General features: G+C 42.3%; 12 protein-coding genes and 81 non-coding genes across 96 annotated transcripts in view; 8 read left to right on the top strand and 85 right to left on the bottom strand.

Moving 5' to 3' along the window:
* Positions 1 to 5616, top strand: part of LOC139213052 (complement factor B-like) — a 10935-nt gene extending 5319 nt beyond the window's left edge. The window contains exons 10-19 of the mRNA XM_070843662.1: positions 595 to 702; positions 841 to 975; positions 2418 to 2527; positions 2711 to 2840; positions 2961 to 3099; positions 3238 to 3314; positions 4239 to 4339; positions 4494 to 4623; positions 4745 to 4794; positions 4887 to 5616. Of these exons, the coding sequence (XP_070699763.1) occupies positions 595 to 702; positions 841 to 975; positions 2418 to 2527; positions 2711 to 2840; positions 2961 to 3099; positions 3238 to 3314; positions 4239 to 4339; positions 4494 to 4623; positions 4745 to 4794; positions 4887 to 5063 (1157 nt within the window). The 3' untranslated portion in view covers positions 5064 to 5616. The remainder of the gene's footprint in view (positions 1 to 594; positions 703 to 840; positions 976 to 2417; positions 2528 to 2710; positions 2841 to 2960; positions 3100 to 3237; positions 3315 to 4238; positions 4340 to 4493; positions 4624 to 4744; positions 4795 to 4886) is intronic.
* Positions 5617 to 9500: 3884 nt separating this feature from the next.
* Positions 9501 to 13297, top strand: layna (layilin a). The gene is made up of 8 exons (XM_070844175.1): positions 9501 to 9600; positions 9719 to 9739; positions 9929 to 10226; positions 10977 to 11134; positions 11214 to 11258; positions 11388 to 11450; positions 11550 to 11646; positions 12586 to 13297. Exons 1-8 carry the CDS (start codon positions 9525 to 9527, stop codon positions 13295 to 13297), a joined length of 1470 nt encoding a protein of 489 aa, XP_070700276.1. The 5' UTR covers positions 9501 to 9524.
* Positions 13298 to 15185: 1888 nt separating this feature from the next.
* On the bottom strand, positions 15186 to 22377 carry alg9 (ALG9 alpha-1,2-mannosyltransferase). Of its 2 annotated transcripts, none has more exons than XM_070843742.1 (15): positions 22234 to 22377; positions 20155 to 20290; positions 19885 to 20019; positions 19600 to 19670; positions 19356 to 19444; positions 18900 to 19035; positions 18717 to 18804; positions 18354 to 18459; positions 17360 to 17482; positions 17043 to 17197; positions 16814 to 16943; positions 16543 to 16690; positions 16294 to 16423; positions 16068 to 16198; positions 15186 to 15851 (listed from the first exon to the last, which is right to left on the bottom strand). In XM_070843742.1, the coding sequence occupies exons 1-15, from the start codon at positions 22371 to 22373 to the stop codon at positions 15728 to 15730; spliced, it is 1842 nt and encodes a 613-aa protein (XP_070699843.1). In that variant the 5' UTR covers positions 22374 to 22377; the 3' UTR covers positions 15186 to 15727. The 2 variants fall into 2 exon arrangements, with proteins under 2 accessions (XP_070699843.1, XP_070699844.1); XM_070843743.1 differs by having other exon boundaries at positions 20155 to 20207; positions 22234 to 22264.
* Positions 22378 to 23321: 944 nt separating this feature from the next.
* Positions 23322 to 26707, bottom strand: fdxacb1 (ferredoxin-fold anticodon binding domain containing 1). Its single transcript, XM_070843681.1, has 6 exons — positions 26683 to 26707; positions 26217 to 26405; positions 25977 to 26133; positions 25128 to 25331; positions 24852 to 25010; positions 23322 to 24749 (listed from the first exon to the last, which is right to left on the bottom strand). The coding sequence occupies exons 2-6, from the start codon at positions 26392 to 26394 to the stop codon at positions 23519 to 23521; spliced, it is 1929 nt and encodes a 642-aa protein (XP_070699782.1). The 5' UTR covers positions 26395 to 26405; positions 26683 to 26707; the 3' UTR covers positions 23322 to 23518.
* A 280-nt stretch (positions 26708 to 26987) lies between these two features.
* Positions 26988 to 30303, top strand: LOC139213117 (mitochondrial import receptor subunit TOM40B). Its single transcript, XM_070843744.1, has 10 exons — positions 26988 to 27114; positions 27651 to 27850; positions 28010 to 28077; positions 28197 to 28289; positions 28408 to 28509; positions 28637 to 28742; positions 28985 to 29107; positions 29236 to 29312; positions 29404 to 29506; positions 30048 to 30303. Exons 2-10 carry the CDS (start codon positions 27667 to 27669, stop codon positions 30185 to 30187), a joined length of 996 nt encoding a protein of 331 aa, XP_070699845.1. The 5' UTR covers positions 26988 to 27114; positions 27651 to 27666; the 3' UTR covers positions 30188 to 30303.
* A 1765-nt stretch (positions 30304 to 32068) lies between these two features.
* On the bottom strand, positions 32069 to 36311 carry bicdl2 (BICD family like cargo adaptor 2). 2 transcript variants are annotated; one of them, XM_070843957.1, is made up of 9 exons: positions 35933 to 36311; positions 34893 to 35108; positions 34522 to 34638; positions 33799 to 33945; positions 33489 to 33635; positions 33232 to 33306; positions 32667 to 32749; positions 32480 to 32594; positions 32069 to 32383 (listed from the first exon to the last, which is right to left on the bottom strand). In XM_070843957.1, exons 1-9 carry the CDS (start codon positions 36176 to 36178, stop codon positions 32213 to 32215), a joined length of 1317 nt encoding a protein of 438 aa, XP_070700058.1. In that variant the 5' UTR covers positions 36179 to 36311; the 3' UTR covers positions 32069 to 32212. The 2 variants fall into 2 exon arrangements, with proteins under 2 accessions (XP_070700058.1, XP_070700059.1); XM_070843958.1 differs by lacking the exon at positions 33489 to 33635.
* Positions 36312 to 37808: 1497 nt separating this feature from the next.
* Positions 37809 to 38690, top strand: mia (MIA SH3 domain containing). The gene is made up of 4 exons (XM_070844229.1): positions 37809 to 37926; positions 38110 to 38243; positions 38366 to 38476; positions 38554 to 38690. The coding sequence occupies exons 1-4, from the start codon at positions 37809 to 37811 to the stop codon at positions 38575 to 38577; spliced, it is 387 nt and encodes a 128-aa protein (XP_070700330.1). The 3' UTR covers positions 38578 to 38690.
* A 1512-nt stretch (positions 38691 to 40202) lies between these two features.
* On the bottom strand, positions 40203 to 41165 carry LOC139213474 (alpha-crystallin B chain-like). Its single transcript, XM_070844177.1, has 3 exons — positions 40986 to 41165; positions 40475 to 40597; positions 40203 to 40394 (listed from the first exon to the last, which is right to left on the bottom strand). The coding sequence occupies exons 1-3, from the start codon at positions 41163 to 41165 to the stop codon at positions 40203 to 40205; spliced, it is 495 nt and encodes a 164-aa protein (XP_070700278.1).
* A 1732-nt stretch (positions 41166 to 42897) lies between these two features.
* Positions 42898 to 98975, top strand: cfap54 (cilia and flagella associated protein 54). Its single transcript, XM_070844049.1, has 57 exons — positions 42898 to 43046; positions 43517 to 43622; positions 43871 to 44020; positions 44238 to 44403; positions 44586 to 44644; positions 45062 to 45205; positions 45570 to 45683; positions 46134 to 46235; positions 46680 to 46872; positions 47048 to 47119; positions 47257 to 47369; positions 47472 to 47586; positions 47897 to 47982; positions 48112 to 48216; positions 48537 to 48684; positions 49066 to 49115; positions 49274 to 49402; positions 49517 to 49760; positions 50020 to 50153; positions 50490 to 50687; positions 50803 to 50895; positions 51008 to 51196; positions 51489 to 51607; positions 51708 to 51855; positions 52077 to 52232; positions 52372 to 52494; positions 52753 to 52885; positions 53096 to 53215; positions 53526 to 53615; positions 53709 to 53835; positions 54072 to 54174; positions 56493 to 56581; positions 56676 to 56873; positions 57008 to 57180; positions 57256 to 57410; positions 57555 to 57764; positions 58006 to 58205; positions 58657 to 58792; positions 59186 to 59315; positions 59460 to 59621; positions 59717 to 59926; positions 60146 to 60233; positions 60401 to 60571; positions 60661 to 60727; positions 60910 to 61095; positions 61191 to 61277; positions 61377 to 61496; positions 61856 to 61903; positions 62389 to 62530; positions 63015 to 63124; positions 63270 to 63424; positions 63514 to 63631; positions 64755 to 64911; positions 65207 to 65364; positions 97457 to 97603; positions 97713 to 97833; positions 98782 to 98975. The coding sequence occupies exons 1-57, from the start codon at positions 42898 to 42900 to the stop codon at positions 98973 to 98975; spliced, it is 7710 nt and encodes a 2569-aa protein (XP_070700150.1).
* On the bottom strand, positions 66515 to 66587 carry trnar-acg (transfer RNA arginine (anticodon ACG)). The gene has a single exon. It is a non-coding gene; the product is annotated as a tRNA-Arg (tRNA).
* On the bottom strand, positions 66795 to 66866 carry trnah-gug (transfer RNA histidin (anticodon GUG)). Its single transcript has one exon. It is a non-coding gene; the product is annotated as a tRNA-His (tRNA).
* trnar-acg (transfer RNA arginine (anticodon ACG)) lies at positions 67156 to 67228 on the bottom strand. Its single transcript has one exon. It is a non-coding gene; the product is annotated as a tRNA-Arg (tRNA).
* On the bottom strand, positions 67459 to 67530 carry trnah-gug (transfer RNA histidin (anticodon GUG)). The gene has a single exon. It is a non-coding gene; the product is annotated as a tRNA-His (tRNA).
* trnar-acg (transfer RNA arginine (anticodon ACG)) lies at positions 67825 to 67897 on the bottom strand. The gene has a single exon. It is a non-coding gene; the product is annotated as a tRNA-Arg (tRNA).
* Positions 68105 to 68176, bottom strand: trnah-gug (transfer RNA histidin (anticodon GUG)). The gene has a single exon. It is a non-coding gene; the product is annotated as a tRNA-His (tRNA).
* trnar-acg (transfer RNA arginine (anticodon ACG)) lies at positions 68471 to 68543 on the bottom strand. The gene has a single exon. It is a non-coding gene; the product is annotated as a tRNA-Arg (tRNA).
* Positions 68751 to 68822, bottom strand: trnah-gug (transfer RNA histidin (anticodon GUG)). The gene has a single exon. It is a non-coding gene; the product is annotated as a tRNA-His (tRNA).
* Positions 69116 to 69188, bottom strand: trnar-acg (transfer RNA arginine (anticodon ACG)). Its single transcript has one exon. It is a non-coding gene; the product is annotated as a tRNA-Arg (tRNA).
* trnah-gug (transfer RNA histidin (anticodon GUG)) lies at positions 69396 to 69467 on the bottom strand. The gene has a single exon. It is a non-coding gene; the product is annotated as a tRNA-His (tRNA).
* On the bottom strand, positions 69762 to 69834 carry trnar-acg (transfer RNA arginine (anticodon ACG)). Its single transcript has one exon. It is a non-coding gene; the product is annotated as a tRNA-Arg (tRNA).
* Positions 70042 to 70113, bottom strand: trnah-gug (transfer RNA histidin (anticodon GUG)). The gene has a single exon. It is a non-coding gene; the product is annotated as a tRNA-His (tRNA).
* trnar-acg (transfer RNA arginine (anticodon ACG)) lies at positions 70408 to 70480 on the bottom strand. Its single transcript has one exon. It is a non-coding gene; the product is annotated as a tRNA-Arg (tRNA).
* Positions 70711 to 70782, bottom strand: trnah-gug (transfer RNA histidin (anticodon GUG)). Its single transcript has one exon. It is a non-coding gene; the product is annotated as a tRNA-His (tRNA).
* trnar-acg (transfer RNA arginine (anticodon ACG)) lies at positions 71076 to 71148 on the bottom strand. The gene has a single exon. It is a non-coding gene; the product is annotated as a tRNA-Arg (tRNA).
* Positions 71356 to 71427, bottom strand: trnah-gug (transfer RNA histidin (anticodon GUG)). The gene has a single exon. It is a non-coding gene; the product is annotated as a tRNA-His (tRNA).
* Positions 71722 to 71794, bottom strand: trnar-acg (transfer RNA arginine (anticodon ACG)). The gene has a single exon. It is a non-coding gene; the product is annotated as a tRNA-Arg (tRNA).
* On the bottom strand, positions 72002 to 72073 carry trnah-gug (transfer RNA histidin (anticodon GUG)). The gene has a single exon. It is a non-coding gene; the product is annotated as a tRNA-His (tRNA).
* On the bottom strand, positions 72368 to 72440 carry trnar-acg (transfer RNA arginine (anticodon ACG)). The gene has a single exon. It is a non-coding gene; the product is annotated as a tRNA-Arg (tRNA).
* trnah-gug (transfer RNA histidin (anticodon GUG)) lies at positions 72648 to 72719 on the bottom strand. Its single transcript has one exon. It is a non-coding gene; the product is annotated as a tRNA-His (tRNA).
* trnar-acg (transfer RNA arginine (anticodon ACG)) lies at positions 73014 to 73086 on the bottom strand. Its single transcript has one exon. It is a non-coding gene; the product is annotated as a tRNA-Arg (tRNA).
* On the bottom strand, positions 73294 to 73365 carry trnah-gug (transfer RNA histidin (anticodon GUG)). Its single transcript has one exon. It is a non-coding gene; the product is annotated as a tRNA-His (tRNA).
* Positions 73660 to 73732, bottom strand: trnar-acg (transfer RNA arginine (anticodon ACG)). Its single transcript has one exon. It is a non-coding gene; the product is annotated as a tRNA-Arg (tRNA).
* trnah-gug (transfer RNA histidin (anticodon GUG)) lies at positions 73940 to 74011 on the bottom strand. The gene has a single exon. It is a non-coding gene; the product is annotated as a tRNA-His (tRNA).
* Positions 74306 to 74378, bottom strand: trnar-acg (transfer RNA arginine (anticodon ACG)). The gene has a single exon. It is a non-coding gene; the product is annotated as a tRNA-Arg (tRNA).
* trnah-gug (transfer RNA histidin (anticodon GUG)) lies at positions 74586 to 74657 on the bottom strand. Its single transcript has one exon. It is a non-coding gene; the product is annotated as a tRNA-His (tRNA).
* On the bottom strand, positions 74951 to 75023 carry trnar-acg (transfer RNA arginine (anticodon ACG)). The gene has a single exon. It is a non-coding gene; the product is annotated as a tRNA-Arg (tRNA).
* On the bottom strand, positions 75254 to 75325 carry trnah-gug (transfer RNA histidin (anticodon GUG)). The gene has a single exon. It is a non-coding gene; the product is annotated as a tRNA-His (tRNA).
* Positions 75619 to 75691, bottom strand: trnar-acg (transfer RNA arginine (anticodon ACG)). Its single transcript has one exon. It is a non-coding gene; the product is annotated as a tRNA-Arg (tRNA).
* Positions 75922 to 75993, bottom strand: trnah-gug (transfer RNA histidin (anticodon GUG)). Its single transcript has one exon. It is a non-coding gene; the product is annotated as a tRNA-His (tRNA).
* trnar-acg (transfer RNA arginine (anticodon ACG)) lies at positions 76288 to 76360 on the bottom strand. Its single transcript has one exon. It is a non-coding gene; the product is annotated as a tRNA-Arg (tRNA).
* Positions 76568 to 76639, bottom strand: trnah-gug (transfer RNA histidin (anticodon GUG)). Its single transcript has one exon. It is a non-coding gene; the product is annotated as a tRNA-His (tRNA).
* Positions 76933 to 77005, bottom strand: trnar-acg (transfer RNA arginine (anticodon ACG)). Its single transcript has one exon. It is a non-coding gene; the product is annotated as a tRNA-Arg (tRNA).
* Positions 77236 to 77307, bottom strand: trnah-gug (transfer RNA histidin (anticodon GUG)). Its single transcript has one exon. It is a non-coding gene; the product is annotated as a tRNA-His (tRNA).
* trnar-acg (transfer RNA arginine (anticodon ACG)) lies at positions 77601 to 77673 on the bottom strand. Its single transcript has one exon. It is a non-coding gene; the product is annotated as a tRNA-Arg (tRNA).
* On the bottom strand, positions 77904 to 77975 carry trnah-gug (transfer RNA histidin (anticodon GUG)). Its single transcript has one exon. It is a non-coding gene; the product is annotated as a tRNA-His (tRNA).
* On the bottom strand, positions 78270 to 78342 carry trnar-acg (transfer RNA arginine (anticodon ACG)). Its single transcript has one exon. It is a non-coding gene; the product is annotated as a tRNA-Arg (tRNA).
* Positions 78916 to 78988, bottom strand: trnar-acg (transfer RNA arginine (anticodon ACG)). Its single transcript has one exon. It is a non-coding gene; the product is annotated as a tRNA-Arg (tRNA).
* On the bottom strand, positions 79196 to 79267 carry trnah-gug (transfer RNA histidin (anticodon GUG)). The gene has a single exon. It is a non-coding gene; the product is annotated as a tRNA-His (tRNA).
* trnar-acg (transfer RNA arginine (anticodon ACG)) lies at positions 79562 to 79634 on the bottom strand. Its single transcript has one exon. It is a non-coding gene; the product is annotated as a tRNA-Arg (tRNA).
* trnar-acg (transfer RNA arginine (anticodon ACG)) lies at positions 80208 to 80280 on the bottom strand. The gene has a single exon. It is a non-coding gene; the product is annotated as a tRNA-Arg (tRNA).
* trnah-gug (transfer RNA histidin (anticodon GUG)) lies at positions 80488 to 80559 on the bottom strand. Its single transcript has one exon. It is a non-coding gene; the product is annotated as a tRNA-His (tRNA).
* Positions 80840 to 80912, bottom strand: trnar-acg (transfer RNA arginine (anticodon ACG)). Its single transcript has one exon. It is a non-coding gene; the product is annotated as a tRNA-Arg (tRNA).
* On the bottom strand, positions 81120 to 81191 carry trnah-gug (transfer RNA histidin (anticodon GUG)). The gene has a single exon. It is a non-coding gene; the product is annotated as a tRNA-His (tRNA).
* Positions 81486 to 81558, bottom strand: trnar-acg (transfer RNA arginine (anticodon ACG)). The gene has a single exon. It is a non-coding gene; the product is annotated as a tRNA-Arg (tRNA).
* Positions 82435 to 82506, bottom strand: trnah-gug (transfer RNA histidin (anticodon GUG)). The gene has a single exon. It is a non-coding gene; the product is annotated as a tRNA-His (tRNA).
* trnar-acg (transfer RNA arginine (anticodon ACG)) lies at positions 82800 to 82872 on the bottom strand. Its single transcript has one exon. It is a non-coding gene; the product is annotated as a tRNA-Arg (tRNA).
* On the bottom strand, positions 83080 to 83151 carry trnah-gug (transfer RNA histidin (anticodon GUG)). Its single transcript has one exon. It is a non-coding gene; the product is annotated as a tRNA-His (tRNA).
* On the bottom strand, positions 83432 to 83504 carry trnar-acg (transfer RNA arginine (anticodon ACG)). Its single transcript has one exon. It is a non-coding gene; the product is annotated as a tRNA-Arg (tRNA).
* Positions 83712 to 83783, bottom strand: trnah-gug (transfer RNA histidin (anticodon GUG)). The gene has a single exon. It is a non-coding gene; the product is annotated as a tRNA-His (tRNA).
* Positions 84078 to 84150, bottom strand: trnar-acg (transfer RNA arginine (anticodon ACG)). Its single transcript has one exon. It is a non-coding gene; the product is annotated as a tRNA-Arg (tRNA).
* On the bottom strand, positions 84381 to 84452 carry trnah-gug (transfer RNA histidin (anticodon GUG)). Its single transcript has one exon. It is a non-coding gene; the product is annotated as a tRNA-His (tRNA).
* On the bottom strand, positions 84747 to 84819 carry trnar-acg (transfer RNA arginine (anticodon ACG)). The gene has a single exon. It is a non-coding gene; the product is annotated as a tRNA-Arg (tRNA).
* trnah-gug (transfer RNA histidin (anticodon GUG)) lies at positions 85050 to 85121 on the bottom strand. The gene has a single exon. It is a non-coding gene; the product is annotated as a tRNA-His (tRNA).
* trnar-acg (transfer RNA arginine (anticodon ACG)) lies at positions 85415 to 85487 on the bottom strand. Its single transcript has one exon. It is a non-coding gene; the product is annotated as a tRNA-Arg (tRNA).
* trnar-acg (transfer RNA arginine (anticodon ACG)) lies at positions 86061 to 86133 on the bottom strand. Its single transcript has one exon. It is a non-coding gene; the product is annotated as a tRNA-Arg (tRNA).
* trnah-gug (transfer RNA histidin (anticodon GUG)) lies at positions 86341 to 86412 on the bottom strand. The gene has a single exon. It is a non-coding gene; the product is annotated as a tRNA-His (tRNA).
* On the bottom strand, positions 86706 to 86778 carry trnar-acg (transfer RNA arginine (anticodon ACG)). The gene has a single exon. It is a non-coding gene; the product is annotated as a tRNA-Arg (tRNA).
* On the bottom strand, positions 86986 to 87057 carry trnah-gug (transfer RNA histidin (anticodon GUG)). The gene has a single exon. It is a non-coding gene; the product is annotated as a tRNA-His (tRNA).
* Positions 87352 to 87424, bottom strand: trnar-acg (transfer RNA arginine (anticodon ACG)). Its single transcript has one exon. It is a non-coding gene; the product is annotated as a tRNA-Arg (tRNA).
* Positions 87632 to 87703, bottom strand: trnah-gug (transfer RNA histidin (anticodon GUG)). The gene has a single exon. It is a non-coding gene; the product is annotated as a tRNA-His (tRNA).
* trnar-acg (transfer RNA arginine (anticodon ACG)) lies at positions 87997 to 88069 on the bottom strand. The gene has a single exon. It is a non-coding gene; the product is annotated as a tRNA-Arg (tRNA).
* trnah-gug (transfer RNA histidin (anticodon GUG)) lies at positions 88277 to 88348 on the bottom strand. Its single transcript has one exon. It is a non-coding gene; the product is annotated as a tRNA-His (tRNA).
* trnar-acg (transfer RNA arginine (anticodon ACG)) lies at positions 88643 to 88715 on the bottom strand. Its single transcript has one exon. It is a non-coding gene; the product is annotated as a tRNA-Arg (tRNA).
* trnah-gug (transfer RNA histidin (anticodon GUG)) lies at positions 88946 to 89017 on the bottom strand. The gene has a single exon. It is a non-coding gene; the product is annotated as a tRNA-His (tRNA).
* On the bottom strand, positions 89312 to 89384 carry trnar-acg (transfer RNA arginine (anticodon ACG)). The gene has a single exon. It is a non-coding gene; the product is annotated as a tRNA-Arg (tRNA).
* trnar-acg (transfer RNA arginine (anticodon ACG)) lies at positions 89958 to 90030 on the bottom strand. Its single transcript has one exon. It is a non-coding gene; the product is annotated as a tRNA-Arg (tRNA).
* trnah-gug (transfer RNA histidin (anticodon GUG)) lies at positions 90238 to 90309 on the bottom strand. Its single transcript has one exon. It is a non-coding gene; the product is annotated as a tRNA-His (tRNA).
* Positions 90604 to 90676, bottom strand: trnar-acg (transfer RNA arginine (anticodon ACG)). The gene has a single exon. It is a non-coding gene; the product is annotated as a tRNA-Arg (tRNA).
* trnar-acg (transfer RNA arginine (anticodon ACG)) lies at positions 91250 to 91322 on the bottom strand. The gene has a single exon. It is a non-coding gene; the product is annotated as a tRNA-Arg (tRNA).
* trnah-gug (transfer RNA histidin (anticodon GUG)) lies at positions 91530 to 91601 on the bottom strand. Its single transcript has one exon. It is a non-coding gene; the product is annotated as a tRNA-His (tRNA).
* trnar-acg (transfer RNA arginine (anticodon ACG)) lies at positions 91895 to 91967 on the bottom strand. Its single transcript has one exon. It is a non-coding gene; the product is annotated as a tRNA-Arg (tRNA).
* trnah-gug (transfer RNA histidin (anticodon GUG)) lies at positions 92175 to 92246 on the bottom strand. Its single transcript has one exon. It is a non-coding gene; the product is annotated as a tRNA-His (tRNA).
* trnar-acg (transfer RNA arginine (anticodon ACG)) lies at positions 92541 to 92613 on the bottom strand. Its single transcript has one exon. It is a non-coding gene; the product is annotated as a tRNA-Arg (tRNA).
* Positions 92821 to 92892, bottom strand: trnah-gug (transfer RNA histidin (anticodon GUG)). Its single transcript has one exon. It is a non-coding gene; the product is annotated as a tRNA-His (tRNA).
* On the bottom strand, positions 95087 to 95159 carry trnar-acg (transfer RNA arginine (anticodon ACG)). The gene has a single exon. It is a non-coding gene; the product is annotated as a tRNA-Arg (tRNA).
* Positions 95367 to 95438, bottom strand: trnah-gug (transfer RNA histidin (anticodon GUG)). Its single transcript has one exon. It is a non-coding gene; the product is annotated as a tRNA-His (tRNA).
* Positions 95733 to 95805, bottom strand: trnar-acg (transfer RNA arginine (anticodon ACG)). The gene has a single exon. It is a non-coding gene; the product is annotated as a tRNA-Arg (tRNA).
* On the bottom strand, positions 96036 to 96107 carry trnah-gug (transfer RNA histidin (anticodon GUG)). The gene has a single exon. It is a non-coding gene; the product is annotated as a tRNA-His (tRNA).
* Positions 96401 to 96473, bottom strand: trnar-acg (transfer RNA arginine (anticodon ACG)). Its single transcript has one exon. It is a non-coding gene; the product is annotated as a tRNA-Arg (tRNA).
* trnah-gug (transfer RNA histidin (anticodon GUG)) lies at positions 96681 to 96752 on the bottom strand. The gene has a single exon. It is a non-coding gene; the product is annotated as a tRNA-His (tRNA).
* Positions 98976 to 100974: 1999 nt separating the features above from the next.
* dixdc1b (DIX domain containing 1b) lies at positions 100975 to 112387 on the top strand. 2 transcript variants are annotated; one of them, XM_070844088.1, is made up of 21 exons: positions 100975 to 101186; positions 101928 to 102057; positions 103114 to 103239; positions 103563 to 103794; positions 104027 to 104128; positions 106111 to 106199; positions 106298 to 106401; positions 107177 to 107260; positions 107582 to 107635; positions 107799 to 107849; positions 107982 to 108086; positions 108202 to 108255; positions 108367 to 108438; positions 108680 to 108724; positions 108850 to 108915; positions 109164 to 109313; positions 109689 to 109752; positions 109839 to 109935; positions 110036 to 110144; positions 110577 to 110656; positions 110739 to 112387. In XM_070844088.1, the coding sequence occupies exons 1-21, from the start codon at positions 101124 to 101126 to the stop codon at positions 110746 to 110748; spliced, it is 1887 nt and encodes a 628-aa protein (XP_070700189.1). In that variant the 5' UTR covers positions 100975 to 101123; the 3' UTR covers positions 110749 to 112387. The 2 variants fall into 2 exon arrangements, with proteins under 2 accessions (XP_070700189.1, XP_070700188.1); XM_070844087.1 differs by having other exon boundaries at positions 106105 to 106199.
* A 386-nt stretch (positions 112388 to 112773) lies between these two features.
* On the top strand, positions 112774 to 120016 carry dlat (dihydrolipoamide S-acetyltransferase (E2 component of pyruvate dehydrogenase complex)). The gene is made up of 14 exons (XM_070843400.1): positions 112774 to 113175; positions 114068 to 114169; positions 114255 to 114379; positions 114713 to 114875; positions 115911 to 116037; positions 116248 to 116429; positions 116566 to 116707; positions 116832 to 116899; positions 117336 to 117449; positions 117785 to 117892; positions 118003 to 118121; positions 118493 to 118655; positions 118749 to 118885; positions 118979 to 120016. Exons 1-14 carry the CDS (start codon positions 112921 to 112923, stop codon positions 119106 to 119108), a joined length of 1935 nt encoding a protein of 644 aa, XP_070699501.1. The 5' UTR covers positions 112774 to 112920; the 3' UTR covers positions 119109 to 120016.
* A 756-nt stretch (positions 120017 to 120772) lies between these two features.
* Positions 120773 to 126687, top strand: LOC139213370 (immunoglobulin superfamily member 11). The gene is made up of 8 exons (XM_070844048.1): positions 120773 to 120782; positions 120868 to 120933; positions 123475 to 123629; positions 123990 to 124056; positions 124159 to 124290; positions 125339 to 125494; positions 126156 to 126278; positions 126485 to 126687. The coding sequence occupies exons 1-8, from the start codon at positions 120773 to 120775 to the stop codon at positions 126685 to 126687; spliced, it is 912 nt and encodes a 303-aa protein (XP_070700149.1).
* Positions 126688 to 130155: the final 3468 nt, after the last annotated feature.

Below are 130155 nucleotides of genomic sequence, written 5' to 3'. Positions count from 1 at the left end.
ATAGTCTGACATTTTGGGAAATGCACTTACTTGCTTTGTTGCAGAGAGTTAAATAAGAAGACTGATACTATTTTCATATCTGTATGGTAAATATGAAGCTACAGCTAGCAGTTGGTTAGCTTAGCTTAGCATAACGACTGGAAACAGCGTGAAACAGCTAGCCTGGCTTTGTCAAAAAGTAAGAAAATCCACCTACCAGCACCTTTAAAGCTCAATAATCAACACACTCTCATCTCATTTCTTTAACTCATACAAAAAGTAAAGTGTAGTCATGACGTGTTGTGGCTTTATGAGGCGGTTATTTTAATGGACTATATAAGGTTTCTATAGTGAATAAATGTTTTTCTCCAAATTTTGGACTATTCCTTTAATGTGTTTAAAATTGGCATCAGTTCACTGCTTAATGTGATTTATAATTATAGGATATAAATCTTGTATGATATAGATAACAACTTATGTTTATGTAAGAGCTAAGCCGAAAACAGTAATAAAGGTTTAATATTAAATGCTGATTTCTGAATAAAGCTTCAATAGTTTGCATTTGTTTTGTCTATCTTGCGCACCATTTTAACACAATGGTTTCTTTCATGATAGGTGCTTATAATATGGGCGGTTCACCTGCACCCACCATAGCCAAAATAAAGAACATGGTATACATGAACAACGGTGATGAAGAGATTAAGGCAAGAGAGGAGTATCTCGGTGAGTCCTAATTTTAATTTGCTGTGGAGATTTCTGTTGCTCTGCTCATTTTCATCATTCAGCCTCGATGCTGTGTCACTAACACTCAGTTGTTAAGCAGTAACAGTATTTATTATGCTGCCTGTCATTCTGTTGCAGACATTTATGTTTTTGCCATTGGAGCTGAGATCCTTGATGACGACCTGCAGCCCCTCACAGCGGGGGTCGGCGGCCAGCACTACTTCAGAATGAAGGACATTACTAATCTACAAGAGACCTTTGATGAGATAATTGGTAAGTCATCTTTGAAAATGACAGAAGACGATCAATCAAAACACAATTCTGAATTTTCTATTTGTTATTCAACTATGTGTGCATTTGTGAGTTAGCATCTACCTCAGCTCCAACCTCTAATTTGACAGATGGAAGATAAATGATCACAGGAGACCAGAACATGATTCTCTTGTTTCCTAAAGTATTTAAGAGCATCTGCCTCTGTGTGATTCTTAGCTCGACAAAACTGATGTAGTAGGGATCAGAATCAGAATCAGAATTCCTTTAATAATCCCCAGGGGGAAATTGCTTTTTGTTACACACAGCTCCAAAAGAATAAGAATAAGAATAAGAATAAACTTCAAACACAAAGTAAAATATAAATATATAAAAGTATGGATAAAAAAAAAAGATGTATTAAAAATTATTATTACAAATTATTATTACAAGGTAAATTACTGCACCAGGTGAGTCCAGAGTCTTATAATAATAATAATAATAACAATAATACCACTACTAATAATACTACTAATAAAAATATATAACAACATGCACAATCATAGTAAGGATGGACCGATGTATCCACCAGACCACATTAAATACAGTATAAACTACAAGGATACAACATTTTAACAGAAAAAGAAAGAACATTAAGCAAATTGATACATACAACGTTATGTAAATAATGAATTTTTACACATTAAAGCAATCTATTGCCATGAACTTTTTGTATTCTGTTCAGGGCTCTAAAACCTAAATTGTTTCCAATGTATGTGTGTGGAATGAATGCAAGTCACTTTGGAAGACAGCATTGCAAAAATTATGAAGTAATGGTTAGTTTGAAGAAACATTTCAAAAAGACTTTGTGATGAAACAGTTTTTGAGAAATTTAGAAATTTTGAGAACATTTGCATTTGCGTAATAAATGTCACATAGGTATTGATAAACTTTAAAGCATCACTTAGAGGTCAGATCAAAGACTTTCAAAAGACTTTGTGATGAAAATGTAACATTAAAATTGCAGGACAATTTACACTGCAGATTAAAAACATTAATGTTTTTTGAAACTCGTAATTTTGAAATAATAATAATTATCATATACTGTATCATATACTAGGTGTGAGCTGACACATCAAACCTTTTACATTGTTTGACACACTTTCAGAAGCACACTTGTGTTGCTGGTATCATCCAGGTTCAATGCACTCATTGTATGTTGCTGTGGATAAAACCATCTGCTAAATGAATGTGAAGTAGTTGTATATAATGTAACGTGTTATAGACTCTAAAACCTTAATTGCACCTAATGTACGTATATGGAATGAACAAAAGTCACTTTGGAAGAATGCTTTTGAGAAATGATTGTAATGTTAAGCTTCAACGTTGAACCTTTACTCTACTGATGTAACCACCAATGTATCTGCACTCATGAACAACATTTAATGTTTTTTTTCTTGATGCAGATGAAGAAGAAGTTAAGGGTTTATGTGGTCTTCACAAGGAGTCTGGCAAAGGATCTGGCAAAGACAGCAAGAGGAAAAATTATCCATGGATGGCATTCATTGCTGTCCAGGTGAATGTTTCAGGCTTTCATTTAACTCAGTTGTTCATCTGTGAAATATGTTTGCTGACTATATGAATCCCATAGTAATTTACATAATGATTCAGGCATGAGAATGACCAATTGCTTCCTGCACTTGAGTGTTATATAACCACTAAACTATATTATATATTCATTTACCACTTAAAACTTCAGAATGAAGGATTAAAGAAATGCATCGGCTCTCTGGTGACCCCTCAGTTTATCTTGACTGCTGCTCATTGCTTCACATTTGGAGATTTACCAGAACATGTCACCGTTGAGATTGATGATGGAGAGGGCAAAGGTAATCTCTTCTTCAGTTATCTGAACATGACGAACTGCAATTTTTTTTCAATAACACCACTAATACTATAACTAATACCACTAATAATAACAATAACACTTGATTGTGTCTCTTTCACAGTGAAAAGAGTTAAGACTTTCAGATTACACCCGAACTACAATGTTACTGCAAAAGTGGGTCTTGGCGTGAAGGAGTTTTACGACTATGATGTGGCTCTCATCCAACTGGAGAAAGATGTTCGAATCTCCAGTGCCGTTAGGTGAGAACTGCACACACTGTCTAGGATCTGATGGTATGCTCTCAGTCCTGCATTGGGATTTATTGGAAAAACAGGTATCATGATGAATTTATTCACTTGGAACATCATCCTCTCCCCTGTTTTTGGTATCTCGTTCAGACCTATCTGCATACCTTGCACCCAGGAGACCAGTGATGCTCTGCAACTGGTCGGTGAGTCCACCTGCAAGTCACAAGGTGAGGAAATGTGCTGCGATACTATCACAAAGCTTGGTCTTTATAAATACCAAACAATGCACATCCTGTGCCAACTGATTCTTTATCTGAGTTTAGTAGACCATAATCAACAAACCTAAGCCCCAGATCTCCGAGTTAAAGTCAAGTTTCAGTTCTTGCACTGCACATATTCAGTTTACAATGACAACCAGGGTGTCTTGACGTAGTTGGTGTAGGGTGGCTGATTAATATCAAAATTCATATATATTTTTCAAAGAACTGATTTTTCATATTATATATATGATGTTTGTCAGTTTAAAAGATTATTTTTCAAGTCAAGAAAGTCGCAGTTTGATGTAAAACTGTTGAAGTATAAGACTTACATAAGTGGCATCAAGCTAACCAACGCCACTAAAAATATGATGTCTGTGTGTTTCGTATCAGGGCATAGTCACATGAGCAGGTGAAGGGGTTCACTTGTTCTTTCTCAAAGAAAATATTTTACTACCGTACATATCTTTTCCAAAATAAGATCTAATGTGGCCCATCCTGTATGATTACCTGATTATATGATCACACAAGCACATTCTTACACGTGTTGACTGTTTATACACATGAACAAATAATTCAGGTTTCCAGAGTAAAATTCTATTAAAATGGTAAATTTAATAAGGATTTATAATTACATATAATAATAAATCTAATAATAACAAATATATCAATGCATATTTCATATTCATATAAAAAAACGTACAACTGTGTTATATCGTCAGTCAGTCAGTCTGTTAGATGGATCATACAGAGTTATAGCTCTCAACAAATGCTTCAACACTTAAAATAAATGAGTGTTAAGATGCTGCTTATAAATGCTAAAAACAAGGAGAAATACAACATCTCTAGAGCCTCAGGTTCAATTTACTATGTTTTTGTGTTGTGTAAATACAGAGGAGAAGCTGCTTAAGAATAATCTGGAAAAACTCAATTTCCTGACCCGGACCAGCAACATAGTGGATGAAAAAGACGTCCACGCGAAGCTTGGCAATAATGTGAGTTTTAAATTACTGTGCTGTGCTGTGCTATGCTGACTCTGTGTGTGTGTGTGTGTGTGTGTATGTGATTGTACCTGCTTTCTTTCTTTTTTTCATTTAGTTACTCAAAACCTAAAAATCACTTAGAGTTATGGTTCTTCTTCTAATGCAGAGAAATGAATGCATCAGACATGCACTACAGGCACAAGGCATAACGACAAAAAATGAAAAGGACGCCGTGACTGATAACTTCCTGTGCACTGGTGGTCAGTCTCCTTTCAGAGATCACATAGCATGTACAGGTATGTTCCCTCCTTTACATTCAGAAATGTTTTTTCCCTACTTCAAGAGGAGCTGCCAGTCATTTCATAAAGGTTGAACTGAATTGAGGTGTGTGTGTGTGTGTGTGTGTTTGTGGGACAGGTGACTCTGGAGGTGCTGTGTTCAAAAACTATGAGCATCGTACAATACAGGTAAAAAGCTTGTTTGAGAAACTCTCAAATGACAAACTAAACTCTGACCTGACCTTCTGATTTCTTGTTGTAACCAATAATTTCCTTGGCAGGTTGCAGTGGTCAGCTGGGGAACCAAGAATCTGTGCAAGGCGGGCGGTAAAGTCGAGTCAGACAGCACCTCCAGAGATTTCCATATTAATCTCTTCAAAGTCGTCCCTTTTCTCAAATCGATCCTTGGAAATGACACACAGGATGAATATGCTCCACTTCAGTTTTTGAAGAACTAAACTCATTTGCTTTCGCCATTTCAGGTCTATGATTTGCGTACACTGTATGTTTAAAAGCAATGGATCATGTTATTTTGTTGATTGATGCACAGATTCTGGTTCTTTGAGTTCATAATGAAAAAGAACATTTTCGGATAAGCAAACATACTCATTGACAAAAAAATAACATCAGAATTAAAAAACATTACCGATTCTCTAACGGCACAGTTATAGTCATGCAGGTAGTTATCAGGTAGTTATGCTGTTCTGTACTTCATCAGCACACACTGTACATCTGGCCACCATTCATTCAAAGACGCTAATAAATCAGCTTTGACGCGTGTCTTGATGCTTTTGAAGGGAAGCTAATCAAATTGTTCCTTCCTATTCAATGTTTTTTTTATTGTTGTTAGCAGAGCTGCTTTATGGCATTACTGAGTATTTACATGATTTTTGCATCTTTGTCATAATTTCTTTATTTGTCAGGTGATACATTCACTGTATCGGCTGAAAAAAATCTCATCTAGCCATGTTATCCATAAACAGTTTGTCAATAAATTTCCCCAAAACTAAATCGAGTTTTTATAGTTTTGTATTTTTGATAACACACTAAACAAAAATGGTGCTAAATAGCACTAAAAGTGCTTCTTTGGACAGTTTTGGTGCTACATAGCACCTTTGTCAAATGAAAACCTTTATCTTTAACTAAACTAAAACTAGAACCAGCAGAGAACCTCCAGAGAACCATTTAGTGGCTTAACAGGTTCTTTGTATGCAGTGGTGCTATAAAGGACCTCAAACACCCCAAAGAACCATGTTTATGTTTAGCTTTTAGCTTTTAGCTTTACATTTTTTTGATTTCAGTTAAGTTCAGTTTCATTCATGGTTTTGCTCTTTTCAGTTTAGTTTTTATTGTTTAAAATGTTCAGTTTGGTTTCTTATTAGATTACATTTGGAAGGGGCAGATTTAAGAAGCTCAGAAGTGGTATTAAAATACAAACACAACACTTTGTGAAGGCAGTGACTCACAGTCACGTCATTCGCAATAAACATGCACACCGACGCCTCCTAAGGCCAGTTGTGTTGACAAATTTGACCAAACTCACACTAAAACTAAAACTAAAGACATTTCCTTTATATTTTTATTTCATTTTAGCAGGTTTTGTAAATACACTATAGCGTTTAAGCTTCTTTTTGTTTTTTTAAGTCTAGTTTTTGGTTTCATTTCACTTAGAATTAAAAATGATTTTTCCACACCTGGATTTAGTTTTTAGTTTAGTTTTATTTCTCTATAATAACCTTGCTGTATACCGATAATATGATATAAAATTACCTACACCGTGGCAGAGAGTTTTATCCAAATTGTCCCGTCTTTCCCGTAACTGTTTCGTAACAGATTTAAAGTTTCGTTTTGACATGATCACACAGGTCATAGTTTGATCAAACACGCAAACAAACCAGACATCAGCTTCTGTAAATTACAAAGGCCAACGTCACACTGAACTGCCAAGTGTGGAGTCAAAGAGAGGGTCTTCTGAAGTACAGCAGACGGCTCATCACCTGACAGGACAGTGCAGTGAAGCTGCTCCACTGCTGGTTTCACTTAAACAAGTAACTCTGACTGTGTGAGGCAGGAAACGGCTCACTTACAACTTACATTCAGAATATGGGTGTATTAGATCAAGAAATACTGCAGATGTGTGTATTTTGTGAGTTGCAAATTGGACCCATTATTTAGAAAGAAGTCATTTATCATATAATTTGTTGCAGCAATGTTGTTATCATAATTTTCCTTGACACAGGGCTCATGCATCCACAAATACAGGCTGTTAAACAGTTTCCTTCTCTCAGGCCTTTTTCAAAACTGCTTTAAAAAGTAAATGGACTAAAAGAATTACTACAGCACTTAAAAGGTTTCATCAAAACTCTTTTATGGATCAGCTCTGCTGATGGAGCCGTCCAGCTCTCCCTCAGGTCAGTGACTCAGGGCCCATTTCCAGCTCTCTGTGCTGGCCAGCGCAATGCGGACACTCAGCTTGGCAGCATGCCAGCTCAGATAATTCAAATTGAATTTAGACGAAAGTTAAGTTCTTTTCTTGGTGAGTAATTAATTTTTTTTTCTTTCTCTTTCTGGCTTTGAGATGGAAATGAACTGAGTTGGCCATTCATTGCTCTGTCTTCTCTGCCCACAAACAAACCAGGCCATTGCATTACGAATGATTTGTTGTGGTCAGAGCAGGTTTATGGCTTCGAATTATGTTATTTTACCGCGTAACTATGATCTGTTGACCATTACGCTGTCAGACATCACCCCAGGGAAAATGTACTTTTAGTAATTTTCTTTGCTACTAATGCATGTTGATTAGATGTCCAAACATCAAAGATCTGTGGTGACTTTTCATTATTATCAACAGTAGTTTTCTCTGACATGGTGAAACGCCCACCGTGCGTGAGGGATGTGTGTGTGCATGTGTGTGTGAGGTGGTGCATTGGGTCAGTGATATACAGGCTTCCCATGGGAACATTCATCTGGTTTCCCTTTAACTAATTAGGAGAGAAGGAGGAGGTCAGCGAGATGAGAAGAGGAGGAGGAGGAGGCAGGGATGAAGGAAGACAGACTGTGTGAGAGGAGCGACGAATGGGAGAGGCTTAATTGAATGAAACTCTCTCTTGGTCTCAGATGCTGTAAACAAGGGGGAAATTTAAAACGAGGACCATTCCTTATTGAGTCCCCCCGGAGGACTGAGTTACCTCTCTGTCTTCTCTTTTATTTCTCAGAGCATTACCCACTGAGCCCTGCCTTCAATTTAAACAAAGCTGAAGCCCTTTGACTGAAATCAATCTGTTACACCTAAACTGATTAGCAATGTTTGGATAAAGCAGCGTGCAAGCAGGCGGTATATTCAGGGCCCTCATACACCACCCAACCACCACCCCCGTCCCCACCCTCACTCCCTATTCACCGCTAGCACACACAGCATATTCCTGATGAAGCATCCTGCTGTTTAAACTCTGGCTGATCTGTCTCTCTGAGAGCCCTAAATCAACCTTATGGGCCATTTTAGAAATTACTACCATTAAGAACTGCATACATACACTTTTCTGCCATTTGTGCTCAGAAAAGCGGGTCATGCTCACATGCATTCATGGCTTCTGCTGATCCTCACGCTTGAATATGAAATTATATAGATGCCATTATATAGATGAAAACCTCCCTTGTTGCTAAACTGTAATGTTAACATCAGAATAACTTGACGTGGGTCTGAGGGGAGTTTCTGAAATTAAATTAAACTTGTTAACAGCATCTCTTTTTCTTCTGTTTAATCAGATTTATCAATCTTGACGGAAATGCACAAGATTTGAGAGATGCCAAGAAGACAGATACCACTCTAATGCCAGTAGGGTAAATATGAAGCTACCACGAGGTTAGCATAGCTTAGCACAAAGACTGGAAACTCTGTCAAAGGGTGAAAGCAATCTCTCCATCTCTAAAGCTCACTAATAAGCAGGTTACACCTTGTTTGTTTATTTAGAGCTAAAGAGCAAACTGAGAAAACAGCTGCAGGGAGAAGACTGAAGCCAAAGTGGGACAGACGAGTGTGGAATAGGATGAAGTGTCCTACATGGACACAAAATGGTATTCTACAAACAGATCTGGTGCTTTTGTGTTTTTTTTTCCCCGTCTGTGCTCTTTTCTCTGGTTTGAAGTGGGCAGGGCTCCACCGGAAAGAGATGAGCTCATGTGTTTCTGTGCACTGATCAGGCGTCAGTAACATTTGAATAAAAAAGTGATGACTGTCTGAACTTTAATTCCAGTTGTTTTAAATCTTTTGTGCTGCAGGGATGTATTGAAGATTTGTAACCAAGTTGCCAGAGGCTTTAATAATAAAGGAAAGACAAACTGTCCCTCCTCTTGAAGATGTCAGCTGTGTTAAGTGAAGAACGCTGCAGTGCACCTCGAAGATCACAGAAATATTACTAAATATCCCTGATTGAGTTATAGGAGATCATTTTCATGTAACACTTTTGTAATGACAATACCAAAAGCTTAAGTAATAAAGGAAGGGGTGAAATCTGCCTCTTGTCAGCGTTTACGATGAGAAGCACTTGCATGATTAGATGTCTTGCGATCGATGCAGCCTCTTCTCCAATCATTAAGACTGCTCTTAACAGATTACAGCCCCCTCCCAAACACGCACATTCTTTTCTCCTCCTCTTCCTGCTCCTCCCTCTGTCTCACATGCTCGCTCTTTCAGCAGACACAGCAGGAGATTTGCCTCTTTAGCACTTCTTTCTCTTTCTCTTTGATTTTCAGCCGTTTTAGAGCATTTTCCTTCCGCCTGAAGCTACAGCTCACCTCCCAAGGTTCATCCGGTTTCACCTGAGCTCCACTCTCCTGACGACCAGATGAGAAGGCAGCGGAATGACAAAGACTAAACTCAAACACAAGAGGTGGTGGTGAACAGACGACAACTGAGGAAGATGGAGCTGCTCGCTATCCTCTGTCACCTGCTGCTTTTATGTTTTGATCCGTCTGCGGCCACAAGCCTCATCACAGGTAAGCTGCACACAAAAAGCACAACACAGCACAAAGACATGAACTCCAGACTGAATTCTTGATATCTCTGGTTTCCTCGTGGCATGCCTTCCTGATTCCTGATGTTTGGCTCTTGAAGCGGATATATTCGAAGCCAGAGGTAGGCAACACACTCCTCTTATAAATAGATTTATAAAAGTGAAGAGGGAACTCTATCACAAAATTCCCATAATGCCCCCTTTAAAGTGTTCAGGATGCTTGAGATATATGAGGGAACATGTGAAACCTCAGTGCAGTTTTGGCACATGTCCTCAGGTGTGTGTGTGTGTGTGTGTGTGTGTGTGTGCAGGTCAGCGTGTGTGCAAGGCAGGAAAAGGGAGGCCGTGTTACAAGCTGGCCTATTTCTCCGAGCTCCGGCGGAAGCTGAACTTCGCAGAGGCAGAGTTGGCCTGCAGACGGGACGGAGGGCAGCTGCTGAGCGTGGAGTCGGCGGCCGAGCAGAAGATCATAGAGCAGCTCATCACAGAGCTCCGCCCGGCTGATGGAGACTTCTGGATCGGTCTCCGCCGTAACCATGGAAACGAGGACAGCAGCTCGGACTGCTCCTCACAGTACTACTGGCTGGACGGCAGCAAGTCCACATTTAGGTGGGTGGGACATGGTGGGTCAAGGGGTCAAAAGTGAGGGCAGGATGAGTTAGTTGTTAGAAGTTTTAGAGAATTTCAGAGCAGTTGGGTTAAACATCAGATGATTTTTACACTGGTCAAGCCCCCGGGTATCGTGTGTGGTACCTGATTTTCAATACCAAAGAAAAAAGATTTGATTTGAGTTTGAGGCTACAATTTTTTTTTCTCTATAAAACCATTGTCATAGTTATAGATATTGTAGCATGAAATGCTTACTGAATACTGCATTTTTTAGGCCTATATTAATTTTGAAAACAACCTGTCTGTCAGGCCTTTTTTAATCAAAATAAAAATAAGAACATAAGAGAAATAAACATTTTTGATAAGGATATCTTAGTGTTTTGACAGGATATGTGATATGCACAATTTCTGAACTGCAATTTCTTTTCGCTTATCAGCCAATGTCTGCAATAAGCTAATATAGGCCAGTTTGTCTAAACACAGTAGCCGTACAATAACAAATTAAAAATGTTTAAAATTATAAACTAAAAATTAGGAACTATATGATCCAAAATAAAAAATAAATGCAATTAGAAAATCTGACCGCACACTTGATACCAGCTTCAACACTGCTTTCGAATGCAACAACAGCAACAAGTTATTATTTGATTAAATTTGCTTTTCATATGAGACTGCACATTTTGTAAAGTTCTCCGTTAAGGCAGCTTTGAGAGGAAGCCATTTTGTACATTGTGTGTGTGTTTGCTGTAGGAACTGGCACTGGGATGAGCCGTCATGCGGCTACGAGGTGTGTGTGGTGATGTATCACCAGCCGTCCGCTCCTCCAGGTCTGGGGGGGCTCTACATGTTCCAGTGGAACGACGACAATTGCGAAACCAAGAACAATTTCATCTGCAAATACACTGCAGGTACAACTAACAACACCATTTCAATGTTCTTTTATTGTGAAAATACTTGACTGTTGACCGTGACTCATTTTCTCCACAGAGAAGCCACTGGAGCCTTCACCCTCTCCGAACTCCACTCAAACAGGTAAAATGTGCTCTGTGTGATTGTTAAAAAATTTAACAGCATGTTATTCAGCAAATTTGATACTTTGAAAGTGAGCGTGTTCAGTATACAGTGAGACAGTCTGATTGTCATGGATGCTCTTCATCACAGATGTCTACTCTTCATCTGTGCTGCCGTGGAAACCAACCGAGCACAACCAGGGGGGAAGTACAGGTGGACTGACCCAACACACTTACCGCTCTGATAATGTCCAAACACCAACAGGACAGTCACTAAATCTTTATCTCTCTGTTGACTGTGTCTCTCTTTTAGCTCTGAATTTGGTTTACATCATCATTCCTACAATACCCCTGATACTGCTGTTACTAACCGTGATGGGAGTCTGCTGCTTCAAGCTGCTCATCAGACGGTAAGGATCCGAAACAAATGCAAAAACTAAACACTAAAGAGAAACAAAAGTTTTACTTCACCTGAATATTCCCACCAATGATCATTTGAAACATTGTAATTCATTGGATTGTTCCAAATCTAAATTCCAAATTTACTATATTTATTTTTCATAATTTTTGGTATAAAAATCCAGTTCACCATTTTACAGGACTACCACTCCATTGAAAATCCACATCATAACTAACAGTGTGCCTTTAACTGGTAAACAGGACAAGCTTGGTGTTATTTTGTATTTTTACCATCAACAAATCCCATGAAAACACCAAAACTTAGTTCACCTCTCAGTGCATTCTAACTTCCCTACCCAAGCCCATTTTTTTTCCTACTGAAGACTAAATCTTTAAAATCAGCTCACAAATATGTGCTATTTATTTCTAAAAAGGCCACAAGATTTCTTAAGACACCTGGGCACTGTAGTTCTCAGCAAATGTCACTCAAACACGTGGAAATAGCGCGTTTGCCGATTTGCCGGATTAATACACACTAGCCAGCACAGCAGCCAGATGATGAATGTGAGATTTGTTTAAAAACACTCTACAGTGCCAAGGTTCATCGTAAAGAAGAAACATGTCCCCCAGGGCAACGATGTGGGCCATAAATCTGCTTTTAATAGTTTTTGGATAACAATACAGGTTACGCAGAGGAATAAACCTAATCAGGCTATTTTTACAATACTTGTTAGTTAGATCAGTTCACTAAAACACAGATATTCTCTGACTCAAACATAGTCACGTCAAATTAACGCCATCATGAGCTTCGCCAGTTTGTAATTCACTCCAGGATACCTGCTGTATCTGCTTCATCTTCCACACCGTATAAACAGTCTGCTTCAGGTTTCATTTGTTAACATTAATGTTTGAGGTGTCTTGTTGTTTATACTTCTCTGTGCGTGAGACAGAAGGAGGAAAGAGCAGAAATCAGAAGTATGCCAGACAGACCCGGCCCTCTGCCCCAGCACGACTCCAAATGACGTCTACAACGTCATTCGCTCCCAGAAGGACGACGACCTGGTTTCGGCTCGCCCGCACACCAAAAACACCTCCTTTTTGTGCTCCTCCCCTGACACGCCGACAGGTGACTACGACAACCTGGGGGGTCGGGACACAGAGAGTGGCTTTGTGACGCTTGCCAGCACAGAGAGCTGCTTCCTCAACTTTGACCTCAATGACCTCAGCCTAGGGCGTCGTGGCACCCGCGACTTCTACGACACCAGCCTTGGCCGCTCAGGAAGGAGGGACGTGACTGACAGCAGTCTAGGTCGCACCGGCCACAGAGAGTATTATGACAGGAGTCTAGGTCGCCGTACAACAAAGAGCGAGCATTATGGCAGCAGCGTGTATGGTGATCATGGGCTCTATGATGGCAGTATCAGGGGAGGCAGTGACCTCTATGATCCCAAACTGAGGTCTGGAAGTCACACGGTGAAAGCTGACCTCTATCAGACATACATTACCACTGGCAAGGAGGATAATTACCAAACCTGCCTCGGTGCCTATGGAAACCGAAAATCCTACCAGGCAAATCTGGACTGCTACAGAAACGGCCTGAATCTTGGTGACAAAGGGAGATACTTCAATGAACAAGAGTGGATCAATAGAGAAAACTATTGATCTTCTTGTGGAGAGAATGGCAAAAAAACTGCACGTACGTGGTTGTAATTGTTTGTATGGTTTGTTTCTGAGGCCTGTAGCCCGCTGGTAGACTAGGCCCATGTGGCAATTAGTTTGTGGTAATTTAACAACATCAACAAAAACATTTTACCACTTATCTTTAGCCACGTCTAGCCATGCATATAGTCTGGGCTTCATTTGTGACATCTGTCCGTGAGATTCCTGCTTCCATCCCAATTTAATGGAGGTGAGTGAAAGGTTGTTTGTAGTGCTCACAGCGCTGGAGGAATACATTAAAATAATTCAACAGCAACACATCTTTCCCATGACAATGTCCACGTTACACAGAATAATCTACAGACCCACATCTACTGAGGGATGGGGGTGGAATATTAAGGACAGATCTCTGGAGAAATACACCACTGTTGATTTAAATAGACTTTTCACTGCAAATCAATTGTGGCAGAAATGTAAAATGCAAATATCTCAAAACCTGGACAAATGTCAAAACAATCGATATGGTCAGACACCGCAGACGAGGAACAATTGATTTGTGTCATCTGGGTGAAGCGACACTCTAACAGAGGTTTGAGATTAGATATTAAATGTGAACTCCAGTGCCTTTATACATCAAAGTCTGTTTACAGGTCTTAGAGAGTACAGCTGCATATGTAGAAAAAAGGTTGCGTAAAGCCTGTCATGGCTCCAGTGGGAGCTGCGCAAAACCTGATAAATTTCCTCAAACAATGTCACTGGAGTCATTGTCAGTTATAACGATGAAGTCACAGTCATGACGTTGATGTTAAAAAAAAAACTGCAGGGGTGGCGTTACAGGGAAGTTAGGTCAGCGGACCTCTGAAGCCCGATCTGCATCCCTACCTGAGTCTAGTGGTTCCAGGCTACATTAGCCGCTACTGGTATAACGCACCTGAATCCCTGGTTAAACAGTAATTGGTCGAATTGAATTCTGGGTAATGTAGGTCCCAGGTTTTGCCAAAGAAGAACAATATGTAGAATAGAAAAACTAGATATCTCTGGTTCTTTTTTTTTTTTAAACTCCATCAGGAGTCTGACAATTTTAAAGTGCAATGCTAAATCGGTGGAGTATTTTCATGTAAATAAAGTCAAATCAAAAACAACTGTACACACAGGATACCTGGGAGCCTTCGGCAGCCGTTGAAACTCCACTTTTGGGGAAAAGAGACCCAGTAAAGAAGCCAAGTTACAGCTAAAGTTAAACATGAACTCCTGATGTCATTGAGCCAGGTGACTTTTCTCATCAGTGATAGTTCTTTGACGGTAAAAATGTGTGTGTAGCAGCCTGTTTGCATGGCCTTGTCATGCTGCCCTTGCTTGGTAGGATAACTATTGAGGTCTTGAACCTTTATATTTGCTGAGCCTGGAAATACAGTTTACCTGATAGAAACAGGCTACCTCGAACTGTTAAGACACAATAACCCAATACTGCTTGAGGAAGCGAAGGCTGCATATTTTTATGTAGTGCAAGTCTGTTTAGACATGGCCTTAAATTTTGAGATGTCCAGAACTTGAACTGAATTGATACACTTGTTTTCTTGTTTATTAATGCCGTCCTGTCTGAGTATATTAAAGACAGTCAAAAACAAATGCTAGCTGAGTGAGTACAGCTTGAGTGCCTGCAGCCTGACCACAGCAATGGCATGACATTGGAGAGAATGATAAAATATAGCATCATTATTATTATTTATTCAGATCGTATTGTCTTGACATATCTCCTGTAAGCGAGAGTGGTTTGTATGTTTGTTACATAAAGAAATATTAAAATAAAATGAGATTATAATTGAATCTGTCTGCGTGTTGTAAAGTGCTTTTACTGTCATAATAAAAAACCGCAGGGCTGTATTCGCAATCAATCATGTTTTTATTAACATTCCAAGTTAAATTAATAAGCCACCCTCACTGTCATTCACCTCCACCACTCACACCCCACAGGACACACAACAAGATACTGTTCAAGTGCAGACAAGCAAACACTACAAGATTTCATGGATCAGTTTTTCAGAAAAGTTCTTCCATTCAGGCCACATTTTCAAGTGAAGTATGAAAAACACTTATATTTGTGTGCCTCTACTGGGATAAATACATGTCAAATCTTGTAGTGTGCTTCCACTGTAAGACATTCATTTACACACAGACAAACACACACACACAAACTAAGATAAAATGTTTGACAAACAGGTTCAGCTGATTCCTGCCAAGAACACCTGCATACATACCATTTCCCCCTCAACTGTTTCATGAGACAAATAATTCAAAACACATACATGAACGCATGTCCTACAATCTCACACACACACACACACACACACACAAATACCAGCTGTTTTGAGGGGAAGTGATTGATTTCTGTCGTCAGGATTTTGTACTTGGGACCAGGTTGGGGTTCACAGGTCAGCCATGGGTCCGTTTGCGAGGCTGCTTTTGCCGCCGTGGTTTCAAAATAACATAGCGTCTGTAGGCGGTGTGATGGTCTGATATAAAGGGGATGTAGAACGCTCTGAAGAGAGGAGATGATCTAAAAATGGAAAATGTTTTATTAAAGAACTGCACCAGTCTCTTTTAAGCCTTTGCACACATAAATTTGTTTATATCGTTCTACTAAATGTTGAAAATGTCACTCTTTATTTTTCTCTTTACTGTTTTAAAACTCCAATATATTAAGCTTTCATTTTCCTGATCTTAAAAAGATGTGTTTCATATTTCCATGTAAATTATGCATTTGGGAAAATACCTTGATGCTTGAAGGAAAGGCTTATAGGCGATGATGCTCCACTCCTCTTTGTTGGCTGCGAAACGTGGCTCATGTGGCGTCTCTTCGTCTGTGTCTAAGTCTACTAAGTAGTGGCACTGCCGTAAATCCACCTGCACAGAGCAGACATTTCAAAATTACAATGCGATTACTATCAATTACAGTGTCCATGGGTCAACAGAGATGCACGCGTGTCTGAGAGACTCACATATCTGCTTGGCTCCTCCAGGTTTTGGTCGTTCATATTAGCTGGGACGATCTGCGTGGCCAGAGGACCAGAGGCGTACGGCTGAGGCAGCTGCCCTTTAAACTCCGACTGAATGAAGTGCAGTTGCCAGCTGGAGATAAGGAAGAGAAACTGTCAGCAAGTGACACAGTCACACTTGGAAAATAACAAAATACACTTTCCATAATTTATCAGACATGGAAGACCCGTGTAGGAATCCTGGATACTGACTTGTGTGGTAGAAGGAAGCTGCTTGGGAAGCGGTACCACTCTTTGCCCACACACACACTAACAGATCTGCCTTCAGGGACTGAGTGAAGAGTCGGATCCTTGGCGATGCGATGGAACTCTGGGTACAGATCCAGAGGGGCGTGGTAGCCTGTAAACAGAGAAAAACTCTCATTTCATCCATCTTGGACTGTTGCTTTTGCTGCCTGGCACGGGTGGGAAGGAGAATAGTGTCTGTGTGCGTGCACGCACACACACACACACACACACACACCTCTGAAGAGGGCGACAGAACGAGACAGTGACAGCACTGTGAAGACCACGACTGCGCTCAGAGCCAACCAGTTAGAGGAGACTGTGTAGTGCTCCAGTCTGTACCGTTGGAACAGGAAGTGGTAGCATTTCTGCAGGAAACAAAATTAATCTGTAAAAAAAAATATTTGTTTCCATGCCCAGTACAAATGAAGCAATCAAATCCAAAACGGGTAAATGAGAAAACACACCTGTAGAGAGGAGAGAGCTACTGCCCCGCTGAGGCAAATGAGAGGGTAGATGGGAAAGAGAAAACGTTCTTCTTTATGAGGTCTGGTGAAGAAAACCAACATCCACAGATACATGGGAGACAGAGTCAGCCAGTATGGACGGCCCAGGTTCTGCACTGCAGAGAACAAGTGTGCACAAGCTCATAAAATCACGAGAAGAGCAGCTTTTTAACATCACAGCTAAAATAAACTCTTCAACGCGTTAGATTAAAAGACTGCATTTAGTGTTTGTTTTTTTATACATGCTGGCATATCAAAACACACACCACTGAACTCACCATTGAACCTGTGTAACAGTGTCTCCATGAGAGCGGTAAGTGGAAGAGAAAACAGTGCCAGAGCAAACACCAGGTTGAAGTTCAGGATCCCATTTGCAAAGTAGAAATGCCACGGCTCCGTACCTGAACATTAAACAATATAAAACATGCAAGCTATTAAAGCTCATGTGCAGAATATCAAAATAAAAACATCATAACTGTACAATTATTGTAAAAATGACACTGGAGCAAAGGAGATGGTAAAAGGATCTGTTATATCGGATTAAACACTGAAGGACGGTGATGGGGTCTCAAGCCCAAAGGCCCTACACTTATTCTGTTAGTGTCTATGAATTAAGCTGATTTCTGTCAACGCAATAGAGTGGAAAAGAGCTTACTGCCACACTTTCAATGGTCTGATATAATAGTGCTGATGATAGTATGCCCTCTAGAGTCGATTTGTTACATGAGCCAAACGATCACTATAACAAATACCCCAAACATGCATAACCACCTCGACTGTTATACGCTCCAACTGCCTTTAGACAGACTAGAAAAAGTTTATTTTAATGTTGTGTATAAATGTAGCATGCAGCATGTCCAAACTGATGTAAACGTCAGCTCAAGGATGTTATTTCTGATGCTCTGCCTGACCGATTAGTTCTAGTAAGGGCCAGTCATTTTCTTGGTGTCAATTATTGCACACAGCAAACATAAAGCAACTATCGCTGCCTGTAAGCTAGTGGCTGAATTACAATCTGGTAAAATGAGTTCTGCAGCTGCTGTACTGAACCAAGCGAGGGGTCTGGTCTGTAGGACATGCTGAATTAGATATTCTAAAAAAGATTCACTGTCTGCCCAAAAAAAGACAGTTTTATGTGTAAAAAATAAAACATGAAATGACATTACTTCCGGTGACTTTAATTCTCTAAAATAAACGGAGGTAATTTTGTTTTTATGAGGGACCTTTAGCCAATAAAACGACACTTTAATGATGTGTGCTCTTGTGTATTACCATACAGATCGGGTCCGTGTGGTGTGAAGACATTATACAGTAGAATATTCAGTGGAGCAATGACCAGTTTGCCATAAAAGAAGGAGTCCACTGCCACTAAGGGAACCTGAGAGAGATGCACAGAATTAACATCTGACTTTATCAGCATAAACATAACGTTATATAATTCATTAAGAATTACAAATATATCTACAAAGAGTGTGTGTATTTACTGCTACATAGAATCATTTTCTGTATTAATGATTAACTCTTCCACAGAAGCTGTGTGCCCACGCTGCAGCTGGGACTGTAAAAACAGACTAATCTATATGGCTTTAACATGCAAATCTATTTTATGTGCATTTTTTTTTTTTACATTCTTACCAGCAGCAGAAGCAGAGCAACAGCTGACCAGAGGATAAAACTTTTCCACTGCCTCTTTAACACCAACAGGTCCAAGGCAATCGGAGCCCTGCAGAGGTAATAAGCCAAAGATACCTTAACATTAATGCATACAGTGTAGTTCACATATCACCAACAAATAGGCATTTTAGTTCACGGTCCTACCCGATCAGAGCGGAGAATGGCCATCCAACGATGGCACCAGCAGCCACACCCATAACAGCCAACGGTGTTGAGTCCTGAAACCACCCCGTCATAGCAACCAGCGTTGTGTACATACAGAAAGAGGAAGGCAGGAATGCTGAGGAGAAAGAACAAAAGAGGGGCATGGATCACAAAAAACAGTCTCAGTGTGTTACAAAGCTTTGGTTAATCTGACCTTTATAGGAACAAACTAAATATGCAGACCAGACATGTCTCACAAACATGAAATGCTCCTTCTAAAATGTATACTCCCCACTGTACAAATAGTAATTCTGCTCCATATTTCTGTGATTTATAATTAAGTTTATATTATAATTAAGGCTCGGTAGTATTATTCTCTCTGTTATTCAGGAGGGCGACGGTGGAGGCTGTTATATGTATTTGAGTCACATACCAAAGTGAATAAATCCGACCAACCTGCAGATGAGCAGAACATTCCCGTGCTCAGGACCAGAAACGCCAACATCAGACGGCCCACATGCAAACCAAACTTCTTACAAACTGCCCTGTGTCACACACACACACACACACACACACACAAACCCAAACGGTTAACTTCCATATCATATATACATAAAGATTTCTATATAATCAACCCAATCAATCAAGTGTAAGCTGTAGTACAGAGGATGACTACTTGCATCTATGAGTGTATACTCACTTGTAGAAATAGAGTTCACAGACACAGCAGGAGAATGCTAAGACACATCGTACAAAGTAGAACACCAACACCTGCAACACAATCGTAACACAAGTCTGATTCTCAGTGAACAACACACTTTATGTACATTTTTACACATTACAACAGGACATTGTTGTGGTGTAGTTTGAAAGATGGGCAACACAAAGGAGCTACTGATTTTTATAATGTCAGGTCATCTTAGGTCATTTAGAATATGAACAATACCAGCATACACTGGAATAACAGGAATTTAGGAATAGTTACCTTGTTTGTCTGTAGTACGTGGGCATGCAAACAAGCAGGAAGAGCATGTAACCATAAGTAAGCATAGGACCTGATGGCGTACAACGGAGAATATTCCCATGTTTGCATCCCTGTGCCGTACAGCAGGTAGTGCATCTGTTGAAAACACAACAGTCACAACAGATAATAAACAATAAAGAAGTGTTGCAAAATGATTCTGACTCAGACATAGGGTCACAGGTGACAGCACGGTGCACTTTAGGATTTCTGATAGTGGTGAGTCGTACTCACAGGCTCCCAGTAGTTGAAGGTCTCATCGCAGTCTGAGATGTTGCTGAGCAAAGCTGCGCAGAAACGGGCAGAAAGCAGGCATTTAAACGCAGTTGAACCTTCTGGAGCCCATACCTGCCCTCCGCGACTTATTGACCTGTTTAAAAAAAATAATCCACAGATACACAGTCGCTAAACACTCAAGAATACATACACGTTATTATTAAGATGCACTTCAGCCTCAACCTTGATGTAAAAAATTAAACTGTTCATCACGTCTGCTTTGTGTATATTCAATAGAAAATTATCTTAAACTGTCTAATTAGCCATGTGAATCAGCCTGTATGCTGGCCTTTTAACTGCTGCCCGTCTATGTGTTTAGCTGGCTGATGTTTCTAGTGCTCCTGCTTTTAATGAAACACCAATTAAGGACTGAATCATGGTAATCGTTCCAGAGCAGCTTATTAATGTTGCCCTTAATTACGAGAAAAGTTATGTTTGGCAGAGAAAAGAAAAGCTCTTATTACTCCGAGGATCGAAAACCTGTGTCACAGTTTAACTATATCTGAGCACAATCACTTACTCGTCGTCTGAATCTCAGATCGTGGCTCTGTCCTGATTTACGTTACAACTAAACGGTTTCTCTGAATGTTATTTCACATATGAACACACACACATACAAACACACACTACTTTTTAAGTTAGCCCCGCTGACCGAGACGATTACTGTTATTATCATTAATAGCAGCAGCATAATTATGATTGATTACTTTTCCTTACTTTTCACCTGTCATTGTGTTTCTTCTCCTGCCTCTGGTAAATCAATTCACTAATAAATAGATAGCTATAGTTATTACTAAACAGACATGCTGTCAAGCCTGTAAATATTAAATATTTGGAGAACGTAAACAGAGAGGCCAAGGTCTGTGTCTTTCTGTAGAGCATTTTACTGAAGATAATTTTTATCATGACATGTGCATCTTACATTTTTACATAAATCTCTGTATTCCGATCTTGTTTTTTTTTTTTTAATTCTTAATATATTTTTGGTCTCATTATTAGTTTTCACACCAGTCTTTCAGCACAACCATGAGAGCATACCACAGTGTATAACACTACACATAGTGTTTGCATCATGGAAGCCTTTGAATCCTTGAATCCTAAATCCATATCTATATCATATGTAGTTTCTAGTAGTATGTCCACAAGTGTACAATGAGCAGATTGCTGAAAATATAATTTAAAAAAAAAATCAATGACAATAACAGCTGTGTGACACTAAATTATCAGCAGAAAAATACATCCATTATCTACCAGTGCCCATTATGACTACCTCCCAGATGTGGCCAGCTGTTTGCTTGAGTCCTCCGGATGAATGATGAGTACTTTAGAGTCACTACACTGGTGTGTGTGTGTGTGTGTGTGTGTGTGTGTGTGTGTGTGTGTGTGTGTGTGTGGGTGTGTGTGTGTGTGTGTGTGTGTGTGTGTAGTGATATAATAACCTCCACTCCTCCTTGTGTGTGGCAGTGTTTTCTACTGTTCACACCCATCAATCCTCAGATTAGTAAAGATTAGGGGCTCAGCTGTAGCTTAGCATTGATCCTCACATTACGTTTTATTATGACACGTCACCTTACAAACTGCAAAAACAAACAACAACAAAAAAAACCCCTTCAAAGTACTTCAGCTGCGTATCAATCACACCGATCACTGATCTAAAATAAATCTCGATGGCCGTGCAGAGCATGAGGTGACCCACTCCTCACTAGTCAGGGATGGTGCCTGTCAGTGTGACAGCTGGGGGAAATGAATGAACACTATCAAAACACAAACCGTGCTACTGATTATGGGCTGAGGGCGGAGATACAGCCTGAGCAGCCTTTATATTTCTCGCTGCTGTAAACAGACAGCTCTGTGGGTTGTTACGTGGACGCTGTCGGTCGTTGTTTCCGTGTTGTTGTGGTAGAAACTTGCCAACGTATCCTAGTAGCCAGCTAGCTAGCTAGCCTAGCTCCCCCCCGGCTCGGGCTGTCAGTCACACCGGGGATGGAGCTCCCAGCACCGGACAGTCACACGCCTCCTCTCCGGGCTCATACTCACTCTTGCCGGGTCTCTGTGGCTTTACTGTCGTCGCCGCCTTTCTCCTCTTTCGCCGGCCGAGCTTCGGCGGGGATGTTCACGTTGTTTGCATCTTGTCTGCTGCCTCGCCTGGTCCGCTGCCGAAGCGCCTTGGCCGCCATGTTTTCCGACGCTGCCCCCGAGTCCGACTTCGTTCATTTTCGCCGCCGTCCGGTTATTGACAGTAAACACAGCAGACAACAGGATCAATGTCCAATGAATCAATGGATCACTAACAAAGTCTGAAGGCATGCATGCACTAATGTGAAATTTGTCTACAGACGACCACGCAATTCAATATATATGAAGAAAACTGTTTAACATCATGAATGAATTATTGATTAATATACTTTTTTTTTTTAAAAGAACAGGAAAAGGAAACCAACAACTGCTTCTAAACCAAACACTGGATCCAAACAGTCTCATTACACATTTTTCCTGTAATAAAGTACCCAAATAAAAAGTTATTTTCAGCAAATGTTTCAGGATATTATAACTCCTGGTGACCCAAAGGTCTCAGGCATCACACCAGAGGAACAGTGGTGGAAAGTAACTAACTACTTATGTACACTTTTGTTTTATTTATTATATGCACTTTATATTTGTACTCCACTGCAGTTCAGTGTTTGATATTGTACTTTTTACTTCAATACATTTAAGGGCTATTGTTACGAGTGCATTAAGTACTATCTTGTGTGTAAAGATACAAAAAATAATTCAATCTTGAAAACTCTATAATTTAACACACCAACATTTTGAGTAATGAGTACTTTTCTTTTTGATGCTCACCACTGCAGAGGAATGGCTGGCTTTGCTTGTTACAAATGCTATTATGACAGCATATATATGTGTGTATTTTCTGATAGCTATTATATATATATTATATTATTTCATTTATATTACACTATATACTACTATATATTATTTCATACTATATTACTATACCTATTACTCCTGTACTATATACTATTATATATACAACATAACTCATTATAAGATAATTCATACATTATCTATCTATCTTACAATGATTCTCAATAAGACCACAAATGTGTGTTAAATACCAAGTTTATTATATAATAAATAAAACACACAGATATACAGAATTCAAATCACATCTCAAAGACATACTACAGCAAGCAATGCCTCATCTACTGTAAACACCGTTAACTACAGTTTTGCAGATTATATGCTTATAATTTGTTTAGCAGTCACAAACAAATAGTAAGAGGTTAAATCCGTGTTCCTCCTGGAGGTCAGACTGTGACTACCTGATGGTGACCTGCAGCCGGGAGGAAAGTAAGGATTCCAGTTGCTGATGAAACTGGAGGGCTTGCGTGTGTGACAAAGCATGTGTGTGTGAGTGGTAGATGAGTCTGTAGCAGTAACTGGTCTGGCTCAAGTCGGGATGTGAGAACGTATCAATGAGTTTAATTTGCTCCACGGAACCACGACTGGCCTCTCGGACCACAGCGTGGAACCTCCTCTCCTCCCACGTCGGCCCTGTCCAGAAGCTGATGTCGAAGCTGATGTGCTCGGGGAACAGGGAGTATGGGCGGAAAGGTTCCCCTGGCGATGGGCGCAGTGCAAACTGTTTTGAAAAGCGTGGGTCATGTGACCACAGCAGCCGCCAGTCGGGGAGTGAGAATAGAAGCGCGGCGAGGAGGTCCAAATTTAAGGACACGGTGACGCTGACGTGGCTAATGTTGTCGCATGTGTTGCTTGCAAACACCCTCCCAACCAGACCCATGGGCTGTGCCATCAGACGCAGATCTCCCTGTCCTGTGACCAGGGAGACCCCGTAGGGAGCGAGCAGTGTTTCTAGCCTTCGTCCAAGCAAGCTGATTGGCTCGCCATCGGAGGGGAAAACACCTCTGAGGAGAAGCTCGTGAAAGGCAGGCAGAGACCAGAGGTTTATAGGCACGTTCCTGAACACCAGGCCACTGATGCCAAATAAAAAGCTGCTCACACCATTACAGCCCTCACAGGGCCCCTCCCTCTCATGTCCTTCAACACTTGTATTATTCCCTTCATTCTCCTCATGACCCCCTTCAATGTTACTCAGCTCCTCTTTTTTAGTGAGAAGCTCTTCAATATGAGGGAGCAGCGATGGACGCAGCGTATAAAGGCCGCTCTCCCCCTCAGGATCAACATCAAGAGAGCATGCAGACCTCAAGCTCTCAGCTCCTTTGCTCCTCACTCTGTCCGCTTTATCCCAGTTCACGCCGGTGGCTGACGGAGCGTCCAAGGCCGACAGCTGGTCTTTTGCTTTGTCTGTGGAGGAGTGGCCGTCAGAGTTGAGGTCTTTCTGAAGAGGGTGGATCCAGTAGCAGTGTGTGCTGTCGGCATCACCGCAGCGCGTTTGCAGCCGTTTGGCCGCGAGCAGGAAGGGAACGGCCTCTGTCGTCATGGAGACGGACCACTTCTCCGCCAGCCCTTTGAGAAGAAAATCCTGCACCAGCCTGACAGGGTGGACAGAACCTGAGCAGAGAAATCCCCTGATGAAAGAGAAGAGACAGTGCGGACATGGTTATGTAACTTTTCTTTTTGCGTTGGTGGCTCATTACGCAGACAGCATGAGAGCCTCCGAGTTACTGTACCTGAAAATGTAATCACTGAGCTCTTCTGGTACGTTGTACTGGACGTTCTCTCCTTCAACAGCCTCCTCCACCTGAAGTACCTGAGCAGAGGGGTAGGGCAGGCTGCGAGTAAACACGTGGAGCAAAGCTTTCTCCACATGAAAGCCTTTATCCTGGCTCCTGTGGAGCAGCAACACCATCATTAGACAGCGTCAGTATGAAAACACACATCAAACACACACACAGCTACACACACACACAAGGCTGCTTCTATTTATACACTCACCTTTACCTTACCTGTATCCAGTGCACTTGTAGCTCTGGTATTTATCACTTTCAAAAGGCTGGACGTCAGAAAGGATCAGCTGGGCCTCGGCTGCCATGGCAGCCACCTGCCAGCTGTTGTGCCACTCTCGCTTCGGCTGGTCCACTGGTGTCCCACCCTGTCCGTTACACAAGGAAACATGGACCTCCCCGTCTTCAGCCAACACCTGAACGCAACTAGAAAAAAAACACCCACAAGTGTTCAGTATATTGCCATGGAAACTGTCACAGATACTTTGTAAGTATGAACACAATTACAGCAGGGCATCATCAGCAATAATGATAATCAGAGTTTCAGTACTGATAACAAAATTCATTTTGATACCTTGTTTTGAGAAATATCAAATCAAGTTTTATTGTCACATAATCCGATCACACACACAACATGCAGTGATTTTTTTATACAGTCTTTTTGTTTTCACTGAACAAAAGTAGCTCCCAAATTTTAAATGACTTTTAGATAAAAGCAGCCATAATAGTACTTGAATAAATGAATCGCCTAAAACTGACAAACCTGATTTAAATCAGGAACTGGTCGAAGAACCAGCTTATAGTCCTCCATAATGGTAAATATTTGATGCTACAGATAGATTTCAGTCAGTGCTAGAAACAAAACTTTGCTATATATTGCAAAACCAGTGACCTGAAGTCTCATAAATCAGTCTGATTAGGGAGAAAACCAATAATACACAAATGTTCCCCCATGATTTGTTTTAGAATGATGTTCTAACCTTGTGTAGACCAGTTGACATGACATAAAGGGATTTGGATGATGGAAAATGCTGTGAGTGGATTAAATTTAATGGCACGGTGCTGCTGTACCTGAGGAAGAAGTTTTTCAGAAGTTCTCTGTTCTTTTTAACCCCACTCTTCCTCCCCCTGTGAGGAAAGTTAAACACGACCCGGTCAAACGCACAGCCCTGGAGAGAGGAACACTCCCCCAGCTTGGTGCAGTCCACCCCGAAAAGCACAGTCCCACCTGATTGACACACAAGAAAGAGAAACGTGTAACAACACAAAACACAGCTCAGTGCAAACGAACAGGTCCTCAAAGACCCCTACCTGAGTCCTTGATGATCTGGATGTTTGTGGCTGCACCCTCCTGCCGCAGTGCCTCCTCCTGATGCTGCAGGCAGGTCGCCGTGATGCTGGTCTCTGTTTCACAGTGTATCCGGCTCACGGAGGCAGAAAACGAGAAGTTCCCTTCTCCCACCAGCAATATGGACCGTGAAGCAGACATGTCCAATCCGACTGGAAATGAAGGGAACAAGCAAAAACTAAAATTCCCTGAAAGGATAGACCTAAATAACCGACTTAGGGGCGACAATCACCACCTGCACTCTTCTTCTTGGCGGTCTAATAATATCGTAGTAAAGGCATATTTCACCAAGTATCGTCCGTATCTTGTGTCTAAGTCTGGCTCGGATAAACAGCAGACATTATCTCGACTGTAATGTAGATTAAGGCCGGTGACCTTCCCCTGCTCTCCGGTGCTGCAGTAAATGAAAGCCGAGCAACATTATCTCACCTGTAGCGGCTCTCGCTCGCCTTAAACACGGTGTCGCAGATACAGTAGTCCGACGAGAAACAAAGGCGTTATGGACCCTACGCTGTTCACCTGAGCACTCAAAGCTCCCAGAATGACAAATTAATGTATTTCAAACCGATGTTAGGTTGTTAAAAATGCGTGTTTGGCATTTGAACCATATTCCCATCGATTTTCATTCATGTAAAAGTAAAATCGTATTTTTTTTCCAGACGACGGGATCCTTATCTCTTATTTTCGGGGGGACGCATTTGCAGGTTGGTGCATCACATCTGGAGGAGGGAGCCTCTCTAGCAGCATCAGTTGATCCCAGCATCCATTATCTTTTAGTTTATTTCTACGAACCTGACAGTTTTTCTGATGTGCGGCTCTCAGCTCCGGTCGGGATTTTAAGGCCTCTCGGTAACAGCGGAAGTAGGTAGCGAAGCCACGAGCGCACTTACGTGTGTGTTTGTCTGTGCTGATGCTAAGGTCATACTAGCTAACGGCACCGCTGCACCTGCACATGAAAACAACCGACTGCCTTGCATGATGCACTTACTCTTAATCACTCTAGCAATTCCAGCATTAAATGCAATAGAAACCGATTTAAGAAACTAGCAAAATACATAAAAAAATCTAAGCCTGTATTATGTGTTGTACGCCTTATTTTGTCTGCATCTTTCATACTCTTGTTTTGCTAACTGTGTGTGTGTGTGTGTCTGTATAATGACGTGCCCTTTAAAATCCTTTTACATGATGTATAATCAGAACAGTGTCTACTAAAGAAACTGTTTTGTTTTCTTCCTGTAAATTGTATTTCAGTGCAGGTGTTCTGCTCTGCCTCTATTCTCCTCATATAGGACACAGTCTGGTTTTAAATAGTGAAGGTACAGGCTGCAGGTGAGATGCTTAAATGGGTCACAGCATCTCTATTAAAGTGTCTATTGATGTCTATTTGTGTCTTGTAGGAAGTGGAGTGCCCACATGGGCAGCGTTCTGGCGTTGTCTTCCGGTCCGGGCCATCACAACTGGCCTTTCTCCACGGACCCACCTCCTTCTCGCTGGGACGCACACCCTGCTCACTGGGACAGTCCTCCCCGGTGGGAGAGGAGAGATGGCCGCCTTCCCAACCCAGGCAGCTTTCACTCTCTCCACAGGAGCTGCAAAGGTATGTGTGGCTGGAAAGCAAGAAGTGTGGAGTGCATAATCCCCTGAGAAATAAACTCTCTACTTTCATCGAGCTCCTTTTGAAATGAATCATTTATTCTACATGTGTTGTAGATAAACGTGATGTTCATGTTTTTGATCTGTCTGCTTTTCTCCTCAGATGTGTTCCCTCAACAGATTGAGGGAGTCAAGATGATCCTCAATAAAACCCTGAGCAGCTTCTTCAAGGTGACTCTTCTACCCACATTACATTCCTGCAGTTTGTCGCATGTAAAGATAATATGGCCGTAAATCTCTTGCATCTGAAAATGTTTTATTTTGAACGTAATGTATGTGTTTGCCTCCAGGTCAGTCATGCTCTCCACCTCAGTGCTGTTAGTCCTTCATACTATCGATTCCACGTGGAGCATCTGCAGTCTGATGATTACAGCAAGGACAAGGTCAAGCACGAGTCATCACATAATAATTATGTTACCGCTGCTAGAAAGTTGGAAAACAGATGAAGCTGCTGCCTTTTTGAGCTGACAGGTTCCATGTTGATCCTTCCTCACATGTTAGGATGCCCCAGCGTTGATCGGTGAGATGGACTCCTCAGGTAGCCTGAACGCTCACGCTCTGCTGCACCTCACCGAGCGAGTACGAGCCCGGACAGTGTTCCAGGTCAGGTTGATGTCTGTCTCTCTCTCCCTTTGTTCATCTATTTCCATCCCGTGTTCAGACACCGCCACTGTACTGAATGCAATTTGCTGCAAACAACTTAATGTTTGGGTTGTTGATTGTACTCCAGACCCAGCAGTCCCAGTTTGTAACTTGGCAGTTTGAAACTGAGTACAGAGGGAACGACTTCACCGCTGCTGTGACGGTAGCCAATCCAGACGTCCTCAGAGAATCAGGTGAGAAAAGCGTCTCGTCTGAGCACCACTCAGTTATGCAGTCATCAGTAGTTCCCGATAGCCATCAGCAAAATATTACTATGTTATCATTATCCACTGAGCATTATTTGGGATCAGTCGAATGATCTTTTTTGAGAGTTTTTCACTGAATTCACCTTTCAATTTAGCAAGAAAACGCATAATCCTGATATTGTTTATTGCTCTAATCTATGATGTATCTGTGTGTGTTTCTCTTGGAACAGTCATCCTTGTGGCACACTTCCTACAGAGTGTGTCATCTGGGCTGGTGTTAGGAGGGGAGCTGGTCTACCACCGGGGCCGAGCAGAAGAGGGAGGAATTCTTACTTTGGCTGGACAGTACTCAAGTGAGAGTTTGTCTCTGATTGTGAATCTGCTTTCAAAATCTGCATCTTTCCTCATGTGTTTTGCTCGATATAGCGGCAGCCTTTCACCTTCTCTTGTCTCTTTCGTCTTTCACCGTCTCTCCATGCAGGACCAAACTGGGTGGCGACGCTGAACGCTGGGAAAGGAGGTGCCCATGCTAGCTACTATCACAGAGCCAACAAACAGGTAAGAGCAAATAGCACCATACTGTGGAGGCACACCATTTGCTTAAGGGACTTGTTGCAAATGTGAACTAGCACGAGCTTGTGTTCACCAGATCCAGGTCGGGGTGGAGTTTGAAGCCAGTACCAGGACGCAGGAGACCACAACCTCATTTGGGTACCAGATGGAACTCCCAGAGGCCAACATGGTCTTTCGAGGTAAATTTCTTTCAGCCACAATCTCCAGCTGACCATGTGCATAAGTTCTGGGCGCAACCACGGCTGACAGATTTGGTCCTGAAATATTTAAAGCACTTAGTCAGGACCTTAACACGCATATCACTCCCAACCCTCTAACAGTCCTTTTTGTGCCTACCTCCACCTCCTAATATACCCACCACAACACAGTGTTGTGACCTCAAAGATAGGTGCCTTAAATCTTAGAATGCATAAAGTTTGAAAAAGTGTCTCTCAATCTCATTAAAGGGTTCCCTTAAGTCCTTCCACAAGACTTGGAATCCCCTTCTGGACTTAATCAAAAGCCTTACTGTCGCTCCTGAGACTTATGGTGCGGCCTGAGTGTTTTATTTAAATCAGGCAATTCATTTAATTTTTCAATTGGTTATTTATTTTATGTTTTTAATGGCCATGACACTTGATATTTTCTTTTTAATTCAAATTCTCTCATTCAAAAGGAATGGTCAATGAAAGCTGTGCAGTAAACATTCAGTAGATGATAACTTTTTGTGTGTGTCTCCAGGTATGATAAATAGTCGGTGCATAATCGGAGGCGTGTTGGAGAAGCGTCTGACCCCGCTCCCTGCCACTCTGATCATGGGCGCCTTTGTAAATCACAGAGGTGACAAGCTGCAAGTGGGCCTCGGCATCAACGTGGGATAACCCTCTGCTAACCTCCTGCTGGAATTAAACTGGCTGTCAGGACGTCCATCCAGAGACTTAAGAGGCTTCGTAATTAACTGATCTTTCAAGGTTTATCAGCCTCACTAAAACACTTCTTACAAAACACTGGAGCGTCATGGATTGTTTGGGTGTTGAAGCCCAAATGTTTCCTTAAACTGATGCATCTCATCTTGCTACCTACCTCTCACAACTGAGGTGATGTTTTCTGAGTGGATGACGACAGGATCGAACGGGAAAAATGGACGAACATTTTGAGTGGATCAACAGCTGTGACTGGAGTTGTGTTACAGTCTCCCTAAAACCAGATAGCACATCACCTTTTGGACAGTGAAAACCGAGAGGAGGAGAGTCATACTCTACTGTAAACTGAAAATAAGTAAAAGTTTTATACTGTAGGTAGTGATACAGGAACTTAATGTATAGCGATTATGAAAGATAATTGTGTTTTTCATGATTTAGCCCATTAACTACGTAAATGGGTGAAATCATGCTTAAACACCAGTACGATCCTTAAAATTGTGTGTATGAGTATAACTGATTGTGTGTTCGATTGTGTGCACATCTTTGTTTTGCCAGCGTATAAAGGTGTGTGCCATTCCACACACGAACAAACAGCCTGTTGACTGCAAGAGAAAAGGTGCTGCTCCATATATACCAGCCTCCTGCTGAGGGATGTGAGAGCAGCTATGCACTGACTCTACTGATCCAGGACTGTTCTGTGAGTATATAGACGAAGGCACGTGGAAACACTGGCCTGTATGCAACCTGCACTACTCACGCTGCTTCTGGGCATTTCCAGTCCTGTTTAACATAAATGTTCTGTCTAACATATAAGTTCTATGTATTATTTATACATTATGTAATATAAGCATAGAGAGAAGTGAAAGGATCCTTCTTTTTGGACTTAATTTATTAAAGATGTTATTTCTATCACAATTACTGTTTTTTTTAATTAATGTTTGTCATAATAGTTCTGTAGACATACAGTAGCACTGTGCATTCATTGTGTTTTAAAGCTCCATTAATCAATAGCGATAGAGACGCACACGACTCTGAATCTGCCCTGAGCACTAAGGTGCTTTCAAACCTCCGTTGGCTCGTTGGTTGTACATACATAGTTTAACAGCTAACAAGCTGAAGAGGAATTCTTAGGGACCAAACAATTAAAAGGAGGGTGAACATTTATCAGATGGTCAGAAATACCAGAACCTCCAGATGAATATGAATGTTTATCTATTTCATATTTAAATAGTTGCTAATATGTTTACATAACTTTAAAAGGCCATCTTATGTCTGGTTTGTGTTCACTTCAGCTTGTCGTCCCTCAAGGTGTGTTCTGACAGAAAGCAAAGCAAATTTCTGCCACGTGCCATTTTAGCAAATTTGACCATTGTGGTGTCTGTCATGGCACAAGAAGCCAATGTACTGTATGCAAACATTTTTTTTCCAAGTACAAGTGAACTCAAGTCCAGTCCCTACTCTGCCTTTAACTGGCTCTGACCCTCTGAACATCTCACTCCACATGCCTAAACCTAACCAATCAGGGGTTTGACCATCCTAAGAAAAGATCACAAAAAAGAAAAATCACCAACTGTTTCTGCAGGAGTGTTTGTGTGTTTGTGTTCAGCTCAGCCTCTCACCAAATTCCATTCTCTCTCCTTTTTTCCTCTCCCATGTATTTTTATGCAGCAGACTCCTTAAGCCCCAAAATTCACGTACATTTTTTCCTCAAGTTGAAGTCAATACAGTATCTTTAAAATTCTCTTCGTCCTCTGTCTCAGCACAAAGTCAGTGACCAAAATTTTTTTTAAAAATTCAGCTTTAGATTTTTAATATAAACTCTTAAAAACTACAATTACACTGTACATACTTATATATACAAATATGCTTAAACATGAGGTCTGTAAACATGTAACTTGTTGATGCTGATACCACATTACAGTGTACACTGGTCAGTGGATCTGGAAGCATAAGCCCACAGTGGCAAAGATAAAAGTGACACTGTTATTTGTCTCTGAAAAAGGAAGAGAAGAATCCTTTCCCTCCTTCTCCCTTCACTTTCAAAGATTTGCTTCTCTGCAGTCCTCCTGTGGTGTTTTTCTCTCGCTCTTGTTCCCGTTGTCTCTCCTCCTCCCTTTGCTGCACCTGCTGATTGATCACCAGCCGCATGTCCTCCTGCAACAAGATGGAAGGATCAGATGGAAAAACAATATTCAGCTTAATCACTGAACCACTTTTCATTCATCATTTTTTGCCTCTGCACACACTCACCTGCCAGGCATCCAGCTCTTGAGACAGCGCCACCTTGTGTTTGATGGTGTTGAGAAGCTGCTGAGTTAGTGTTTCTTTCTCCTGACGCACCTTGGCCAGTTCACTCCCTAAGGAACTGGACATTTTATGATAATTAGTGAAACATATATCGCTGATGGTGCATTAAATGTTGCACATTTTGCATTACCTGTAGCTTGGCTCTCCGGGGCTGCTCGTAAATGGCTTGATTTCCTCCCTCAAAGACTCCAGCTCTTCTCGTTGAGATTGCAGCTGCAAAGTGTGAAATTAGAAAGCAAACTTCTTTATTATATTCAATATTCAAAAAACTCTGATGTATCCAGTTTAAAGATCCTCTCCAGGAATGTTTTAAGACTTTAAAAATTAATTTGTGTGATATGGTTTTTCTGCTCCTTCTACTTTATTGAAAAATCCAGACTCCATGCTGATATCTTTCATTTCAAAAGCTTGAAAACTTTAAAGTTACAACTAGACACAAGATCAAAACACTCTTCAAATTCCACACGTACACCATTCTGCACACTTAGGGTCAAACATTCACATTAAGTAACAACATGCAAAACACATTTTTTGCAGTTTTAATTGTAGCAAGTGGTAAAGTGGTAAAACCGCAAGGTGTTAGAATATGTTGATGTTAGGCTGGACTGTGTTGCTCCCCAAAAGTTTAGCCTACAACAATTACTGGTGCTCCTTTGCCTGTATGTGTATGTGTGGTGGAAGACACTTCAACAGACCTCCTCTTTGAGCGCTTGTATCTCTTCATCTTTTGCTTGTAGAGCTACGGAGTGAGCTAGGAGAGCCTCTCTAGCCTGGTTAGCAGGAGATAGAAACAGACAGAAAGGTCAGCAAGGTCAAAACACTTATTACTTTGTGCTTTCCATGGAAATTTGGCAACAAAGATCTTGTAAATTTTCCTCGTGAAGCTGTTATGTATCTGTCAGTGCAGTTACCCAGGGTGTGTGTGTGTGTGTGTGTGTGTGTGTGTGTGTACCTGTGATTGCTGAATTTCACTAAGCAGAGATAAAGGTGGTGTGTGTGTACTGTCCAGAATGCTCTCCTCCCCAAGGTTCAGAGCTTTCTGCTGAAGAGAGCGATTCAAGGTTCGCAATTCAAACACCACTCCCTGCTCCTGCTCTATCTACATGTGGTACACACACAAACACACATGCAGTGAGATACGGGCACAAGCACACACACACGCACACACACAAATCAGAAACTAGCCGTGTTTGTGAGCCTGCAGCGCATGATTCTCCCTCAGGCTTCATCTATCGTCTTTAATATCAGTCACTGATCCTCACCTCTGCTTCTTTCTCGCTCAGGTTAGTCTGCAGCTCCGACAGTCTGTCTCTCAGTCTCTCTCTCTCCACGCGGAGTCGATCGCTGTCCTCCTGTGAACCTTTTAGTTGTGCCTCTATGTGTGATAGCCGCTCCAGCAAAACTCTGTTCTGTACAGGAAGAAGATAGATAACACAAAATATTGAGTATATGGTGCAATGAAAATGAAAATACATGCCACTCACTTCAGTCAGAGCACAATAAGATTTTAATGCATCGATGTGGATACTTGTGCTCCCAAGTCTGTTACATCTTTATGGGTTTACTTCATATTCTGCACCATTGGTTCGTGGCATCGCAGGTTTAGACTTGAGACTTAGACTCAAGTCAGACTCAAGTCACCAAACAGGGCTTGTGATTTGATTTCAACTTGACTTACATGAGACTTCAGTGAAGACCTGACCTAACTTGATCTGACTTGGTTTCGTCTAAACGGAGCCAGACAAAAAAAGAGAGGATGGTCTTTTCTCATAGTTTTAGGGTTTGTGGACAGACATTTATTTTGAAAAGACTTTTTGAGTAATGTCCCCTTTAAGACAGCTTTGAAATTAAATGGTCAACAGACTAATTGGCCACTGGAAAGTGAACGCCCTAATACGTTCAATAATATGTTAATGACTGTCACACTGAAACTGTTGTTATTGTGCAATAAGTTTTAAAAGTACTGGTGATAGCGATGAGGATACCTCTGCTTGTATGTTCTCTAATTGTGTGAAGTTGATATTTCGGCTAAAAGTTGATTCGTCCATCTCTTCTCTGAGAGAACGAAGCTCAGTCCTCAAGGAGTGCTCCAGTGTTACAGCCTAGATGAGTGGAAGATAGAAAAGTTGAGAAATGTTACCTATTGTTCAATGAGTGACAAGGGTGTGACTCCCTAAACCTGCTAGTCTGCATTTTTCCACCACACACACAGACAATTCCCACACACAAACACAGACACCCAAACACCTACAGTAGATCCTGTTTATTCTAACAGCATTGTAAGATAATTTTCTTTGGTGGTTTGGTGGCTCATTAAGGCAGGGTTCAGGCTGCCAATTAGCTGGTAGATTCTAACCTCTGCTAGCTGCTCCACCAAGCGTTGGTTATGATTGGCAAACTGAGTCAGCTGTTCACTCTCATCCCTTCGCCGGTCACGCCCATGGCTGTGATGTCGCTCCAGCTCAGCCCTCAAGGCAGCTACATCTGCTATCAGCTCTGCCTCTCTCTGCCCAGATGCCAGCTCATTCATCTCCAACTTCCTCTGAAGAACATGCTTCTCCTGCTGTAAAGCCTGAGACATTAAACACAACATGAAGTGCCTTCAATGCAACACTGGCTGAAATACAACACTTTATGTCTGTATTCTTGTTATTTTGAATATGAAGTGAAATGACAACATAGATTAGTGAAAGCAGTGAAATTGGTCCTTGAAAAAACAGGGAACGCCTTTTTCACAGTCAATGTTTTGACTTGTCATAACAGTAAAAATCACAGGTGTTACAGATAACTTCCTCCATGACTCAGCTCTTCTTCAGGTGTCCCAGTAAGTCATGAAAGTGGGACAGTGGACTACATGCACAATACCACGACCCTAAAACAGAAGCATCTATATCCAGCCATCATTGATTGTGTTATTTACATCTGTGCTTTTCCCACTATGACATCTCAAAATATCTTCCATGAAAAAAGCCCATATTGTTAATTGTTTGCAATACACCAGTGGAACTTTTATGTCTGCAGTCTATTGAAAGCATTTACAGTAGGTAACTTACAGGAAAAATACTATACAGCAACAATAAACTTTTTACTATCATAATAATATAATCCAAATACACTTATCCAGCCATGAACCTATTTTTGCACACTATTATCATTCTTAACTGTTGTCCTCTAATGTCTGACTGTTTTGTGTTTATGTGATATGCAGAGACAGAAGTGTGGGACTAGTATTTAACCTTGACTGTTACAGACTTTTTTCCATCTTTATGATGATTGCCCTGCAGGCTAGAATAACTCAAATGTAACTTATTTGTTTATGGTAAAAGGGTTTTTGTGCTCCTTTTGTTCCCACCTCATAGTCATGAAAACCCCAGTTTACTACAGCTTTATCCTTACCTCCACTTCCCTCTCACTCTGCTCCAGAGAGGCTGCCAGCTCCTCATTCTTCTCCAGTAAAGCCTGTCCCAGCTCTGCAGCTAGTATCAGATCCGTCTCGATCCCTCCTCCGCCGTCACTGTTGCCAGGAGAGGATGTGGATGAGGGGAGAGCAAAGGAGAGGGAGACTGAGGAAGATGAGGAGAGAGGGAAGAAGGGGTCCTCCAGGCTGGGGGAAGGAAGACTGTTTTTCCTGGGGGTGAACATGGTCGACAGCTGCAGGCTTGTAGATGTCAGTTACAAAGCATCATCGCAGATCCTCGGACTTGTGATCCACAGTCACACGGGTGGCAGGTAGGCAGCCACAGGCCTCTATAAGATCAGAGATCCTTTTCTTTCTCTTGATGGTCTGGTCTCGGGTGGTTTGTTGAGTTTATTTTCCAATTTTTAATCCAGACAAAGTCACTGCCAAACTTGTTCTTCACTGTGGTGCCAGTGATCCTAATGCTGGTATTCTTCAAATCTTCTCTTTTTCACAGATAACTCTGTAGGCAAGACAATACCCTCAATGACACAGAAAACCACTATAAACACGTTTATGATCTGTAACTGTGAAAGTTAAGACGTGTGATGACTTGTGTGAGTGCCAGACTTGTTGTGTTCTGGTAATATAATCTCACATGGCCTTTACGGAGGTCTTTTGTCAGACAGGTGCTTTTGTTACTCTGACCGAAATACCAGCTCCACTATTATCTTTGCTCGGCTCCCCTCCCTAAATTCCAAAGGCATTGTGGTATACTATTTCCTGCAAATAAAAGTCTTGAATGTTTCCAGGACTGCTTCTAAAGTAATTACATCTGGTCAAGTCAGTAAGAAACAATCACTTTCACGCTTGTTTTAAAAGGCCTTTAAAAAATTCTGTGCCAAAATAAGGCTTGGTGAGATGCTGTGATCACATATTGTTATTTCCAGGACCATGTCAATGTTAATTCTGTCTAAGCTACATTTTGGTCACAATATAGTTTCTTGCTGAAGTCTCCCATGACATTTGTATCTTTAAGTCTGATGTCATCATCTGCCATCTCACATCAACACCCTCCGCTACCATGAAACCATGCTGTCATCCTGTTTCAAATAATTCAAAAGCAATAGTAATTAACTCATTCTTACTTTAACATGACTGTTATGAGAAGCCTGTGTTAACCCGTATTCGTCCTGACTTCGAAGGAACAAAAATTAGGTCTGTCTTACCTGACAGTTCCCAGCCAAGTCACACCAAACAAGTATAGTCTTCCTGTTTGGTAAGTGTGTCTGTGCATGTGTGTGTGTGTGTGTTTGGGAGTGTTTGCACAAGAGAGGCTCAGCTGGTTTCCTTGGCAGTGGAAACATACGTGTGTAAATACAGCCAGTGGCTCCACCTCCTGAGTTAAAAGGTAAAGAAAGAACACAGAGGGAGGAAGATGCTGAGGGAAGATGGGAACAATGGTGTCTTTGCTGTAACCGATACCTGACATCCGGTGGCTGAACAAGGTGGAGAGAGCACAGATTAACTTTGAGGAATGTGTTGTTAAAAAGTCTAACACTGTGCTGTTTGAGCGAGGGTGACACATGTTGAGAGCTGGAGAGAAGGGGAGGTCAGGACACAGGCAGGGGTCTGTCTAATCAGGCCCTCCTCCTCCTCATCCCCCATCCTGTTTACCTGCTTGAAGGCTTTGAAAGGAGCTCTGTGTGTGCTCATGTATGAGGTAGGGGGTAGGAGGGGTAGGAAAAGGGGACTGCCATCACAGCACCTCCTTCTCAGAGACGGCAAACAGACAAAAGAGAACAAAAAGCCCACGAGACGTTCACCAGGCGCGGAACAAGGCCACTGGATCATTAGACGTGTCCACATACAGACATGCCTTGCAAACTCTGGCTTGCTCTCTCAGTGTGGCTTTTGCTGCCAACCTCTGAAGCTGGAAGGCAGATGCCTAAACTCTCTGACAAGAAACTCTGCGCTGACTCCGAATGCAGCCGTAAGTAACACACGCACCAATGTCTTTCTGCTGCCTGTGACTGCTGCCCTTGGTAGTTGCCCATGTTGGGATCATTTTATATTCAACTGCAGGTTGAATTGAAAAATGATTCACATGCTGAACTTTTTTCATTTGCATAAATAATATAACAAATGTCATGTCTACCTCTGTATTCTCGCACAGATCCTATCTTAATAGCTCGTGCACTGCAGGACTACTACCCTGGAGACTGCAGGTTCATCCCCATCAGACAGGGGCAGCTCATATACGTCTATGCAATGCTTAAGGACAGAGGGAACCTTTTCTGGGCCGGCAGTGTAAGTAAAAAAACAACAACTATTTATAGGATAATAACTATTTTGCTTTGACATAACTCTGAACCAAAAGACCTGAAAAAGTGATGCTGTCAATAACTTTTGCCTCTATCGTGTGTTTGCAGGTACAAGACTCATATTACGGACAGCAGGAGGCTCGCATTGGCCACTTCCCCAGCAGCGTAGTGGAGGAGACGCATCCTCTCATGCCAGCCACCACCGAAGTCAAAACTACTGTAGGTGAACACACACACATTCACACACAGACATGCGTTATGTATGCTTTCTGCTAATTCTACCTCTCCATTTCCAGAAATGGGACTTCTACTGCCACTGAGACGACATCCTTCTTGTCAGCTACATCACAATATACAAATGTTTCCATACGTTATTTTCATATGATCTCACACACATTGTTGGCAATATATATGTAGGTTTGCATATCCGCACTGTTGATAATCTGCACCTTAGAAGAAATGAGCAGCAGCTCTATACAGCAACAAATAATTCAAAGTGTTGAAGTAAGAGCCATTACTGCTTAACATTCTCTATTTGACTTGTTGTGTGTGTTTAAAGTGTATTATCATTGCAAAGTGTGGCCAAAAAAACTGGACAGAATGGAATTAATAGTGTTAATGTTAAAACTATCAACATTATTGAACATCGCATGTGTATCATCTGTCCTTCTTGATATTTGTATATCTTAATCTTTTAAGTATGATACTGAAAGAAAGCTTTTGGAGCTATTATTGACATAATGATTATTATGATCATGTAACTCTAGATCCCACAAAACAAATAAAGGCTCTTTGCATAATATGTGATGCTTATTGTTTTCAGTCAGATAAGAAGGCAGCTTGATTCATCAGCTCAGATTCAGTGTTCGTTTTGTGAAGCTCTTTGGAAAAAGACATAAAAGGAACGCACAGCAGGTCCATGGTTTTGAGTTTCAACATTTATTCTATTTGTTAATATTCCAGGGGGTTGTTGCCAATATGAAGGAATGATAGAGTTGTAATTCTTTCATCTAAAAAGCATACACTCTCATGAACATTCACATACAACACACACTTTTCCTTAGCAGCTCAGAGGCCATGCTCCCTGGCAGAAAAGGAGCCCTGTTATAAAATATGTCTGTCTCCAAACATTGGTTACTCCCTCGTCCACTACTTTCCCTCTTTCCCATTCTCACAATTCTCAACGAGTGCACACCTGGTCCCAAGTCCTTTGGTGGCTTTTTTTTAGTGAACAAACTAAAATTGACTGTATGTGCCTCCAGAGAACCCCCTTCTCCTCGTCCTCCTCACAGAAACCAGCACTTTTCTCAAAGAATAAACAAAACACAGTTGGCAACTTACTCATACCCACTCAAACAGCACTGAAGATACAAGTACGTTTAACAGGTTTAGTCTGTTATCATCTTCTGTGAATAATTCTGGAAAGAAATCTTTACAGTCCCACTCCCTTGAATTTAGCAGTTTCCCAGTAAAACTGGTAGGTGCTGCAAGCTAGTTTGGGTTCAATTAATAAATGCTTACAATTCTGACAATGAGCCCCTGGGCCTGTACAGATATTGTGTAACATTGAACTGCTGGAAGGGAAATGCCTTTCAGAATCTGATTTCTTTCACAGTGTGATATGGACACTAACTCACAGGAGTTCATTATCCTGCACCTCACCCTTTCTGTAAAAGAAATTAATGTGCTGTCAAATAGATTGTTACATGGGCTTAATTTTTAGCCGTTGGTTTTATAGCATTGTCTTGCAGAGACATGAGAATACCAATGACTTAGGAATTAGATACTGGTTTATTAGAAGGCACTTGCACTTACAGACATCTAGACCTGTATGCCCTGCCTCCTGCATATGTGTACTGAACTTCCAACAGAACTGTAACAGGTTAAATAGAAAAACAGGCAGCACTCTGGGTTAGTAGGGAAGCAGTGTTGGGATCGTTGGGCTCTACATTTTCTGTTTCTGTGTTCCTTCTTCACAGGAAACTGGAATAGTGCGCTCTGGGCCGGGAGATGACCGAGGTGCAGTGATTGTAAGGACACCATCACCTGACAGACTGGAGGTGACATCAGCAGTTGACATGCCAGCAGGAAGCCTGTACTTCCTCAGAAACTCTCTTGACACAAAGCCGTGGTCGTCCTGGAAAACACAATTAGTATGTCAGTAAAGTGTCACCGAAGCCAATATTGTCAACTGGAGATCTCTACAGTCCCTCTAACCTGTCTTTCTTCATGCTTGGCGTGTACTGTGATGAACTCGTCACAGACACTGACAGACAGCTCGTCGGGTGAGAAATGCTTCACATCCAGGTAAATGACGTAGCGATCCTTTTCCACACGCATCTACACAGACAGTGCAGCTGTTAGGAACAGTGCTGAAACATTTAGTTGCATGGGCACAAAAACACACAACAGCTATTATTGTCATCTCAGTGCAAGACGCATACTTCTTATACAGAGATTGGCATTATTGGTGGAAGAGAATATTCTGAAATGGCTTTTTTTTGACTCAATAATGAAAAATTATAAATATGAATCTCGCATGTTAAAGATTTCTGTGCATTTTAATGCATCTAATGGCACGTCACACCATTCTACACACAGTACTACAGTAGTGATGAGTTACTACAATTGATTTTATGACAAGAGGTATCAGAGGAAGGTCAACTTTTGGGTCATTTGCAGAAGATAATTGGATTATTTGAAAGGACACAAGTGAATTTTACTTTACCTCGCTGTGTCCATTCTCCGACCAGTTGAACCAACGCATGATTGAAGGGCGAATCCAGGGGAAGGACCAGGAAAAGGGCCAGATTAGTGGCCAATCAGTGAGAGGTTCTGCCATGGAGAGGTCAGAGAGTCGATGTGGGAAGGCCCGACGGTACCAGGGATACTGGATGGGGATATCCATGATGAGATTCCGGAGGAGATGTAAAAACGATGGGTAAGAGGGAGGCGGACTGCTGGTTTGACTTGGTCTGCTGGGCTCTCCTGCGTTGCATTTATAGGCCTTTCCCTCCCGTCCCAGCCGGGCTCTGTCTCTGTGCACTTCCTCTAACCTCCCATACACACTTACATAGTGACTCTGCCAACAGGCTGATCTTTCTGGAACAGTGATCTCAACTGTTTATCCTTCCATCGCCCTCTTTGTTTCATCTGTCCGACGGTGACTGGTTGTCTCTCTCCCTCAATCTCTCTCTCTCTACAACTCTGTCTCTCCCTTGTCCCAGCCATGAGGTGACACTGGCTCTGAGTACTGCTGATGCCCCCATACTCATTCCCCAGGAAACGCCCCCGTCTGGATTTCTGTGTGTGTCTATGTGTGATAGTGTGTGTGTTTGTTTGAGGAACAGCTGCCAGAGCATTAGTCTGCTGTGCTCTGAGTGCCAGAAGCTTTAGGTTTGTGTGCAGAATGGATGTGAGCTTGAATAGGAACTGATGAGTTTGTATGGAGCAGCATTAGGTGACACTCTAAGCGTGTATCATTTTGCTATGAGCTCAGATGTAAAATATGAAGTCCTTTCCGGCCGTCCAACAGTTGTGCCAACCAAATTTCTTTCAGCCTCTGCTTCATCCTCCCAGTCTCCAATGTAGGAAAACTGCACACTTTAAATGTGCAATCTGAAAGCACTGAGATTTTACAGAAACCATCACACAACCACTGTTATAGTTCCTCCCATCCCATTTACAACCACCAAGCCACTGTGTCAAACTAATACATCTCATATCTTCTCTTCATTACTGAACCAGAGAACCATCCAATGAAAATGATTGACTTTTAAGAAACTTGTGTAACAGAAGCATGAGTACAAAAGAGTCATCGAGTCTGTGAACTGACTTAGTGATGTGTATTATACAGAAATATCTTTAGTTACTGTTGCACCATCACACAAACCACCGTTAGCTTCTGGTCATACCAGACCAGGTGTGGCTGTAAAAGTAAAACCCCTGACTGTATTGAGTTTTAATGAATGTAAACGCAGAATTTCATTTGAAAGCGCAAGAATGACTTATTTCTTCTTTCTTTTTGAAAGTTGCATTGCCATTTATTCAATTCTAAATGTAACTTTGTGCAACTTGGTGTTAGTACATGGGCTGGGGTCACTGATCCTCCTCCTTAACGTGAGCTCTGCTTAACCACAGTCACTATCTGCCATGAATAGCAACGTCTCCTTTTCACTCACAACATTTTGTACATTTTTATTTTGCATATTTATTTGTTTGTATTCATGGTGGTGGTCACCTTTACTTCTATACAATTGTAACACCAGAATGTCCCCCCGGGGATCAATAAAGTATTTCTATCTATCTATCTATCTATCTATCTATCTATCTATCTATCTATCTATCTATCTATCTATCTATCTATCTATCTATCTATCTATCTTTTACTGTTTAAAACTACATTAAATCAGTGAATGATTTAAACTCTTGTTGTTTGTGGCTCAGGTAAGGCCACTGCCTGTTTAAATGTGGACCCATAACTGCCTGTAAATCACTTCCTGTATGTGTCGCGTCGTTACCATGGTGACGGACCTTGTCGCTTTGGTCAGTTTTTCTTGTTGGAAATAGTTCATTAGCTAAAGGAAATACGGTAAAAAAAAAAAAGAAAAGAAAAAAAGATTCGCGTTGTGGCCGCAGAAATGGACCTACCGGCTTCACATTACGGGAAACTTGATAAAAGGAACCCAGTTATTTCAGCCTTTCGACGAGACATTAACTCGTTCGTAACACTGATGAGACGAGTCGCCTCTTCTTCCACCAGCCAAGACAACGCCTCTAATGTTAAAGGGTGAGATGTTAACACTCCAAACTTCACGTCAGCAAAACAGTTAACTACTCCAATTAGAACTAAAGAAAAATGTGCTGTCTACTCAGCAAGTCATTAGCAAACTATTTGTTTAGGTTAGGGCCTGTATTAGTGACAGGCTTCCCTTTTGTCTACAGGTGCGGAGCTAACGTAGCTAATTCCTAGATTATCAGTGGCCCCAGTTTTCTGAGATATCATCCACAACTTCCCCTATTTATTAGGAGCGCCCCTCATGGCCAAATGTGCTAGCAGAATAGTTTTTTGTTTTGAATTATCAGTGCTAGCTGCTATATAGCTACAGTTTATACATAGCATGTGGCACAGGTGCTCCAACTCTGGGATGGAGTTTATATCACATAGTAAATAGACCATATTTCACTGTCCTCTTGCCAGTTTGGTTACATTATCAACAATAACATCAGCGTGTTTTAAATTTGATCTTAATTTTGAAGGATTAAAATCTTGGTGGAGATATGGAAAAACTACAAACATCGACTGCCCTCCAAGTTGTACCAGGAGCGCATGTTGCAGATTTCAGATTTTCTCTTTGGGATGAAGGTAATTCACAGCAGCCCAGACACTAATATTTGCTTTTCCAGCAGTATTTAATCAAAAACTAAGTCTGTGTTGTTTGCTGTGCAGGGTTTGCTAACAAGGATGCTAACTATGGTAACTCTGTCTGCTACTAGCACTTGAGTGTTAGGCCCATAATTAGCCAATTAAATTTTTTTTCTCCTGCAACACGAGCCAAGGTGTCTTCTGCATAATACACAGTTACCACCCCGCCTTTCTTCCTTCCTCTGTAGTTGTACCAGCTGGCTCTGTGGCAGGGCTACAGTCTCCACCTGCTGCAGTTCAACTCAGTGGAAATAACTGAGATCACAGACGTGGATCACTTCATGGCCTGCTTCTTCCCCGAAGGTTTTGATACAGACCATGATACCTTTTCCATGAAGGTACACTGTACTACGTGAGCCTGTGTGCAGTGTGACTCTGTGTGTGATATGTTTGACTGTTCATAGTCTGGCTGAACTGAAAAAATATTATACTTGTTGTTGATCAAGAAGTTTTGCCGTGTGGAGTAACGTCATTGATATTTTGAGATGTTTGTACCAGAGATCTGATATGTTAACAAAATATATGTTGTATATCTGTGTGTGTCTGTGCTTGTAGGTCCGTGCAATGCAGGGCTGTGCCATGTGTATATTTGAGCAGGAGAAAAGGCACAGTGTCCTCAGCAGGAAGGGACTTACTAAACTGCTGCATGTGCTGAACTTCATCAGGATCATGATGCAGGCGTTTCAGCAACATGATCACCTCTGCTGGCAAATATATAATGGTATATTAGTACAGCTTATGCTTTCATTTAGATGCAGTTATAAACTCTCAAAGGTACTCTGGGATTCCCAGGTATATGCTGGCACTTCTCTTCAGGAGAAATGAAAAAATTCTTCTGCATTTGATATTATACGGTTGAACTATCCTCCTACTGTATGTTTTTCTGTTTCTATTTTTTTCAAGGTTCGTTACACATCTACACCATCTGCCGTTACCTGATGACCATGAATTGCAGTGCACAGGTACTTATGATAGATGGAACCTCAATGATGCTACGGTATTTCTTGCCATACTATTCATATTCCATAGAGCCTTTTCAAAAGACAGTTTCTGCCATGTCTGATACAGTCAAATTAGAAAGGTAAAAAGCAAGAAGGTGAGAAAGGGTATGTGGCAGAGGTTGGGAATAAGTGTCTGCAAAAACAAAACTCCTCAGACTGGTTAATGTGGCTCGTCTGAATTATAACAGAAAAACTATTTTAGGTTTCAAAAGTGAGTTTTCAGTGATTCACTCTGCTCACCGGTTGGTGCCCTTTACAAAGACAACATGTGTGTAAAATTGAATGGTACTTTTACCAAATTAATGATGTGATATAATCAGAAATTAATGCGATTTGTAGTTAAGATGTAATTGTGTGTTTTTTAATGATCTTTTCCAGGCACTGGAGTATCTTCTGTGGGCAAGCATCAGTTTAGAGCTATCCGTCCCTCTGATGATTTCTAAGTATCTGCCATGGATTGTCACACTCTACTGTGCTGTCTGCCAGTGTTACTATGACAACCAGGCTTCGATGCAGGCAGAGGTGAAGGACACGCATTATCTGCATCCAGATACCTACAAACACACAATCATTGCAGTTTCAGCTTTGTCTGCAGTTTTCTATTAGCCAGCCTGCCTGCAGTGTATTTTGTGTTAATCTGTTTAAGAGAGATTAGGTAAAACTACTATGGAATTTTGCTTTGATGTTTATTTATCTGCTGTCTAAAAATATCACTGTTTCTAAAAATATCACTGTTCTAAACACAGGTTAAATAATTTATTCCTCATGCTTAGCTTTCAGTATGTTAAAATGTCACATGGAAAATGTTCTTAAACAGAATTTCTGAATTATTGTGAAAGTCTTGTTCCCTGTTTGTGGGGTTGTTTTGTGTCTTCAAATCTTTCAGGAATTTGCCAGGAGAGCCCTTGGAAAAATCAATGACCTTGCAAAGATTGACGAGCAGAATGAAGTTCCTACCACCAGAGAGACTCAGAGAGCTTACAAGGAAGCCTCTATCAAGGCAGGAGACTCCTCATTGAAATTTACACTTATCAGTCACACCTAGCGATAACTGCTGTGACAAAGAGAGAGAAGAACGTCGAAAGGATGCAAGGAACATAGAGAACATGCAACTATAAACCATGCCAAGCTACATATCTCATCAGTTTAAGTGCCATTTTAACTCCAATATGCACTCCTCAAGCATAAGTCACATTTCTTTTCTCAACTCATGTCCTATAAGCAAAAATCGGCAATGCATTCATAACTTCTCTCAGCGTGTATGATTACAGCAATTACATAAATCAGATAACCACCACTGTATGTATGAATACAGACAACTGCTGAAGTATGAATTTTCTCTTCTTTTTGTGCCAAAGTTAACAGTTTGTTGTTTTTTTCCTTTATAGTGTCGATGTGATTCTGTTTTGTTCATCAGATTAAATGTGATTCAGATGTGTTTTTTTTTCAGCTGGCTGCCATGATCTTCAAGCGGGCGGCGTTTGAGGCCAGAAGGAGACCCAAACCCGCATTCAGAAGCAAAACCAAAAGCACCCTGAAGGACATACCTAATGTAATAAGATCCATTTTACTGCTGTAACATCATATTCATTTCTTAAATGTACTGTCACTTTAAAGAAAGCAATAATCTAATTTTGTTGATCTACCAAATGCATGCAAGCTCCTGTTAAATTAGTTTTATGATTGTTAAGCTGTATTGCCGCTGTTTTCTGTGTATAACTCTCTATTATTAGCTACTTGTTTTTAAACCCTACTTTATTGGATTTCTTATAATGGACTTAATATTTTGTTGGATTTGTTTAATCAGTTCAATTACTATTGTAATTGCTATTTCCGACATTGGCACCATATCATAACCAACAGGGGATTTCTCTTTCTTTAATAGAATATTAGTAACAACTGTGGCAGGCTGTTTGCTGTGGCGGTAATTTCATGACTTCATTCATTAGTTCCTGTTAATAACCTAAAATTGTATGCCTGCCTATATCCACTATAGGCGCCATGGCCTCGTAACACAACAGAGCGCATGTTAACGAGCCTGTTTGACAGCAGTGCAGCACAGTTCTTGGGCATTTTGGAAGCACTTTGGGACAGCACCAGGCGCCCACTGCAGGCGAAGATGCCAGATGATCCAGAGCTGCAGGAGGTGATCTTGGAACTCCTCTCAGCCGGCATCAGTATATTATCTGGTAAGTAAAAGAAACACAGAAACACTCAGCATTATAGTAAGTGCACAATTAGAAGGAAACATGGAAAAACGTCCTGAAAATGCTTTAAAATGATTAAAATGCGATTGGGTATTTAAATTGAGGAGTGCCCACTTTACGTATCGATTAATGTGCTTGTATGTTCCTGTGGTTGAAGGAGTCGCAACTACTAGTGAAACTCTTAGTGCACTGACACCAACATCCACTCTACTGGATTTAGCCATTACAGGTTAGTTTTCTTTGTCCTTTTTTCTCACATTACAATTAATCAGTCATGTACAGCACTTAATCGTGTGATGCACAGTGTCTCTGTTGTACAGTAATTTGGAAATCATTGTGAAATAATGTGATGTGTTGTGTTGCCAGGAGAAAACAAAGTCCCCATCATGTCTGCGGTGAGGTTCATTAAGCTGTTGTTTCACTACAAGCAGACAGACACATTCACTGAACTTGCCAGAGAGATGCTGCAGGTTTTGTCTGTGAGTAGCCCACTTGTGTCTGCTGCAGTTCTCATTATTCAGCTCAGTGTGTGCTGTGTCTCTGAATGATGCTGAGTGTCTCTTTGTGTCTCTCTGTGTCAGGGTGTGGAGGGTCAATCGTTCAGGAGGGCAGAGCTGGAGCTTGCTTTACTTGATAGTTTCAACACTCTGCTTTCTTCCCAGAGGAGCCGTCCTAGAGAGGATAAAATGATTGATGGTAGAAATAATCAATTTTACCACATATGGACAAATTCTGTCTTCTTTCTCTTTGATTCCTTTCTCATTTCTTTATGAACAAAATTACAAGTACCACTTATTATTATTTCAGTGTTGCTGTTAAATCAAAGAGTATCTTTACCAAGCTGCTTCCTTGTTTTTAAATGCTCATAACCTAGCATTGATTATGTGCTAAATGGGTGCTCAACAATGGGTCTGTGGTCAAAAGTTACTTGATTACAACATATCCAACACTAATTTCAGTTTCCTCTGAATTATAATGTGGTCGTGTTGTTCGATGTTTCCTACAGACAGACACAAGTGTTCGTTCTCAGTGAGTGATGAGTTCATTGGCCTCGTGGAGACCCTGCACAAGTCTGTTTGTGGATCTGCTCCTGTAAGTTTACATGTTGTTTTTGTGTTGAGGTTGATCTGCCAAGTATTAGGGTTCAGATAAAAGTTAATGGAGTAACTTCAAAGGAGAAGTGTTTTTTAATGTGTATATACTGTATGTGTGTTTGTGTAGGAGGTGCAGCCAGATGGGGATCTGGTTTTGGATGTTGTGCTATTTCTGTGGGGCAAAGTGAAGGTAGTGATGCAGAGTGATCAGGCGCAATACTACCCTGAGAAGGTAGATAATTACAACAAGGTAATAATAATAATAATAGTAATAATAGCATATTATTGTCAAATATAGACCTGCTACTTTCATCCTCCACAGTGAGATTTCAGTGAACAGTAACATTAATTTGGACAGGATGAAACACATTCATGAACTTATTTATGACTGGTTGTTTAATGTACAGTGGGGCAAAAAAGTATTTAGTCAGCCACCAATTGTGCAAGTTCTCCCACTTAAAAAGATGAGAGAGGCCTGTAATTTTCATCATAGGTATACCTCAACATAGTTGAAGTGTATTCATGTGGTATTATTTGTGATCATGTTTGCAGTGGCTGTGGTGTCTGTCTGTGCTGTGTGAAGTGGCCTCCATCTGTGACCTAGCAACTGTTGACTGCATAATGACGGCAGAGATGATCCACAGATTGGCCGTACTTCTAGAGATTGCAGCTGAATGCAGTAATCAAACACAATATCTGGGTGAGGAATCAGGTTCTACCTCTTGTCTTCTTTAAGTCTGTAGGACTGCTAAAATCATATTATAGAGTACCATTTGATATTGGGTACACACATCAGAATCAGAATCAGAATCAGAATCAGAATCAGATTTATTGTCATCATACAGCAAAGTACAATGAAATTCCGTCTGACCTGTCCCATATAACATTCCAACAAGACAATAAATAGAAGTATAAGAATATAAAAATAGGAAAAAGAAATATATATATATATACACATACACAAGTAAAAAATTGGTAGCAGTATAACAGTACAGAGCAGTACAATGGCAGCACATCATGTTTTAGCTGTGATATTATTATTATTATTATTATTATTATTATTATTATGTCTTATATCTAGCAGCTCATGAGGCAGGCGGTGTGAAACCAAGCTCTTTCTCTCCTCTTGAGGTATGTGAATGGATTGACTGTCCATGTGTACAATCAATCATAGGAATTCATATAATGAAAAGACTTAATTACACATACAGTGCCAATTTGCAGTTTTCTTTCTTGGGTCTGCAAGCAAACAAAATGCATTGCAAGTGTGTGTTTGTTTGTGCTCAAAGAGTTCAAGTACAGAGCTGCTTCAGAAGGTCTGTGAGGTAGTAGAAAGGGGTCTTGAAGCTCTGGCGAAGGTTGTTGCTACACTGCTGCCTCAAGATTGCTCGGCTATCACTGACTCTGCCTTCATGCTGGTAGGTAGTTTAAGTTGGTTAAAGTTCAGTCTGACATTTATTTACTCTGCACCATTCTGTGTAGACTGAGTGGGTTGAGTGTTGTTAAAACCTGTTTTCTTCTTGTTTTGATAGAAGTTTAGTCCCCTCTCTCTGTCGAGTTCCTCCCTGTCTTCTCTGACATCACCAGAAGGGGGAAATGAAAAAGATGAGATAAGTATGAAGGAAAAGGAAGAAGTGGAATCTAAGGCAGATTCAGATGTTAAAGGCTCTCGACACACTCAGTCCACATGCGTATCCCTGCTGGCCACAGACCTTCATCATGAGCTAGAAATCATCCTCCACAGGGCTTCCCTCAAGTTACTGCTGCTAAACGCAGGTCAGACTCAGTGCCACATTGAGAAAATAACTCATTGGTGATTTTTGAGAATTAATCAGCCCTTTGCCGACATTGAGTTTGCACTGGAATTTACACTGACATTTCCTGATCCTGCACTTGCTGATTTACAAACAGAAGTTGAAATCCCTGACAATAAATCGTAGTTAGTCAATGTTTATGCTGTGAAAGAATATTGATTTAAATTAAATGTCTGTATGAATAATGAGTTTAAATATGGTGTTTTGTTGGTTGTGTCTAGTCTCAGAGTCTGAACTGTTAAATCGGATCAAGAAGAACAAGGTGTCCAAAGCTCTTTTCCTGATCCAGAAAGCCTTGCTGGTGCACAGAAACATGGAGCCAGAAAACAGCAACAAAACCAAGAATCTGCTAGAGGTTATACATCCACAAACATTCACACTTTCTTACAGTCACAACTAAGTATGTAATGTAAAATTTGATATATCTCATGCAACCAATTGATGTATTTGATGTAATGTGCAAAAGTGTTCATGTTATTTGTGTGAAAAGTGATGCAAAATATGCTTATTCAGTTAAAAATACTGTATAACATACCAACACAGAGCCAGTACCTTGTTGATAGGGCTCAAACTTTTATTTCAGATCTGAGTAGCACATTTAATTTCTGCACATATCGATGACTGGTGATTGAGGTGAACTTTCATGAAGTGTAATGAATATTCAATTGGTTTGTCCCTCTGCTCTTGCCAGGTGGCCTGCACTCTGATAGAGAAAGCAGTGGTAGAGGAGAGAAAGCTGTATACATCCACCACCCTTAAGACTCCAGCTGAAAATAAAGATAAAGGGATGAAAGAGGCAGAAGAAAATCCTCCACCTCCACCCATCCTGCTCTCACGCACTGGCTACTCCTTCACCTTTGCTCCAGCATCTTATAACTTGGAGGGACAAGTGAGATTTGCTTTTGATTATGTCATTATTTTTTTTTACTAATCTACAGAAACAGAACAGAAAATAATCCAACACAACCTTTCATCGGTCTCCTTGTATTTTTGTTTCCTTCCAGGCGTGCTGGTACCAGCTGTTTGGCCGTGCAGCTGAGTGCATTAACTTGAAAGTCCGCCTTGGAGACTGCAGCCTTCCAGGAACTGGGAATATGGTACAATTCTTCCCTCCCACAGAGAGCGTCATGTTTAGTGGGACCCATTTTTGTCACTTTGTACGACCTAGAGTGTGCTCATGATATTAGGTCTGATTTTGTATGTTTCCAGGTACCTGCAGTATTTGGTGACTGCATTCTGAGGGTGGAGGGGCTGGAACCCAATCACAAGTATGTGTTTGCCGTAGCAGCCTACAACAGCCAGGGCAAGCTACTGGGGAACACCATAGGGGAGACAACATTTCCACTGCTGGCATCCATGCCAGCACCACTGCTGTCCACGTGGGCTCACATGGCACAGGTACACAAGACACCAGTGAAATCTAGTAGAAACCTGAACTAGTTTCTCATTCACCACTCTCATCACTTGCTGGGTCCATGTGATTTTCCTGGTGCTAACACATCAGATTGTCTTACTTGGGTGTAGGGTAAGATGGAAAGCCTGTTGGCATGACAAGGATTGCTGACTGAGCTAATGTGCGTTGTGGGAATTTTGGGCCATGCTTTCAATGATGATGATAATTAATACATCTTCCCACAGAGCCAGAGAAAAAGCAGGATTATGGTTATAGCTTTTCTGACTTCTTCCTCAGGCGGCTTTTCAAACAGAGCAGTATGTCATAGCAAAGAGAGCCTGCAGGGAACTGTGGAGCCACTATACCTATCCCGACCCTGGGTCTCAGAGCACACAGGATAAGCTCGCTACCACAGGGTGAGGAGGAAAACACATTCACACAGTGCAAGTCAAGGAGTTTGTATTTCTTTACATTTGCTAATCTCGTTTTACTCTATCCCCATTCATTATGCTTAAGGCTGCGTGTCCAGACCCTGCAACACTCCTCTCCTCACCTGTGTCAGCTGTTTCTCACTTCCATCTTCATTGAGACAGAGATCAACATTCAGCAGGGATCGCTCTACTGTGACTCATTCAGTGACAATGGAACGTTTATCTGGGAACAGGTAAAAAATGATCTGAATAGAGACGTGTGTATGTACAATGAATATGTATTTTCCAAGTGGAATAACTGTGATACGTACCGTAAGAAATAAGGCCAGTATGTTGCTAGCAGCATCAGCATGAAAGTTTATCTTCCCTTTGCTTGTATTGATGTAAACAAAGGATATATCTTTTAGATTAAAATGAACATAAATAAATGATATGTACACATGTGTGTATGCAGGAAGCCAGACTGGCAGAGTGTGAGCGAATGCTGGTGGCCGTGGACCTGGCGATGTGGTTAAATGATGGTAGCGCTGCAGTACAAGCTGTAGTTAGCTGTTATGGCCTTTTGGCACCTCTAATTTTCCATCAGATCACTTGTGACCCTGTGGTACAGGTATGCAAAGCCTTCTCTATAGAAGTATCAATATTCTGTCCAACAAGGGCCAACTTTACTTTGTTAACAATGTAACATAATACAAATTGCAAATAATTCAGAAGTATGTGTCTTTTTATGTATCTGTTCTGATATTTAGATGCTGAAAAAATGCTTGATGGTTTTGGAGGAGAATTCAGGTTTTCTGAAACAAAAATGGACTGGAAGCACCCCAGAGTCATTTATGCACATGATAGCATGCATCACCTACTACCTGTCAAAGGTGTGTACAATCTTTTATACAACATTTCACGGTATGTATATAACACATTTTTTTAATTTCTGTGAAGGAAACCGGTTCTTTGATTCATCCAACTTTAAAGGATGAATCCTTTAAAGGATACAGAATTATTTAAAGTTTAAAGAATTCTGTATTTAGTAGATGTCCTCATCCACAGTGAGTTATAATTCCCAGATACCCAAAATGATAACCAGGAGCCTTGCACAAAATAATTTTTCATCCTCCATCCTTCCTGACCAGGCATCACGTGTGCTCAGGGAGCATCAGATGGCTTCTGAGTTGATGGACTGTGGTCGGAAGCTGCTCCAAGAGGTCTATGATGCCCAGCTGCAGCTCAGCAGACTTGTAAGCAGACTTGTAAGGAACAGTGGGAAAGAGTAGATTTATTTCATGATTCATCCTCACTCTTAAAATGAAGTTATATCATGAAATCAAATTAATATGATTCCACAATATGTTTTCAGATTTTTACAAAAGACTGCTATATTTTTATTGAAGTTTTGATATTGTACACCAACTGAAGAACATTCTGCTCAAGCATTCTAGTGTTTCTTTGTGTTCCTGTGTGTGTCTATATGTGTGCAGTCTAAGACAGATCATGCTGCAATCAAGGGTGAAATGAAGATAAGTCTTCAGCTGAAGGCACTGCATTGGAAGAACAAGAAAAGAATCACATCTGAAGCAGCTCTCGTAGCTGACAATGGTAACACACAGAAACACACACAGACACACATACTGGTCTCAGTTATGTTAAAAACATACAGTACAGTATAGTCCACTACAGTACATACAATAATACATATCTTTTATAATATACTTATGAGTATGCTGTTTAAATATATTCACTATAGGAAGACTCAATTAAAATATTCAATCACACTTTTGTTTAAGCCTCTCAGTTGTTCTGTGAACAGTTACTCCACTATGTCAAACATATTAGCCGTTGCACTTACACATCAAATGATCCAAATAATGTTTTTTCCTAAGCTCCACTTTGTGTCTTTTTTCTGTAGAGATTACACGCCCACTGACTGGCTGTGAGGATCTCACCATACTGTATGACTTCATCACCAACAGCCCGCTGATTGATGCCTATCAAGATGGTAAGTGGCACACGCTTTCATACTTTGTTTTAATGAATAATGAGTTTAGCTCATTCACACCAGTGCTTTTTTTTGTGTGTGTGCTCTCGATAGTGATGAAGCTCAGACGAAGGCCATATTTTCTTGAGTTTGCGACACTTCTTCTCCAGAGATCCATGGACGAAGGCCACCCAGACCTTGTGTTAAAGTGGGGGCAAAGCATATTTGAATTTATCTCCAGGTGTGTGTCAATATATAGCTCTTTGCTGATTAAAAAATGCAATTCATTTCATAATTAATAATTTCATGATGAATGTGTCCATTCATACTTAAATGAATACTGTTAGCGTCAAAATGTCAAACAATGCATTACTGTCCACTCGCTTTTGGTTCATGCTGCACTTTATCACAGATAGTTTTTTTTGTGCCTTCGCTGATAAAGACTTGACAGCATGTGAATGGTTCTCTGTTTGTCAGACGAGACGAGGTGATGGGACTGTCCACAAAATGCTTGGAGGGAAACAGTCCGGGTAAAACAAGAAGTAATGCTCATGCTTCAAAAGGAAATGAACCACCTCAGGTGAAAATACAAACATCCACACAAATACCCAACACATACACACATTTTTTAGCATAATATTTTATGGACACTGATCAACCAGGCAGCTGGAGTGCCTTTTCTCCTGTTTGCAGATGATGCTCGTCTCATATCATTAGAGCCCAACCTTGCAAAGCATAATGAGCTACGTGGTTTCTTGAATGCACATTATCTATGAATGCATATGTGCTTATGTTAAACTGTTTTCAGTGATACCGTATATCATAGAGGTTAGAGAGTTAGGGAACATTAGCTTGCAGTTTACTGCATACAGCCGGTGGCTGGACTGAACGTACGATGTGGAAGTTACACTGGAATTTGTCATTTTTTAATGTGCCAGATTTCACAAAACTGGAGTGACAATTGTGATGGAAGTTTCTGGAGCTTCAGAGCTCAGACTTCTCCCCTGTAGTTTGTGACCATTGAAAAGTCACTAAAGTTCATTAATATATGAATGATATGAAAACATGCTGATTTGTTTTTCTGCATGAATAATTGTTTTAAAAAAGACTGTTTGTTTAAGGTATTACACATGACCTGATAATCCAATCTGAGTATCAACCCCATGGACACACTTAAACAATGCATGATAGTGACAGGGGACCACCTTGTGGGGTGATGGACAGACACAAACCAGCTGCAGTTGCTGATGAGACTACACTTGTGCTGGTTCCAGCAGCTCCTTAGCTTAGCTTAGCACAAAGACTGGAAACAGGGGGAAACAGCTAGCCTGGTTCTATATAAAGCTGCAGTGACTTCCTGTAGGCTCCACTGGTTTCTTAGAAAGTTGATGGTAATGATACTGGGTCTGATTGACAGGCTCTTTTCATTTTGTCTGACTGCTCAGCTGTTCCTTAGAGGATATCTAGTGATGAATGGCGTCAAACTACCAGCAGTACAGTAGTGAAATTCTGTATCACATTGTGCGTGGATTCAGCTGCCTGTCCTGTTTCCTTAAACAAACTAGCTGCAGTTTGTCTATTCTGGTGCTTAAAAACCAAGATGGCGAGGGCCATGAAAACAATATGGCGACGCCTGTAGGCCTACAGCGGGACACAAGGCCTCAAAGTGGCGGTCCACAAACCAAGCCCTGAGTCCAGATAAAAATTCATACTTGAAATGTAAATACGAAGATGGAATGATGCAGGCGGCACACAAACAGAGGCAGCGCTACGGAAACGAGTCAAGCTGGGCTTCCCCTATACCTGATATTGCACGCCGATTGAATCTGACAGCGGGGGGAACACCCTGCAGAAACTCGGCAGCTCAACTCGAGGCCTCTGTTGGTGAGGGACACCCGCTGCATCATCCCATCTAAGGGAGCCGGGTCGACTCCAACTCAGTGGGTTTGATCTTTTCAAGGTCTATATACAATCTTCCGTATGACAACTGGTGACATCATCTGTGACATCATCTGTGAGGTCACTAATCCAACATGGTGGCCAACTGTGACATCAACTGTGAGGTCACTAATCCAAAATGGTGGCCAACTGACATCACCTGTGAAGTAACATAAGAGGCTAAAGCCTTAACACAACAAAAGACTAGGGCTGTACTGGAAATGGCCTACTAGACTGGCAGTTTGTATTGAATAGGACAAAATGTGGTTTGTCTTATACAGTTTGCAAACAAAAGCAAAATCTGCAGCATGCATGGGACCAGTCTACTTCACCTACTGTGTCCCACAATGCAAGGTGCTTACTGTTGTATGAACACAGACGTTTCAGAAAGCCATGTATAGTTTGACTTATTTCTCCTGAGCAGTCCACCTAAAGCTGTTAGCGAGGGAATTTCAGGCAAGAAATATGCTGCCCAGCTGCTGAACATTCACTTCTGTTAGATTTACAAGGACAATTTAAGTGCTTGTTCCCACTTTGGTCGACCTGCTTTCTTGGCTGCTAGCCTGTTAGCTTACCAGTGGAATTTCCCATATTAGCTCTCTTAAAACTGCTTCAGAAAACCGATTTTTTTCATGTGGAACAGGGTTCAGTTCTGGTTTGTGATACTGTTAATTGCCTGATCCTACTCTGCAGCCATATGGTCTACAAATTCCTTGTGGATTGCTCTTAATGCTACTGCAGTATATATAGGCCTATGCTGTAGACAACCCAGATAACCACCACCAAGTACAGTACATTACGTGTTTACCCTAATCTCAGACTGCAGTTCACAGGGAATTTGAACTTGAGAGAAAACAGGTATAAAAACTGTAAAAAAAAATAGATAAAATGTTTGCACTGTATGCTGTTTGGATTAATTTATAATACAAATCTAAATACCTTGTGCTGGTTTGGCAGCAGAGCAAGAACACACCTTCTCAGGATGATGCAAGAAAGAGACTACAGCAGAAAATTCCGCACAGCATGCTTCAGAAAGTGAGAACTAACAGGTACAGTAAGTGTGTGTGTTTGTCTGTCAGTGTGTAATTGCATGTGTGGATTCACATTACCACTTGTGAACTGGACTTTTACCTACGTTTGTAGGGAGATGCACATAGTGGAGAACCTGTTAACCATGATGTCGTCTGTGGTGCAACGGCACAAGAGGCAGCTCCAGCAGAGGAACATGTGCTGTGAGGAACGAGTGTGGAGGTCTACCCTCAACTACATCATGGCTCAAGCCCATTTAGCACTGCTTTACCAGGACCTGGACCAGCTGCACGGAGGAGCCCTGCAACACAGGTTCAGTCACAAGAACCAGCTCCATTGCTCCAGCTTTTTTGTGTTTTTTGTGGGAACTATTAGGTTGGTTACATTAACCAGCCCAAGGGGGGTGTGTGCCTATAATATTATGTAATGCATGTGCTTTGTTTCAGGTACAGCCAGTTAAATCCCTTATGTTTCTCTCTGGCCTATTCTGGTGTCCTCGTGCGGGGGAGCTCACAGCGACAACGTTCTTCTAAATGTGAGGTTGTCTCAGAAAGAAAGTCGTCTCACTCCGGTCTCAGGGACTATAATGCTGCACACAAAGACAGGAGCAAAAAGGAGGGTGAGGAAAATGCTACACTCTTCGAAATTAGAAAACGCCTGGTTTGTGTTTCATCATCTCAACCTTTTCTTCCAGGCATCAGATTTGATGACTCTGTCACAGATGAGAATTGTGAGGAGGGAGGGGACTCCTCTCAAACTGTGGAACAGCAGATTGAGATGCGCAGATGCACTGCTGCCTCGCTGGTTGACTCACTAAACAAATCTGCTTTACACCTCAGAAGGGCCATGGTACTGTACACACATTTCTCAGTGTATTTATTCTGTTGTTCAGTCACATACTGTGCAATATATTCTGTATGTGCTTTTCATTTTACTTTTATAATTTGTGTGTCCTACATTGTATTACATGTATCTAGTTTTGATATTTTCCAGGTGTTGGCCCATCGTGGCAGCCACTGGACCAATCTGCAGTGTGCCTGTCAGACTGTGTGGGACCAAAGCTGCAGAATCACTTTCCTAGTACAGAGAGCTGCTCAGCTTCAGCCTCCCTCCCCCATCACAACAGACCAGTTGCACACTGCCTTCACCCCACTACTGGTGCTAGCTACTGACCTAATCATGGACATGCTCAACAGACTAGGGGTAAGTGTCATTATATATACACTCATGTTATTTAAATATCAGTCATTCCTTTCTAGTAAATTAACAAAAACAACAACTCTAGATTGCACACCAAAGTGGGCTGCAATCTACAGGCTGCCAACGATTGCCACAGTCACTGATGTCTGCATCTTGACATCTGAACAAAGAAAAATTTACAATTACAAAGGCAAGATGACAGAGTCCTGTTTGTGACCTTAACCTTCATCTTTGTCTCTACTAGCTGTGGGATTTGTATGACTGCGACTTGACTGAGGATGAACTAGAGTCCAGTCTCCACTTCTCAGCCGCACTGGATGACAGCACCCAGGTTGACCTGCGCTGGGTCCGTACTTTGGTGTTGCACACTCTGGAGCACCTCCATGACGGTGGCAAATGGGAAAGCCTGAGCCACTTTGCCTTAGTTTTCAACTCATACACACGGTGAAGATAATTTTCTGCAAAGCACACAGTATATTGCTATCATAGTGCTACAAGTGTAGCTCAGATTAAAATTTGAATAGATTTGTATAGTATCATTCAAGAGAGACAGAGAAGAGTAAAGATTAGGAACAGGTTATTAGGATTAAAGAGAGTATGAGTGGACCTTTTAATTATCTTTGCTTTTAGGATTTCTAGGACTAAAAAAAACCCATCTCACACTATATTATGTTGTTTAATATTCTTAAATTTGATGAGAAACATTTAGTAAAGATATTATAAGAGCATTTTCACACAAAACACTGTTCTTTGTTATGACTTACCATGACTTGAGTTGCCATATTTTTGCTCATTAACCAGTTTATAGATCTGGTTTAAAGAGTCACCCAGGGCACTATTTCAGAGTACATGCCCATGGTTTTTGTGTGTGTGTGCACCTGCATTTCTGTCCTAGGGAACGTTACGCCTTGATCATAACTCCTCTCCTAGTCCATGCTCAGAGGAAGCTGCTTGATAGGATTACTTCTTTTGGAGGGCCTGCAGTCCCACAACCACACCATGTCAAGACACAGAAGGCCACTGGCAAGGAGGTAGCACACACCCACACACACACACAGAATCATGTTCAAGCTTTGTATTATACTATATTTAAAATCAACGTGAAAGCCTTGAAATCAATGGGAAATCGGCAAAAAGTCACTTAAACTGTTTTATAGACTGTGGGATATTAGATTTTTTGGCTTTTGTTTTTGACGTCATATGATATGTCATTGTTCTTACACAAAAAAATCCTGATAATAATGTTTTTGAGCTTGTACACATATCACAACAGAATCTGAAAAACTTTATTCACATCATGTTGTTTTTGCCCCACTGGACGTGTAATAACTAATTTACTAATCTCTTGTGCGTACCTTTATGCATTGTGTGTATTGTATTGTAAATGTATGTGTATATGAGGTGCTTTCGTTTCTACATTTCAGGTAACTTACAGGAGCTACGCAGGTTCCCAGCTGCTTAGTGGGTGGACTCCTAATCCTGCACAGCAAACAACCATTCGCAAAAAAGGGGCACTCACAAACTCCACTCCTCGAGACATAGTTGAACTGAAAGGTTTGAACAGCCAGTCTCATGTCACATCATGTCAAAATGAGTCAAACAAACAATTGTTTGTAGGCAGTAGTCAATGATGATGGCTACTAGGAATGCTGGCAAGGGTTAGATACAAAATTCATTCATGTATGTTTTGTCTCTAAGGTGCAGAGATACAGCACTCTATGTCCCTTGTGTGCGTTCCTGTGGATGTAGAAGATACACTGAGCTGTTACCGTCAAGCTTTTGAGAAAAGACCACATTGTATTCAGGTCTTCCAGCATAGTCGCTCATTGCTGTTGCTGCTGCTGGCATACACACAGCCCTGTGAGTACATTGACACTTGAGTGGACAAACACACACACTCAAACCACAACTTTTTCGAAACTCTTACTGTTTGCACTGCTCCTGTCTCGCTCCAGGCTTCTCGGCACAGTTGCAGCACTGTCAGAGCAGAGGTCTCAGCCATTCTGCAAGTCTGGTTGATTTCAGTCCGGTAGTTATACCCACTCCAAACATCCAACCTTCCGACCTGACGGAGGAGGACTACAGTACTCCAAATGCTCTTTACAGCCTCCCTATCAGCCCTAACCACATGCCGACCGTCACTAATGTATACTCCACGTCCATTAGTAAGAACACAAAATACCTATGAAAGACTTCTAAAGCACATTTTACACAAACAGGGCATTTATTGATAAGTGGTCAGTGGGTGGGACACAATAGTTGTGCTAGATATGTTTTAGAGAGTACCAGCAGCCCTAAGGATAATAGCATGGAAGAATTTGCCAGGCTGTCAGGTTCATAAAGGTCTTACTTTCCTTCCCAATGTCCATCCAACTTTTCTTCAGAGTATCTCCAGGACAACAGCCATGACTCCCTCAGAGTTCTGGCACTGCATGAAATGGGAAACTTGCACTTCTACAATGGAAACACACGGTTAGAATCTGTTAGCCGAGTGTGTGTGTGTTTGTGCTGAAGCAAGCCTACAGCCTTTTACTGTGTGCATTTACCTGCAATTATACAGCAAAAGTCTATAAATTGGGCTTTACATGATTTTTCTTACATCCATAATACTTTCATTCTTGCATGTGCTTTTTCTTCAGCGCAGCGCACTCATACTGGAGTAAAGCTGTAGACTGTGCCTTACAAAGGCCAGGCACTGTAGAGAAATGGGATGGTGTGTCCTTTGGAGACGGCTCCCTGCAACAAACCCTGAAACAGGCTGGCATTTGGGGATGTCTACAGGCTGCTGGACTTACTGCTAAGATTGCACAGTAGGTTTCAGTGAGGTTTATCATTGAATTGTTTGAACCTTATGCCTTTAAAACCTACCTACTCCTTAGGGATGTGTTTTCATCTACAGGTATATTTTAACGTCTGATATCAGTCAGCGCACAAAGTACAGCCTCCTGTCTGCTCACCTCTTTAAGGTAGTGCTTAATCTCTCTCCTCACAAACAAGGATTCTATTTTGGTTGCTCAATGCAGTATTGAGGAAATAACATCAGGAGATGTTTTTTCTCCCATGACTGTGTACTGTAAGATTAATTGTGTGTGTTTGTAGACATTCTGACATGCTTGTGTGTGTGTGTGTGTCTGACCCACTTCCCTAGTGTGTGCTGTGTTGCTCCCTGGCTCAGCCACAGGCCGACCTGCAGTATGCCTCTCACAGCATTGGAGATGAATTGCTCCCTGGAGTCGACCTTTTCTCTGAGCCCCACAGGGTTCACCTCGGCACCACTGTAACCAGCCTTAACTTCATCTGCCACTGGCTTTTCACCACAGGCTATCACATCACGGTACACATGCGAACACGCTCCATCTGTCCTCATTTTGAACTGTACCGCTCAAGATGAATAACTGCCTTACTGTTAAATCATGTTTGTAATTGCAGCTACTGCCCATACTATCCCTTTACCTACATTTTGTGGGGACTGTCTGCAGAAATGTGCAACGCACTGTTGAGGGAAAAATACTTAAGGTCAGCATTTGTGTTGTGTTGTGTATGTGCGTAGATGATAGATGTTTTTTCTCTCATGGTTCTGGTGGAGTTTTTAGACTGCGTTGGTGTTTTCTGCAGATACGTGCCCTTACTGAACTGTGTCTCTTCGCTGAAGCTGTAAAAGAATCAGTTCAGCTCACACAAGGAACAGGGATTCTTCTGCCTTATGGACGCTACATCACCAAAGACAATCTCCAAGTAAGAACACATACACATAAGCAAACATATGTTCCCCCTTTGTTTTTATTTTTTAGGCTGTGTAAACATCTAATGTTAAAACACATTCTATCTCATTATAGTTGATATTTTTAGTTGCAATTTTGAAGATGTTTATTATACTGTAAATCTAAGTAAGTTTCATGGAGTATTTGAACTCATGTGCTGTCTGCCTGCCACTCTCTTGCAGAGACCTGTGCACCTGTTACTTTAGCGTTAGTAGGAGACAGACTGTACAGTATTCCTTTTGTGTCAGCTTTGCAAAATGGCTTTTGCACAGTATTGAAAGTATTGCTACGATGTTTGTTTAATAGATATTATGAATTGTGTTTATTGTGCAGCCTGTGAAGAATTTCTATAACAACAAGTCTGTCCTGGACAATGCTGAGGTATGTTCCATATTTGATTTCTTTAGATTAATAGAAAGAAGATCTGATGGAATTCAATCAGTGTTGTGAAATTAATCAGTTAAATTAATTGTTACATAGTTTCTGGTGGAAGAATGATCAAATAAATGATTCTTAAGAACAACTGCAAAATTAGATATCTGATATCATACAGTTTGTGGAATTTTGTTTTCTTTTAACATAATAGAGTCACCTCATCTCCCCAACCCACCTCCTTGCCATTTAAGAAGCATCAATCCTAATCAACCAAATACACTCATATGAATGCACTGACACAAATATACACACATGTATGCACACAAATACGTACACACACTTCCAGGGAAAAATGCTTTACTGACTCTTTCCTTCTGTTCTCCCTCTGTACTGCTGTTTTAGCTAAGTATTTGACAAACTAACAAATTCATGTAGTTTTTTTCCAAAGTTTCTTGTGAATGAGTGAATGTGTATGTGTTGCTTGTGATCAGGCTTTGGAAGAACTTGTGAACTGTGACTTTGCTGCAGAGGTCCGCACATTGTACGGATCCACATTGTGCGTCCAATTCAACCTTGCTCGAATTCAACTGGTCCTGGCGCTCAGTAACACTGTACTTGGCCCTGCTGTACCAGGTTAGTAGACAAAAGCACTTTCTTCTCTCTGTTATTTACATTGGGTTTATTGTTTGTTTATCGTGTGACATCTGTCACTGACGCATGCACGTTTGTGTTCATTTCTCTAGATATCTAGAATCTAAGAGGTCTATGTGTCTTCTTGGGACATTCATGCCTTGTTACAATAACATTTTATCTCCACAACTGGTTATTTTAGTGGGTAAAAGACATCTTACAGTTTTCGAGTATGAGTAACCACCTTGGTGCCAAAAGAGATTCTGTCATTGCATTACAGGCTTGCAGGATTAACCCTATTCCATTAAATTCATCAATTGAATCATTCCATGCTGTATTTGGTATTTAAGTGTTCACATTCACTTTACATACAACTCATGTGATTTCATTCTAGAAGAGCTTAACAGCTTTTAGTGGGACTGTCTTTCAGTTTCTTTTGAAGGAGAAGGTTGTGCCAGCATAACAAGTTGTTTGGTGAACTCAAAAGACCATGAACATAACAAACTGGACACTGAGAGCTCCTGTTTAAAGACAAAAGAGTCAAAAGTTTTGACTCTTGATATCGAGAAGGAGAAGCTCATTCCGGAGGGGGTTAAGGTGAGTCTTCCTGTGAATTTTTCGTTAGATCTTAACATCAGAGGTTTGCCACTTCCTGTAATTTGTGCATTACGGTTTTATTCTTGGCACCTCACATAACTTGTTTGTGTTAACCTGGCCATATGTGTTATCTACTCTGTTGTAGTTCCTTTTGCTAGAAGGAGCGTCCTCCTTGTTGCACTCCGTTTCTCAGCAGCTCAAATCTCAGTCCTGTAGCGAAATGGAGAACCTGGAACTGGCTATAGAGTTCAATCTTCTGAAGGCCAACCTATACCTGCAGCAAGGACATGCTTTACTCAGGTACTGTGGCATCATACATGTGCACTGTGTGCGTATTTACACGATTACGTTTGTATCTCCTGACTAACCGTTTTATCATTGTCCTTAAGTTCTGAGATGGCAGTTTCATCGTTGGTGCTATTGCAGACATTTCCTGTAATCTTGACTGGGTCTATACATGGCTCTGAGAAGCCTGATCTCCAACATCCCAAGACTGGAAGTGAACAGGTATCATGTTTAGATAAATTAGTTGGTGTTGGGGTTTAACAAATGGTATGTTCAATTTGGCTATCAGAAATGATTAATAATTATCAAAGATAATTAATAATTATTTAAATTAATGGAACTTTGTATAAAGTCCACCTCGATTGGGGCACTACCTCGATAAACGAGGAAAAGGTAGCCGGTTTAATTGATTTAGTCTCATAAAGGTAACTAATACTATCAATTTGGAATTATGATTAATAATTAACTTAGTAACTACTACCAAAATTACCACATTAATAGCTAGCTGAAGGATTTTGGAGTTCTTGACAGTGTAGAGGTTGGCAGTATTCACCCTTGTACAACATTAAAGAAGACAGCATGTATTAAAACATTTATTAAAACATAACAAAATCAATCATAAACAATCTAACTAAGTGTGACTGTGACTAGCTAACAAACAATAGGGAGCTCCTTTGTTCCTGGCTAGTTAGCAGCTCGGTGCTAACTTGCTGGTGTGCTCCTGTTGCTCTGGTTATCAGCTGGCAGACTCTGGGTCATACCTGCTGGCGCTGATCTGCTTAGTTCAGGCAGGACTTTGTGTCACTGCCATGAAGAAGGTGGTCTGCTCTGGTACAGGCCACACTGAGGCAGAGAGGTCAGAAAAGAGCACCTCTCCTCTTCAGGAGAGAGGTGGGAAGGAGCTGGTCTCTCCTCTTCAGGAGAGACGTCAGGAAAGAGAAGATCTCTCTTCTTCAGGTGGGAGATCAGGAAAGAGAGTTGGTCTCTCCTCCTCAGGAGACGTCAGGAAAGAGGAGGAAGTTCAGTGGGGGTAACTTGGTTTTGTTGGCCTGAGGTCGTAAAATCATGTGTTCCACTCTGGCCAATGGTGGCTGTGAAGCTGGGTCCAGGGGTGATTTCGCACCTATCTGTGAAACTTGGGGACACTGGGAAACGGAGTTCAGGGAGGGAGCCCTTTGTTCCACAGACAAAGAAACATGTGGTCTTCACCATTTTGCGAGGCCCAACATTGGTGAACCAAATAAGTTGATCTGAATATTACAGAACATAACGCTGGGACAGTAGAATGATGACTGTAGATGGTGTGTGTATCGATGTGCTTACATGTGCTACATTCTGTCTATAGGAAACTAAAGATTACGGTGCGTCAAACCTGCATGGAGACTGTCCTGCAGCAGTTGAGGCCAGTGAAAGAATTGGAATTTCTCAGTGGCTGCGTTGCCGCCTGGCTCTGGTCCGCAGCCTGGCTGCACACATTCGTAGCACTGCTACCCTTTTCCAAGGTCTGGTCATGTGCTGTGCTGCTCTGCCTTCTTTTCTAAGTGATGTGTTGTAGGCTAAAACAGTTATACTAAACAGTTTTACAAATGTCAATTTGTCAAAACAAATTTGCAGCCTTCCCTCCTATGTAAAGTAGAAGTGGAAAGCACATGGATGTTGAAAATTAATTAAATTATTATAATTAAATATTTTCAGCACCTTCAAATGGCTAACCAACGAAGGTTGCATATATTTGAGTGATAGAGTGATGAATATTAGACATTGAATCTGTATCTGTGCATGTTTTCTGTTTTTAAGGTAAAAACATTAATGAGGAGGCAGCTCGAATGATACAGGAGGGTCTAGATGAATGTATACTATGTGGAGACCTCGATATTCAAGCCATTTTGATGGTCGAAGGTGCAGAATTGGAAGCACTGAGAGGAAAGACTGATGACTGCATGACAATGCTGCAGGTAACAACACACACACCAGCACATTTTTTGTGTCCTATACTGTGTCAGACACAGTATCCATTCAATCAATCAATCTAAATCAATCAATCTTTATTTATATAGCGCCAATTCATAACAGTGTTATCTCAAGACCCTTTCCATAAAAAGCAGGTTTAGAGCAAACTGTTTAATTAAGAGAAATACCCAACGATTCAAAAATTCAAAATTAATGATTAATAAAATAAGCATCAGGTGGGTGGGGGGGGGGGTGCACAACAAACAACAACCATAGCAACTTTAGTACTGACAATAGGAATATGTCTAATAATGAGCAATATGGTAACAGTGAATAACATGACAATATTTAATATATGAATGATAATAACATGACTAATATTAGTAAAAAGTGGTTACTGCCGACCATCTGCAGCAGTAATTCATGAAGCCAGTAAACTCCAACCAGGAGAACCATGACCACGATCCACAGGAGTCTGAGAGATGAGAGAAGCACAAAAAGGCTCCAGCAAAGATATCAAGTTAGTAACAGACATTAAAGGGATATGAAAAATAAGGATAAAGAGGAAGAGGAGGAGAGAGGAGGCCAGTGCATCATCAGTATGGGAAACATACTGACATACAGCTGGAGTCTCAACAGCCTCATTGGGGCAGCCAGATAATAGGGACTTGCAATAATCCAACCTGGAAGTAGACAAATGCGTGATCTAGCTTTTCTGCATCATTCATTGACAGGGCAGGTGAGAAGGCCACGTACTGATCACTTATCTTTTTACCAGCTGTGAATGTCCTCCAAGATTGGAGACTATTCACAAGCCAAAGCTTGCAACGAGCTGGCCACAAGGCAGAGTACTAACCACTATACGATCATGGCCATGTGTTTTACTACTGGTTCTTGTGGTATGTTTTGAGCTCATATATTAAACAATGTACTTTTTAACCTGTATTTCTTTCCTAAATGATGTGTGGTTTACATAGCATTGCTTGTATGTCCGGTTGGTTTTTCAAAGAAATTTGATGAGAGAGTAGCACTAGAAACATAACAGAGCATTATTTCTAGCCTTTGACTGAGGGGTTTCAGCACATGGTGAAAGGCCACTTACCGGTTATGGTCTTTTTTTTGGCTCTGAAGAAACTCACAAGCTAAAGCTTACAACGAGCTAGCCAGGAGTCGAACCTAGAATCTTCTGATCCGTAGTCAGACGCGTTATCCATTGCGCCACTAGCCCTGCACAGGGTGGGGTTTGGGAACAGCTTTGTTGTGACAGCATTGGATGCAAACAGCCGTGGTGTTGGTCTTTGCAGAAAAGTGTGCAGTGGGCGTGTCGAATGGCCGATTGAGTCGGAAAATGCGGGGCCTCGCTCACTTTTAAAACTATGTGACAAGCAGCACAACCTTGAAGCAATGACACGAGGCTCAAAGAATTGCCTTCCTATGCCGTGACCCGGATTCGAACCGGGGTTGCTGCGACCACAACGCAGAGTACTAACCACTATACGATCACGGCCACTTGTTTTGCTGGTTGGTTGTTGTGGTATGTTTTGAGCTCATAAACAATGTACTTTTTTACCTGTATTTCTTTCCTAAATGATGTGTGGTTTACATAGCATTGCTTGTATGTCCGTCAAGGACACATTTGGTTTTTCAAAGAAATTTGATGAGAGAGTAGCACTAGAAACATAACAGAGCATTATTTCTAGCCTTTGACTGAGGGGTTTCAGCACATGGTGAAAGGCCACTTACCTGTTATTGTCTTTTTTTTGGCTGTAAAGAAACTCACAAGCTAAAGCTTACAACGAGCTAGCCAGGAGTCGAACCTAGAATCTTCTGATCCGTAGTCAGACGCGTTATCCATTGCGCCACTAGCCCTGCACAGGGTGGGGTTTGGGAACAGCTTTGTTGTGACAGCATTGGATGCAAACAGCCGTGGTGTCGGTCTTTGCAGAAAAGTGTGCAGTGGGCGTGTCGAATGGCCGATTGAGTCGGAAAATGTGGGGCCTCGCTCACTAGAGTTAGCATGAGCTGTCCACTTTTAAAACTATGTGACATGCAGCACAACCTTGAAGCAATGACACGAGGCTCAAAGCATTGCCTTCCTATGCCGTGACCCGGATTCGAACCGGGGTTGCTGCGACCACAACGCAGAGTACTAACCACTATACGATCACAGCCACTTGTTTTGCTGGCTGGTTGTTGTGGTATGTTTTGAGCTCATATATTAAACAATGTAGTTTTTTACCTGTATTTCTTTCCTAAATGATGTGTGGTTTACATAGCATTGCTTGTATGTCCGTCAAGGACACATTTGGTTTTTCAAAGAAATTTGATGAGAGAGTAGCACTAGAAACATAACAGAGCATTGTTTCTAGCCTTTGACTGAGGGGTTTCAGCACATGGTGAAAGGCCACTTACCTGTTATTGTCTTTTTTTTGGCTGTAAAGAAACTCACAAGCTAAAGCTTACAACGAGCTAGCCAGGAGTCGAACCTAGAATCTTCTGATCCGTAGTCAGACGCGTTATCCATTGCGCCACTAGCCCTGCACAGGGTGGGGTTTGGGAACAGCTTTGTTGTGACAGCATTGGATGCAAACAGCCGTGGTGTCGGTCTTTGCAGAAAAGTGTGCAGTGGGCGTGTCGAATGGCCGATTGAGTCGGAAAATGCGGGGCCTCGCTCACTTTTAAAACTATGTGACATGCAGCACAACCTTGAAGCAATGACACGAGGCTCAAAGCATTGCCTTCCTATGCCGTGACCCGGATTCGAACCGGGGTTGCTGCGACCACAACGCAGAGTACTAACCACTATACGATCACGGCCACTTGTTTTGCTGGCTGGTTGTTGTGGTATGTTTTGAGCTCATATATTAAACAATGTAGTTTTTTACCTGTATTTCTTTCCTAAATGATGTGTGGTTTACATAGCATTGCTTGTATGTCCGTCAAGGACACATTTGGTTTTTCAAAGAAATTTGATGAGAGAGTAGCACTAGAAACATAACAGAGCATTATTTCTAGCCTTTGACTGAGGGGTTTCAGCACATGGTGAAAGGCCATTTACCGGTTATGGTCTTTTTTTTGGCTCTGAAGAAACTCACAAGTTAAAGCTTACAACGAGCTAGCCAGGAGTCGAACCTAGAATCTTCTGATCCGTAGTCAGACGCGTTATCCATTGCGCCACTAGCCCTGCACAGGGTGGGGTTTGGGAACAGCTTTGTTGTGACAGCATTGGATGCAAACAGCCGTGGTGTCGGTCTTTGCAGAAAAGTGTGCAGTGGGCGTGTCGAATGGCCGATTGAGTCGGAAAATGCGGGGCCTCGCTCACTTTGAAAACTATGTGACATGCAGCACAACCTTGAAGCAATGACACGAGGCTCAAAGCATTGCCTTCCTATGCCGTGACCCGGATTCGAACCGGGGTTGCTGCGACCACAACGCAGAGTACTAACCACTATACGATCACGGCCACTTGTTTTGCTGGCTGGTTGTTGTGGTATGTTTTGAGCTCATATATTAAACAATGTAGTTTTTTACCTGTATTTCTTTCCTAAATGATGTGTGGTTTACATAGCATTGCTTGTATGTCCGTCAAGGACACATTTGGTTTTTCAAAGAAATTTGATGAGAGAGTAGCACTAGTAACATAACAGAGCATTGTTTCTAGCCTTTGACTGAGGGGTTTCAGCACATGGTGAAAGGCCACTTACCTGTTATTGTCTTTTTTTGGCTGTAAAGAAACTCACAAGCTAAAGCTTACAACAAGCTAGCCAGGAGTCGAACCTAGAATCTTCTGATCCGTAGTCAGACGCGTTATCCATTGCGCCACTAGCCCTGCACAGGGTGGGGTTTGGGAACAGCTTTGTTGTGACAGCATTGGATGCAAACAGCCGTGGTGTCGGTCTTTGCAGAAAAGTGTGCAGTGGGCGTGTCGAATGGCCGATTGAGTCGGAAAATGCGGGGCCTCGCTCACTTTTAAAACTATGTGACATGCAGCACAACCTTGAAGCAATGACACGAGGCTCAAAGCATTGCCTTCCTATGCCGTGACCCGGATTCGAACCGGGGTTGCTGCGACCACAACGCAGAGTACTAACCACTATACGATCACGGCCACTTGTTTTGCTGGCTGGTTGTTGTGGTATGTTTTGAGCTCATATATTAAACAATGTAGTTTTTTACCTGTATTTCTTTCCTAAATGATGTGTGGTTTACATAGCATTGCTTGTATGTCCGTCAAGGACACATTTGGTTTTTCAAAGAAATTTGATGAGAGAGTAGCACTAGAAACATAACAGAGCATTGTTTCTAGCCTTTGACTGAGGGGTTTCAGCACATGGTGAAAGGCCACTTACCTGTTATTGTCTTTTTTTTGGCTGTAAAGAAACTCACAAGCTAAAGCTTACAACGAGCTAGCCAGGAGTCGAACCTAGAATCTTCTGATCCGTAGTCAGACGCGTTATCCATTGCGCCACTAGCCCTGCACAGGGTGGGGTTTGGGAACAGCTTTGTTGTGACAGCATTGGATGCAAACAGCCGTGGTGTCGGTCTTTGCAGAAAAGTGTGCAGTGGGCGTGTTGAATGGCCGATTGAGTCGGAAAATGCGGGGCCTCGCTCACTTTGAAAACTATGTGACATGCAGCACAACCTTGAAGCAATGACACGAGGCTCAAAGCATTGCCTTCCTATGCCGTGACCCGGATTCGAACCGGGGTTGCTGCGACCACAACGCAGAGTACTAACCACTATACGATCACGGCCACTTGTTTTGCTGGCTGGTTGTTGTGGTATGTTTTGAGCTCATATATTAAACAATGTAGTTTTTTACCTGTATTTCTTTCCTAAATGATGTGTGGTTTACATAGCATTGCTTGTATGTCTGTCAAGGACACATTTGGTTTTTCAAAGAAATTTGATGAGAGAGTAGCACTAGAAACATAACAGAGCATTATTTCTAGCCTTTGACTGAGGGGTTTCAGCACATGGTGAAAGGCCATTTACCGGTTATGGTCTTTTTTTTGGCTCTGAAGAAACTCACAAGTTAAAGCTTACAACGAGCTAGCCAGGAGTCAAACCTAGAATCTTCTGATCCGTAGTCAGACGCGTTATCCATTGCGCCACTAGCCCTGCACAGGGTGGGGTTTGGGAACAGCTTTGTTGTGACAGCATTGGATGCAAACAGCCGTGGTGTCGGTCTTTGCAGAAAAGTGTGCAGTGGGCGTGTCGAATGGCCGATTGAGTCGGAAAATGTGGGGCCTCGCTCACTAGAGTTAGCATGAGCTGTCCACTTTTAAAACTATGTGACATGCAGCACAACCTTGAAGCAATGACACGAGGCTCAAAGCATTGCCTTCCTATGCCGTGACCCGGATTCGAACCGGGGTTGCTGCGACCACAACGCAGAGTACTAACCACTATACGATCACGGCCACTTGTTTTGCTGGCTGGTTGTTGTGGTATGTTTTGAGCTCATATATTAAACAATGTAGTTTTTTACCTGTATTTCTTTCCTAAATGATGTGTGGTTTACATAGCATTGCTTGTATGTCCGTCAAGGACACATTTGGTTTTTCAAAGAAATTTGATGAGAGAGTAGCACTAGTAACATAACAGAGCATTGTTTCTAGCCTTTGACTGAGGGGTTTCAGCACATGGTGAAAGGCCACTTACCTGTTATTGTCTTTTTTTGGCTGTAAAGAAACTCACAAGCTAAAGCTTACAACAAGCTAGCCAGGAGTCGAACCTAGAATCTTCTGATCCGTAGTCAGACGCGTTATCCATTGCGCCACTAGCCCTGCACAGGGTGGGGTTTGGGAACAGCTTTGTTGTGACAGCATTGGATGCAAACAGCCGTGGTGTCGGTCTTTGCAGAAAAGTGTGCAGTGGGCGTGTCGAATGGCCGATTGAGTCGGAAAATGCGGGGCCTCGCTCACTTTTAAAACTATGTGACATGCAGCACAACCTTGAAGCAATGACACGAGGCTCAAAGCATTGCCTTCCTATGCCGTGACCCGGATTCGAACCGGGGTTGCTGCGACCACAACGCAGAGTACTAACCACTATACGATCACAGCCACTTGTTTTGCTGGCTGGTTGTTGTGGTATGTTTTGAGCTCATATATTAAACAATGTAGTTTTTTACCTGTATTTCTTTCCTAAATGATGTGTGGTTTACATAGCATTGCTTGTATGTCCGTCAAGGACACATTTGGTTTTTCAAAGAAATTTGATGAGAGAGTAGCACTAGAAACATAACAGAGCATTGTTTCTAGCCTTTGACTGAGGGGTTTCAGCACATGGTGAAAGGCCACTTACCTGTTATTGTCTTTTTTTTGGCTGTAAAGAAACTCACAAGCTAAAGCTTACAACGAGCTAGCCAGGAGTCGAACCTAGAATCTTCTGATCCGTAGTCAGACGCGTTATCCATTGCGCCACTAGCCCTGCACAGGGTGGGGTTTGGGAACAGCTTTGTTGTGACAGCATTGGATGCAAACAGCCGTGGTGTCGGTCTTTGCAGAAAAGTGTGCAGTGGGCGTGTCGAATGGCCAATTGAGTCGGAAAATGCGGGGCCTCGCTCACTTTTAAAACTATGTGACATGCAGCACAACCTTGAAGCAATGACACGAGGCTCAAAGCATTGCCTTCCTATGCCGTGACCCGGATTCGAACCGGGGTTGCTGCGACCACAACGCAGAGTACTAACCACTATACGATCACGGCCACTTGTTTTGCTGGCTGGTTGTTGTGGTATGTTTTGAGCTCATATATTAAACAATGTAGTTTTTTACCTGTATTTCTTTCCTAAATGATGTGTGGTTTACATAGCATTGCTTGTATGTCCGTCAAGGACACATTTGGTTTTTCAAAGAAATTTGATGAGAGAGTAGCACTAGAAACATAACAGAGCATTGTTTCTAGCCTTTGACTGAGGGGTTTCAGCACATGGTGAAAGGCCACTTACCTGTTATTGTCTTTTTTTTGGCTGTAAAGAAACTCACAAGCTAAAGCTTACAACGAGCTAGCCAGGAGTCGAACCTAGAATCTTCTGATCCGTAGTCAGACGCGTTATCCATTGCGCCACTAGCCCTGCACAGGGTGGGGTTTGGGAACAGCTTTGTTGTGACAGCATTGGATGCAAACAGCCGTGGTGTCGGTCTTTGCAGAAAAGTGTGCAGTGGGCGTGTCGAATGGCCGATTGAGTCGGAAAATGCGGGGCCTCGCTCACTTTTAAAACTATGTGACATGCAGCACAACCTTGAAGCAATGACACGAGGCTCAAAGCATTGCCTTCCTATGCCGTGACCCGGATTCGAACCGGGGTTGCTGCGACCACAACGCAGAGTACTAACCACTATACGATCACAGCCACTTGTTTTGCTGGCTGGTTGTTGTGGTATGTTTTGAGCTCATATATTAAACAATGTAGTTTTTTACCTGTATTTCTTTCCTAAATGATGTGTGGTTTACATAGCATTGCTTGTATGTCCGTCAAGGACACATTTGGTTTTTCAAAGAAATTTGATGAGAGAGTAGCACTAGAAACATAACAGAGCATTGTTTCTAGCCTTTGACTGAGGGGTTTCAGCACATGGTGAAAGGCCACTTACCTGTTATTGTCTTTTTTTTGGCTGTAAAGAAACTCACAAGCTAAAGCTTACAACGAGCTAGCCAGGAGTCGAACCTAGAATCTTCTGATCCGTAGTCAGACGCGTTATCCATTGCGCCACTAGCCCTGCACAGGGTGGGGTTTGGGAACAGCTTTGTTGTGACAGCATTGGATGCAAACAGCCGTGGTGTCGGTCTTTGCAGAAAAGTGTGCAGTGGGCGTGTCGAATGGCCAATTGAGTCGGAAAATGCGGGGCCTCGCTCACTTTTAAAACTATGTGACATGCAGCACAACCTTGAAGCAATGACACGAGGCTCAAAGCATTGCCTTCCTATGCCGTGACCCGGATTCGAACCGGGGTTGCTGCGACCACAACGCAGAGTACTAACCACTATACGATCACGGCCACTTGTTTTGCTGGCTGGTTGTTGTGGTATGTTTTGAGCTCATATATTAAACAATGTAGTTTTTTACCTGTATTTCTTTCCTAAATGATGTGTGGTTTACATAGCATTGCTTGTATGTCCGTCAAGGACACATTTGGTTTTTCAAAGAAATTTGATGAGAGAGTAGCACTAGAAACATAACAGAGCATTGTTTCTAGCCTTTGACTGAGGGGTTTCAGCACATGGTGAAAGGCCACTTACCTGTTATTGTCTTTTTTTTGGCTGTAAAGAAACTCACAAGCTAAAGCTTACAACGAGCTAGCCAGGAGTCGAACCTAGAATCTTCTGATCCGTAGTCAGACGCGTTATCCATTGCGCCACTAGCCCTGCACAGGGTGGGGTTTGGGAACAGCTTTGTTGTGACAGCATTGGATGCAAACAGCCGTGGTGTCGGTCTTTGCAGAAAAGTGTGCAGTGGGCGTGTCGAATGGCCGATTGAGTCGGAAAATGCGGGGCCTCGCTCACTTTGAAAACTATGTGACATGCAGCACAACCTTGAAGCAATGACACGAGGCTCAAAGCATTGCCTTCCTATGCCGTGACCCGGATTCGAACCGGGGTTGCTGCGACCACAACGCAGAGTACTAACCACTATACGATCACGGCCACTTGTTTTGCTGGCTGGTTGTTGTGGTATGTTTTGAGCTCATATATTAAACAATGTAGTTTTTTACCTGTATTTCTTTCCTAAATGATGTGTGGTTTACATAGCATTGCTTGTATGTCCGTCAAGGACACATTTGGTTTTTCAAAGAAATTTGATGAGAGAGTAGCACTAGAAACATAACAGAGCATTATTTCTAGCCTTTGACTGAGGGGTTTCAGCACATGGTGAAAGGCCATTTACCGGTTATGGTCTTTTTTTTGGCTCTGAAGAAACTCACAAGTTAAAGCTTACAACGAGCTAGCCAGGAGTCGAACCTAGAATCTTCTGATCCGTAGTCAGACGCGTTATCCATTGCGCCACTAGCCCTGCACAGGGTGGGGTTTGGGAACAGCTTTGTTGTGACAGCATTGGATGCAAACAGCCGTGGTGTCGGTCTTTGCAGAAAAGTGTGCAGTGGGCGTGTCGAATGGCCGATTGAGTCGGAAAATGCGGGGCCTCGCTCACTTTGAAAACTATGTGACATGCAGCACAACCTTGAAGCAATGACACGAGGCTCAAAGCATTGCCTTCCTATGCCGTGACCCGGATTCGAACCGGGGTTGCTGCGACCACAACGCAGAGTACTAACCACTATACGATCACGGCCACTTGTTTTGCTGGCTGGTTGTTGTGGTATGTTTTGAGCTCATATATTAAACAATGTAGTTTTTTACCTGTATTTCTTTCCTAAATGATGTGTGGTTTACATAGCATTGCTTGTATGTCCGTCAAGGACACATTTGGTTTTTCAAAGAAATTTGATGAGAGAGTAGCACTAGTAACATAACAGAGCATTGTTTCTAGCCTTTGACTGAGGGGTTTCAGCACATGGTGAAAGGCCACTTACCTGTTATTGTCTTTTTTTGGCTGTAAAGAAACTCACAAGCTAAAGCTTACAACAAGCTAGCCAGGAGTCGAACCTAGAATCTTCTGATCCGTAGTCAGACGCGTTATCCATTGCGCCACTAGCCCTGCACAGGGTGGGGTTTGGGATCAGCTTTGTTGTGACAGCATTGGATGCAAACAGCCGTGGTGTCGGTCTTTGCAGAAAAGTGTGCAGTGGGCGTGTCGAATGGCCGATTGAGTCGGAAAATGTGGGGCCTCGCTCACTAGAGTTAGCATGAGCTGTCCACTTTTAAAACTATGTGACATGCAGCACAACCTTGAAGCAATGACACGAGGCTCAAAGCATTGCCTTCCTATGCCGTGACCCGGATTCGAACCGGGGTTGCTGCGACCACAACGCAGAGTACTAACCACTATACGATCACGGCCACTTGTTTTGCTGGCTGGTTGTTGTGGTATGTTTTGAGCTCATATATTAAACAATGTAGTTTTTTACCTGTATTTCTTTCCTAAATGATGTGTGGTTTACATAGCATTGCTTGTATGTCCGTCAAGGACACATTTGGTTTTTCAAAGAAATTTGATGAGAGAGTAGCACTAGTAACATAACAGAGCATTGTTTCTAGCCTTTGACTGAGGGGTTTCAGCACATGGTGAAAGGCCACTTACCTGTTATTGTCTTTTTTTGGCTGTAAAGAAACTCACAAGCTAAAGCTTACAACAAGCTAGCCAGGAGTCGAACCTAGAATCTTCTGATCCGTAGTCAGACGCGTTATCCATTGCGCCACTAGCCCTGCACAGGGTGGGGTTTGGGATCAGCTTTGTTGTGACAGCATTGGATGCAAACAGCCGTGGTGTCGGTCTTTGCAGAAAAGTGTGCAGTGGGCGTGTCGAATGGCCGATTGAGTCGGAAAATGTGGGGCCTCGCTCACTAGAGTTAGCATGAGCTGTCCACTTTTAAAACTATGTGACATGCAGCACAACCTTGAAGCAATGACACGAGGCTCAAAGCATTGCCTTCCTATGCCGTGACCCGGATTCGAACCGGGGTTGCTGCGACCACAACGCAGAGTACTAACCACTATACGATCACGGCCACTTGTTTTGCTGGCTGGTTGTTGTGGTATGTTTTGAGCTCATATATTAAACAATGTAGTTTTTTACCTGTATTTCTTTCCTAAATGATGTGTGGTTTACATAGCATTGCTTGTATGTCCGTCAAGGACACATTTGGTTTTTCAAAGAAATTTGATGAGAGAGTAGCACTAGAAACATAACAGAGCATTGTTTCTAGCCTTTGACTGAGGGGTTTCAGCACATGGTGAAAGGCCACTTACCTGTTATTGTCTTTTTTTTGGCTGTAAAGAAACTCACAAGCTAAAGCTTACAACGAGCTAGCCAGGAGTCGAACCTAGAATCTTCTGATCCGTAGTCAGACGCGTTATCCATTGCGCCACTAGCCCTGCACAGGGTGGGGTTTGGGAACAGCTTTGTTGTGACAGCATTGGATGCAAACAGCCGTGGTGTCAGTCTTTGCAGAAAAGTGTGCAGTGGGCGTGTCGAATGGCCGATTGAGTCGGAAAATGCGGGGCCTCGCTCACTTTGAAAACTATGTGACATGCAGCACAACCTTGAAGCAATGACACGAGGCTCAAAGCATTGCCTTCCTATGCCGTGACCCGGATTCGAACCGGGGTTGCTGCGACCACAACGCAGAGTACTAACCACTATACGATCACGGCCACTTGTTTTGCTGGCTGGTTGTTGTGGTATGTTTTGAGCTCATATATTAAACAATGTAGTTTTTTACCTGTATTTCTTTCCTAAATGATGTGTGGTTTACATAGCATTGCTTGTATGTCCGTCAAGGACACATTTGGTTTTTCAAAGAAATTTGATGAGAGAGTAGCACTAGTAACATAACAGAGCATTGTTTCTAGCCTTTGACTGAGGGGTTTCAGCACATGGTGAAAGGCCACTTACCTGTTATTGTCTTTTTTTGGCTGTAAAGAAACTCACAAGCTAAAGCTTACAACAAGCTAGCCAGGAGTCGAACCTAGAATCTTCTGATCCGTAGTCAGACGCGTTATCCATTGCGCCACTAGCCCTGCACAGGGTGGGGTTTGGGATCAGCTTTGTTGTGACAGCATTGGATGCAAACAGCCGTGGTGTCGGTCTTTGCAGAAAAGTGTGCAGTGGGCGTGTCGAATGGCCGATTGAGTCGGAAAATGTGGGGCCTCGCTCACTAGAGTTAGCATGAGCTGTCCACTTTTAAAACTATGTGACATGCAGCACAACCTTGAAGCAATGACACGAGGCTCAAAGCATTGCCTTCCTATGCCGTGACCCGGATTCGAACCGGGGTTGCTGCGACCACAACGCAGAGTACTAACCACTATACGATCACGGCCACTTGTTTTGCTGGCTGGTTGTTGTGGTATGTTTTGAGCTCATATATTAAACAATGTAGTTTTTTACCTGTATTTCTTTCCTAAATGATGTGTGGTTTACATAGCATTGCTTGTATGTCCGTCAAGGACACATTTGGTTTTTCAAAGAAATTTGATGAGAGAGTAGCACTAGTAACATAACAGAGCATTGTTTCTAGCCTTTGACTGAGGGGTTTCAGCACATGGTGAAAGGCCACTTACCTGTTATTGTCTTTTTTTGGCTGTAAAGAAACTCACAAGCTAAAGCTTACAACAAGCTAGCCAGGAGTCGAACCTAGAATCTTCTGATCCGTAGTCAGACGCGTTATCCATTGCGCCACTAGCCCTGCACAGGGTGGGGTTTGGGATCAGCTTTGTTGTGACAGCATTGGATGCAAACAGCCGTGGTGTCGGTCTTTGCAGAAAAGTGTGCAGTGGGCGTGTCGAATGGCCGATTGAGTCGGAAAATGTGGGGCCTCGCTCACTAGAGTTAGCATGAGCTGTCCACTTTTAAAACTATGTGACATGCAGCACAACCTTGAAGCAATGACACGAGGCTCAAAGCATTGCCTTCCTATGCCGTGACCCGGATTCGAACCGGGGTTGCTGCGACCACAACGCAGAGTACTAACCACTATACGATCACGGCCACTTGTTTTGCTGGCTGGTTGTTGTGGTATGTTTTGAGCTCATATATTAAACAATGTAGTTTTTTACCTGTATTTCTTTCCTAAATGATGTGTGGTTTACATAGCATTGCTTGTATGTCCGTCAAGGACACATTTGGTTTTTCAAAGAAATTTGATGAGAGAGTAGCACTAGAAACATAACAGAGCATTGTTTCTAGCCTTTGACTGAGGGGTTTCAGCACATGGTGAAAGGCCACTTACCTGTTATTGTCTTTTTTTTGGCTGTAAAGAAACTCACAAGCTAAAGCTTACAACGAGCTAGCCAGGAGTCGAACCTAGAATCTTCTGATCCGTAGTCAGACGCGTTATCCATTGCGCCACTAGCCCTGCACAGGGTGGGGTTTGGGAACAGCTTTGTTGTGACAGCATTGGATGCAAACAGCCGTGGTGTCGGTCTTTGCAGAAAAGTGTGCAGTGGGCGTGTCGAATGGCCGATTGAGTCGGAAAATGCGGGGCCTCGCTCACTTTGAAAACTATGTGACATGCAGCACAACCTTGAAGCAATGACACGAGGCTCAAAGCATTGCCTTCCTATGCCGTGACCCAGATTCGAACCGGGGTTGCTGCGACCACAACGCAGAGTACTAACCACTATACGATCACGGCCACTTGTTTTGCTGGCTGGTTGTTGTGGTATGTTTTGAGCTCATATATTAAACAATGTAGTTTTTTACCTGTATTTCTTTCCTAAATGATGTGTGGTTTACATAGCATTGCTTGTATGTCCGTCAAGGACACATTTGGTTTTTCAAAGAAATTTGATGAGAGAGTAGCACTAGAAACATAACAGAGCATTGTTTCTAGCCTTTGACTGAGGGGTTTCAGCACATGGTGAAAGGCCACTTACCTGTTATTGTCTTTTTTTTGGCTGTAAAGAAACTCACAAGCTAAAGCTTACAACGAGCTAGCCAGGAGTCGAACCTAGAATCTTCTGATCCGTAGTCAGACGCGTTATCCATTGCGCCACTAGCCCTGCACAGGGTGGGGTTTGGGAACAGCTTTGTTGTGACAGCATTGGATGCAAACAGCCGTGGTGTCGGTCTTTGCAGAAAAGTGTGCAGTGGGCGTGTCGAATGGCCGATTGAGTCGGAAAATGCGGGGCCTCGCTCACTTTGAAAACTATGTGACATGCAGCACAACCTTGAAGCAATGACACGAGGCTCAAAGCATTGCCTTCCTATGCCGTGACCCGGATTCGAACCGGGGTTGCTGCGACCACAACGCAGAGTACTAACCACTATACGATCACGGCCACTTGTTTTGCTGGCTGGTTGTTGTGGTATGTTTTGAGCTCATATATTAAACAATGTAGTTTTTTACCTGTATTTCTTTCCTAAATGATGTGTGGTTTACATAGCATTGCTTGTATGTCCGTCAAGGACACATTTGGTTTTTCAAAGAAATTTGATGAGAGAGTAGCACTAGAAACATAACAGAGCATTGTTTCTAGCCTTTGACTGAGGGGTTTCAGCACATGGTGAAAGGCCACTTACCTGTTATTGTCTTTTTTTTGGCTGTAAAGAAACTCACAAGCTAAAGCTTACAACGAGCTAGCCAGGAGTCGAACCTAGAATCTTCTGATCCGTAGTCAGACGCGTTATCCATTGCGCCACTAGCCCTGCACAGGGTGGGGTTTGGGAACAGCTTTGTTGTGACAGCATTGGATGCAAACAGCCGTGGTGTCGGTCTTTGCAGAAAAGTGTGCAGTGGGCGTGTCGAATGGCCGATTGAGTCGGAAAATGCGGGGCCTCGCTCACTTTGAAAACTATGTGACATGCAGCACAACCTTGAAGCAATGACACGAGGCTCAAAGCATTGCCTTCCTATGCCGTGACCCAGATTCGAACCGGGGTTGCTGCGACCACAACGCAGAGTACTAACCACTATACGATCACGGCCACTTGTTTTGCTGGCTGGTTGTTGTGGTATGTTTTGAGCTCATATATTAAACAATGTAGTTTTTTACCTGTATTTCTTTCCTAAATGATGTGTGGTTTACATAGCATTGCTTGTATGTCCGTCAAGGACACATTTGGTTTTTCAAAGAAATTTGATGAGAGAGTAGCACTAGAAACATAACAGAGCATTGTTTCTAGCCTTTGACTGAGGGGTTTCAGCACATGGTGAAAGGCCACTTACCTGTTATTGTCTTTTTTTTGGCTGTAAAGAAACTCACAAGCTAAAGCTTACAACGAGCTAGCCAGGAGTCGAACCTAGAATCTTCTGATCCGTAGTCAGACGCGTTATCCATTGCGCCACTAGCCCTGCACAGGGTGGGGTTTGGGAACAGCTTTGTTGTGACAGCATTGGATGCAAACAGCCGTGGCGTCGGTCTTTGCAGAAAAGTGTGCAGTGGGCGTGTCGAATGGCCGATTGAGTCGGAAAATGCGGGGCCTCGCTCACTTTTAAAACTATGTGACATGCAGCACAACCTTGAAGCAATGACACGAGGCTCAAAGCATTGCCTTCCTATGCCGTGACCCGGATTCGAACCGGGGTTGCTGCGACCACAACGCAGAGTACTAACCACTATACGATCACGGCCACTTGTTTTGCTGGCTGGTTGTTGTGGTATGTTTTGAGCTCATATATTAAACAATGTAGTTTTTTACCTGTATTTCTTTCCTAAATGATGTGTGGTTTACATAGCATTGCTTGTATGTCCGTCAAGGACACATTTGGTTTTTCAAAGAAATTTGATGAGAGAGTAGCACTAGAAACATAACAGAGCATTGTTTCTAGCCTTTGACTGAGGGGTTTCAGCACATGGTGAAAGGCCACTTACCTGTTATTGTCTTTTTTTTGGCTGTAAAGAAACTCACAACGAGCTAGCCAGGAGTCGAACCTAGAATCTTCTGATCCGTAGTCAGACGCGTTATCCATTGTGCCACTAGCCCTGCACAGGGTGGGGTTTGGGAACAGCTTTGTTGTGACAGCATTGGATGCAAACAGCCGTGGCGTCGGTCTTTGCAGAAAAGTGTGCAGTGGGCGTGTCGAATGGCCGATTGAGTCGGAAAATGCGGGGCCTCGCTCACTTTGAAAACTATGTGACATGCAGCACAACCTTGAAGCAATGACACGAGGCTCAAAGCATTGCCTCCCTATGCCGTGACCCGGATTCGAACCGGGGTTGCTGCGACCACAACGCAGAGTACTAACCACTATACGATCACGGCCACTTGTTTTGCTGGCTGGTTGTTGTGGTATGTTTTGAGCTCATATATTAAACAATGTAGTTTTTTACCTGTATTTCTTTCCTAAATGATGTGTGGTTTACATAGCATTGCTTGTATGTCCGTCAAGGACACATTTGGTTTTTCAAAGAAATTTGATGAGAGAGTAGCACTAGAAACATAACAGAGCATTGTTTCTAGCCTTTGACTGAGGGGTTTCAGCACATGGTGAAAGGCCACTTACCTGTTATTGTCTTTTTTTTGGCTGTAAAGAAACTCACAAGCTAAAGCTTACAACGAGCTAGCCAGGAGTCGAACCTAGAATCTTCTGATCCGTAGTCAGACGCGTTATCCATTGCGCCACTAGCCCTGCACAGGGTGGGGTTTGGGAACAGCTTTGTTGTGACAGCATTGGATGCAAACAGCCGTGGTGTCGGTCTTTGCAGAAAAGTGTGCAGTGGGCGTGTCGAATGGCCGATTGAGTCGGAAAATGCGGGGCCTCGCTCACTTTTAAAACTATGTGACATGCAGCACAACCTTGAAGCAATGACACGAGGCTCAAAGCATTGCCTTCCTATGCCGTGACCCAGATTCGAACCGGGGTTGCTGCGACCACAACGCAGAGTACTAACCACTATACGATCACGGCCACTTGTTTTGCTGGCTGGTTGTTGTGGTATGTTTTGAGCTCATATATTAAACAATGTAGTTTTTTACCTGTATTTCTTTCCTAAATGATGTGTGGTTTACATAGCATTGCTTGTATGTCCGTCAAGGACACATTTGGTTTTTCAAAGAAATTTGATGAGAGAGTAGCACTAGAAACATAACAGAGCATTGTTTCTAGCCTTTGACTGAGGGGTTTCAGCACATGGTGAAAGGCCACTTACCTGTTATTGTCTTTTTTTTGGCTGTAAAGAAACTCACAAGCTAAAGCTTACAACGAGCTAGCCAGGAGTCGAACCTAGAATCTTCTGATCCGTAGTCAGACGCGTTATCTATTGCACCACTAGCCCTGCACAGGGTGGGGTTTGGGAACAGCTTTGTTGTGACAGCATTGGATGCAAACAGCCGTGGTGTCGGTCTTTGCAGAAAAGTGTGCAGTGGGCGTGTCGAATGGCCGATTGAGTCGGAAAATGTGGGGCCTCGCTCACTAGAGTTAGCATGAGCTGTCCACTTTTAAAACTATGTGACATGCAGCACAACCTTGAAGCAATGACACGAGGCTCAAAGCATTGCCTTCCTATGCCGTGACCCGGATTCGAACCGGGGTTGCTGCGACCACAACGCAGAGTACTAACCACTATACGATCACGGCCACTTGTTTTGCTGGCTGGTTGTTGTGGTATGTTTTGAGCTCATATATTAAACAATGTAGTTTTTTACCTGTATTTCTTTCCTAAATGATGTGTGGTTTACATAGCATTGCTTGTATGTCCGTCAAGGACACATTTGGTTTTTCAAAGAAATTTGATGAGAGAGTAGCACTAGAAACATAACAGAGCATTGTTTCTAGCCTTTGACTGAGGGGTTTCAGCACATGGTGAAAGGCCACTTACCTGTTATTGTCTTTTTTTGGCTGTAAAGAAACTCACAAGTTAAAGCTTACAACGAGCTAGCCAGGAGTCGAACCTAGAATCTTCTGATCCGTAGTCAGACGCGTTATCCATTGCGCCACTAGCCCTGCACAGGGTGGGGTTTGGGAACAGCTTTGTTGTGACAGCATTGGATGCAAACAGCCGTGGCGTCGGTCTTTGCAGAAAAGTGTGCAGTGGGCGTGTCGAATGGCCGATTGAGTCGGAAAATGCGGGGCCTCGCTCACTTTTAAAACTATGTGACATGCAGCACAACCTTGAAGCAATGACACGAGGCTCAAAGCATTGCCTTCCTATGCCGTGACCCGGATTCGAACCGGGGTTGCTGCGACCACAACGCAGAGTACTAACCACTATACGATCACGGCCACTTGTTTTGCTGGCTGGTTGTTGTGGTATGTTTTGAGCTCATATATTAAACAATGTAGTTTTTTACCTGTATTTCTTTCCTAAATGATGTGTGGTTTACATAGCATTGCTTGTATGTCCGTCAAGGACACATTTGGTTTTTCAAAGAAATTTGATGAGAGAGTAGCACTAGAAACATAACAGAGCATTGTTTCTAGCCTTTGACTGAGGGGTTTCAGCACATGGTGAAAGGCCACTTACCTGTTATTGTCTTTTTTTTCGCTGTAAAGAAACTCACAACGAGCTAGCCAGGAGTCGAACCTAGAATCTTCTGATCCGTAGTCAGACGCGTTATCCATTGTGCCACTAGCCCTGCACAGGGTGGGGTTTGGGAACAGCTTTGTTGTGACAGCATTGGATGCAAACAGCCGTGGCGTCGGTCTTTGCAGAAAAGTGTGCAGTGGGCGTGTCGAATGGCCGATTGAGTCGGAAAATGCGGGGCCTCGCTCACTTTGAAAACTATGTGACATGCAGCACAACCTTGAAGCAATGACACGAGGCTCAAAGCATTGCCTCCCTATGCCGTGACCCGGATTCGAACCGGGGTTGCTGCGACCACAACGCAGAGTACTAACCACTATACGATCACGGCCACTTGTTTTGCTGGCTGGTTGTTGTGGTATGTTTTGAGCTCATATATTAAACAATGTAGTTTTTTACCTGTATTTCTTTCCTAAATGATGTGTGGTTTACATAGCATTGCTTGTATGTCCGTCAAGGACACATTTGGTTTTTCAAAGAAATTTGATGAGAGAGTAGCACTAGAAACATAACAGAGCATTGTTTCTAGCCTTTGACTGAGGGGTTTCAGCACATGGTGAAAGGCCACTTACCTGTTATTGTCTTTTTTTTGGCTGTAAAGAAACTCACAAGCTAAAGCTTACAACGAGCTAGCCAGGAGTCGAACCTAGAATCTTCTGATCCGTAGTCAGACGCGTTATCCATTGCGCCACTAGCCCTGCACAGGGTGGGGTTTGGGATCAGCTTTGTTGTGACAGCATTGGATGCAAACAGCCGTGGTGTCGGTCTTTGCAGAAAAGTGTGCAGTGGGCGTGTCGAATGGCCGATTGAGTCGGAAAATGTGGGGCCTCGCTCACTAGAGTTAGCATGAGCTGTCCACTTTTAAAACTATGTGACATGCAGCACAACCTTGAAGCAATGACACGAGGCTCAAAGCATTGCCTTCCTATGCCGTGACCCGGATTCGAACCGGGGTTGCTGCGACCACAACGCAGAGTACTAACCACTATACGATCACGGCCACTTGTTTTGCTGGCTGGTTGTTGTGGTATGTTTTGAGCTCATATATTAAACAATGTACTTTTTTACCTGTATTTCTTTCCTAAATGATGTGTGGTTTACATAGCATTGCTTGTATGTCCGTCAAGGACACATTTGGTTTTTCAAAGAAATTTGATGAGAGAGTAGCACTAGAAACATAACAGAGCATTGTTTCTAGCCTTTGACTGAGGGGTTTCAGCACATGGTGAAAGGCCACTTACCTGTTATTGTCTTTTTTTTGGCTGTAAAGAAACTCACAAGCTAAAGCTTACAACGAGCTAGCCAGGAGTCGAACCTAGAATCTTCTGATCCGTAGTCAGACGCGTTATCCATTGCGCCACTAGCCCTGCACAGGGTGGGATTTGGGATCAGCTTTGTTGTGACAGCATTGGATGCAAACAGCCGTGGCGTCGGTCTTTGCAGAAAAGTGTGCAGTGGGCGTGTCGAATGGCCGATTGAGTCGGAAAATGTGGGGCCTCGCTCACTAGAGTTAGCATGAGCTGTCCACTTTTAAAACTATGTGACATGCAGCACAACCTTGAAGCAATGACACGAGGCTCAAAGCATTGCCTTCCTATGCCGTGACCCGGATTCGAACCGGGGTTGCTGCGACCACAACGCAGAGTACTAACCACTATACGATCACGGCCACTTGTTTTGCTGGCTGGTTGTTGTGGTATGTTTTGAGCTCATATATTAAACAATGTAGTTTTTTACCTGTATTTCTTTCCTAAATGATGTGTGGTTTACATAGCATTGCTTGTATGTCCGTCAAGGACACATTTGGTTTTTCAAAGAAATTTGATGAGAGAGTAGCACTAGAAACATAACAGAGCATTGTTTCTAGCCTTTGACTGAGGGGTTTCAGCACATGGTGAAAGGCCACTTACCTGTTATTGTCTTTTTTTGGCTGTAAAGAAACTCACAAGCTAAAGCTTACAACGAGCTAGCCAGGAGTCGAACCTAGAATCTTCTGATCCGTAGTCAGACGCGTTATCCATTGCGCCACTAGCCCTGCACAGGGTGGGGTTTGGGAACAGCTTTGTTGTGACAGCATTGGATGCAAACAGCCGTGGTGTCGGTCTTTGCAGAAAAGTGTGCAGTGGGCGTGTCGAATGGCCGATTGAGTCGGAAAATGCGGGGCCTCGCTCACTTTGAAAACTATGTGACATGCAGCACAACCTTGAAGCAATGACACGAGGCTCAAAGCATTGCCTTCCTATGCCGTGACCCAGATTCGAACCGGGGTTGCTGCGACCACAACGCAGAGTACTAACCACTATACGATCACGGCCACTTGTTTTGCTGGCTGGTTGTTGTGGTATGTTTTGAGCTCATATATTAAACAATGTAGTTTTTTACCTGTATTTCTTTCCTAAATGATGTGTGGTTTACATAGCATTGCTTGTATGTCCGTCAAGGACACATTTGGTTTTTCAAAGAAATTTGATGAGAGAGTAGCACTAGAAACATAACAGAGCATTGTTTCTAGCCTTTGACTGAGGGGTTTCAGCACATGGTGAAAGGCCACTTACCTGTTATTGTCTTTTATTTGGCTGTAAAGAAACTCACAAGCTAAAGCTTACAACGAGCTAGCCAGGAGTCGAACCTAGAATCTTCTGATCCGTAGTCAGACGCGTTATCCATTGCGCCACTAGCCCTGCACAGGGTGGGGTTTGGGAACAGCTTTGTTGTGACAGCATTGGATGCAAACAGCCGTGGTGTCGGTCTTTGCAGAAAAGTGTGCAGTGGGCGTGTCGAATGGCCGATTGAGTCGGAAAATGCGGGGCCTCGCTCACTTTTAAAACTATGTGACATGCAGCACAACCTTGAAGCAATGACACGAGGCTCAAAGCATTGCCTTCCTATGCCGTGACCCGGATTCGAACCGGGGTTGCTGCGACCACAACGCAGAGTACTAACCACTATACGATCACGGCCACTTGTTTTGCTGGCTGGTTGTTGTGGTATGTTTTGAGCTCATATATTAAACAATGTACTTTTTTACCTGTATTTCTTTCCTAAATGATGTGTGGTTTACATAGCATTGCTTGTATGTCCGTCAAGGACACATTTGGTTTTTCAAAGAAATTTGATGAGAGAGTAGCACTAGTTACATAACAGAGCATTGTTTCTAGCCTTTGACTGAGGGGTTTCAACACATGGTGAAAGGCCACTTACCTGTTATTGTCTTTTTTTGGCTGTAAAGAAACTCACAAGCTAAAGCTTACAACGAGCTAGCCAGGAGTCGAACCTAGAATCTTCTGATCCGTAGTCAGACGCGTTATCCATTGCGCCACTAGCCCTGCACAGGGTGGGGTTTGGGAACAGCTTTGTTGTGACAGCATTGGATGCAAACAGCCGTGGTGTCGGTCTTTGCAGAAAAGTGTGCAGTGGGCGTGTCGAATGGCCGATTGAGTCGGAAAATGCGGGGCCTCGCTCACTTTTAAAACTATGTGACATGCAGCACAACCTTGAAGCAATGACACGAGGCTCAAAGCATTGCCTTCCTATGCCGTGACCCGGATTCGAACCGGGGTTGCTGCGACCACAACGCAGAGTACTAACCACTATACGATCACGGCCACTTGTTTTGCTGGCTGGTTGTTGTGGTATGTTTTGTGCTCATATATTAAACAATGTAGTTTTTTACCTGTATTTCTTTCCTAAATGATGTGTGGTTTACATAGCATTGCTTGTATGTCCGTCAAGGACACATTTGGTTTTTCAAAGAAATTTGATGAGAGAGTAGCACTAGAAACATAACAGAGCATTATTTCTAGCCTTTGACTGAGGGGTTTCAGCACATGGTGAAAGGCCATTTACCGGTTATGGTCTTTTTTTTGGCTCTGAAGAAACTCACAAGTTAAAGCTTACAACGAGCTAGCCAGGAGTCGAACCTAGAATCTTCTGATCCGTAGTCAGACGCGTTATCCATTGCGCCACTAGCCCTGCACAGGGTGGGGTTTGGGAACAGCTTTGTTGTGACAGCATTGGATGCAAACAGCCGTGGTGTCGGTCTTTGCAGAAAAGTGTGCAGTGGGCGTGTCGAATGGCCGATTGAGTCGGAAAATGCGGGGCCTCGCTCACTTTTAAAACTATGTGACATGCAGCACAACCTTGAAGCAATGACACGAGGCTCAAAGCATTGCCTTCCTATGCCGTGACCCGGATTCGAACCGGGGTTGCTGCGACCACAACGCAGAGTACTAACCACTATACGATCACGGCCACTTGTTTTGCTGGCTGGTTGTTGTGGTATGTTTTGAGCTCATATATTAAACAATGTACTTTTTTACCTGTATTTCTTTCCTAAATGATGTGTGGTTTACATAGCATTGCTTGTATGTCCGTCAAGGACACATTTGGTTTTTCAAAGAAATTTGATGAGAGAGTAGCACTAGAAACATAACAGAGCATTGTTTCTAGCCTTTGACTGAGGGGTTTCAGCACATGGTGAAAGGCCACTTACCTGTTATTGTCTTTTTTTGGCTGTAAAGAAACTCACAAGCTAAAGCTTACAACGAGCTAGCCAGGAGTCGAACCTAGAATCTTCTGATCCGTAGTCAGACGCGTTATCCATTGCGCCACTAGCCCTGCACAGGGTGGGGTTTGGGAACAGCTTTGTTGTGACAGCATTGGATGCAAACAGCCGTGGTGTTGGTCTTTGCAGAAAAGTGTGCAGTGGGCGTGTCGAATGGCCGATTGAGTCGGAAAATGCGGGGCCTCGCTCACTTTTAAAACTATGTGACATGCAGCACAACCTTGAAGCAATGACACGAGGCTCAAAGCATTGCCTTCCTATGCCGTGACCCGGATTCGAACCGGGGTTGCTGCGACCACAACGCAGAGTACTAACCACTATACGATCACGGCCACTTGTTTTGCTGGCTGGTTGTTGTGGTATGTTTTGAGCTCATATATTAAACAATGTACTTTTTTACCTGTATTTCTTTCCTAAATGATGTGTGGTTTACATAGCATTGCTTGTATGTCCGTCAAGGACACATTTGGTTTTTCAAAGAAATTTGATGAGAGAGTAGCACTAGAAACATAACAGAGCATTGTTTCTAGCCTTTGACTGAGGGGTTTCAGCACATGGTGAAAGGCCACTTACCTGTTATTGTCTTTTTTTTGGCTGTAAAGAAACTCACAAGCTAAAGCTTACAACGAGCTAGCCAGGAGTCGAACCTAGAATCTTCTGATCCGTAGTCAGACGCGTTATCCATTGCGCCACTAGCCCTGCACAGGGTGGGGTTTGGGATCAGCTTTGTTGTGACAGCATTGGATGCAAACAGCCGTGGCGTCGGTCTTTGCAGAAAAGTGTGCAGTGGGCGTGTCGAATGGCCGATTGAGTCGGAAAATGTGGGGCCTCGCTCACTAGAGTTAGCATGAGCTGTCCACTTTTAAAACTATGTGACATGCAGCACAACCTTGAAGCAATGACACGAGGCTCAAAGCATTGCCTTCCTATGCCGTGACCCGGATTCGAACCGGGGTTGCTGCGACCACAACGCAGAGTACTAACCACTATACGATCACGGCCACTTGTTTTGCTGGCTGGTTGTTGTGGTATGTTTTGAGCTCATATATTAAACAATGTAGTTTTTTACCTGTATTTCTTTCCTAAATGATGTGTGGTTTACATAGCATTGCTTGTATGTCCGTCAAGGACACATTTGGTTTTTCAAAGAAATTTGATGAGAGAGTAGCACTAGAAACATAACAGAGCATTATTTCTAGCCTTTGACTGAGGGGTTTCAGCACATGGTGAAAGGCCATTTACCGGTTATGGTCTTTTTTTTGGCTCTGAAGAAACTCACAAGTTAAAGCTTACAACGAGCTAGCCAGGAGTCGAACCTAGAATCTTCTGATCCGTAGTCAGACGCGTTATCCATTGCGCCACTAGCCCTGCACAGGGTGGGGTTTGGGAACAGCTTTGTTGTGACAGCATTGGATGCAAACAGCCGTGGTGTCGGTCTTTGCAGAAAAGTGTGCAGTGGGCGTGTCGAATGGCCGATTGAGTCGGAAAATGCGGGGCCTCGCTCACTTTGAAAACTATGTGACATGCAGCACAACCTTGAAGCAATGACACGAGGCTCAAAGCATTGCCTTCCTATGCCGTGACCCAGATTCGAACCGGGGTTGCTGCGACCACAACGCAGAGTACTAACCACTATACGATCACGGCCACTTGTTTTGCTGGCTGGTTGTTGTGGTATGTTTTGAGCTCATATATTAAACAATGTAGTTTTTTACCTGTATTTCTTTCCTAAATGATGTGTGGTTTACATAGCATTGCTTGTATGTCCGTCAAGGACACATTTGGTTTTTCAAAGAAATTTGATGAGAGAGTAGCACTAGAAACATAACAGAGCATTGTTTCTAGCCTTTGACTGAGGGGTTTCAGCACATGGTGAAAGGCCACTTACCTGTTATTGTCTTTTATTTGGCTGTAAAGAAACTCACAAGCTAAAGCTTACAACGAGCTAGCCAGGAGTCGAACCTAGAATCTTCTGATCCGTAGTCAGACGCGTTATCCATTGCGCCACTAGCCCTGCACAGGGTGGGGTTTGGGAACAGCTTTGTTGTGACAGCATTGGATGCAAACAGCCGTGGTGTCGGTCTTTGCAGAAAAGTGTGCAGTGGGCGTGTCGAATGGCCGATTGAGTCGGAAAATGCGGGGCCTCGCTCACTTTTAAAACTATGTGACATGCAGCACAACCTTGAAGCAATGACACGAGGCTCAAAGCATTGCCTTCCTATGCCGTGACCCGGATTCGAACCGGGGTTGCTGCGACCACAACGCAGAGTACTAACCACTATACGATCACGGCCACTTGTTTTGCTGGCTGGTTGTTGTGGTATGTTTTGAGCTCATATATTAAACAATGTACTTTTTTACCTGTATTTCTTTCCTAAATGATGTGTGGTTTACATAGCATTGCTTGTATGTCCGTCAAGGACACATTTGGTTTTTCAAAGAAATTTGATGAGAGAGTAGCACTAGTTACATAACAGAGCATTGTTTCTAGCCTTTGACTGAGGGGTTTCAGCACATGGTGAAAGGCCACTTACCTGTTATTGTCTTTTTTTTGGCTGTAAAGAAACTCACAAGCTAAAGCTTACAACGAGCTAGCCAGGAGTCGAACCTAGAATCTTCTGATCCGTAGTCAGACGCGTTATCCATTGCGCCACTAGCCCTGCACAGGGTGGGGTTTGGGAACAGCTTTGTTGTGACAGCATTGGATGCAAACAGCCGTGGTGTCGGTCTTTGCAGAAAAGTGTGCAGTGGGCGTGTCGAATGGCCGATTGAGTCGGAAAATGCGGGGCCTCGCTCACTTTTAAAACTATGTGACATGCAGCACAACCTTGAAGCAATGACACGAGGCTCAAAGCATTGCCTTCCTATGCCGTGACCCGGATTCGAACCTGGGTTGCTGCGACCACAACGCAGAGTACTAACCACTATACGATCACGGCCACTTGTTTTGCTGGCTGGTTGTTGTGGTATGTTTTGTGCTCATATATTAAACAATGTAGTTTTTTACCTGTATTTCTTTCCTAAATGATGTGTGGTTTACATAGCATTGCTTGTATGTCCGTCAAGGACACATTTGGTTTTTCAAAGAAATTTGATGAGAGAGTAGCACTAGAAACATAACAGAGCATTATTTCTAGCCTTTGACTGAGGGGTTTCAGCACATGGTGAAAGGCCATTTACCGGTTATGGTCTTTTTTTTGGCTCTGAAGAAACTCACAAGTTAAAGCTTACAACGAGCTAGCCAGGAGTCGAACCTAGAATCTTCTGATCCGTAGTCAGACGCGTTATCCATTGCGCCACTAGCCCTGCACAGGGTGGGGTTTGGGAACAGCTTTGTTGTGACAGCATTGGATGCAAACAGCCGTGGTGTCGGTCTTTGCAGAAAAGTGTGCAGTGGGCGTGTCGAATGGCCGATTGAGTCGGAAAATGCGGGGCCTCGCTCACTTTTAAAACTATGTGACATGCAGCACAACCTTGAAGCAATGACACGAGGCTCAAAGCATTGCCTTCCTATGCCGTGACCCGGATTCGAACCGGGGTTGCTGCGACCACAACGCAGAGTACTAACCACTATACGATCACGGCCACTTGTTTTGCTGGCTGGTTGTTGTGGTATGTTTTGAGCTCATATATTAAACAATGTACTTTTTTACCTGTATTTCTTTCCTAAATGATGTGTGGTTTACATAGCATTGCTTGTATGTCCGTCAAGGACACATTTGGTTTTTCAAAGAAATTTGATGAGAGAGTAGCACTAGAAACATAACAGAGCATTGTTTCTAGCCTTTGACTGAGGGGTTTCAGCACATGGTGAAAGGCCACTTACCTGTTATTGTCTTTTTTTGGCTGTAAAGAAACTCACAAGCTAAAGCTTACAACGAGCTAGCCAGGAGTCGAACCTAGAATCTTCTGATCCGTAGTCAGACGCGTTATCCATTGCGCCACTAGCCCTGCACAGGGTGGGGTTTGGGAACAGCTTTGTTGTGACAGCATTGGATGCAAACAGCCGTGGTGTTGGTCTTTGCAGAAAAGTGTGCAGTGGGCGTGTCGAATGGCCGATTGAGTCGGAAAATGCGGGGCCTCGCTCACTTTTAAAACTATGTGACATGCAGCACAACCTTGAAGCAATGACACGAGGCTCAAAGCATTGCCTTCCTATGCCGTGACCCGGATTCGAACCGGGGTTGCTGCGACCACAACGCAGAGTACTAACCACTATACGATCACGGCCACTTGTTTTGCTGGCTGGTTGTTGTGGTATGTTTTGAGCTCATATATTAAACAATGTAGTTTTTTACCTGTATTTCTTTCCTAAATGATGTGTGGTTTACATAGCATTGCTTGTATGTCCGTCAAGGACACATTTGGTTTTTCAAAGAAATTTGATGAGAGAGTAGCACTAGAAACATAACAGAGCATTGTTTCTAGCCTTTGACTGAGGGGTTTCAGCACATGGTGAAAGGCCACTTACCTGTTATTGTCTTTTTTTTGGCTGTAAAGAAACTCACAAGCTAAAGCTTACAACGAGCTAGCCAGGAGTCGAACCTAGAATCTTCTGATCCGTAGTCAGACGCGTTATCCATTGCGCCACTAGCCCTGCACAGGGTGGGGTTTGGGAACAGCTTTGTTGTGACAGCATTGGATGCAAACAGCCGTGGTGTTGGTCTTTGCAGAAAAGTGTGCAGTGGGCGTGTCGAATGGCCGATTGAGTCGGAAAATGCGGGGCCTCGCTCACTTTTAAAACTATGTGACATGCAGCACAACCTTGAAGCAATGACACGAGGCTCAAAGCATTGCCTTCCTATGCCGTGACCCGGATTCGAACCGGGGTTGCTGCGACCACAACGCAGAGTACTAACCACTATACGATCACGGCCACTTGTTTTGCTGGCTGGTTGTTGTGGTATGTTTTCAATTCAATTCAATTCAATTTTATTTGTATAGCCCAATATCACAACAGAGTGTCTCATAGTGCTTTACAAAGTTCACTGAAATAAACAAGTGTAAGCGAACAAACAATCTAATAAACAGTCCAGCAGTCGATGAGGCCGGTGGATCAGTCCGATGGATCAGTCCGAGGCATCACCTGCCCTTTATGACCCTCCTTCTTCGGGAAGGAAAAACTCAAAAAACCCAGTGGGAAAAGAGAAACCTCCGGGAGCACCACAGTGAAGGAGAGATCCAGCTCCCAAGGACGGACAGGCTGTAGCCTTGGACAGACGCACATCCATTGGCTGGTGGAGAACCACATCAGCGGGGCCAGGACCAGGATCCATAGGAACCAGGGAACCACATCAGCAGAACCAGGACCAGGATCCACAGGAACCAGAGAACCACATCAGCGGGACCGGGACCAGGACCCACAGGAACCAGAGAACCACATCAGCAGGGCCAGGACCAGGATCCACAGGATCCACAGGAACCTGAGAGATGAGAAAGCACAGAAACGCTCCGGGGAAGATAGCAAGTTAGAGGCAGACATTTGACTGACATGAGACATAACGATGGAGAGGAAGAGGAGGAGAGAGAATAGAGGAGCTCAGTGCACCATAGGAGTCCCCCGGCAGTCTGAACCTATAGCAGCATAACTAGGGGCTGGTCTAAGGCCTGATCCAGCCCTTAAATATATGCTTTGTCAAAAAGGAAGGTTTTTAGTCTACTCTTAAATGTAGAGAGGGTGTCTGCCCCCCGAACCCAAACTGGAAGGAGATTCCACAGTAGAGGAGCCTGATAGCTGAAAGCTCTGGCTCCTGAACTACTTTTGGAGACTTTAGGAACCACCAGTAGACCTGCATTCTGGGAGCGCAGTGCTCTAGTGGGGTAGTACGGTACTATGAGCTCTTTAAGATATGATGGGGCCTGACCCTTAAGAGCCTTGTAGGTGAGGAGAAGGATTTTAAACTCTATTCTAGATTTTACTGGAAGCCAATGAAGAGAAGCCAGTACAGGAGAAATGTGGTCTCTTCTTTTAGTTCTCGTCAGAACACGAGCAGCAGCGTTCTGGACCAGCTGGAGAGTCTTTAACGACTTATTGGGGCAGCCTGATAGTAAGGAGTTACAATAGTCCAACCTAGAAGTGACAAATGCATGGACCAATTTTTCAGCATCATCAGTGGATATGATGGGCCTGATTTTGGCAATATTACGTAGATGGAAAAAGGCAGTTCTAGAAATCTGTTTAATGTGGGAGTTAAAGGACAAATCCTGATCAAATAAGACTCCCAGATTCCTCACAGTGGAGCTGGAGGCCAGATTAATGCCGTCCAGAGCAGTTAAGGTAGTGGGAAAGCTGTCTCTGAGGTGTCTGGGGCCGAGCAAAATAACTTCAGTTTTATCTGAATTTAGCAGCAGAAAGTTGCTGCTCATCCAGGACTTTATGTCCTTAAGGCAGATTTGAAGTTTAACCAACTGATTGTGTTCATCTGGCTTTATTGATAAATATAATTGTGTATCATCTGCATAACAGTGGAAATGAATGGAGTGCTTCCTGATAATATTACCAAGAGGAAGCATATATAAGATAAAGAGTATTGGTCCAAGCACTGAGCCTTGTGGAACTCCATGTCTAACCTTAGTGTGGACAGAGGATTCGTTATTAATATGTACAAACTGAAATCGATCTAATAAATAGGACTTAAACCAGCTTAATGCAGTTCCTTTTATACCAATGAACTGTTCCAGTCTCTGTAACAGGATGTGATGGTCGATGGTGTCGAAAGCAGCACTCAGGTCTAACAAGACCAGGACAGAGAGAAGTCCTCTGTCTGATGCCATAAGGAGGTCGTTTGTAACCTTCACCAGTGCTTTGTTTTGAGCTCATATATTAAACAATGTAGTTTTTTACCTGTATTTCTTTCCTAAATGATGTGTGGTTTACATAGCATTGCTTGTATGTCCGTCAAGGACACATTTGGTTTTTCAAAGAAATTTGATGAGAGAGTAGCACTAGAAACATAACAGAGCATTGTTTCTAGCCTTTGACTGAGGGGTTTCAGCACATGGTGAAAGGCCACTTACCTGTTATTGTCTTTTTTTTGGCTGTAAAGAAACTCACAAGCTAAAGCTTACAACGAGCTAGCCAGGAGTCGAACCTAGAATCTTCTGATCCGTAGTCAGACGCGTTATCCATTGCGCCACTAGCCCTGCACAGGGTGGGGTTTGGGAACAGCTTTGTTGTGACAGCATTGGATGCAAACAGCCGTGGCGTCGGTCTTTGCAGAAAAGTGTGCAGTGGGCGTGTCGAATGGCCGATTGAGTCGGAAAATGCGGGGCCTCGCTCACTTTTAAAACTATGTGACATGCAGCACAACCTTGAAGCAATGACACAAGGCTCAAAGCATTGCCTTCCTATGCCGTGACCCGGATTCAAACCGGGGTTGCTGCGACCACAACGCAGAGTACTAACCACTATACGATCACGGCCACTTGTTTTGCTGGCTGGTTGTTGTGGTATGTTTTGAGCTCATATATTAAACAATGTAGTTTTTTACCTGTATTTCTTTCCTAAATGATGTGTGGTTTACATAGCATTGCTTGTATGTCCGTCAAGGACACATTTGGTTTTTCAAAGAAATTTGATGAGAGAGTAGCACTAGAAACATAACAGAGCATTATTTCTAGCCTTTGACTGAGGGGTTTCAGCACATGGTGAAAGGCCACTTACCGGTTATGGTCTTTTTTTTGGCTCTGAAGAAACTCACAAGTTAAAGCTTACAACGAGCTAGCCAGGAGTCGAACCTAGAATCTTCTGATCCGTAGTCAGACGCGTTATCCATTGCGCCACTAGCCCTGCACAGGGTGGGGTTTGGGAACAGCTTTGTTGTGACAGCATTGGATGCAAACAGCCGTGGTGTCGGTCTTTGCAGAAAAGTGTGCAGTGGGCGTGTCGAATGGCCGATTGAGTCGGAAAATGTGGGGCCTCGCTCACTAGAGTTAGCATGAGCTGTCCACTTTTAAAACTATGTGACATGCAGCACAACCTTGAAGCAATGACACGAGGCTCAAAGCATTGCCTTCCTATGCCGTGACCCGGATTCGAACCGGGGTTGCTGCGACCACAACGCAGAGTACTAACCACTATACGATCACGGCCACTTGTTTTGCTGGCTGGTTGTTGTGGTATGTTTTGAGCTCATATATTAAACAATGTAGTTTTTTACCTGTATTTCTTTCCTAAATGATGTGTGGTTTACATAGCATTGCTTGTATGTCCGTCAAGGACACATTTGGTTTTTCAAAGAAATTTGATGAGAGAGTAGCACTAGAAACATAACAGAGCATTGTTTCTAGCCTTTGACTGAGGGGTTTCAGCACATGGTGAAAGGCCACTTACCTGTTATTGTCTTTTTTTGGCTGTAAAGAAACTCACAAGCTAAAGCTTACAACGAGCTAGCCAGGAGTCGAACCTAGAATCTTCTGATCCGTAGTCAGACGCGTTATCCATTGCGCCACTAGCCCTGCACAGGGTGGGGTTTGGGAACAGCTTTGTTGTGACAGCATTGGATGCAAACAGCCGTGGCGTCGGTCTTTGCAGAAAAGTGTGCAGTGGGCGTGTCGAATGGCCGATTGAGTCGGAAAATGCGGGGCCTCGCTCACTTTTAAAACTATGTGACATGCAGCACAACCTTGAAGCAATGACACGAGGCTCAAAGCATTGCCTTCCTATGCCGTGACCCGGATTCGAACCGGGGTTGCTGCGACCACAACGCAGAGTACTAACCACTATACGATCACGGCCACTTGTTTTGCTGGCTGGTTGTTGTGGTATGTTTTGAGCTCATATATTAAACAATGTAGTTTTTTACCTGTATTTCTTTCCTAAATGATGTGTGGTTTACATAGCATTGCTTGTATGTCCGTCAAGGACACATTTGGTTTTTCAAAGAAATTTGATGAGAGAGTAGCACTAGAAACATAACAGAGCATTGTTTCTAGCCTTTGACTGAGGGGTTTCAGCACATGGTGAAAGGCCACTTACCTGTTATTGTCTTTTTTTTGGCTGTAAAGAAACTCACAAGCTAAAGCTTACAACGAGCTAGCCAGGAGTCGAACCTAGAATCTTCTGATCCGTAGTCAGATGCGTTATCCATTGCTATCCTGGCTAGCATTGCTTGCTATTTTTAAAGGCGTCATTTCATGAATTCATTCAGATCTTACAACTAATGTTGTTTTATTATTGTTTTTTTTTAGTTGTTACATGGCATCCTTTGGCACATTCTAGCACAGTATATTTAAATTGCATTTACTTGTATTTTCTTTTTCCTAAGATGCATGAGCTACTGCTCACTGTAGAAAGTGTGCCGTATAATCTCAATAGTTTTCCCCAAACTGTCTTCTGTTTTCTCCTTTGCTGATAAGATGCTATTAAATGGTTGATCGTACAATGACTTCATGTTATCACATTTCTGCTTTGTGCTTTTTTTCTTAATGCACGGGATCAGGAAGCTGTGAGCCTGCTCTCAGGGCGAACCTGTATGCCACCAGGGTCCAGTGTGATTCTGGCTCGGGCCACTTTGCTGCTCAGCGACCTGAGAGGAATAGAGAGCACCACACTTCTAAAATTGACACAGAAACTACTGAAAAAGCAGGTACACAAACAAACGCAGACACATTCACACAACATACAAACTGGTACCAGTCAGTTAAAACGTTGGCAAAATCTATAAACATTTAATACTTTTTTCATTTGTCTTTCAGTTGCGTGTTTTTGGTCAGAGTGTGGTATTGGATGATGGAAAAATGTGTTCCTGTCCTCCTGAACTCAGCAACATCTACCTCCCTTACCTCAACATACTGGATCAAACCACTTTGCGACTTGGTAAATTGGCCCTGTTTACTTCCACTGGCATTAGCAGGTTAACATGCTGGCAATAAATGTTTACCTGTGTAGTGGGTAATCTTTACCATGTTCACTGTCTGAGTTTAGCATGATCTCATGCTAATATTTGCTCATTTTCACTTAACATAATATATAGAGAAAGATGATGGGAATGTCATGAATTTTGCAACTATTTGGTCAAAAACTCAATTTCATAAAAGATCATAAACAAAGGTCATAAACAAAGTCAAAGTTGACCTCCTTGTGGTACTAGATGGAAAATCGGGGGCCACTAAGTTGTTAGGATTTATCCCCTGATTGACTGCGTAAAATTTCTTGGCAAACCATCAATAGTTGTTGAAATATTTCAGTTTGGATCAAAGTCCCTAACCTTAGAGCCACACAGCTAAAAACACAATGCAACCAACAAAGTCTGAAATTAAAAATCCAAACTTCTCTCAAAAATAAGCTTCATAATGAATGATACATGAAATGTAGAATTTCACAGTAAACCCACTAAGGACATCCATGTTGACCAACTAATGATTATTTGCATTATCAGTTAATCTGCACATTATTTTCTAAATAAAATGATTCATGGCTTGGTTTAATGAATGAGATGTCAGAAAAGTAACAATTTCCTGTTACATTTTCTCAGAGGCCAAGGTGACATCCTCAAAATTCTTGTTTTGTCTTAAACCCAAAGATATTTATTACTATCATGGACGAATAAGAAAAGCACACATTCGAAAAGCTGGAAGTAGTAAATTTTGGGCATTTTTGCTTTTAAAATTACTTCATTGAATTTTCTATTTCATTCTCTAATTGTATCAGCTCTACCCTTTAGCTAAAAAAGCAGCTTCTTAGCTATCAATTAATGTCAGTGCATACCTGCAAACTCACTGCGCAGTTCTTGTTACATCACTTTATGTTGCACTGTCCCCACAGATCACATCCAGGATCTTGGAGCCATGGAAATGCCAGTCTGCTCACTGTCAGCACAATGCGCTTCCAGGCAGGGATTGAATCAGTCCAGCCAGATTGAGAAAGACCCTCAAGCACCAATTCCATCTCTGACAAACCCAAGCACCTCCAGTCCTACAAGCCCCCCAATACTCAGCCAGATAGCCAGAATACAATGACACCTGTTATGTTGCACTCAGCACTGCTCTCGAAGTCCTATTGAAAAGCATAGCTGGATGCTGAAGTGGGTTTAGGGCCACATGCGTGGTCTATGTTTCTGTTCCTGGGGTACTTGTTTTTTTTACAGAAAGCAAGAATGTTGTGGGTTGCCTGGTGTAATGACATATTATGTAACAAAATAAGTAATTGCGAACTGAAATACTGTATTTGTCAGCAGGCTAATGCAATAGCTGTTGTAATATGTGGGAGCAATTAAAGCAATTAAATGCATAAGGACCAGAAAACTCTTCTTACAGTTCAATAGGCTGAACAGTATTAATGTAAAGAATGCATCTTTAATGCTATGGATATGTTCAGTTACTGTAAGTTGTGATTGTCTGTAAGTATAATTGTATGTACTTTTTTATCTGATCTATGAACTTACTGCAAGTTGGCACTAAGTGGAAACAAAGACAGAAAACCGTAAGAGTCGGGAATAACCAACTCTTTAGAAAGCTGTTGAACTGCAGGGCCCTTTGAATGGCCTTTTAACAGTATCAATGGCATCAAAATATAGTGATCCACAGCACAAAATAATCCCATCTACATGGATAGTTTTCATTGTTATATTTAAAAAAAAATGAAATGAAAATGAAACAAAATTTTAGGTTAATATTGCTGGTGCGGCTACATTTAATAAGGGATTGTAGCTGCAGCCTATAACGTAGGCTAAATAAGACTGACTAAGATTAGTTGTAGGAACCAAATAAATTGTGAATGTATATTTTTACTTACAAATTTACAAATTTATTTTCATTCAGTTTTCAACAACATTAAATACAGCATTTTATATTCATATAGCGTATAGAACATTTATAGACTGCTTTGAAACAAAAACACAGACCAGAGATGCTGCTTGTTTTAACAAAAGGTTATTTTTGCAAAATGGGGTACATTCATTCATTTGTGTAAAATACTACAGGCCTCTTAAGAAAAAGAAGAATTCTAAAATTTCAGAAGTTGCATTGTCTGCAGAGGTTAGTCAGTCTCCTCTGTTAGATCCAAGTCCTTCACACATTTAACGAGGGGCATCCAAATGCTCTCAAATATTTGCTGTTTAGCCTTTCAAATATAAGTTGTCCTCTCTAACGGAAGGCGTGATCGCATCTGTTTTATCCACTGAATAGTGTTTGGTCTGTAAGTCATTTTCCACAACAGCGCAATACATGTTTTGGCATAGAGCAAGCTCAGATCTATAAATGCTTATTCATGTTTACTATAACTATATTTCTCTGGATACACACCCAACAGAAAAAGCTTTGGATTTAGTAAGTTTTTGTTTAGACACAATCTTCTCAAATATAGCTCTTAGGTCTTTCCAGAATTTTGAATTTTTCAGCCTTCCCATGTACAGTGAAACAACTATTGTTTCTGTGCATTTTGTACATATGTCAGGTATGTCTCTGTTACACTGATTTAATCCCACCAGTGTCACATAAATCCGCATTATACCGTTTATACTGAATTCATTTAAGGCGTGTGTTTACCGACCTACTTTGAGCACCTGCGCAAGCATATTCAGATGAATAAGATATCAGCAGGTTGTATCATTTTCTCACGTGATGACTGTAGGGGTTTGGTAAGTGCATTATTTTGATTTACTTTAACAACATTTCTGAGCTGGAAGTACTTGAGGAGAACAAGCTCCACAAAGGACATCATAACATCAGAGTCTGTCATGTAAAGGTCTTGTAAAAACGTACATAAATGTAAAAGTCTCATATTGTGAATACTGAATCTGCTGGTTCTGGTTCAAAAAGACTGATTAGCCTATGGCATGTTTATTTCACCTCAAACATTATTTTTGCCAAAGAGACTCTCATGTGGATATGCAGTTTTTACATTATACATCCCGGAAGTGTTGGTCAAGTGTGCTTTTACTCTGAAAGCTGCCACCGGAAGTCACGTGTGTCTGTGATCTGGCTGACTTGACGCCGGTCAGAGTAACGGTGGCCGTTTCCTCCGGTCCCCCAACTGTTTGGGTTTGTTGACGGTAGCCGGAGTAGTTAGTAACGGGGCTCTGCTCGTCGTTTAAAGCGAGCCGTGTGAGGGGCTCAGTGCAGCTAGCTGGCTAGCTAGCTCGCTTAAATGGGTTTTCGGGTGAAAAGATGATCGCCTCACTTTCTAGAGGAAGTTTGCTGGATGAGGTTCTCCATGGGGGCTTTAATGAGGTAACGTTTGCCCAGCGTTACTAACTCTGTGTTATACCAGCTAACTAAATTAAGTTAGCTCAGCCGTAATTTAGCAAGCGGAAGCCAGTTACATTTGCTAACCATCAAACAGTCGGATAGATTAACCATTAAGTGCCTCAACTTTAGGTAAAAATAACCAAATTCACCGGGTTCCCCGACTAAATGTATGGTAATATGTATGCTAGGTTAGCTAACGTTAATTAGGACCAAAAACGTGATTTCTGCGGTTTGATCAGTGGGTTTAACACGCTATCAATAAGTGTAAGGTTGTCAGGAAGTAAGACTACCAGGTGGCTTTAGTGTGGTTTTTTAAAAAAAAGACCACAAACAAACCAAAGATGATAAGGAGGAAGGTGATTAGTGAAAGGATCTCTGTTGTGTCCAGACCGGGATGCTTTCTTTGTCATGTATCCCGGACAACGGGCTGTCACGTGACTGAAGGGGACCGGTAAAGGTGTGGACTAACAGGGGAAACAGGCTGAACCGAGTCACTGTGGACTGAACACCAACTAATATGACTGACCTCCACAGCAAAACTAAAATTTAATAGGCAGTGGGACTATAGACTGCCCCTGCCCCCTCTGTCCTGCCCCAACATAATAAACAAAGGGACTCATTTGTTATGCCATGGTCTCAGCCTTATTTGGCCCCCACTCCTAAGCTGTGTGTGTGTGTGTGTGTGTTTGTTGGATTTGCGTGCACCGGATTGATGAATTGCAGCAGCAGCTGGCAGCGTATGTTTCCTGGGTGAACTCTCAGCTGAAGAGGAAGCCAGGCCTGAAGCCCATCACAGACCTCAGGCACGACCTACAGGACGGGGTGGTGCTCACACAACTAATAGAGATAGTTGGTAAATACACAAATGCATGTTTACCGCATACACACATATGGCTCACATGGTGTAGTGATACTGGAGGGAGAATATGAGAAAATGTTGGTGTCAGGACATCAACCTCTTTTTAAATTAAAAAAATAGTTTATTTGTTATTGTATTGTTGGGCACCTGATTGTACCTGCACAACCAGCTGACCAATAAGATAAGATAAGATATCCCTTTATTAGTCCCACTACGGGGACATTTACAATGCCACAGCACACACAAGGAGATATAAAAACATATGCACAGCTACGGTAGAAAAAATAGAAACCTTATGTAGTACAAATGGGAGATATTTCAGAATATTGCACATTGTGAGGAGAGGTAAAGAGATGAATAAATATATTGCACAGAGTGGGGTTGCTCTGAATAAGTCCTTATTTACATGCTAATAATGTTTAGTGACGACTGCCTGAGATAAAGACACTTTGTTGATCTAATTCTTTTAACTTAAAGAATAGTCCCCTTTTTCTTTCTAAATTTGGTCATTTATGTTTGAATGTTATAGATAGATAGATAGATAGATAGATAGATAGATAGATAGATAGATAGATAGATAGGAAATTGTATGACATGAAAGTATTTGGGGTTTCTGCATCTGTACCGCTGTTACAGTTTGCTAGGCCTAAACCTTTTCATTCCTACATTACGCAAAGATTTTTAAATTAATTTCCTGTCATCCAGGCGCAAATTTTAAAGAGAACCACAAACTTATTGTGACAAACTTACTGCAGCTGAGCTTTTGATGCTACAACATTATGTGCAATACTGCAGTATTAGTTGATAATATCTCAAGAAATTACTGTTTTAGCAGATTGTATTGTTCCACTTTTCTTGGTTGGTAAGCATTGAAGTGATCGACTACAAACCAGAATTTATCCAGTTTAAGATAATTGTGCAGTGGTGCCAACTATGAAATTATGTTATTGTTATTCCTGTGTAGTCCTCATATTATTCTCATATGCTGCTGATGGAAACACGTTTTTTCTCTCTCTCTTCCTCTCTCTCAAATCTCATTCAAATCGGCAGCTGGGGAAGTGCTGGAGGGAGTGTTTGCTGCCCCGCAAAACAAAGAGGAAAGCAGGAAGAATGTGGAGCAAGTCTTGCAGTTCATTTCCTCCAGACACATACGCATGCCACACATATCCGCAAGAGGTAAATCACAGAGAATTATGGGATTTCCGGCTCTTCTCTTTCTCCTCGTATCGAGAGCAGGTGCTGCTCTGGTTGCTGACCCTGTGCTGTAGTCAGAAGATTTAATCGATTCCAAACCTTTAAGCACATAAAAATTGTATGTTGTCATTGTTTTAGATATGTTATATTTCCATGTGCATGAGATCTTTGTTTTACACCAGAATGTATGCAGTCAAAAAAAATCCTTTTGTCATGGTTTCCGTTATGAAACTGCTATCTTGGCATCCCAAGTTAATGCCGTTTAATTCATTGTTGAGGGACATATGTTCCCCTTCTGCCTGCAGATATTGTCGATGGTAATCTGAAATCTGTGATGAGGATAATTCTGGCGCTGGCTGCCCATTTCAAACCCTCGGCCAATCACAGGGCTGCCTCCGGAAGTGGGAGAGGTTTGACGAGAGGCTCTGCCGGCCACAACCCTCTCTCCACTGTCGCACTAGCACAAGGTGCCGCTGCCACACTCGCATCGGCGAGACTCGATGCCTCACAGCCTGCACGTGCCATACGTATCCACAGGTATGCTGGCCACTGTAACCATAAACAAAGACACAAACCCCTGTCGGTATCTCTCTCTGTGAAATCCAAATGTTCTCTGCCGTAGCAGTCGTCGTGTTAGATACATGTGTGGTGTTTGCTGTCCTCTGGTGGACAACTCCTGAAATCAGTCTTGTCTCCACATATTTGGCAGGAAATCTGTATGCCAGTTGTTATTCATAGGTCAATAACAGTTTACTTTGTCATCCTCCAGTGGCTGGGGTTTAGATGCGGAAAAGAATGTGTGTGTCCGTGCACTGGTTGAGCAGTATGAAAGGGGAGCTCCGGATGAGCAGGACAATCCCCAGCCTAGCAGGTAATCTGCTTTTACATGAGCTCAGGTTTCTCATGATAATCAAACAATCATGCAGTGAATCATTGAATTTAGTGGTTGGAATTTAAAACGAGATAAAGCAGCACAGCAGTCTGTTTTTGTGTCCTTCTCAAATGCATCTCAAACATTTCACCTCTCATACATTTAGAATTAGAAACCGACGTGATGAAGGACAGTTATGATGCTTATTTCTCACCACATGTATAGTGTCAAATAAACATTTGGAAACTCTCTCAGAGGTTTGAAACACTTTAATGCTCATTATGGCCTGGTTCATGTTATGAGGCTGTGTCATTTTAAATAATGCAGGGCTGTAATAAAAGGATGAATAAATTATAGCATGTCGGCATAGCTGGCCTAAATTCATCAAGGAGGTTGCTGCAGTTTAGTGGCCTACATATAAATGGTACAATTATGTAATTAAACTTGCTATTTGTGCATCTCGTATTTTTTCTGTATTTATTTTTACATTAGACTGTGCAACTCAGTGTTGGGGAGAAAACAAACCCCACTTTGTTGCCATTCACACTGTACAGTTTTGCCAGAAGTCAGCTTTATGTAAGTTTTCTTACATCTGCCATGTTTAACACCACAACAGTAGACTACATTCTGTTTATCTGTGTTTATCTGTGTGTGCTTGTGTGTGTCTCAATGCCTGACGGAGCATATGACTTTGGCTTTAGCGCTCCAAACTTGTGTGTGTGTGTGTGTGTGTATGCACGCACGCGCGTTTGTGGTGGTTCACAGACATTTGAGAGCACACAGGCAGATGATAGAAAAAAAGGAATAGTAAGTCTTTATCCTCTCAAATCACATGTCTGGTAAAAAATTATGCTCCCCGGTGTTTTATTTTCAACATTTATTTGTGTGTCTTGTAATGTTTGTGCAGCTGTGTGTTTGTGAGTGTGTGTATGTGTTTATAAAGAAGGCCATGCATTGATTATTTGTAGATCGATTTAAAAACATTTGAGAAACAGAGATTCAAGAGAGCTACAACAGCCCGATGCTGCCATCACGCATGTAGCTTAGTTAATGATGCTGAACAGCATCTGTTGCATTGGTTGCCATGACGGCTAGCTGGAGGGTGAGCGGTGTGTCAGAGAGCGGAAGATCACACACTGTCATGAGTTTGTAGAGATGCTGATGTCAGAGACCCACATGCAGGGTGGCACTCAGACTCTGTGGAAGTGTTGGAAATGCACAGTTTAAACCACCTGTAGCCCAACATGGGGGGGACGCAGATTAAATGGTAAGACCAGACACTGTTATACAGTGTGTGTGTGTGTGTGTGTGTGTGTGTGTATTCCTGTGCAAGTCCGTGCCAGTTTATGCTTTTTTACCACAACCATAACAATTCTATAGTGCTACTATGCAACGTGTAAAGAGACTGTAAATGAAGTGTAACATCTGTATGCACCGAGCAGCTTGTAAGAGCTTTGATTTGCAAAGGCATGCAAGGATTACGGGCTTCTCTTGGCAAATTAGGGTTAGTGAAAATGTGAGTCACTCTCAATGTATTGCTACCTCCCGTCTGTCTCCTTTCCTCTCTAATAAGCCCCCCGTCCAAACATGCGTCAGACTTTTAACAATAGGAGCTTCAGCTGCAGAGGGTTGTTAAAGAATCACTGTGTGTTTAACCGCTTTCATTATTACATTCTTCATTTACTTTGATTGTGGTGTCTTTGTTTCCTTTCACTACGGTGTCTGCTGATGGGGCTTCAGTGGGACATGTTTGCAGAGGGGCAGTGTTGCTTTGTTTGTTACTTAAAAATTTAGGAACATGCTATATTATACTACAAATATATTACAACGAACTGAGACGTTACCCTGCCAGGTCTCACAGCGTACTATACTTACTCTGCGTGTTTGTATGTGTTTTTGCTGATAAGTGTTGACATGCACACATGCCCGTGCTTCTCTGGAATGAATTCATTAATCAGTGTTTTGTCCTTCTCGAGCCTCAGCTCCGTCAGTCCGCTATCATCACCAAGACCGCCACAGAGCAGCCACTCAGACAGACAGCAGGAAGACCTCCAACAACAGGAGATCAGCGGTGGGTTCTGTCCCGCCATTTGATCAGTAAACCCCCTTGTGATTTATCACTGGGCACGAGTAACACTGCGTTGTGTGTGTGCTTCTTTGTGCTTGTAGCCGAGCCATCTCGTGTCGTAGTGGAGACGGCGTGGGAGGATTCCCTCAGTGAAACTTTGGAGAAAGACGTGCAGGAGACACGTAAAATGGTGTCTGCTTTACAGGTACATGAATACTGAGGTTTAAGTTTGACTCCTCCTTTTGAAGAATCACACTGTTAAAAGACTAAATTATTGCTGGCTAATGAAAAGTGATTCTGAACACTTGATTTTAAATTCCTCACTACAAACCTTTGGCTTTAACTACAAGGCCTTTTGTTTTGTTTTTCCTGACTTCCATATTGAAGTTGAAGTGCTGAGTGTATTTTTTTTTCTCAAATCAAGACAGTTCAATTATTGAAGATACTGGATATAGACTTGGCAAATAAAAAGAAAATTCCAATACTACTATTACTGCTACTGCTACTACTGCTACTACTACTAATAGTAATAATAATAATAACAATAATAATAATAATCATCATTTGGTCATATTAGCATGGTATTCCTCAGCTTTTAAGATCTGTCTTTAAAGAACTGTGTGTGTGGGGGGGGGCATTGCAGAGACCAAGGTTCAACTCCTGCAGTAGTTCTGCTTTAAATGGGTCAGAACACACTTTGCAGTGATTTTAGCTACAGAAGCTGGTGCTGTCATGTCTGCGGTGCTTCGCTGTGGACTCCTACTGGTTTTTAGCAGCACCTGTGCAGAACACAATATTTTTGAGCTATTTCAATGCTGTGCTTACTATTCGACATGCTCGCACCCACACTGCAGGCATCAGACCCACACTGCAGGCATCAGACAACCTACCAGCTTTAACTGGTCCGAGCTCTCTGAACCCAGCGACTTCACTCCAGAGTACAAACTGGTGTCACATGATACACCCTTTGTGTTTTTAAGGCCTTGCTCCTGCATGGTTCGCTGCCCGAGGACGAACAAGATGTGTCTCTGAGTTTGGACCAAGGCAACGCTAAACAACAACTGGTAGTGATAGTTTCTCCCTTTATTTTTTAGTTTTTCATTCTTATTTGAAATCTTCATTTATTTTTTGGTCTTTCTCTGTCTGCTCTCTCTCTCTCTCTCTCTCTCTCTCTCTCTCTCTCTCTCTCTGTCACACTCTTCTTTGCTCTGTTTCACGGGCTGATTGTGTTCAGCGTAGATCACATTTCTTTTTCTTAACTGTGTGTGTGTGTGTGTGTGTGTGTGTGTGTGTGTGTGTGTCAGAGGGTGACACGGGTATCAGTTTCCCTTCTTTCTGCATCCATTGTGGTTCTTACACACATCCCTTTTTCTTTCTCCACCCAGGTAGTCATTCGCAGTCGTTTGGATCAGAGTATGGAGGAGGCTCAGGAGCTTAAGGTAAATAATTTGTTTTCTTTTTAGATTGTCAATATGTCTTTTTCTTCTTGTGTTAGGACCTAAGACACACTTGTCTTATTACTGAGAGACAGACATCTGACGTCTGAAATGCACACTGTGATTAATATTTAATTCAGAGTGTGTTGTTTGCTGTTTGCTTTAGAGGGAACTTTTGCGCTGTAAGCAGGAGATGAGAAACTTGCAGGGAGTCAAGGTATCACAAAGCCATATCTGTAGTTAATCATCATATTGTTGTTGTTGAATTATTGTTGAATACCCTATGAATTGTCTTGTAGGAAAATTGCAGACTAAGATATTGACTCTCTGTTGGTTTTTAAATGTGCAGGACGCCCAGCAGCAAAGGCTGTGCACTCAGGAAGCATCGATACTGCAGATGAAGCAAGAGCTTCTCAGAAGCAGCATGACGAAGGATGAACTCAACAATCAGAACGTACGAAGTAGTCACATATATATGTTAGTTTTTATTACAGTGAATGTAAATCTTCAAGACACTGCCTTAAAATGTCTATCAGGAGGTAATATACAGAATGTAAAATATGTTATAGGCAGAGCTACATTGGAAGCTGGAGGAATGTAACAGGCTGTGGGGCGAATGCAAGGTGAGGCACTCTAATCCTTCGCTTGCTGTAACTAATTTGAATCGTCTTCACTTTCTGTTTACTGCCCTAAATAACAAACGTTACTTTTTGTCTTTGCGTGGTTGGGTGCAGAAGGAGACCACACAGAAGGACAGACTACTGCAGCAACTCAAGCACAAGCTTGACGAAAGCCAAAAAAAGCAGGTATGTTGGTCTGTTTGCTTGTTTTGCAGGTTTTTTAACTTAAACCTTTATCACCAAATTAACAAAAGCTAACTTTCATGCAGAAGAATATGCTCAAAGCATAAATGTAAAATTTGCTTAAGTTCCCCCTTCACTTATCCCATAAATTAGCCACTTTAATAATCCCAGACATGGACTGTGTGTATTTAGCTGGTTAATATTAGTGTGTGTTTTGAGGTCTGACTATGTGTCTTTTTGACAGAGTGAATTTCAAAGGGAGTTGGAGCATAAAAACAGCCTGCTGCAGGTAGTTCTGTTTCTTTACTGATTCTTTCTGCCCTAAAATCAGTTTTCAGGTTTCATATCCAGTCTGCAGCAGTCAGTCAGTAATTCAGAGATGCATTGCACAGCTGACACTGTTGCTTTTTTCAGATTCCCACCGACACAGAAAACAATGGATATTCTTACTCTGGAAATCCAACTCCCTCTATGTCAGGCGTAAGTATTATCCCGCTGTCAGCGGGATTATTTATATTGTTCTGCATGTAAGGGTGCTAACAAAGCATCACGCAGCTATACGCTCGCATCTGCTTGTAGTATTTAGGCTACATACTGTAATTTGACCACATGAAAAAGTAAAGCCCCCATTCAATAAAGAAAAAAAGATGAGACAGAATGTGCTTAACATGAACAAAAACCAGCACTTTAGTACTTTGAACAAACACACAGCTGTTTTTGCATGTCAGCAGGCAGAGGAGGTTCAGCTGCTCAGAGATGCACTCAGGAGTTTGAGGAACAACTTCCGAGACCACGACCCGCAGCACCATACACTGGACACCCTGGAGCAGGGCATCGTGTCGCTCATCGACAGACTGCATGTTCTGCATACACACAGGGTACAAACGTAACCCACCCAAGCCTTACAAACAAATTTCTCTGTCAGAAAAACTGGAGGACTTTGTGATTCAAACTGAATAAAAAAGAGCAGCTTAAATGTTTGCCCCCTTTTGTGGGTAAGCAGCCAAAGCCGCATGATGTTACCTGAACTGAAATCAGCCCTAGACTTGTAAGCTGCTGACGTGCTGTATCATCAGATGATGGCCTGATAAACATCTGATTTGACCGTGTAATTAATTGATGAGTGAGCGCCAATGAAAGAGTATTGTATAAAATTGATTTATACCGTAAAGTCTCTTTGATATTATTACTTTTGACAACATGTAGAGTTTTCAAATCACGAGGGCCTGTCAACATTTGTCCAAATACTGCAGGGAAGGGGGAAATCTCCAAGACGCAAAGGTCAACACACAGACTCGGACACCTGGCCTTGCACAAGTAAGTTGTTCCACCTTGTGCTCTCCAAATACACATGTGCAGAATATTCATGCTCATACTAACTATGTTTCTGTTGCTCATTACAGAAATTTGTCAACCCCACAGTAGCCCATCTGCCTCCACTAAAATCCTTTATTTTACTGGAAATTCCCCAACACCTTCCTTGATCAGTATACCGAAGAGGTTAGTGTGTGTGCGTGCGTGTGTCCGTGTGTGTATTTTCTCTCTAAAACATTAGAATATGTTGCAAATGACGAGTGAGTGTCTTCTTCACATTGGACAGGCTGGGTGAGGTGACTCTTAAGGATGTTAAGGCAGCTGTGGATCGACAGGGAAACTTCAGGTACCACTTCAAGGCTCTGGACCCCGAGTTTGGCACCGTGAAGGAAGAGGTAGGAGAAGGCAATAAAATGAAAACTGTAATATTAACTTTGGTGCACACTCCTGACAGAACGGAAACTCTGTGTTTGGGGGCGAAAGTTATTGTGGTTAATACAGTAAATACTCCGACTGTAGGAACTGACCTGCTTCGTGCTACACTCTAAAAGATGAGAGATGAAATCCATAGTTCTTCTTCTGTGCAAAACTGTGTTCCAATACACATATGGGATGTAAATGTAGTTATAAGATAAGATAAGATATTCCTTTATTTATTCCACAATGGGGAAATTTCAAGTCAGCAGCAGTTCTGATTCACACATACAAGATACAGTTCACACATACAAAGAAAGGGAATAAAAAATAAAAAATATATATATGTTTACATGTACAGTATATAGGGTAAGAGCACAGGAGTCAAGATAAGATCCTTTCTGTCTGTGCAGGTATTCCTGGATGGAGCAATAATTCCAGGCTGGGAAGGAAAAATAGTTGCCTGGGTAGAGGAGGACCGTGGTGAGGAAAGGTAAGCACAGGTTAATTTTGTATCTGCGTCTTTGATTTTCTGACCCTCATTTGTGAGCAATGATTTATCTTTTGTGTCTTAGGCCGTTGTAGGTCCAAGCTGAGGGGCCACAGTGCTCTTTGCTCCTGGTTACTCTGATCCCAGAGGCCCATCCAAACAACTGCTCAGAAAAGAGGCACAAGTGGACACTTGTAGAGATTCAGACTACTAGCGAAATACTGTAAGGTTCGTCAGCAGGAGATTTGGGCCGATCAGCTGGTACCAACCCACACTGACAGCACTACTCGATCTGGAAACAGTGTAAATCTGTAACTGATGTGTAGAATATCGTAAAGCTTAGTGCCTTACAAAGGAAGGCTGTTTCCATTGTGTGCTCATTATTGTCAGGCTGTAACGTCAAAACTGGACTCAACAGTCAGCAGAAACATTATTTTGAACTAACAGTCCCTAAAACAACAGTGGTGGTGTTTTTTTTATCTGTTTTATGACCAGAGGTTTGTAGTGAGGGAAAAAAACAAATTTTTGAGTGTTCAGTATCACTTTTCATTCCTTGTACAACAATGCAGTCTTAAAAGAAATACGACTAGATTACATGTTAGAAATCTGTGTTATCCAGTGACCCTTTAGTCCAGGGACATTTCAGTCTTAATTGTGAATGTGAAGTGAAAATACAGTATTATCCACCATAGTAAGTAATAGGAAAATTACTGGGTTAAAAATCCACTTTTCTGATACTAATGTGTCAAGGAGACGCTGACCAGATACTGTCTTCTATTGCCGTTACTAGACTTTGTATTAATTACATAAAACAGAGATATCCAAACAGATTAATCTGGTGCAAAAAGAAAAAGAGGAACACTTGTATCTGTACTTCAGATTCATCAGTTTCACTCAACAGGACCTACATCCAGATGTGGGTTTCAACATCTGTAGCACACCAACACGGACGTAAACAGACCTGCTGTCAGTGAAAAGAAACCATGCTGGAACTCGTTCGTGTTCATGTAGAAATGCAGGCGAACGGCACTGTTATTTTGTTTAGCTCATGACATTGTTTTGTACATCTGTGTAAAATATTTTCAACATAGTCTAAAATGTTTGAAGTATGTGTCTTTTATTTGCTTGAAGAGAGATTCTTGTGAGGTGAGAACACCTCCGCTCCTGTAGAAAGACGCTGTGGATGTCAGTTCAGTATCAGAGATTTAAAGGAGGAAATGGATCATCTCACTATTTATAGTTTGTATGGTGTGTGTGTGTGTGTGTGTGTGTGTGTGTGTGTGTATGTGTGCATGTGTGACATCAGGATGGACCTTTGACACCTAAATGCCAGGAGAACAGAGGTTAGAGTTGTCCTACTTGATGTAGTGAAATGCTCAGCTCTCGGTGTTCAGATACCTTCGAGTCGTGTCTGAAACTGGCTGTCTCTCTCTCTCTCTCTCTCTCTCTCTCTCTCTCTCTCTCACACACACATTTTCCTCCACTCTGCCTCTTTCTTCCCGTCTGGGATCAATGTGTTTGCCTTCACTAACAAGCCAACGGACATATGCATCATTCTTCTTTTTAACATGTTTGAATGCCATAACTGCCTGAACTGTAAAATGTACAATATGCTGGTGACATGGTTGTTTAGCATTTGTTTTGTTTACTGAAATTTTTACAAAATATGGATCCAGTGCGTTAAAACATTAAATTCTTTGTTGAATGTTAGAAAGACGGATGGTTAAAAATAAAACCTGAGTTATGTTTTTCAAAGCCCAAGGTTTTCAAATGATTGACTGATTTGCATTACAATATACTGTAAGTAACCATCAGACAATGTGGAATAAGATTGAACTGAACTGTCTATTATGGGCAGTTTTATTAACTGTCCATGTTATACCGCCACCATGTGGTCACTGGTGTAACTGCAGCAAATTATAACTGCAGCTTTGGACTCCAGCCTTTGAACTTTACTCTTATTCTTATTTAATTGGTTTTGGTTATTTTTTGGTGTCATTTGGGGTGGTGGTGTTTATTTGGTACTAGGTGATTTAAATCTGAGCGGTGGCCTTTTACGACACCTCTTTCCAAGTGACGGCAGGACGAGGGGAGGAGCCGTAAAGCGTCGTGTTTTGGACTGGAGGAGGTCATTAGAAAGTGAGGAGAGAGAGTGGGTACGGGCTGGTCCTCCGGGCACAGAGACATCGGTACCAGCGTATGTCTGATGCCGGTCTGAGACAAATACATTATTCATCAGCTCTGTGTAGTGTTTCACCTGCTGCGAAATGCTTCGTCTGATCCTGCGGCTCCGGCCGTCCGCCGGGCTCCCGTGTCCCCGTGCCCTCCCGGCCGGGCCTGCTGCGCTCGGCTCCCGCTCCGTGCCCGGAACCCGCGGTCTGAGGCGGCTCCACTGCGGAGCGGCGTCCCGAACCGCGAGCCTGGGCTCCGGCCTGCCCCACAGAGGGGTCCTGCTGCGGTGTCCCCCGCTGACGGGCAGCTGTCAGAGCAAACGCCTGTACAGCCTGCCGCCGCACCAGAAGGTAACGTTACCGGACCGCTGACAGGTTGCTATAGCACCGACGTTACTGCTAGCGTGACCTCCCTACCGTTAGCTAGCATTAGGTAGCTAGCAGGAAGAAAACTGCCCCTCATTTGAAGGGTAAATCCGGATGCTGCATGAGTTTTTAACCGTGGAGCCAACTCTGCAAACACTGTGCTATTTGTGTATCTATGAAACATTAATTTAATATAATTTGGCATTTGACTGTATTAAATGAGCTTCAGATGCACTCAGGCATGAGGCACAAAGTGTCCCCATGTCCCAGTAAAGTCACCACACAAGTGTTTAATGTGATTTAATGCCTCTGCAGCAGTGAAGACACAGCTGTAGACCACAGCTGATTCTGTGGCTGTGCTGCACCCAAATGGTGGATGACAGGAGGTCCCTGTCCAAACAGAGGGGCCTGTTTCAAAAACAAATAAAATCACCTGACTTTCACTTTCACAATAAAGCCCCAGATAACTCAATTTTGCCCTCCATATTTGTCATTTCCATGAGTGACTTGAAGTGAATAAAGTTTTCTATTAACGTCAGCATGCATAATAATAATGTATTCTGAGTTTGATGCTGTTTATTGTATTGAATTGAAGAGAACTGCTCACAAGTGGAAAAATTAAAACAAATAATTCTGGATGTGATTGGGAGCCCTTCCTCTAGCCTATATGTGTCTCTCCACTGGTTGAATGTGTGAATATCTGCTATCAGATGTTGCGCAGCCTTGAAAACCTCTGTAAAACATCACAGATGCGGTGAGGTGCAGCTGTATGAGGCTCATGTATTGAGCACAGGAATGAGGTGAGGATGGTGCACCTGACAGCTGCCACCTTCTCCTCCATTATTGACCCAGCTGGGATTTGTTTTCTGATCATCAGGTGGAGCTTCCTGCGCTGTCACCCACCATGCAGACAGGAACAATCGCTCGCTGGGAGAAGAAGGAGGGAGAAAAAATCGCGGAGGGTGACCTTATAGCTGAGGTTAGGAGCTGCGTCTGTGTCTGTGTTCGTGTTATTGTAGAAAGTGACCGCTTTACCTTTGAAAAAAATGTTTCTATCATTGTAGGTGGAGACCGATAAGGCCACTGTAGGTTTTGAGATGCTGGAGGAGTGTTACCTGGCAAAGATCCTGGTTCCTGAGGGGACCAGAGATGTCACCGTGGGAGCAGTAATCTGCATTACAGTTGACAGGTGAGTGTCTGTCCTCTGACAATGTAAAATTCACTACAGCAGGTGTTTACAGAGTAAAACAGGTGTCTGCTTCATGTTAGTCTGCAGTAGTGCTCTCCTAAATCTGAAGCCTTGCTTTCCCACATCTCCTGTCACCTCACATCTGTTTACACGCTGTTGCTTTTCCAGTGAGGAATATGGCTTTAACTAAACTACATTTTGACATTTCTTTTCTCACTTTTAGAGCATTTAGTAGTTCTCAGCATGTCGCCCGGTTTTGTACCTTTAGTCCAGATGTGGTTGAGCTTTGTGTTAATATATGTCTAATAAATGGGTGTTTATTGTCCCCTGCAGCCCTGACCTCATCTCAGCCTTCAAGGACGTAACGTTGGACTCAATTAAAGCAGCCGGTGCCGGACCTTCACCAGCTGCATCCGCTACTTCTCCTCCTCCTCCACCTCCTGCTGCTGCTGCTCCTCCTGCAGCCCCGGGCAGCTCTTACCCCACACACATGAAGGTAGGCGTGTTCCTGAGCATGTGTAGGGGACGTTTACAGTCTGAGCTGTTGTGCCTGATGGTCTGTATGTGACAGGATCCTCGTGTGTTTACTGTATTTTAGAGCTGCTGAATTGGAGTCATTTGGTTTGGTTGGAGGTTCTTCAGTTTTATTCAGTTTTAGGGAAGCAAATCAAATAAAACTGCTGCTCTTTAATAGCATTTTTTCTTACTGAAGTTATGCTGTCAAGCTTAACTTTCAATTTGATGCACAACAGGAGCTTCAAGCACTGATTCTTATTGTCTATAATGTGACTGACGATAAAACTGAACGATAAAAAATAATGAAACTGGGAGCCACAATCGCGTGGGTGAAAATCACCCGACGTTAGTGTTCTAGGGTTAAGCTTCAGTGATGTGGTGAGTCTGTGATCTGAAAAGCAAAAATGCAACTTGTATCTCCTGCTTTGCAAAAAGTAAAAATGTTTGCAGTTTATTTCTGGTTGTTTCTGTCAGTCGATTGTAACAGAAGCTGTTAAAAGTAGCTTGCTATCCTGTGTAGCTTTATTGTTTATCATTGTTCTTGTGTTACATCCTGGTTAATTTTATCTTAGATTGTTTATAAATTGTTATTTCCTGTTTCTAGCTTTTTTCCTCAACATCTGCATTGTACAGCACTCTGTGTCTCTGGTTTCGAAAAGGTACTTTATAAATAAGATGTACTAATTTACTTCTACTACTACGTCTTCTCCTGAGGGCTCTCATGTCATCTCACATCCAGCTCTCCAGGTTGTCATTGTCGCCAAGAATAGAAACACTATTTATTAAAGTCTGTATTACATTTGGGAAGGAAAGCTGATTTTATCATTTAATCAGAGAGATTATTAGATTAGATTAGATTATTATTAGATTATTAGATCATTAGAAGCTACGGAGAAGCTTTCATTCTCCGAGGTCGAAGCTGCTCTAACAAACAGGGGACGCTGCAGCTATATATTAGTGCCCTTTAGGGTTTGTGTTGCTCATGTTTGTGTGTGTGTGTGTGTGTGTGTTGCAGATCACACTTCCTGCCCTCTCTCCCACCATGACGATGGGGACAGTGCAGCGCTGGGAGAAGAAGGTCGGAGAGAAGCTGAGTGAAGGAGATCTGTTGGCTGAGATCGAGACTGACAAGGCGACTATCGGTAAACCCAAACTGACTCTGACACCTCAGTCCTCACACGTTTGCTCTGTTTGCTCTTATCATGCCATGTGTGATGTCGGTGTTCCACATCAGAAATGATAAATTGTGGAGAAAAAAAAAACTTGCCACAGCCGTCACATATCCTGAATTAACAGCCTGACAGGAAAAGCTCACCCCGCTCATCGTGTCTCTGTCATGTGTTTGTGTGAAGGCTTTGAGGTGCAGGAGGAGGGATATTTAGCTAAAATCATGGTGCCAGAGGGAACTCGGGACGTTCCCCTGGGAAAGCCGCTCTGCATCATTGTAGAGAAAGAAAGCGACATTGCTGCCTTCAAGGATTATGTAGAGACTGGAGTGGCAGAGGTTTCCACACCACCTCCCCCGCCAGCACCGGTGAGACACACGTAAAGCTCTTACTTTAAATATAGGTCCACATTGTACTCAAATTCTCACAAAAAAACTTACTAACTTTGGCCTCTATTTAGTTCTAAGAGTTCTAGTTCTACAAGCGTTTGTGTTTATGTTTCAGGCTGCAGCTCCGGCTGCTGCAGCACCCAGCCCTGCTCCCGCCGCCGCTGCCCCTGCAGCACCCAGGAAGGGTCGTATGTTTGCCAGCCCACTCGCCAAGAAACTCGCTGCTGACAAAGGAATTGACCTGGCACAGATCAGCGGTAAGTGAGCAAAACACAGGTACTCACTAAGATCCGTATGGGTGGAAGGGTCGAGAGTGTTTATTTAGTTAAATGCTAAACCCAGAGCTTGAATATACTGTACATTGAGCTGTTTTGTGTTTAGGCTCTGGTCCAGATGGACGCATCACGAGGAAAGACATTGACAGCTTTGTTCCACCAAAAGCTGCACCTGTAAGTGGAGCTGACACTTTTCTTTATCCATCAGTAATACATGTTTTATTCTGTGTGAAAATATGTAACAACTTTATTTGATTGATGCTGAAACAATTTATTGTTTATTTGAATTATCATTATGTCATTGCTTTTTCTTCTGCTCTGGTTTTGGTTGGTTGGACAAATGAGGAATTTGAAACCTTGAGCTTTGTGAAATTGTGAATAATAATTTTCACTTTTTTAGACCTATTGAAAGGTTTCATTTCATTGGGAATTTGTCATTTTATACATCCAGATGTTACAATAAGCTTAAAGGCTTTGCTCATCAAGTCCATCCCTGCAAAATAATTATATTTATTATATTTCTAATTAACATTTTGGTGTCATACTGTCTGCGCATCAAGGTTTTGTTTTAATTTGTTTTAAATGCAAATGAAATCTTTTCTGTTGGCAGGTCGTAGCTGCTACTCCCACTCCAGCTGCAGCTCCAGCTGCTCCTGCACCTGCCGCAGCTCCTGCTGCACCGGCTGGGACCTTCACAGACATCCCTATCAGCAACATCCGCAAGGTGAGCACATACACACACACACACACACACACACACCCACACCCACACACCTGACTTAGGTGATCCAATGTGTTCAATTCCGACTTCTTCTCCTTAACAAACTCCTGACAGCAGCCGGGTGTGATTCATGACACGTGCTGGCGTACAGAATGCTGTGAACCAAACGTCCAGAGGGGCTTTCAGAGTGTCGCTCCGTTATCTTTAACCTGTGCTACCGCATTTTGCCCTGAAGACGGGCACTCGCACATTTATCAACACAAAATCCGACTACACCTCATTGCTGTCCGTGATGAATTATGGATTAAAGCTGAAGTGCATACGCGTCTCTCCCACAGGTCATCGCTCAGAGGTTGTTGCAGTCGAAGCAAACTATCCCCCACTATTATCTGTCTGTAGATGTCAACATGGACCAAGTGCTCGAGCTTCGGAAAGAACTCAATGCTGTGAGTTTTTCTTTTTTTTCTTGTAAACAGACATTTAACCGACAGAAAACGTTTGAACTAAGAAAAATTATTTCCCGTGACTAATAAACGTCCTCGCTTCCTCTCTGCAGGAAGTGAAAGCCCAGAATATCAAGCTTAGTGTGAATGACTTCATCATCAAAGCCAGCGCTCTGGCCTGCCTCAAGGTTCCTGAGTGTAACTCCTCTTGGTTGGACACGGTCATCCGCCAGTGAGTAAACACATATCAAAACAGACATATTCAAACACAAGGAAATGTACTTTATCTACAAAGAGACAATATTTGCTGGTTACTGTATGGTGGAACCAAAGGGATTATTCGGTGGTGTGCTCAGTCTTTAAAAGCAAAAAATAGACTAAGAGAGGAGGGAGTGCAATAGAGAAACAACAGTATTGTTAGAGTTGAATTAAATTGTGGCTTTTTTCTAAGATATTGGTCTTTAAAGGTGTAGTTGCACTATTGTGCCAGTAGAGGGCACTCACTGTACAGACATTTTTCAGCTTGTTTTCAGTTTAAGAACAGAGTCACGTTGACCAAATTCCTGTGCCATCATCAGCATTGATTTATGAAAATCTTTCCAGGAACCATGTGGTGGACGTGAGTGTAGCAGTGAGCACAGCCAGCGGTCTCATCACGCCCATAGTGTTTAACGCCCACACCAAAGGTCTCGCTGCCATCAGCTCCGATGTGTCGGCTCTCGCTGCCAAAGCAAGAGACGGCAAACTGCAGCCACATGAGTTCCAGGTACAACACATCATCTGACCCTTTATCTTACTCTTTATCTAGTGAACCTGCTAATTGAAAATGTCCTCATCAGTGTGTGTTTTTTTCCGCCAGGGAGGTACATTCACAATCTCTAATTTGGGGATGTTTGGCATCAAGAACTTCTCGGCGATAATCAACCCTCCTCAGTCCTGTATCCTCGCCATCGGAGGCTCAGAGAAACGGCTGATGCCAGCTGATAATGAGAAGGGGTGAGTGTCACGACTGCTCTACTATAACAAGCTGGACGTACTGCATTTCTAAAGATTCAGATCTAACGCAGTGTTCGCTCTGGGTTTTTTCAGGTTCGACGTAGCCAGCATGATGTCTGTGACAATGAGCTGCGACCACCGGGTGGTGGACGGAGCGGTCGGTGCTCAGTGGCTCGCAGAGTTCCGCAAGTTCCTGGAGAAACCCGTCACCATGCTGTTGTGATTGGACTGTACTGCCGTTAAACTGCAGCAACAGGCCGAGGCCTCTCACTGAAGTGGTCCCATTGATCTAAACCGGTCTGGACCCTCCTCTGATTGGCCGGCCTGCCACCAGGTCACTCCCAGTTAGGGGGGGAAGAGGCAGAACCCACTCTGCTTATCTGTCTTGCTGTCTTTTTCTCTTCTCGCTCTCTCACTCATCCTCTATTTATTACGAGCCCCAACCGGTAAAGACCAGATTTAGGAATAATTTATCCTAGAATAGAAACTGGCCATATGTCACTTAAACATCGGTAATGTTTTACAAAGGGAAGTGTTACATGTCCAACCGGTGAGACTGTTTATCCCAAAACTTGCGCGTGTGTGTTTCTTCCCACTTTCATCTGTGATTTTGTGTGAATGTGATAAAGACTACAGGAAGTGCAGCTAACTGTGGGTTCCAGTCTTTTGAGTTAACGGTCGTCACAGAGTCCAGATCTACACACACACACAAACACTCACACACACACAAACCTGTTCCTATTCAGTGGCCACACACAAACACACACAACTGAAAGTGTGTTTTCTGTGGGTTGATGCTACAGTGTAAATATTCTTCACTGTGGGATGAACACGGTGATGTGTGTACATATACATGGTGGTGAGCTGTTTGGTTGAAATAACTGAGCCTTAATGAGGCCTCACTATAATTTAATATCTGTAGAGTACAGTCCCGGACGCTAACAAAGGTTGTTAAAGGAAGTACTGTTCTGAAAGGTTTTGCCAATTCTCTCCTCAGTTGGGATGTTTTCATTTTCTAGTCTCAGAGTAAAACACGTACCTTTGAGATATTCTGTGTTTCACTGCTGGAACGCACAAAGCCGGTGCTGGGTGTTATTTGTTGTTTGAATAAATTGGGAGAAGTAAACATTATGCCATAGACTCTGGTTTGGGTTTTTACAGTTATATGTTGCTTACAATTACTTTTATAATTATATAACTTATTGTAAGGGGTCAATTAAAGCAGCTACTACTGACCTACTTCATCCTTTTATTTTATTAGTGCTGCCAACAACATGGAAAAAGAAGAGATGTAAGCTTCTACTCAACCTTCTCTCCGTGTGTTTTCTCATATATTTGAATCAGCTGTCATTGCGGACTCATGACCACACATGCAATATAAAATCTGCAGCACCTGGATACAGGTTCAAACTGCCTTTTTATTCATGAACATTTTCTTGTTTTGGATCGAAGGGTTGTCTTAATCTTTTTAGTCCCTTTTTCATATCAGCAACACCTAAGATTAGTGCAGCAAAGTATAGTAACAAGACACAGAAAAGATTAAGATGACAGGAGCCCAAACTAACCAGCTTGTATCAATGGCAGGAAGACTGACCTCTTTGAGGTGACTTGATGAAAGGTCAAGTCTGAAAACTTCAAAAGGTCACGTGTTGCTTTGCTGCTCTCCCCTCAAGAACCCTTTTTTCGGTCCAGTCTGACTTAAATCTTTAGCTTCTGTGATTTGAAGATATGTCACTTTTTTTTCCACAGTTTTCTGCTCACTCAATACGATGCTCATTTGATTTCTTAAATAGCAGTAGTTGACCACTGCTTCCAAACGGCCACATATGACTCCATAACTCCAAAATCATGAAAATACTCACACGTGTAAAAAACAAACCAACACAAATGGGGCTCAGTAAGTCTGACAAATCAGTCGACTGGCCCGCATTTTGGCTTCCTTTGCTTTAACTGTTAGCCAACGCGTGACGTTTGGTTGACAGGTGAAGAGCACGAAACTGGAACACACTGGATGATCCCTGGAGAACTTGGCAGGCAGATCGACTTATGTGAGTCATGAATAACTAACATTTTATGTAAATCCATCAAAAAGCAGCAATGACGGCTTTTTGTTTAGCCCATAGGTCATAACTGTGATGTCCTTATCACCAGATGACTTGCTGCAAGTGTCAAGAACTAATCTTTAAAACATTTCCTCATACCAGTCACAACCTCAGATCTTTGGCTGCCTCTGATCCATGAATCCATGTACACAGATGAGTATAAAGCCAGAGTTTCACCCCCATAGGTTTCAAATATTCACTCTAACTCAGAAAGGCAGACTGTAGCAACCAAGCTTCACAGCAGCTGATTTTACCTCATCAGATCTGTAATTGTTTAACATGGCTTGGAGGAGAACTTTTAAATTAGTTGTTAGTTGACAGTCTTGAAAAAATAACAAGTAGAATCTATTTTTGTTTGATGACACAAGCTGTTAAAGCTGTTGAAGACAAAGAAAAAATAGAAATTAAACGGTAAGAGGGAAAACATGATTGATAACCTCAGGTATATGAAAAATAGGGCTGCAACTCATATCAGTCTGTTTATGTTTTGTATTAATTGATTAGTCAATAAAATACCTTAAATTGGAACGAGCAATTCCTGTTGCTTTCCCGTGCTTGCTTGTTTTTTCCAACCAGCATTTCAAAATTTAAGTTTATTGTATTTACAGTGATATAAAACAGACAAACACATCAAGTCCTCATATTTGAGAAGCTGAAATCAGAAAATAATGGGCAGTTTTGCATGATGAATGATTTAATCAGTTGATTATGGAGAATTACTGTAGATTCTTTTCTCTTTTTTCAGTCTATATAGTCCATTAATCATTCCAGCAATTATAAAACAATTTCATCCTAAAAGTGAGACTAAGACAATGTTTGAAAAAAACAAAACAACGCAGTCCATCTAGAAGATAAAACTTTAATTCATTCATAAGGTGTGAATTTAAGACATGCAGGAGTTTTGCTTGTTGTGGGCTCACTGGGTCTGGTGTGACCAGTCGCTTATGGTGACAGGAAGTCATCAGTCACTTCAGGAAAAACCTGAAGAAATGATTTCTGCTTCCATGGCAACAGAAGCTAACTACCTTGTATCATATACTGTATGTTACCCTGCGGCATTGTGGGATGTTGTCTTATACCTAACAGGTCATGCTTTCTATGGAGCAGCTGCAGTTATTTACGTTACACTAACTAATTAGGCCACAAGCTGACCCATTAAAGATAAAAGTTAATAGGGCTTAATAAAAATCCTCCAGCAGTCACTTTAGTTAAACAAACATATTATTATTTCCCAACAGACAATGAGAGGTGAAAATAAAGGAGGGTGGAGCTGGGTGCATCCATAGACTGTCTATGCTCAATAAATTAATCATGCATGCCTAGTTTTCTGGCCACCAGCTTGAGCGCAGGGGGAGAGAGGGCTGCCTGTCTCCGTGTCTCCTCTCAGTTATGGGTTCTTATGGAAGATGGATGCTCTGGACCCTGTGTGTGTGTTTCACCGCTCTGGAGAATGGTGAGTGTCTGTCTACTGTCTTTTGATAAAAATTCAGTGAGACGAGATAAAAAATATTGGTAAGTCTGTACGCACTGCTACAGCTTATAAGTTATATGAGGAGATGATCTGCAAAATTTCAAGAATTGCTGCTTGTTTTTTGTAATTCATTAGATGAAAAAGAAAAGATATAACTGTATATTCGTTGATGTGATTGTTCTGGTTGTAAGTACAAGGCTGACAGACCCTTATAATCTACAGTGTAGACCTGAAGGTGTAGTGTAGATCCACAGTAACAGTGTTGGAAGCAGACTGTCACGGCTTTGCTTTAAACCACTGGAGTATTTGGACATGTATTGGACTGTGAGGTTTCAGGTTCTTGTTGAAAATCTACTAAAAGTGCTGTAAAAATGAACAATGAAGTTCTTAGAACTAGAAATGGAAGATTTTGTACAAAAAGGGCTTCATCGAACATGTGAGCTCAAGATTTAATTTGCAAAAGCAGCACCTTTTAGATATTACAGTTATATCCAGTCATTTAATAACTGATGTTTCAGAAACCGGTGATCTACATAGAGACAATGTTGTGAATTGACGGTATGTTTTCATGAACACATACCAGTGAAGTGAGCTGTTGTTCCACTCAGTCTGTGACCGGTTTGGCTCACCCTCAAAGCCGTCAAGTGTAATTAACAACTAATATGGACGCTGAATTCCCACACATACACAAAAGGCCTGGGGATGACAGAGAGAGGAGGAGGGGAGTGTTCATTATTCCGGTAATGAAGGACGAGGGGGAGGACAGACTGCACGTCAACAGGGAAACTAGGGAAGTTAGAAGCAGGATTACAGCAATGAAATATGAGAAATATATTAGAATCAGAATCAGCTTTTATTGGCCAAGTATGTGAACACATTCAAGGACTTTGGTTTTTGCACTTCTCTTGTGAAAAGAGAGACAAGAGCAAAAAAGCTGACCAAAGTAAACACACATTAACTTAAGCAAACACATGAGAAATAACTCCTAACCTTTCCTACCTTGATAATCGACACAGTTGCACTGAGGGTGACCATGAGGGAATCCAATCTCAAGGTGGTTCGGGGAGATTTGGTCGTCTTGCCATGCTCCTTCTTCACCTCCAGTCCCCTCTCAAGACTCAACGTGATCTGGACACTGGCTCCCTTCTCCAGTCCAGAAACACCAGTTCAGGTCTGAATCCCAATGAAAGCACACACCTCTGACAGACTCTCTCTGCAGCCTAACAAATTGATCAGATATTTCAGATATATATGATAACCCTCATGGGGTGTATGAGCCTGTAAAACACACATTCCTTAAAAACCTGAACCTGCTGCAAATATTTGATGAGAGAAGTTATTATGTATTTTTAAAACCATTTCTACAACTTTGACTTTGCTGTAGTTTTCTGCAAAAGTACTAGAAGGGAAACTGATACAAACGTCCTCATTAGACCCACAGTAAAGAATCTCCTCCATGAAACACAAGAAGCATGTCCATATTTTTATGGCCTGAAATTACTTATATATTGATGGCTGTTCTCGCTTCCAGGTGATTGTGTACGACCACGGACAGGTGATTGAAGACCCAGCCCTCATCGGCAGGGTCGGTTTTACAGGTATGGACTGTAGTGTTTTGCAAGACGTCTTCATAAAAATACATTTTTAAGGATGAATTTAGAAACTGATGACTTGATTTATTTCATGTAAACCAATTGCAGGTATTCCCTGGAGTGCAGATATTGTCCTGAATGACACACGTGTATCAGACGCTGGTATTTACCGCTGCATGGTCAATAACCCACCAGAGGCAGCAGATCCCGGCATAGGAGAATTAGTGCTCAGTGTCCTGGGTAAGTGTGTCTCATTGAGGATGCGATAGGAACTAAAAACTTATTTGCAATCTTGTTCTTCCGGACACAACTCAAATCTCATGGCCATAGGTGAGGGTTGGACCGTAAATCGAGATCTTTGCCTTCTGGCTCAGGTCCATCTTCACCACACTGGTCTGATACAATATCTGCATTATTGCTGACGAGGCATCAACCCGCCTTCGTCTCACGCTTCATGCTACGCTCACTCATGAACAAGATCCCGAGATACTTAAACTCTTTCCCTCGCCTGGGACAGCAACACAATCCCAACACTGAGGGAGCAATCCACAGTTTTCCTAGCAGAGAACCGTGGCCTTATTCTCATCCTGACTGCTTCACACTCATCTGCAAAAATCCCCCATTGTGTGCTGGAGGTAAAGGCCTGATGAAGTGAAGATCCTGTCCATGAATACCGCAAACAAAATCTGTGACAAAGGACAACTGTGGCAGAGTCCAACACCCACTGAAAACATGTCTGACTTTATACTGAGAATACTGACACAGCTCTCACTTTGGTTTGACTTTTCTCAGCTGCATTAGCATGCTACATTAATTGTGGTAAAAAATTATAAATATTTGTTCCAGAGATTTTTCATGAGGCCAAATAAAATGAGTGAATTTTGAGCGGTGCCTGTTGATAATCCAGACATGAGCGGCAGTAGATTCAACTTTCCTTACAGCTCATTACTCACATTACATCACATGGATGAAAACACACATTTTTCCAGTCAACTATCCCTCTAGACTTCACCGACTTACCCACAAAATTCAAAACTACTTGCAGAGAAGTAGGAGTTGTATAGGCAAAACATCATTTTATTGGAAAGGGAGAAAAATGAGCCGTACTGAAATGTTAGTTTGCGTCTGATGTGCATGTTGACCTCACAGTAAAACATCTGATATGAAATGAAAGAATCTTCAAAACAAACTGTCTCATCAACACATACTGAAATCTACTTGCATCTATTTGTAAGAGTTCCATCGCTTTCCATCCTTTTAGAAATGAATCTCCTGATTCTTTTTGCAGCACCACCTTCGCTGCCTGTGTGCCAGTGGGAAGGAGATATTGATATGGGAGGAAGTGTCACGTTGTCTTGCTCAGTGGCCGAGGGCGTCCCCACTCCAGAGATCCACTGGGATAAACTGAATCCAGAGGAAATTGCACTTCCCATCAATATGGAGGGTCAGTGACACACACACACACACACACACACACACAACGCTCCTGTACATTATATCAAGTGTTTGTCTTCAACCCAAAGGACCCTTTAGCAGAATCAGAATAATTATTTTCAGCATAGTTTTTTATATGACGTATTTTATAGTGTCAGTGTCCAGAAGACTGTTAAAGGAGTATGGAAGTGATTTAGTATTACATTCCCATATATATATATATATTTATATATATTTAAAAAGAATGGTTAGAATTGCATTGGCAGAGGCTGAGATATCCTGATTTTTAGTCCCTTGTATGGTTAAAGTTCAGAAAACTAGAAAAACTGGATCCTACACATCCCATAAAGCAACTAACTGGACACCATCGTTTGGCCCTTTGCCTTTTAAATACCCACATTTTTCAAACTCACGATCTCAGGTTTGTGTTGCAGGCTTTTCAAAAGAAGGTTTCAGCCTCAAGCCCAAACCAACATTACCCCGATGACATCATCAGGGTTATTTTTTTTATTAAACTTGACAAAGCTATTACAGGGCCACTAAGACATAAGACAACTGTTTCCACAGGTTGGACTCCACGTGACTGCTTTAAGCATGTGGCTGTATCTTTATTCTTCATCACATTCTCCCATTAGTTCAATGTCGTTAATATGACACTGTTTCTATCACAGGGGAGCTGTCGGGCTCTGTTCAAATTGTCAATGTGTCATCTCAGACGTCCGGTCTGTATCGCTGCTCAGCCACTAATTTCCTGGGAACGGAAAACTGCTACGTCAATCTGTCCATCTACAGCCGTAAGTGCCTCTTCGTTCGCTCACAATCCTCTCTGCCTTGTCACTGCAGCCACCTAAATTATTTTTATTTTTAATATCAGAACTGCAAGACAAAAGACAGAACAACATGAGGACAACAAAACACTAAATACAGGATATCTAATAAAGGTCTTAGTAATGTTGAATGACCTAAAGGACCTTAAAGGCTGTTTTGTCTGTCTGTGCAGCCCCAGACACTTCCTCAGGCATACTGCAGGGTGTGCTGCTGACCTTGTCCATGAGCTTGGTGTTGCTGGCGCTGCTGATGCTCATGCTGTGGCTCCATCGCACAGGACAGGACGGGAGGTGGAGGGTGGGGAAAGAAGAGGAGGAGGAGTGTTACAATGAGATACGGTACACTCCATCTCTGATGAAGCGCTCCTTTGTTTGATTTCTCAACATCCACCGGAATCATAACAGAAAAAGAAATGCTCCAACTTGAGCATCAAGCAAAAGACTTCTAGCACTTTTTATTTCAGTAGTTTTAATTTGGATATGTGACAGACATTCACTCCGGACCCAGCAGCGTTGAATAACCTCTGCCCTTAACTGCTGGAGACTGACTTATGGTATGGTTATTTGCTTATTCAGTATCTTCATGCTGTCTTGCCAATAATAGTGAATTAAAAACACTTATTTTGATTGCTGATGTGTAATTTATTTATTTTACATAAATATTTTAATGAAATAGAACAACATTTTTTTCAATAGCTTCCATGTAATGTGAGGCAGTGACTCCAAATAATTACCAGAAATGGTTACTACACTAGACAAATAGGATAGATCTCTTTATATTGGATTTCATATTATATTTCTTATATCTTATAGTCATATTTCTATTCCTGATTTTTTTCAACAGCTTCCATGTAATTAGCAACTATTTCTGCACTAAAGAAATAGGACACACCGCCCACATTACCGCACCAATCCACCTGCCTATCTCACGCTCCATTTTACTAAACCAGATACTTGAGCTCATTTGCTTTGGGCAGTAACTCGCTCCAAACCCAGTTTGAGCAAACCAACGATTTCCAGCAGAGAACTATGACCTCAGACTTTGAGACGCTAAAACCAAACGAGGATGTAAACCATCCCAGTGCGTGGTAAAGGTCACAGTCTGATGAAGCTAACAGAACCACATCATCTGCAAAGAACAGAGACATAATTCTGCAACTGAATGGACAAGCGTCCACGACTCCTTTCAAGAGTAAAGTGCTCGTCCATCGTTCCATGGCCTGGACAGAATCTGCATTATTCCCTCTGGATCTGAGGTTCGACAGTGAATCTGAGACTGAGTTTATTCCAGCACCCTGGAGGACTTTTTCTCATAAGAATCAAGTCGGGACTTTTTTTGCCTTTTCACACATCGGGTCAGACTCGTTCTCTCCTACTGGAGAGGGGATGGAGTCTGGGTAAAGCGTGCAGGAGGTGTGAAATGACACAAAAAGTAAGCTGCAGAAATCACAGTGTTTTGATATACAGCACATCAAAGATGGCAGATGACGGCCCCTACTTAACCATAATGATCACTGTTTTTGCAGTGATATCAATACTACAAGTATTATGACATGTCAGAGTATCACAGTATCAATGAAAAAGTAGAGACTAATATAAAGGCAAGCAGAAAAGATTACAAAGCAGCTTCTCTTCATCCACTCACTCGTAATGAATTCTAAAGGTAGGGTAAAGTCAGTTTAATGTCCAGACCAACTGATTTGGACATTCTTATTCTCACATACAGCTCTTCTGGGTAATGTTGTACATAAGTTCAGGGTTGCAGTGCATGTATGAATATGACTTGTGACACTGCGCTGCTAAACACAGCCGGGGCCAAGCTCTATATGCCTTCAACTTCCTTGAGGCAAACTGAAAACTGAAAGTCCTTCTCCATAGTCTCCCCACACTCCTCCCACACACATAACACAGAAGCTATTTGGAAGAAAAAAAAACCTCTGTATTTTCCATTATTTGTCTTATTTGTCCCATGTAGTGATACTTTTTGTTATTGATTTGTAGTCACTGGTTCAAATGATATGGAAGCTATTAAAAAGAAATCATGATTTTTCCATAAAGATATTTATAAAAGATAGAAGAACAGCTAAAATCCAATATAAGGAGTTGCGTCCTATTTGTTCAGTTTAGTGATATGTTTCGGTATTGATTTTGACTCACCGTGTACCAATACAGGGAAGCTATTTAAAGAAAACATTTTCAATAAATGTGTCTATAAAAAAATAAAAGAAGCATTAAAATTCAATATAAAGAGCTGTGTCCTATGTGGCCTGTCTAGTGACGCATTTTGGCACTGATGTCGAGTTGCTACATCACATTACATGATAGGTATTGAGGAAAAAAATCATGAATTTTCCTCAAAAATAGAATAATCACTAAAATCCAATGTACAGAGCAGTTTTCTATTGTGTAGTAATAATTTATGGTATTGATTTTGACTCACTGCCTTATATTACCTGGAAGCTGTTGGGGGAAATTATGAATTGTCTATTAAAAATACTTAGAAACAAGAATTATCGCCTTGTTGTTTGTATGTCAAGTTGCAGTCTATATCCATGTCTGTCCAGACTCATATAATATGTCAATCAATCAATCAATCAATCTTTATTTATATAGCGCCAATTCGCAACAGCGTTATCTCAAGACGCTTTCCATGAAGAGCAGGTCAAGACCAAACTCTTTAATTAAGAGAGAGACCCAACGATTCAGGAATTCAAAATTAAGGATTCAAGAATCCCCACATGAGCAGCATCAGATATTATATTGAGAGAGACAGAGAGAGAGAGTGTGTATATGTGTAGTGAAGACTCATCTGGGTCGAGGGTCTAAGGATAGAAGATGTCGTTTGCTGTACAGATTGTGAAGCCCCCCTTCAGGCAAATTTTTGATTTGTGATATAGGATATATATAAATAGATTAGACTTGACTCTGTTAAGCTTTGTTGTTCTAGTTCCGCTGTGTGTCTGGTAGTGTGTAAGTTTCTTCTGTGTGTTCACATGTTTGGCCAATAAAGCTGATTCTGATTGAACACAGAGTTGCAGCCGTGACAGAAAACACGCATCATAAATGGATTTTTGCTGCAAAGAAGCTACAGATTCTAAAATGCAGACGCTTCACGCACATCTTCAGCCCGACAGCACAGAAGATCTCTTGCAGTCACCACAGTGACGAGGTGGACACACCAGAGTCACCAATTCAGTATCCGTCCAAATGTGAAGCCTCGGTCTCCCCTTCTGGTCCTGACTTTGACGTCTGACCACCAATTTCATCCTTGTTCAGTTCATCCTTGAGTCCAAGTGGATGTTTGTGCCAAATTTGAGGAATCCCCTCAAGATGTTCCTGTGACAGAGATAGAAGAAGCACTAATATCCAATACAAAGAGACGTGCCCTATTGGTCTAAAAATATTTGTAAAAAATAGAAAAAGCGCTCTAATCCAATATGAAGAGCTGTGTGCCATATGTCTAGTTTAGTAGCACATTTTGGTATTGATTTGGAGCCACTGTGTCACATTACATTAAAGCTATTAAAAAAAGAAAATCTTGAGCCTTTGATAGAGGTGTTTCCCCCTATCAATCAAATGACCCTCCTCATGTGTAGCCTGGTGGTACACCTCCGAATGGTTACCTCTCACATTTTGTCATGTGATTTTTAGTCCAATTGGCTGGACTGAATAACCTTTCGCTGCTTCTTCCTGCCCCGGGGATGACCTGGCTGTTGTTTTGAAAGCCGGAGACCAGGCCTTCTTGACCGATATGACTTTTCAGTTTGTACAGCAGCAATCCCAAGAAAACTTCCAGGATCAGGCTGCAGGACTTTGTGAAGGAGAGCGTCCACATCTGGGCCAT

This window comes from Pempheris klunzingeri, chromosome 14, assembly GCF_042242105.1.
Source record: "Pempheris klunzingeri isolate RE-2024b chromosome 14, fPemKlu1.hap1, whole genome shotgun sequence".
NCBI classification, from domain to species: domain Eukaryota; kingdom Metazoa; phylum Chordata; class Actinopteri; order Acropomatiformes; family Pempheridae; genus Pempheris; species Pempheris klunzingeri.
Note: the sequence above shows the minus strand (reverse complement) of the source record. Positions and strands in the feature narration are given on the sequence as shown.

What these genes read in the sequence shown, in the direction of transcription:
- layna (XM_070844175.1), top strand. Translation starts at nt 9,525, where the DNA reads ATGGAGCTGCTCGCTATCCTCTGTCACCTGCTGCTTTTATGTTTTGAT. An exon ending in GGATATATTCGAAGCCAGAG is followed by an intron (nt 9,740 to 9,928) that starts GTAGGCAACACA and finishes GTGTGTGTGCAG; the next exon opens with GTCAGCGTGTGTGCAAGGCA. An exon ending in CATCTGCAAATACACTGCAG is followed by an intron (nt 11,135 to 11,213) that starts GTACAACTAACA and finishes TTTTCTCCACAG; the next exon opens with AGAAGCCACTGGAGCCTTCA.
- alg9 (XM_070843742.1), bottom strand. Translation starts at nt 22,373, where the DNA reads ATGGCGGCCAAGGCGCTTCGGCAGCGGACCAGGCGAGGCAGCAGACAA. An exon ending in GCCACAGAGACCCGGCAAGA is followed by an intron (nt 20,291 to 22,233) that starts GTGAGTATGAGC and finishes TTTTTTAAACAG; the next exon opens with GTCAATAAGTCGCGGAGGGC. An exon ending in CCATTCTCCGCTCTGATCGG is followed by an intron (nt 18,805 to 18,899) that starts GTAGGACCGTGA and finishes TTACCTCTGCAG; the next exon opens with GGCTCCGATTGCCTTGGACC.
- fdxacb1 (XM_070843681.1), bottom strand. Translation starts at nt 26,394, where the DNA reads ATGTCTGCTTCACGGTCCATATTGCTGGTGGGAGAAGGGAACTTCTCG. An exon ending in CCAGATCATCAAGGACTCAG is followed by an intron (nt 26,134 to 26,216) that starts GTAGGGGTCTTT and finishes TGTGTCAATCAG; the next exon opens with GTGGGACTGTGCTTTTCGGG. An exon ending in CTGAAAAACTTCTTCCTCAG is followed by an intron (nt 25,332 to 25,976) that starts GTACAGCAGCAC and finishes TTTTTTTTCTAG; the next exon opens with TTGCGTTCAGGTGTTGGCTG.
- LOC139213117 (XM_070843744.1), top strand. Translation starts at nt 27,667, where the DNA reads ATGGGCAGCGTTCTGGCGTTGTCTTCCGGTCCGGGCCATCACAACTGG. An exon ending in ATGATTACAGCAAGGACAAG is followed by an intron (nt 28,290 to 28,407) that starts GTCAAGCACGAG and finishes CTCACATGTTAG; the next exon opens with GATGCCCCAGCGTTGATCGG. An exon ending in TTTGGCTGGACAGTACTCAA is followed by an intron (nt 29,108 to 29,235) that starts GTGAGAGTTTGT and finishes CTCTCCATGCAG; the next exon opens with GACCAAACTGGGTGGCGACG.
- bicdl2 (XM_070843957.1), bottom strand. Translation starts at nt 36,178, where the DNA reads ATGTTCACCCCCAGGAAAAACAGTCTTCCTTCCCCCAGCCTGGAGGAC. An exon ending in AGAGTGAGAGGGAAGTGGAG is followed by an intron (nt 35,109 to 35,932) that starts GTAAGGATAAAG and finishes TTAATGTCTCAG; the next exon opens with GCTTTACAGCAGGAGAAGCA. An exon ending in AAGAGCTGGATGCCTGGCAG is followed by an intron (nt 32,384 to 32,479) that starts GTGAGTGTGTGC and finishes ATCTTGTTGCAG; the next exon opens with GAGGACATGCGGCTGGTGAT.
- mia (XM_070844229.1), top strand. Translation starts at nt 37,809, where the DNA reads ATGCCTTGCAAACTCTGGCTTGCTCTCTCAGTGTGGCTTTTGCTGCCA. An exon ending in ACCTTTTCTGGGCCGGCAGT is followed by an intron (nt 38,244 to 38,365) that starts GTAAGTAAAAAA and finishes GTGTGTTTGCAG; the next exon opens with GTACAAGACTCATATTACGG. An exon ending in CCACCGAAGTCAAAACTACT is followed by an intron (nt 38,477 to 38,553) that starts GTAGGTGAACAC and finishes CTCCATTTCCAG; the next exon opens with AAATGGGACTTCTACTGCCA.
- LOC139213474 (XM_070844177.1), bottom strand. Translation starts at nt 41,165, where the DNA reads ATGGATATCCCCATCCAGTATCCCTGGTACCGTCGGGCCTTCCCACAT. An exon ending in CGGAGAATGGACACAGCGAG is followed by an intron (nt 40,598 to 40,985) that starts GTAAAGTAAAAT and finishes CTGTCTGTGTAG; the next exon opens with ATGCGTGTGGAAAAGGATCG. An exon ending in CCAAGCATGAAGAAAGACAG is followed by an intron (nt 40,395 to 40,474) that starts GTTAGAGGGACT and finishes TGTGTTTTCCAG; the next exon opens with GACGACCACGGCTTTGTGTC.
- cfap54 (XM_070844049.1), top strand. Translation starts at nt 42,898, where the DNA reads ATGGACCTACCGGCTTCACATTACGGGAAACTTGATAAAAGGAACCCA. An exon ending in CGTGGGCTCACATGGCACAG is followed by an intron (nt 51,197 to 51,488) that starts GTACACAAGACA and finishes CTTCTTCCTCAG; the next exon opens with GCGGCTTTTCAAACAGAGCA. An exon ending in CCACAGGCTATCACATCACG is followed by an intron (nt 61,096 to 61,190) that starts GTACACATGCGA and finishes TTGTAATTGCAG; the next exon opens with CTACTGCCCATACTATCCCT.
- dixdc1b (XM_070844087.1), top strand. Translation starts at nt 101,124, where the DNA reads ATGATCGCCTCACTTTCTAGAGGAAGTTTGCTGGATGAGGTTCTCCAT. An exon ending in AAATGGTGTCTGCTTTACAG is followed by an intron (nt 106,402 to 107,176) that starts GTACATGAATAC and finishes TGTGTTTTTAAG; the next exon opens with GCCTTGCTCCTGCATGGTTC. An exon ending in CAACTCCCTCTATGTCAGGC is followed by an intron (nt 108,916 to 109,163) that starts GTAAGTATTATC and finishes TTTGCATGTCAG; the next exon opens with CAGGCAGAGGAGGTTCAGCT.
- dlat (XM_070843400.1), top strand. Translation starts at nt 112,921, where the DNA reads ATGCTTCGTCTGATCCTGCGGCTCCGGCCGTCCGCCGGGCTCCCGTGT. An exon ending in ATCTGCATTACAGTTGACAG is followed by an intron (nt 114,380 to 114,712) that starts GTGAGTGTCTGT and finishes TGTCCCCTGCAG; the next exon opens with CCCTGACCTCATCTCAGCCT. An exon ending in TGCAGCCACATGAGTTCCAG is followed by an intron (nt 118,656 to 118,748) that starts GTACAACACATC and finishes TTTTTCCGCCAG; the next exon opens with GGAGGTACATTCACAATCTC.
- LOC139213370 (XM_070844048.1), top strand. An exon ending in ATTAGTGCTCAGTGTCCTGG is followed by an intron (nt 124,291 to 125,338) that starts GTAAGTGTGTCT and finishes TTCTTTTTGCAG; the next exon opens with CACCACCTTCGCTGCCTGTG. An exon ending in ACTTCCCATCAATATGGAGG is followed by an intron (nt 125,495 to 126,155) that starts GTCAGTGACACA and finishes TTTCTATCACAG; the next exon opens with GGGAGCTGTCGGGCTCTGTT.